Source organism: Vidua chalybeata, chromosome 10 (assembly GCF_026979565.1).
Source record: "Vidua chalybeata isolate OUT-0048 chromosome 10, bVidCha1 merged haplotype, whole genome shotgun sequence".
NCBI lineage: Eukaryota > Metazoa > Chordata > Aves > Passeriformes > Viduidae > Vidua > Vidua chalybeata.
In genome coordinates, this window is record NC_071539.1 from 24078952 (window position 1) to 24189164 (window position 110213).

General features: G+C 42.9%; 1 protein-coding gene and 1 long non-coding RNA gene across 4 annotated transcripts; one reads left to right on the forward strand and one right to left on the reverse strand.

The window, feature by feature from the left end:
* Positions 1-3616: 3616 nt before the first annotated feature.
* LOC128793221 (uncharacterized) lies at positions 3617-5080 on the reverse strand. Its single transcript, XR_008432694.1, has 2 exons — positions 4728-5080; positions 3617-3950 (listed from the first exon to the last, which is right to left on the reverse strand). It is a non-coding gene; the product is annotated as an uncharacterized LOC128793221 (long non-coding RNA).
* Positions 5081-14853: 9773 nt separating this feature from the next.
* PIK3CB (phosphatidylinositol-4,5-bisphosphate 3-kinase catalytic subunit beta) lies at positions 14854-100775 on the forward strand. 3 transcript variants are annotated; one of them, XM_053951880.1, is made up of 25 exons: positions 14854-15401; positions 31449-31617; positions 51086-51202; positions 63820-64005; positions 65072-65297; positions 67919-68142; positions 70911-71093; positions 71346-71516; positions 71988-72065; positions 74583-74834; positions 75151-75247; positions 76036-76166; positions 79052-79105; positions 79806-79994; positions 84668-84789; positions 85661-85804; positions 86772-86871; positions 89083-89261; positions 89901-90010; positions 90313-90391; positions 95818-95985; positions 96416-96539; positions 97586-97731; positions 98541-98673; positions 99145-100775. In XM_053951880.1, the coding sequence occupies exons 4-25, from the start codon at positions 63853-63855 to the stop codon at positions 99280-99282; spliced, it is 3201 nt and encodes a 1066-aa protein (XP_053807855.1). In that variant the 5' UTR covers positions 14854-15401; positions 31449-31617; positions 51086-51202; positions 63820-63852; the 3' UTR covers positions 99283-100775. The 3 variants fall into 3 exon arrangements, with proteins under 3 accessions (XP_053807855.1, XP_053807856.1, XP_053807854.1); XM_053951881.1 differs by lacking the exons at positions 14854-15401; positions 31449-31617 and adding an exon at positions 32827-32855; XM_053951879.1 differs by lacking the exons at positions 14854-15401; positions 31449-31617 and adding an exon at positions 33278-33421.
* Positions 100776-110213: the final 9438 nt, after the last annotated feature.

Genomic DNA, 110213 nt, shown 5'->3' on the forward strand with positions numbered 1-110213 from the left:
CGCAGAGGCAAACTGGGACAATGCTGCAGAGGGGCTGTAGCCAGTCTGGCCTCCCAGGTGAGCGTTAGCTTCACGGCAGCTGGAAGAAAAGAGCCCCACATCCCCAGTGTGGTGTGACCGAGCCTGGCGCAGGGGCCCGAGCTGTCCCATCCCAGTGTGCCCGAGCTGTCCCCATCCCGGTGTGCCCGAGCTGTCCCCACTGTGGTGTGCCCGAGCTGTCCCATCCCGGTGTGCCTGAGCTGTCCCCACTCCGGTGTGCCCGAGCTGTCCCATCCCAGTGTGCCCGAGCTGTCCCCATCCCGGTGTGCCCGAGCTGTCCCACTCCGGTGTGCCCGAGCTGTCCCCACTGTGGTGTGCCCGAGCTGTCCCATCCCGGTGTGCCCGAGCTGTCCCACTCCGGTGTGCCCGAGCTGTCCCAACTGTGGTGTGCCCGAGCTGTCCCATCCCGGTGTGCCCGAGCTGTCCCACTCCGGTGTGCCCGAGCTGTCCCCACTGTGGTGTGCCCGAGCTGTCCCATCCCGGTGTGCCCGAGCTGTCCCATCCCGATGTGCCCGAGCTGTCCCAACTGTGGCGTGCCCGAGCTGTCCCATCCCGATGTGCCCGAGCTGTCCCCATCCCAGTGTGCCCGAGCTGTCCCATCCCGGTGTGCCCGAGCTGTCCCATCCCGATGTGCCCGAGCTGTCCCACTCCGGTGTGCCCGAGCTGTCCCCACTGTGGTGTGCCCGAGCTGTCCCCGTCCCAGTGTGCCCGAGCTGTCCCATCCCGGTGTGCCCGAGCTGTCCCATCCCGATGTGCCCGAGCTGTCCCACTCCGGTGTGCCCGAGCTGTCCCCACTGTGGTGTGCCCGAGCTGTCCCATCCCAGTGTGCCCGAGCTGTCCCCATCCCAGTGTGCCCGAGCTGTCCCATCCCGATGTGCCCGAGCTGTCCCATCCCGATGTGCCCGAGCCGTCAGTCCCGGCCGCCGCCGCCAGGCGTCGCCGCGGGGCGCGGGGTTCCCCTGCGGGCGGTGCCGGCGCTGGGCCGGGCGGGCCGAGGGGCCCGAAGAGCCCGAGCGGCCGGGGGGAGCCCGGGGGAGCCCGGGGCAGCCTCGACGGGCCCGGAGCAGCCCGAGGGGCTCGGCGGAGCCCAGGGAAGCTCCGAGGAGCCCGGTCCCGGCGCACGGGCCGCACCGTCTGCCGGCCCGATGCCTCCGTGCCCGTCCCTCCCCGCCGCAGCCGGGTGGAGCGGTGGCTGTGCCGGCACGGAAATCACAAACGGCGTGGTCAGGATTTCGGCCCCAGCATATCTGCGTCTGTAAAGTGTCGGCTCTGCAGGGGCCCTGACTCTGCTGGAGCGGCTGAGCGACAAAAACACCGCGAATCCGAACCCTCGGTGAGCTCGGCAGCTCTGAGGAAGCCTCAGCAATGCACAGGTGTGCGGTCAGTGGTCACTGCAGGTGTGCGGTCACTGTGCATTACCTGTGCACACCCACTGTCACCTGTGCACACCCACTGTCACTGTGTCACCTGTGCACACCCACTGTCACTGTGTCACCTGTGCACACCCACTGCCAAGGCTGCGGGTCAAGTCCCGAGGGCGCTGTTGCCAGCTGCAGTGGAGCTGTACTTTCAGCTCCATCTCTTGCTGAGGAGAAATCAAGTGTTAAAGTGCAGCCCTGGAGAATTCCTGCCCCTGGGTGTATCATTCCCACGGCTGACGTCCTTAGGGCTGCTGGCACATTCTCCACGGAGACTTAAAAAGGATCATTTACAAATACCCAATTGAATGTTTACTACCCTTGCCCTAGGTGGAATCGGGCCAGCTAATAAATACACATACAATCGTTTTTTGGAGGAGTCTCAGCTCAATTGAAATCTTGTGGGAATGAGTTCCATAGGTTAATTATGTGCTGTGTAGAAAAGAATGTTATAATTTTAAATGTTGCCTTTCAAATTCCATTGAAGTCATGTTGTTCTTGTATTATTAAAAGGGGGTAACCAGTCAGCCCAGAGCTGACGGCAGGACTTCTACAATAGGTGTTAGTGCCCAAATGTGTGAAGCGTAAACAAGACTTGGCTTACTGTCTGCTCTTGTTAATGTCCAGGCTTTCTCTAGACTCATTTTAAATTTCACTGTGAAAAGGTATTTCTTTTCTTCGGATTTGTGCTTTCAACCCTTTCCATTTCCTTCTGTAGCCCTGTGTTCAAACATCAGGACAGGAAAGAGCCAAGCTGCTATCTCCTGTATTGAATGCTTCTATCAAGTCTTCTTTGACTCACTTGTTCTCTCTCCTGGGAAATCCTGGTCTTTCAGCCATCATTTGAAATTCCCCAGGCCCTGTGTCATCAGCATGTTGAGAAGGTGAAGAAGCTGACAGCTTCAGGGCTGGTGTTTCACTCTGAAGCAGGCAGGGCTGGAATCTCCCTCCCTTCCACTTAACACTGCTCACGATATTTTTCCACAAGCTAAGGAGTAGTTGTTATAATAACAACATAATTACAGCTGTACAGTGCTCACATACCTGATGTTCCTACAAAGATATTTTTTGTTTTTTCTGTCCTGTACCTCAAGCATCCAGGCACCCTGCAGCCTTCAGTAGCCACAGTCATTCCCATGACGGCTCTCCAAAGCTGTTTGCAGTCATACCCAGGTAGATTTTGTACCAGCACCATTAGCTGTGAGCAGCAATGTCTGACAACAGCTGTGCCTTAGTGCTTTACTGAAATACAATTATCTCTTAAAATGCCCAGACTGGGCTGGCCTTTATTTTATCCCTGTAATTGAAATTTGGCTTCAAGTGTTTGTAACTACAGCCAGCAAATAGAGGCAAACCCCAATCCCTCAGCAGCAGTTCATTCACCCATTGTCCAGCAGTGTCTCCAGTGATTTATTTGATGAGTGTTGCTTGGCTGTGGAGGAGATGGAGTGAGCAGTGGGGTGACAGGAGCACTGATGAAAGGGCAGGTTCAACTAAGAAGCAGCTAAAAAATTTGGAGAGTGCATGGGAGATGAGTGTGTGTTGGAGATTGGAACATACATTTCTCAAAGGACTAGGAGGGGAGAGCAAAATGTGTATTTTTAAATAAGCTAGCATCCAGATTTAGTTACCCTTATTTAGGGTTATCCCAACAGGCCAACTCTCAGACTTTATTGAAGTTTGCCCTTGTAATGCCTAGATTTTCTTCCTCTTTGGATTTTGTCCAGGAAAAGTAGGGAGCAGCTATCAGTGAGTTTCCAGTAGTGCTCTGAGTAGAGGGAATGGTCAGGACATACGAAAATAAGATAGCATTACTCATTTTAAGAAGTGGCAAAATCTGGCCTGTAGATATCACTGCTATTTTCTCACTTATCCAGAGTATTGGCCATATGCCAACATAAAAAGCTGCCAACTAAAACGTTTCAAGAAAGGAAACACTGTTTGAAGCCTGGCAGTAAATGTTTTCCTTCCCCTGAAATATGTGTTGAACATATATAAAGAAGGAAGACTCAGGGGTGTCTAGTGAGGTTTAACGTTTTGTAATCATATGGATGAATTTGTTAACTTTTTCACACTTTCTTTTTTAACAGATGAACATTGTTACTAAAGGGTTTTAGTTAGAAACAGTACTTAAACACTGAAAACGAGAGACAGTGCAATGCAGTTGGATAAATCCATTAAAAAGGCAGTAGTATAGCATTAAAATGCCAACACCATGAATTCTTTGTCCATTTAAAATTCCTTTGCTGTTCTGCCATTCTCTTTGTTTCTCTATGCTCCTGTTTTTCCTTGTAACTGAAAACATCAGATGACCACGAGGGCTGACTGTGCAGCGGTGCTGCCTCCCAGGATGCGTGGCTGCAGTCTCTAAGCCCAGTGTTACAGCCAGGATCCACGTGGCTGATTGTTTTGCAGACATAGTGGTGGCGTATTTCTGTATTTCTGAACTTGTTTTTCAGGCTCGGTGGCCGCCTGCGCATCGTGGAGCTCCTGCTGAACAACAGAAATAAAGCACTTGTCAGGCAGCGGCAGGGTGTCAGGGCAAAATGGAATTCGCAAGACTAAAGTTTACACGAGGCAACAACGAAATCTACTGTGCCATTCTGTGAGGCAACAAAGGTAATTTGTTATGCAACATAATGAGGACTTGTGTGTGATAGGCAGCAGTGGCTCTTGGCTACAGGGCATTGACATCAACAAGCACATGCAGAGCTCACATATAAGAGAATTGCTATACATAGCACAGAATCCACAAGCTTCGTTGTTATTACAGGGATTTTTTCCATCTAAAAACTTGCAGGATAAACAAACACATTGAGACTGGTCCTGTAGTCTTTCTGTTATGGGTAGGACCTTCCTCATTTCCTTTTGGGTTGGTCTGTGTCTCAGACTTGACTGTCAGCCTGGGGACCACGAGGTCAGGGTCACAAGTGTCACACATTTCATGTGGCCCTGACACATTTGGCAAGCCTGCCAGCCCACACAATGACAGGGGAAGGGCGAGGGCAGGAGGAGAAGTTAGACACAGTCACAATGCTGTTTGCTGCTGCCCAGAAGTCTGTGATGTGTGATCCCATATGCTCCACTGCTGCTGTTAGCACATGCACTCCACAAGGCAGTTATCCCTCCTGGTGGGAGGCAGGGGTGCTGCACCTGCCTTGCAGACAAACTGCAGTGTGCAGGCTGTGCACAGAGCTGGGAATGGAGCCCCGGCCTGGAGAGCAGCAGGGCTCATCTACTTTGCCATTTCACCTTTCAAAGCACATCTACCTGCTGCTGTGATGGGGCCACTTGTTCACGATGACTTAGGCTGCTCTCTGCCTCCAGAGCCAGAGCTAGACCCAAGGATCCACTTTGCTGACATTGCAGTACTGTCTCACAACTGCTTGTGTAACTCACTGTTGGATATGTGTTCTCCTGGCCCATGCTGAATGATTCCCTTGTCATCCAGCTGAAAGAGAGAGTCTGCAAGCAATCTCTTCCTGAGAGCTGCAAGGGAGAGAGTGGGCTCGAGCTTCACTGATGAATTAATGCAGGAGAAATAAGGAATCAAGACTGTGCCACACGGCCTGCAGAGGACTGAGCTGAAGTTGTATTGGTAACATTTGTCCTGGCAATCTCTGGGGTTGGTTCTTTTTCTTCACTGTACGTGTAACGCTGCACCTTGCTCATGATAGTTTGCAATAGTCATAGTTAAGCAAACAGTGTAGTTCCACAAGTGCTGTGTTAATCTGAAGAAAATGCTTGCTTTTTTCTTCAAAACCTGGCTGGCCAGACCATGCCAGGGCAAGCCGCTCCTGCAGGAAAGTCAAAGACCCCCTTTGTCTGGCATGCTGTGCCTTAAGCATCGTTGCTAGTGGCAGGATGCTGGAGTTCTCCTGCCTGTGCCAGTGACTCAACAAGGGCCTGATCTGTTTACTCCTGCTCAAACAGGAGCCTAACTTCTTAGCACAGTTACAGCAGCAGTACAAATACGGGTAAGCCACTGAGTTAACACTACCTTGGTCAAGTTACTTTACCTCTCAGTGACTTGGGGCATACAGGACGATCATCACTGTGAACTTGCTCTCTGGTGCTCCAGGGTTTACACACCAAAACAGCTGAAGAAAAGCGGTGAAACAAGCACTGCTTTAGTGCTTTATGGTGTAATGTTTGACATGACACTCAGGTATTCAAACTAGGATGAGACTGAGAAAAATGTTGCTTTTGGTGCTGGAGAGGGACCTGTAGTGTGCCAGGTGCCTGCCATTCAGCAGTGGCTCCTCACATTAAGAGGCAGATAGGCTTGTCTGGCCCCATTCTCTAATGCATTTTTTTTCACAGCCTCTTGAACAATAGGGATGTAGTCCTGACTGAAATATTTTAGGAGCCACTGTGACAGAAATACTTCATGATGCTACTGGTTATTTTAATTTAAGACATAGTAATTTAATTACCAACCAAAGTAATTAAATTAAGTCTAACAAAATTAATATTGCATCACAAGAAGCACTAAGATTCCATACTGTGAGGATAAGAAGCAAACCAACCAACCCTTTCATGCAGAAGATGCTATCTGGCATTTGCATAGATATTGTGTATGTAATTAAAGCCATCTTTAATGTGTAATGCTCTTATTGCAGCCCTTGCTATTTTGTAGCAGTTGGTAGATCTTATAATGAACGAGTATAAAAATATCCCAGGGACTCTAGAAAGCATTACAGTGACTTTGCAGACAATGATCCTTTTAAACTCCACAAGCATCCTTGCTTTTTCCCAGGGAAACTCCTTTTTAGCATTCATCAGGATGAACGCCACGGCGCCTCAGGGAAGCGCTGATCCCGGCAGAGTGAGGGCTGGCAGGTGAGCCCCGGCTGGCGCTGTGTGCAGCGAGGACAGAGTATGCAGAGTGCTCTCCGCAGAGCCGGGGCTGCGTGCCTGGGCCGCGGGCCGTGGGCAGGGGAGCGGCCGCTCCGGACAACCCCGGGCCGAGGGGAGGGGAGCCAGCCCCGGTGCCAGCCGAGGGGAGGGGAGCCAGCCCCGGTTCCGGGCCGAGGGGAGGGGAGCCAGCCCCGGTTCCGGGCCGAGGGGAGGGGAGCCAGCCCCGGTTCCGGGCCGAGGGGAGGGGAGCCAGCCCCGGTGCCAGCCGAGGGGAGGGGAGCCAGCCCCGGTTCCGGGCCGAGGGGAGGGGAGCCAGCCCCGGTGCCAGCCGAGGGGAGGGGAGCCAGCCCCGGTTCCGGGCCGAGGGGAGGGGAGCCAGCCCCGGTTCCGGGCCGAGGGGAGGGGAGCCAGCCCCGGTGCCAGCCGAGGGGAGGGGAGCCAGCCCCGGTGCCAGCCGACGGGAGGGGAGCCGGCCGCGGTGAGCGGCTCCCGGAGGGTTCGCGCTCGGCTGCGCGGCGGAATTGAGCAGCGGCAGCGCTCCCGTGGCAGACGTGCCCCGGGCTTGTCTTTCCGCCTGAGTGCGGCTGCTTGCAAATGCCCTCTGCTCCCTCCGCTGCAGCCCTGCTTTCGGGAGCATTTCAAGGTCAAGGCTGTTCGCAGCGCTGTGAGCGCGGCGCTGCCTCGCTCGGCCCGTGGTACAGGCCGGTTATTTCCGACACACCTGTGCAGTACCTGGTGCACTGGAATGTTTTCCCCAGAGCTTGCTCCTCCTGCCTAGCAGCGGCACTGTTCATGTCACTTTGGTTGAGCCCTGCTGCCTGTCCCCCAGCATCGGGCACAGCAAGATGAGGAACAGCTCAGTATTGTTCAGCTGAATGAAGAATCACACACGGAGCTTGCACTGTTGCCATCAGCAGATTACCAAAATGAGAATGAGTGCAACTGTTCGAAAAGCGAGTTAAGAGGAATTCTCACCTGTGAGCATTTGGACTGGGATCTGGTGTGACAGCAAATGGATGTGTGAGTTGTGTATTTTAGGCCTCTACTTGTGTTTTCAAGGTGCTGTGTCAGGGTCAAGTTCATCTGGGTTGGGATGGTGGAATTTGCTCCTTGGAATGAAGCCTCTTCATTTCTCCTTGTGTAGATAGGGTTTTTTTTTGCATATGGTGTGTCTGTATTGCTTTAAAGTCAGTGTTGTGCCAAACTGCACCTATAGAAAAGCCTTTCCAAAAGTCAGGAATTTTGACCATCACAGGATTTGGTTCTAACCATTAAGAGAAGCAAAAACTAATAGATATTCCTCTGTTAAAAACCAATAGCTATTCCATCTGCTTGCAGCAGATGCTGCAACAGGTGACTGTAAGAGACAGGATGGGTGTGGCTGTCAGAGACAGACAGGTGACCAACCAACTTAAGTTGACCAAATGGGTAATTTTTATATTGGAATCTAAAGCCAGGTTCAAAGCAGGTGTGTTTGAGGTATTTGCCAAGTGTTAGGGCTTGATAAGTGCTGTGAGTAAGATGAAACTGAATTAACCACTTTGAAAGTCATAACAGGTCAAGTATCTAATGAAAAATGAAAGAAGAGAGTTAGTGGGAACAGGAAGGTTCCCACCAGGGCAATGAGAGATCTCTGAGAGCAGTGGGCAGCCCCTGCAGAGGCACCTTGTCTGCTCTCTTCTCACAGCTGCTTGTGTCTTCTCCTCTCCTCCCGAGACTGTGGCTTGGCTTTGCTTTCACTCTGTTTGTTGTCAGTACAGGCTGATTTGAATATTCCGAGTGAAAACAGTTACAGTCTCAGGATCTGCCCCCAGGAGAGTTTCATCTGTGTTTTCAGAAGTGGTCATGCAAACAGCTCTCTCCTGGTAGTCGGTTACCTACTAGCCCAGTCTTTCTTATTTCTTAGCTACAGAGCACGAAATACTCAGAAATCTGCTGCATTCCCACCACGCAGAGCTCACTCACTGGAAGGGAAACATTTCAGAGTGCTGTACAAGTTACCCAGGACTTGTGATTGGCACAAGGTATGTGATTCTCCTGGGGGCTCCCAGGCAGCCCTGGCAGCGCTGCTCCTCCGGCTGAGCCCTCTGTCCCTGGCCTGGCTCAGCCCCTGGGTTCCCCTTCATGCTTCCTGCAGGGCTGCTCACCACCCGAGCGCTGCTGCTGCCTGAGGATGGGCACTTTGGGGCTGCTTCTCCTCTTCCCACAGTGAAAACAAAATGCTGAGCACCCCCATTCCAACAGGTACCCTGTGCCAAGGCAGTGAGAGCTCTTGGTGCTACTGTAAGGCATCAGTCTTGCACTTCATGTGTATTTGTGAGGGGGTCTTGGCTGCTCTGCGGTTTTCTTGTGAGACTCCAGATCTTTAAAGTTGTGTTAAAAAAGGAAAATGTCAACTGTAAAAACTCAATACTCCCCTGGTTTTGGTCCATAAAAAAAAAAATTAAATAATATATAATTAAATATAATTTTTGCCCTATGGTTGCACAAAAAAATTAGAAATTAGATGTAGTTGTAATGTAATACTGTAGGCAGAAATTAACTGATAATTAATAAGGAAAAAAATCAGACTTTAAAAGTTATTTTCATTATTTAAATGCTAAGTGTTGCCAATATCATCTCTTGAATGACTAAATTCAAGACAGTGATACTGCTTTCTCCTCCAAATGATGTTATAACAATATGTAAAATATCTTTAATACTGTTAGTTCATTAGAATTGGGCAAGCATAGACAAGTAGAAAATGCAGAACAGCATGAAACCAATTCCTTGTGGACTTCACAGGACCATCAGGACATTCTCACTGCTTATCAGAAAATATGTAAATAGCTCCTGGCTCCCTTGCTTGCTCAGATAGGTAGGCAAGATCTTTTCCATAAGCTTTCTTCCAGGAAACTCACCCTTCTCAAGGTGTGTGGTGAGAAATGATAGTAAAAAGAAAAAGCAAGAAGGATAAAAGGCAACACTAGATAAGGACAAGAATACAAAGGGATCCTGGGAAGCAGAGAGGGAGTGGCATGGGTTGTCAGGATCTGAAGAATGCTGAATACACTGATAAGGTGAGATGAAACCTTGGCCAGGAGTCTGTAAATTAGGCCAGGCAGACAAGCTGTCTGCAGGCTGAAAACTCCAACTGTGGCAATGGACATACAAACAGGATTCCTTCATGGCAAGGGCAAGAAACTGAGCAAGTGGGCTTTGTCTCTGCAGTAGCTCGGTACCTATTTTTACCCTTTCAGGTGATGCTGAGGTGCCACAGCTGTGTTCAGTGCATGGGGAACAGCCCTGCTTGGACAGCACCATCTGTACAGGGACGGCTGGTGGAGGGTGGAAAAAGTGAAGTGTTAGCCATGCTCTGTGGGAGGAAGTTGGAAATTTGAATTAAGGAACTATCTCAGGATTACTCAGTGAAGAATTAGGGCCAGCAGTGCCTTGCTGCTCGTTGTTCTCTGAAATTTGCCACATTGGCTCCCTTGACATGGATGGTCATACCAGAATGTCCAAAGGAAGTAGAGTCCTTTCAAAGCAGGGTTTAACCTACACATGCCATAAAAGCTACTGATAAAGTGCTGGCAAAAGTCAGTCATGGAGAACTACGCCTCCAAATCTGTAGATTCTGGTGCAGATATAAACTCAAAAGCACCCACAGTCGCTGAGAGTTACTGGTGCAAAACACTTCCTAATGTCCTGACTGTTTTAGTTGCTCCTTCTCAGCTGCTTAGGCTTTATCACATCTGCCATCGATCCATACGGGTGCTAGCGTAGGTGCCTGGAGGATGCCCCCATTTGGATTATTGAACCGCTACTAGATACAGAACTAAGTACTGTACTTTCTGTTTTGAAAAAAATCTACTGACATATCCTTTTTCCTTGGGGAAGCAGTTGTTAAGTCACAAGTACATTGGGAAAAGAAACCAACCGCCGTATTTTAGCCTGGGTAAGTTCACTCATCCCACGTGTCCAGTGGGAAAGGAGCTGGCAGTGGTGGGAAGGCAGGGGCGATGCAGAGAGCACCACGAGAGGGCAAGGGAAGGGGGTGTCTTCCTGTGGTGTGGGTTTATGCCAGGTAAAATTGGGACTGAACTCTGACTTCCCAGTTTCTGTGACTCCAGGTGGAAACTGCGTGCACAGAGTGCCCCAAGCTCTCCTCCACAGGTGAGGGTGAGGTTGCAACTGGTGCTGGTGTAACTGGTGGGCACAGATGCTTATCCAAGGGGAGGGAACCAGCACCCTGCAAGAAACAGAAAGGAACCTGGGCTTTGTTCTGTGGCGCTGAGGAGGGACAGCTCTGCTCCTTCCAGAGGATAGGGGAAGGGAGGAGATCTGGCACTGAGGATCCCCAAAGCACACCCGTGTGCAAAGAGAGGAGCCTGGAAAAGGAAATTCCAGGTGGAGGGCGCTTCAGGTTCCTTTGTTCTGTGACATTGTTTTTTCTGCTCTGCTCAGAACCTTATTTGTGGCTAGCACAGCTGTAGGAAAGGGTCTAGAGTTGCTACTGTTCATTGCAAGTTATTGCCCACACCATGCGTTAAAAGAATGTCAGGCTTCAAAAATATAATATTGCCATGCTTTTAGCATATATTCCAACTTTGCAGCTTTGAAGATTCTCATTAAACCTTTTTTGCAAATACTGAAATTGACAAGAGATCATTAACTCAAGTTCCTCTGCTGCTGAACACCACTCTTGCTGCTTATGGCAGACAATAAAATAGGAATACAAGGTTCAGCTTGCCTTGGGGGATGTTCCAGGACTCCTACTAGGGTATATTTTGGATTCAGGCTTTTCCTAGAGACCACGGTTGCCTTTGGTCCAGCAGTTGAGGCCACTCTTCCTGTGAGGTTTGCTCGCTGTCCTCCTTTTAGCTTTCTAGTTGCCCCATGTCTGCTGGCAGATGCCCTGGCCTTTCCCCCATCCAAGCTGCAGCCCGCAGGAGCAGAGCTTTGTGCTTTACCCCCTGACACGTGTCCAGCTGTGATGACTGGATTTGCACGTCTGTCACCACTGCACCTGAAGTTCCAGGTTTTGATTTGTCAGAACACCATCTCCCAGGCAGTGGCCTGAACCTGGGGAAGGCTGGCACAAGGTGCTGTTGGAGTGCAGAGGAGAGTGAAGGCCTTTTTTTGGCTGGAGGTCAGCCAGACATCTGTGTGGGCAGCGGGCAGCTGGTTTCTGCTGTGCATTAGGGCTGGGCTGGCTCGGGCAGGGCAGAGCATCCTCTGGTGTTGCAGGGTGTGCCTGTGGGACGCTCGTGTCGGCCTGCGGCCTGGCAGGGCTTTCCACAGTAGTTTCTGTGGCAGGTGTGGTGTGTGTGAGGAAGGCAGGCTCCGTGAGTGGCTGGCTGGCTGAAGGCCATGCTGGGAGCTGACTGAGGAGGAGGAGAGGGATGGGAGGAAGCAGTGCCCTCGGCTGGCTGTGGCAGACCCGGGCCCTGCATCCCCCGTGTTACCTGCTGCCTTCCAGGCAGCTCCTCTGAGGGAACGGAGGCTGCCGTGAAACAAACCAGCAGATTTTATTGCAGTAATCACCTTTCCTCAGAGAAGGAGATAAAGGAACAGCTGGGTAACATTTGGCATGACTCAGTATTTCACTACCAAGTGCAAAGTCATGGTTGAGGGGGCTGGCTGTTCCTCTGCGGGGGCAAAAGGTACAGTGTGGCTCTGGGGCACTGCCAGGCTGTGCACGGCAGTGGTAGTGGCAGTGGTGGTGATGGTGGCAGGTGGTGGTGGCCGTGGCAGTAGCAGTAGCAGGTGGTGGTGGTGGCAGTAGCAGGTGGCAGTGGTGGCAGTGGCAGTGTGGCGGTGGCAGTAGCAGGTGGCAGTGGTGGCAGTGGCGGTGTGGCAGTGGCGGTGGCGGTGGCAGTAGCAGGTGGCAGTGGCAGCGGTAGTGGCAAGCGGCAGTGGCGGTGGCAATGGCCGGTGGCCAGCGGTGTCCCGGGATATGGCAGTGCCCGGGGAGAAGAGGAGCTGTGGGGCGGCAGCGGAGCGGGCCGTGGGGCCGCCCTGCCCGGGCGGGCCGGGCCGAGCCCCGCAGGGGGCCGGGGCCGGGGCCGGGGCCTGGCACGGGGCAGGAAGAGGCGGCGGCCCCGGGGCGGGCCGGGCCAGCCGTGCGGGGCCGCCCTGTCGGTGCGAGGCTGCGGGAGGCACGGCCGGGTAGGAGCGCGACTCGCGTTGTCGCGTTGCTGCTTTTCTGACCTCCCCCGACCCCTCTCCAGGAGCGGGAGCCCCGGCGGAGCGCCCCCGGCCCTGCCCCGGGCCCGGCACCGCCTGGAGCTCCTGCCGCTCCCGCTCGCGGAGCGCTCCCCGCCGGCTCCTGGTGCCGGACTCGGGCGCGTCCCCTCCCTGTCGCTGCTGGCGCTTTTCGTGCTGTGAAAACCTCCCCAGTCGCACTGCAGTGGCAGCTTCCCAGTCCTAGGTGAATCCCCGCTCCCCACGGTGCTTCTGGGGTCTCTTTCCCTTTTCGGGGTGAGGAGATGAGGGGTTAGGATTGAATAAGATCAGATGCTACTGCATCAAAAAGAAACCAGGAAAAAAAAATAAGTAGAAGAAAGAACAAAAAAATGAAATCAAACCCACCAAGGAGATGTGACTGCAGTGGCTAATTTACCAGAAAGCAAAGGGAACAGGGCCTCCCGTTGGGAAACTTTCAAACCCCAGCGAGCTCCGGCAGCCGCTGGGAGTGGGGAAGTGTGGCTGGCAGCGTGTCTGAGGCTGACACCTGCCCCGCCAGCATGTGGCAGACCGTTTAGAGTGTTAATGGCAAGAATTCACCAATTAAACAACATTTCATCTTTTTTTCCTGAAATACTTTCCACGTGTGCTGTCCTAAAGAGTAACCTCAAATTTTTTTAATGATGTAAAGCATTGATGTTGTCTGTCTTCCTCAGCAAGGTGCTTTCCTTAGCTGTGATTCATCACCCTGTTTTTCTTTTCCAATTAAGCTGCTCACTTAGAGCACCGAGACAATCAGTGTCTCATCCTATGAGCTGGGCTCAGCATTATCAGTGACTTTGTCCTTCGGAGTGGGTTCTTGGTAAACCAGAGGTGTTTTCAGTTTCAGGCTATTGTATTTTACTGGCAATTGTGACACGAGGGAGGTCAGTGATCTCGTAAAGCTCGAGCAGACTGGGAGGGGTCTGATAAGAGTGGAGCCTTGATTGCAAATGCTTGTGTGCTCTTGGGTTGCTTTTTGGAGCCTTCACATCCCCTCAGAGAGCTCAGGCAGCTGCTGTTAGGGCTCTCCACTGCCCTCAGACCAGAGTCGATATTGAAGGCTTACATGCAGTGCTCCTGTAAGAGTTTTGTACATTAAACACGAAGGTCAGTGAGCTAATCTTTGACGTTGTCAGAGCATTCCCAGGGAGCTCAGTCCCTCTGGGCAATGAGTGGCCAGATACTGGAGCTGAGATGCTTGAGAGGGGAAGAATCCCCTTGCAATTCCCAAGCATGGAAGGAGTCTGGCAGTGGTGGGTATGGCTGCTGTTGCTGGAGCCTCCAGTGTCCTGCTCACTCCGCGTTTATGAGTGGCACTTCAGGAGTGCCCACAAATGGTGAGGAGCAGACATGATCACCAAATATATTATTTTGTAGAAAAATTTAAAGAGAAGCACATTATTTTTGTCAACATATGCAGTAGACTTTCTAAAATGGTGAATACTTCTGATTGACAGCTTTGACTCAGCTGCAGCCTGGCTTCTCTGGCCAGGCTGCGTCTCCCCAGTGGTGTCATCACCTCCTCTCTGAGTGATCTCACACCTCGTGGGAGGTGTGCTCTGGCAACTGAACCACAGCTCCGGTGAGGCACCACTTCAAAAACAAGGTTTTGTTGAAAACAAAAACATAGTAGGTCTTGATGTTTTCAGAAATTAAATACTAGACAGAGTGAGGGCCTTTAATGGGAAGCTTTTTTTTTTTTTTTTCCCCAAGGAGAAAGACACAATTTTCCATATAAAAACATAATGGAGGGAATTTTTTGACTATCCCTGGGCAGCAGTTCCTAAGATCCAGTATTAATGGAGGGCTGAGGAATGAATGCAGTCAATCTTGTCCACTTCTTGCCTTGGCAGCATCCATGAGTGAAGCACTGACTGCCACGTTGTCCTGATGGGGCACTCTCTTCCCTAGGAGTGGGTGGATGTGTAAATCTTTCTGCTTTGCCCCAAAAGTCTGCATGGTGGATACTGCAGTCCTTTCAAGCCTCAGTGGATTTGGTGCTGTTTGCACACCAGTTGCCCAGTTCCTAGGCTAGCAGAGCAGTGAGCAGCCAGGTTCATTTCTCACACTTCTAGGCCTGTATGGGAGTTTTTTGGCTGTGAAAGTTCTGCAGGGATGCTGTGTGCTGCGCCAAGTGCTGTTTCCAAGGAAAAGTGCCATGAGTGGGTCCTAAACTTGATAACCATGGGTGTCCTGTTCTACATAGTGGATTTTATTTCTTCCTTGTGTGGTGGTTGTCTAAATTGGCAATGAATTTTAGCCAAATACTTCTGGTTTGTCCTTCAGGAGTCACATTAAAGCCTGTCAAACAGTGTGGCTGGGAGCCTTCCTGTGCAGCATCTGGGTATGAGCAGTACTGGAAACAGCATCCTGGCAGAAACTAACCTTGTCTCTGAACCATTGTGGTTTCTCTAATGAGATCAGTCTGCCACCTGCATCTCTCAGGGGTGTGACTATTTTAGAGATTTTGTAAGCGTATAAACAACCTTCCTCCCTTCCATCTTTTGCTTTATTCTTCATTTCCTTCTGTTCATCTCCATCCTCTCTCACGGTGCTGTGTCCTTGCAGACGTTCCTTATTGCTGGTTTGAGGTGAGCATTGTTTCACAGCTATGAAAGAGATTGCGTGTGAGACAGAGCCCTCAGGATTTCACAGCACCCCCTGAGCAGCACCATCAGCCAGGCTTTGGCAGCAGCCTGGTTCTCATCTCTGACTCCTGAGCATTGGTGGTGGCTCAGCAGAGCTTGGCTCTGGAACCCTGAGTGCAGCATCAGATCTGCTTCTCGAGGTCATGAGCACAGTGGACTTCAATGAAGAGCTGTGACCAGTGAGGCTGAAATTCGCCATTGAGTCTGTGATCCAGGAACTCACAGGGTAATGTTGTTATTTCTTATTACTTTTCATGGAAGTTGCTCAGATATAAGGAATTTATGTTGAAGGCCTAAATATTTGGGATTATACTTTGTATTTATTGTCAACAGTCAAAACAACATTGGCACTGAAACTTCTGTGGGAAGGTTGTGAACTATTAATTATTTTCAGTCTACTTGGCATAACATGAAGGATTATTAACATAACCAGTCTTACAGGTGATGATAAATTCAACAAGCATTACTTCTACTTTTTTAAGAGGTTGGTTTTTATTCTTATTAATCTTTCACATTGATGCCTTATTCCAGCTGTCAAAATTCCTTTTAGAGGAGACATAAACCTTGTAATTTGCCAGGAAGTTAAGATATTTATTTAAGATCATTTTCCTCTTAATATAGCAACCAGGGTTTTCCTTTTATCTTGTAAAAAGCAAAACTTTGCAACATTACCTCAGTTCTGCAGACCTAGCATTAAATTCTGTTTTACCAATCCATCTTAAGGGGAAGAACATGTCTGTTAAATCTTTGTCTTCTCCTTCAATGAGGCACTTCACTAGTAGGCCAGGAGGAAAATAGTTTTCAGTTGTTCCTATGTATCTACTTTCAATATTGAGTGTAGCACCCTGAATCACAGAGGTCAGCCTGGGAATGGCTGTGAGGCTGGTGAAGGACACGTGGAGATTTTGGACCTGCTGCTCTACCTGCAGCCTCCTGTGCAGGTTACTCACAGCTCTGACCTGGTGCTGGCAGTGCACGTGGGAGCACTGAGTTGTGAACAGCTGAGGTTCTGTGGCTCTGGCTGACATCTGCTCTGGAGAATGTGTGTGACTTCCTTGCTGGAGCATGGCATCCAAGCTGAAATGAAACCCCAGCTGAGAGACCTTGCTCGTTTTACTGCCTCCACTGCATGTGTTCAGGGTGTTTCCAAGCATGGCCTGCTTTGCTGTGCAGTACAAAACAATATTGACTCCAACAGTATCCTGTGGGCTCAATGGCCTTTTGAAATGGAGCAATGAAATATAAATTCATGAGAAATTAACATGACAAGGCAAATACCTTTTATATTGACTGAAATGTATATGTGAGAAAAGTTAGGCTTCTAATAGTCTAAATAGAGAGAATTTGTGTGTGTGTGTAGGAAAGAAAAAAATGTCATGCTTCCCCAGTGTTATTTTTATTACTATTAAGTATATTTATCTTTTCCCCTGGTGAGCAAGTGTCGAGGGTGTACTTGTAGTTAAAGGAAATTAATCTGGTTTTGCTGGTTACCCACTTGGTCTGGCACCTCAGAGAGTGAGGGTCACTTCCTACTCAGGCTGTTTTATACTGGGAGCGCTGCTCTTCTGGTGAAAACACACCTTTCAGTACCCCACCCTGATAGCTCTTTTATCACTGCCTTGCTGGACTTCCCCTAGTCTAAACAAAGCTTTGGTGCTACTATTTGTGTTAGTTGTTTTTGTTTGAAACACAATGTTTTTTTAGTTTCTCTGAAATCTGCCCTGTGCCTTTCTTCTGATACAGATGGTTTTGTGGTGCTTGATATCATCCCATCACAACATCACAGGATGGTCTGGGATGGAAGGGACCTTACAGAGCCTTAGAGATCATCCAGTTCCAGCTGGATCCAGAGATCATCATTGTTCCAGCCATGGGCAGGGACAACTTCCACTAGACCAGATTGTTCAAAAAATGAAATGAAATGAAATGAAATGAAATGAAATGAAATTAAATTAAATTAAATGAAACAAATAAGCTGTCATGAAAAATACTGTTTATCCTAAGCTGAACTTAAGCACAGCCCTAGTGCTCAGAGCAGAGTGCAGGGCATCCCCTACAAGCACCTGTGTTATCTCCACCTGTCTCTAAGTCTTTTGGCTTCAATTAGACAGAAATGTGTAGCAATGTAAGCAATTGCTTATATCCCTCTTTTCAACATGCCTCCACAATTATAATGCTCCACACAAGTAAATATCAAAAAGAAACGCCTGTTTCTTGTCTTGACTTTTAACTCAAGTAACATTTCAATGGCAAAGAAATATCTATCCTGGCATTCATCTTTTATGATGTGGTCCAGTGAGTAACAGTGTAAACTGTATTTAAACATAGCAATTACAGAGAACAAAGGGGTGGCTGAGGGAAGCTGGACATGTCTATGCACATTACAGGGCTCTTTCAGAAGGCAGCAGAGTGTCCTCTCAACTTTGGTTCCTAAAATACAGATTGGGATGAGTTTCCTTTGCCCTAATGCTCAGCTCGCAGCAACGGCTGCTTCCTCAGAAGGGCTTAAACCATCCTCGACACTGTAGGGAATTTTCTTAGGAATGACCTAGTGACTTCCTAAATTCCCCTCTCAGTTTTTTTACTTGCATTCTTCTTTTCAGATTTTCAGCTGCCTGTTTTACTTACTCTGTTTTTGGTGGGTAGGACAGGAACACGGAAATCCCATTTTTCATTCCCCAGCTGCACAGCCAGTGTGTTACAGTTCCACCTGTGCTGGCGGCGATTTCCTGTTTTAGAAGATTAATTGGAGTTGAGAAATTCTGAGTTCCTCTAAAAGAAACTATTTTCCTTTCCTGTGTGGAAGGGAGATTGCAGTCTTCTGAGGCTGTAAACTTGTTTAGACCCACTGATGTAGCAATTGGTACCAGTTAGAGATACTGGCTGGTTTCAATTCTGTTCTGTGACATCAATGTAAATCTAAGCAGCTGCTGTTGCTCTCTTTACCTCTTTTAGAGGGGGTTGTTCTTGCAGGAAGAGTTTTTTGTCCAGCCAGAAGTTTTGTCTCTTGCTCTCTCTTCTCTCTGAGTCAAAAGGCACTGTCTGTATTGTACTATATCTCCAGAAATGATTGCCCTGGTTGACTTCAAAGCCTTAATCCTGTAAACAGAAGTGGTTTCTAACATACCTTCCCAATTTGGATGGCCCTAAGGATTCACGTGCAAACAGCTTTCACTTGTTTTCTGCCTTTTTTTTTCCCCTCTTTTTTCCCCCTTTTTCTTTCCCCCCTGTTGAGGTGGTCAAATGGCCAGCACTTCTGCCTCAGTCACTTAGCTTATCCTGGTCTAGTTCCAAAGCCAGAGGGTGAGGAAATGGCCTTTTTCCTTGGGAATTTTGCTTTGCCAGTTTTTTTGTCACATGCCACATTAAATTGCTTGTTTCTTACCTTGCTGTGAAGTGTATTTGAACATCACTTGCTAAGGAGGGCTGGAGTCTGGCTTCATGCTCACTTTGCTTCTTTGGGGGAGGCAAGATGGGACATTCACAGCTGGCAATTCCCAGATTTCCAGAGTGGCAGGTCTTGAGCTGTTCATCTCTGAATCCAACACACGGGGAGTGCAGAGAGGGGTGACAAGGGACAAGGAGGGACAAGAGGAGGAAGAGAAATAAAGGGGACAGTGTGTCATCTAAAATGAATAGGAGAACATGGGGAAACAGGAAGGAGTTCATGAGGGACGTTGAGGTTTCTGATCTTGTTTCTAATTTAGGCATGAGCTATAAAAACATATGTATTCATATATTTCTCATATGACTTGCTTTGAAGGCTACTAAGATTCTCCATGAATAAAACTCTTTGTTCCTCTCTCTGACCTGTCACATTTAATCTTTTCAAGCAGTTACCATTTAACAGCAACTGTAAGAAGATATTTGAACTGGTCTCCTGATTCCACCCTGGCCCCCAGAACCAGCACAGCAGTCAGAGGTTAATGAGAGCTGGGAGAAATAAACAATTTGGGCTGCGTGTGCCACAGATGCAGAACCTACTGGAGATGGCAGGGCAGCAGAATGAGGGGTTGTCCCAACAGATTTTCAACAGACCCCATCAAGCCCAGATGTGGCATTGTTGCCTTGAGACTACTGTGCATTTGAGACTAAGAAAGAAAGCAATTCTTAATAAACTTGGGAACTACTATTCAAGAGATTTAATTTTTCTCCCCCTTCTGTTTCACGTCAAGGTGGAATTTTGGCCAAAAACCAGACTTTTGTGGGTTTTTTCCACTGTGTACTTAATCTCATGCAGTTTTAAGGAATTAGACTAAAATATATCAGCTTAGCTAGAGAACATTTTTTTTTCATTTGATGTAACAAAAATAATTTGATAATGATTTCAAAATTCTTGCTGACAAAAATTGGAAAAATAATTTGACAAATGACAGGCCTCTGCTAAATACCTTTGCAAAGGTCACACTCAGCCAGTTTGGAGAAAAAACATGGAAAAAAATTGAGCTAAGGTAGTTCTTTAATAAATTTCCCTTTAATATCATTAACTGGACATCAGATAGGAAAAAAAAAAGACAGCAAAAAGATTAATTGGAAACCTTGGAAAATCATATTTAACTAGATGGAAAGACCATAAACAGATGGAATGAAGTGGAAAAGGGCAAAAGGTACCGAAGCTGGCATATGCTGGGGGCAGACTGGCTTGGGAAGATTGTTTGACTCAGCAGGATTTCTGTGTGTGTAAGGTTACAGGTGGGGGTATGTGGGAGCAGCCCTGCAGACCCGGGGTGCCCAACACAGTGTGATCTTCTGGGCATTAAAAAGGCAAATTGCTAATTAGGACACTCAGTGTCTGTCAGAAAACCTGCATGAGGCAAGCACAGTCACTGGGAGCTGGCAATGAACCTGCCATGCAGTGATGCCATGCAGTGATGCCACGCAGTGACGCCACATAATGATGCCATGCAATGATGCCATCCAATGATGCCATGCAGTGATGCCACGCAGTGATGCCACATAATGATGCCATGCAATGATGCCATCCAATGATGCCATGCAGTGATGCCATCCAATGGTGCCATGCAGTGATGCCACGCAGTGACGCCACATAATGATGCCATGCAATGATGCCATCCAATGGTGCCATGCAGTGATGCCACGCAGTGACGCCACATAATGATGCCATGCAATGATGCCATCCAATGGTGCCATGCAGTGATGCCACGCAGTGACGCCACATAATGATGCCATGCAATGATGCCATCCAATGATGCCATGCAGTGATGCCATCCAATGATGCCATGCAGTGATGCCACGCAGTGATGCCACGCGGTGTCTATTGTAGCCTTGGCCTGCAGCAGCCTCCAGTGTGACCCTGGCGTGTTTGGGTGCCAGCAGTGTGAATGACAAAGCCCGTCCCTGATGTGCAGAGCAGCTGTTTGCCATGGAGTGACACTCCAGTGTCCCCTGGAGCAGCACATCCCATTGGCCTGGAAGGCAGGGACAGTGCCCATTTTTGGGTAAGGCCAGGGAGCAGCAGTGGTGCTCAGCTGGGGTTCCTGCAGGCAGTGCCACAGATGCGTGGGCAAGTGTGTTTGAGAGGTAAGAGTGAGTCAGTCAGCCCAGAAGGATTTATTTAAAAACTTTTTGCCCCAGACAAGATGTGCAGCATGGGACACGGGCTGTTTCTCTTAAGCCACGCGGTAGAAGCCCTGCCAGGTACATCAGAGCAGGGTGTGGAAAACCCAGTGTTCAGAGTCCCGCATGCTGCAAGGGACGGACCCTGCTGCAGGGAGAAACACAAAGATGCTTTTGTTGAGTCTCCCTGCATTATCATTCTAATTCAGCGTTTACACAGTGCAACAGCCCCACTTCTGTCAGATGCTAACTAACTAGGGTCTGTTCACATTTTTTCATCTTTTGAGGGAGGTTATCACCTGATCTTTAACAACTTGAAATAATCAGTTTTTTAATAGAGTTCATATGGCCAAGACCACTATGGAACTGCATGACTGTTCCCCCAGCTGCTGTTGTGGGGGAAGGAGAGAAAACAGCAAAAGAAAACCATGCTGTTTTTCAAGGCATATTTTATGGATAATTTAGCTGAGCATCATCAGTTCTTAGGTTTGAAAATTATTAAGCCACAAAGTGTAATGTCATGTTCTTTGATAGAAAACCTGACGTGCTGTAACAGGACCTTGTTTTTCATATCTGAGTGTATTTCTTCTTAACATATATCTGTGATGATGGCAATTTAAGATGTGACTAAGATTAGAAGAGGTGAAGTATGGATCTCTCTAATACTTTATTCAGACTTTCTGTGAGGAATATTTAGCATAAGAGCCAAGATTTAAAGGTTAAATAAACATCTTTAAGTTAAATTATCAAGGGAAAAGACTGTTGTTTAAAAATAGTGTTTTAAGAGGTTATTTTGGATCTGTTACATGAAGGAATTAGCATAGGATGCTCTGGAAGTTTTACAGTGCTATTTCATGAATTGAGATTTTTTTCACTGGGATGTAGAGATTTCTTTTCCTGAATTGTGACTGCTCCAGGTATTTGCTCTGTTGTTAATGGTGCTTCAGAACAAAGGTGCTTGAGAGCTGATACTCTATCTTTTTTATTTGCTGTTTTGAAACACCTGTGTAGTCCTCACGGTAACTGAGTCACTGTAACTGAAAATTGTACTTGACAAAAGGAATTCTAAATGTAGCTTAATGGCACGGTAAGGATGTCCTTGAAGTTCCAGTTTCAATGATTGAGTGTCGGTGTCCATTGAGTGGGGGCACTAGAAAGGCTAGGAAGGATTTCTGTGGGATGCTCTCCTGTGATGGCCTCACTTCACAGCTCAGCTCTAGCAGCTGAGGTCTGGGTGAATCTGCAGGGTGAGGTCTGGGTGGATCCCTGCAGCTGACACAGGTATGCCAAAGTGCTCTGCTCCAAGATCTGTGGCTGAGCACACAGCAATAAGGATGCAGACCCGTGTGCAGTCAGCTATGTAAACATTTCCATATGCCAAATGTGTACAGCCTGTCATCACCATCCAGTCTTGGCCTTCCTGCTGGATGGGCATGCTCCCAGCTCCTGGTGGGATGTGGGATATCTGCAGAGAGGGCTGGGAGGCTGCTGCTGCCAGACACAGCTTCATGGAGTGTGACACAAGCTCATGGTGTGTGACAGGCTGAGGTCGGGCATTTCTTGCTGTATTGAGAGCCAAAGTGCTGTGAAGTTGCAGGAGGTGTGGATTATACACATCTGTATGCGTGTGCAATGTGCACACCAAGGAGCCCCCTCAGGAAAGCCCCTCCTGGCTCTGAGTGTCCTGCTTTATCCCACCTGCTGCTGCTGTGGAGGCTGTGGCTGGTGCCTGCCTGTTCCCCTGTCCCTCTTTCCCCGTCCCTGTCCAGGCAGGAGCTGGGCAGCACAATTCTGCTTTGGGTGGGTGGAGGGGAAAAAGGACACTACAAAAGCATTTTCTTTGCTGTCATCACATTCCTCTCTGCACCAGGAATTTATACCTGAGCTTCAGTGCCCTCAGTGCTCAGGATGAAAAATAAACAGCTTTTCAGGTGAACTTTTCAGGTCTTGAGAAGTCTAGACACCACTGGTCTTTCTGAGTGTCCACTTAGCCCTAACATTTTTAGAAGTCTGGAAATAAATAATTTTATTAGTCTTTCATGAAAAAAAAAAAAAAAAAAAAGAAAAAGGTTATTTCACAGCATAAAGAAGAATTAAGGTTGCAGTGAGTTACCCTTTCCTAGGAAAGCAGTAGTGGCTGGCCAAAGCTTTCTCCAAAGGTGTTTCTGGAGGGTTTGGTCTTTCCAGTAGTTCTTCTGTGAGGGAACTAAAAGCAGCAGGGAGTAGCATTTGGAAACCCTTCTTCAAATTGCTCCTTACTGATTACTGGCATTCCTGTGATAGCTGTAATGCAGTCATTACCCATCTCCTGAACAATCTTCTGAGCAGGACAGGCTCCTTCTGGCATGGCTTTTGCTTTCTGCCTGTCCTGATTAGCCCAGACAAAAAAAAAAAAATCAGCCTGTATCAGTTCCTGAGAAGTGCCCAATAGTTGTCGTGTAGTTGTGACCTGATTTTGGCATAGTGGGTGTAATTCCAGTTCCCATGCTCTCTGCGGTCTTTGAGCAGTCACTGCTGCTGATGTTGCAGTTGTCAGACAGAGCTGGGAGGCCTTTGCTGGGAGCTGGGATGTTGCCATTACTTCTCTTCCAGATGTGGGAGATCAGGTACAAAAGGCTGCTGCTGTGAGCAGGGGGCAGAGAAGGCTTGGAGAAGGTTGTTCACTGGCATTCTGCTTTCCATTTATTGCCTAAACAGGAGCATATTTCTTACTAATTTCAGTGACTTGGATCTAAGTAGTGTTCAGTGCTGCTGGTGTCAGATCCTCAGCTGGGCTGCAAGTTCAATTGCTGGGAAAACAATTATGGAAAGGAACCAATCCAACTCAATCCACAGCTCTCAGCCCCGTGCAGTTAACAGACATCAAATGAAATCATTTATACCTGGAAAAAGTTATAGAAAATGCATGAGGTTATGTGGTAGTAGCTCTCTGGCCACAGAGAGCAACACACAACTTTCCCAGGCATTGTCCTGGTGAAGGCTGTGAGAAGATTAGAGAAATGAATTATAAATAATTCTTATCTTTACTTGTTACACTTGTTGTAAACATGTAGAATGTGTTCTAGAGATTTGTTTAGCAAAGGGTAATTTCTTAATTAACTAATAGTGATAGTGTTTGGATTCAAGGACCAGTTGGGTCCACTTGTATTGTGACTGTCTGTAGGTTTCTTGATAAGCATAGTATAATGAAGTGATTGATCAGCCTTCTGAGAATCATGGAGTCAATGCTAATTATTACCCCTTCGGGAATGCCATGTTACAACAAGGTTACCTTCTTGCTTAACAGCTCTGCTCAAACTTATTGCCCAGGCATTTTTCAGAGTGGAATTTGGTGTTGTTCCCTGGGATTTCCTTGGATACTTAACCCTAGGTCAGTCTCTCCTGCAGAAAACCCTTCAAATACCAGTGGAAAATCCCAGAAATTTCCTTGGGCAGTTCTCCCTTGGGACTAATGATTCTCAGTCTCATGGAGGTGATTCAAGAGCCCATCTTCATCCCAGTGGTGTGATTAACCATGTCCCCTTTTGTCAGTTGGCTCAGAACTGCCTTTACCCCTGTTGTGGAGTGTCCCAGACAGTAAAGCAGATTGAAAATATAACAGATTGAAAAGAGCTGTAGCTCCCCTTGGGAAAAGATGTGAAAACGCATATTCTCAAAATTGGGGTGGGGAACACTGTTGTGCAATGCACGATGGGAAGACAAGGCTCGTATAAAACATCCTTGGTGGGAGAGAAAACCCCCAGCTTGCTTCCATTGAAATTTGTCATCTGTTCCTGAGACTATTACCAGAAGTGCAATCCTCCTGAGGCACCAGCCACCAGTGGAGGGTGAGGCCAGTCAGAGGCTGTCAGAGAAGGCCATCTCTGAGAGAGCTGAGTTTTCAAGAGGTTTAAAATCTACCCTGGAGATGGGGCACGAGGAAGATTACCAGCCAACGTTTGGTGGGAAGTGCCTCATTAATAATAAGCTTTCGGTGCAGAAGAACTGAGGAAGATGTTTTTCCATTATCACATGGGGGAAGCAATACCAGTTAAGGCAAGGCTTGCAGCAGAAACATTTACTGGAAGTGTTTACATGTTACTTAATACCTTGACATGCATTATTCAACTTGTGTAATATCAGCTGGGGTGGAGCAGGGAGGAATGACTTTGGCAGCAGAATTTGTTTGCTCCCCATGGAATATTTTCCTGGTTGTAGCTACCTTCTTTGGCCATGAGATACATTCCAGGAACAGAAAAAGTGTTCTTGAGCCACATTTTTATGAGCTGCTGGAACGTGCTCTCTTGTGAAGGTGACCTAACCTTGTCCAGATGGCTGCTCCTGCTCTGAGCACTGCCACCCTGTCAGTCTTTCTCCAGAGTGGAACAGAACTGCAACAAAAGCCCCCTGTGAGCCCTCTCCAAGCAGGGGAGAGGGCACTGAAATGGGTGCACTTCTCCTTCTGGAAATAATCCCCACGTTCCCTTGCAGAGGGAGGCAGCAAGTGCACTCTCCTGAGCAAGGCACTTCGGCTGCAGCTCTCCTGGTGTGCCTGGAGGACTTTCTGAACTGCAGCCAAGTGAGCTGTGCCTTTCTGCTGGGGAAAAGGCAGGGAGAGTTCTGCTCACATAAGCAGGGCTGCAGTCACACCGTGAAGGAGAGGAGAAGGAGAAATAGATTGGGAGCGTGAAGTTCAGCAGGCATCTCTGCTTCCCTCATCCACAGACAGCAATGTCATGATTCACCTGCTGGATGATTTTGTTTTGCTGACAAAGCTGTGATAAATAAAGACTTGCCATCATTTGCATATTTGTTTAATCTAAAGGCATGTGAGTCATATTAATGAAACTTTCAACTTGTTGTGATAGACTGCCAGGCAGAGTGGGTGAAACACACAGTTTTTTATTTGGTTAATCAGTACTTGGAAACTTCGTAAAAAGTGATTCAGCACAAAGCCTGGAGGTTCCAAAACAGCAAGGCAGGCTTCATTTCTAGTTTTGAAAGGAGTAATAATATACTTGTACTCCCTACGCTGCAACATTTTTTTTTCCAATGGCATCTTGCCAGACTTAGTAATTTTAATTCTTGTAGACAAAAAATTAGGATGATGCATCTGTAGCTTGAAGAAACTGTCTAAAATATAATTCCTAGAAATAACATGAGTCTTCCTGATTCAGGATGACTGGATTGTGTAGCAACGAAAGGCTAGAAAAATGAATTTTAAAAAATGTACTGGCATTTTAGGAGTATTCCAGGAATCTCTCCTGCACTAGTTGTGCAGTGCCTGTTAATAACTATGCTCTGAAATGTTCTTTTTTCCAAGGATGGGACTCATGGCTCTGGATTATCGAAGTTTAGTAGAACTTTGAGATGAAATTATTTCTATCTGCTGCAGCAGGGAACTGAACATTCTTGCTTCTCAGCAATTTCAGCGTGTGCTTGTGACTCTGTTTGCACTGATTTATTGTAAGACAGTTTTACAGAAAAATAAACATTGAAATTAGTTATACATGAATTAGCATTAGACTTGAAACATTGTTAATAAGACATCTGTAAACACCTTTCGAAAGCCTATCTGCTATACATATATGTATTTTTAGTAGTCCTTTTAAAAATAGAAACTCATCAGTAGTATTAAAATTACAACACAGTCACCAGAGGGAAGTTAGAATCTGAGATTTTAGATAGAGATTCACAATAATAGTCCATTTGTAGTTAGAGTTGTTATTTTTGAGGAATGATGATGCATGTAGTATTTGTCGTTTTTCTAGTGCTTACAGATTTTTTAAATTTCACAACAACTTCTTCAGTTTGCCCTGCTGTGTAGGTATAGTGGTGATAAGCAATGAAATTGTTGTTTTGATCACATTTTCCATGGGCTAGTGAAATGTTAATGCAGTACCTGTGTCTTATGGTAGCAGCACATTTGCTTTTATCTTTCTTTGGTTTGCACATCACGTGTAACTTGTGCGAGGTGAAGAAAGATTTAGGTTGGAGCAAGTCTTTCCTGGTTTGCCAAGTTGCATGGCCAAATTCTGAGGTGATGCCCTCTGTGCCCTTCAGGTCAGTAAATGTGTTTGACCCAAAGGATAACTACATCAGTGTATTAGAGGGACAAAGACTGTTTTCTCTCTTGTGGCAGTTCTGACAAAACAAAGTCTTGCTAACCATGACTTACACCATTGTGGCTGGACAACGATGTCCTCTGAGAAAACTTGACAAAACGTCAGTTGAAAGTCTCCTCAAGGTGAAATTCTGAAATAATACAGTGTTTCATATCCACAGTCATTAAAATGTGTGACAGCCTCAATAGTGTTCCTGATCATTGCTGGTTTTCACAGTTGTCACATCTGCTCTAAGAATTGCCTTAACAAAAAGGCCAGCTAGAAAATAAATATGCAAAGAGGCTGAGAGAGAGATGGATTTCCTGTAATGAATCTTTTTCTAGTCTTTGCCTCTGGCTGAGAATAGTAATATGCCATTAATCTAAGAGATGTAAAACATGCTGTGCTGTGCTTGGAAGGGTGTCAGAAACTCCTCCTGTGAGGATGAGAAGATATTTTATTGCTATTCCAATTGTTGGTTAGCCTAATCATAGAAAGCATTTCAGAAAAAGGGAACTCCTTGTGAAGGCTGATGTTTGATTTTGGTAATTAGCAGATTGCAAAGAGGAGCTGGTAACACAGATGTGTTGAGGCCGGAGGAGCAGCTGTTACACTTGAAGTGCTGTCTCACACATTACAACCTGCTGGACATTGAAGCCTATTTTTAGTAAAAGAATAAATAAGCTGGCTGTGCCCTACTTTTTGTCAAAATGTGTCATGGGATCTTTGTATTTGATTAGAAAAGTTGGTAGAAATAACACAAGGGAACTCGGTGCATCGTCTAAAAACTGCCATTTCTACCAATCCAGTTATGTTAATAAAATTGGTTATGAGTTCAGGCCCACAAAGTAGGCAGAGGAAATGATAGCTGGTGGGAGACTTGTCTGTGTGGGCTGTGAGGTTACATGTGGACAGAAGTCCTGTTCTAGTCAGCACTGGCCTTTTGGATGAAAGAATTTGTTTTGTGTTGATGGAACTATTTTTACAAAGCCTGCGTTAGGAAACTGGAAAAATGAAAGACTTTGTAGAGTTATTTGTATATAAAGGGAGAATGTAGCAGGAAAGTCAGTTGGCCACTTCAGGATGCTGTTGATTGTTGTAAAGGCCTTACTCTTCCTAATTCTGAGTATTTTTTTTTTTAATCTGCACTTGCTGGTACAGATGGAGGTCCACATACTTAATGAAAAAGCTGTCTTATAAAGTGTGACCATACGTAGAAACCAGAACAGATGCAGAAAAAGATACATTGGCTATGGTATGGAATTAGTGACAATAAGTATTTTCAGTCAGTTTGTCTATAGATTAGTGCTATTAAAATTTTGCTGCTTTATTACAATAGAATTTGCATAAAGTGATCAAAATGCCGCCATTTAAAAGTGCCTGCCTAGGAGCTCCTGCCCATGGGGCTTCTGTGCTTTGGAAGCAATAGGACCATGTGCCTTCTGGCTGTGGGTTTCCATGGTGGGTGGGGGTTCAGTTCCCAGCCCTTCCTGGCACAGCTGCAGCCTCAGGGCAGAGGGACTCTGCAGTTCCCCAGCCAGGGCCCAGGTCTGGGGAGCACCAGGGGAGCTCTGTGGGATCACCAGCACAGCCAGTGCTCCAGGAGAGCCTTGGTGGGGTCAGACCTCCCTCCAGCTCAGACCTGCTGCTGCTCACCAGCTCACACAGCTTGTCTGAACGGGGAAAAGCAGAGAGAGGTGAGCCCAGGAGTTCACAGCATGGCTGTGTCTGCCCTGGTGGGTGCAGCAGCTGACTGCTGGTGATTCTGGTGCAGCACAGCAGCCTGGGAGGTCAGGGAGAATTAGGAAGAGGCCCTGTATTTCAAGTGGCTCCATGTCGTTTAAGTTAGGCTTAAAATTTTAAAACGAATGGCTTCAGACATGGAATTCAGCGGGGGGAACAGAACAGTGAAGTGTTAGGGCAGTGCCAGGATGCTGCAGCTGGATTTGAGGGGCTGCTGCAGCTGGTAGAGGGCTTTGCCTCTCTGGTTCCTGTACGCTCTCAGAGTTCTCAGAGAACTTTTCTACTGGATTTTGCTCGTGTTAAATAACTTGGTTTAGCAAAGCACTGTTAAAAGCTGCATGTTCTGGCTGCAGGCTGTTGCTCCATTAGCCAAAGCCAGCATCCCTTTTGTGTGCCACCTGCTTTGCAGTCTGGTACTGATCGGGCTGGCGGCTGCTGCTGCTGCTGCTGCTGCCCCTGCACGGGGCCAGCTGAGACACCAAGGGCAGCTCTTAGAGACACCCAGGGCACGGGGACCACAGCACTGCCCGAGCACCTCTGGGGAGTGTCCTGCCCACAGCATCCAGGTGGCGTGTCACCCCGCGTCCCTCACCATGCCATTAGCACTTCTCCATGCACCCCGAGAGGCCCTGGTGGCAGTGGTCAACTTGGATTTCACAGGCTGGGCTGTTGAATGACTGCAGAGATGGGGGAGGTCCAGGAGGCCAACTTTCATTTATCAGCTGAGCTGGTACAGGACCATGCTACCCATATATCTTATCCTCTGTCATACCATTTCTATGTGTTGCAGTACTTTAACCTAGGGCATGAAATCATGTATTGGGAATCTCTTAGCGTTTTCCCTACAGGAAATTAAATATAGGCTTCGACAGTTAAACCTGGGATTTATTGTACTAAACAAATGGTTTGAAATAGTCACAACCAGTATTATTCACTTGTTTATTAACACTACTTAAATTTCAGTGACTAATGACTCTACCTTCCAAACGGTAACAACCTGCTACTTTAGGGAATAGGGGACATATTTTTTCTAGTCTAGATGAAGGAGGGCTTTCAAAGGGGAGATGAAGGTTTTGTTAACAGACAAGCTATTTTTTAAATGTTGCAAAGCAAACTGGCTTTCCTGTAGTGACTGTTGAGGAGAGTGACATGTTATTTGTCATACACAAAATGTTTGAAAGCCCTTATTTGGACAGCAGTAGGCAGCAAGCTGGCAAAGGGATGACCATACAGTGTGGTGACCATTATTCTCTCTACTATTGCTCACACAATTTTGAATATAACTTTCTTTCTTTTTTTTTTTTTTTTTAAGAAAAGAATTAGTGACGAGAGATTCTTGTGTCATTCTGTACTCACCAGAAAACATTCCTGTGCTTTAACTGCCCAAAGCTCATTTGGTTTGTAGATGTTGCCATTGTATCACAGTATCGGACAGCAGCAAGTTGCTACGAGTGTTTAAATTTTCTAATAAATATTTTTTAAGCCCAGTATCTCCTGCCTAGTATTTTGCTGTGTTCTGGATCATTGTCCTTTAGATTTTTTTTTTTAATTTTTTTTTTCTGCTTCAGGCCAAACATCCTTAACATGGCATTTCCACTTGCCTTTTTTAATGTCTGGGTCTGCTGTCACAGTTCTGTGATGTTTGCAAATACAGAAACGACTTAGTTCCTTTCTTCTGATCACTGCAGTGACACAGGATTCAAAGAGTGTAAACCCAAAAAACTGAAAACGACACATTTTCAAGCAACCAAGAATGTGCCCTAGGTGTACAGCTGTTTCACATGCAAAGACATGACTCAGATCCAGCCTTTTCAGACAAAGCCCTTTCATTATACTGTGAACGCATGTAACAATGGCCTGGGGGGCAGAATAATAGAACATTTGTTGTTTTGTGAAGGGGGGTGGGAAGGCAATCTAAAGGTAAGGAAATTGAAAATTAAAATTATATTTGAAGTCTGGTGGGGTTTTTTTGCATGCCACATAGGATATAAAAATGTTTCCTTAAGATATTTCAAGGCAAGTTCCTTATCCGTGTCACACACTGTCTGTAACAACTTCATGTGTGACAAGAACATGAATATCATGCAAGCTGATCAACTGTAATCTGAAATACCTTAATAACTACTGACTGAGATCTCTTTATTCCCCCTGCTAAATCCTGATCTTGTATTTGAAGGCATAAAACAGAAAATGGAAAGGAAATTTGAAATCAGGGATTACAACCCTGGAGAAAAACTTGGCATGGTCAGGTTTCACTGAAGTCTTTTCACAGAAATTGTCTATACAAGACAGTTTTAAAGTGCCTGGGGCTTTATGTGTGATAGACACTTCAAGGCATCATTACTCAATTGAAAAAGGTGGCAGTACAGCAAACAGATTTTTAAGGCTCTGGATTGCAGCCGTCTGCTCAGTCATTCACATCATACTTGGCTTATGCTTTGCAAAGACTGCACTGGATCCTGTAGAACAGCCACCTAATGTCGCAAGATCCAGAGTAAATAGCTCCTTTTAAAGAAACGTTATCAAGCCTTTCCAGTCACAAACCCATTTGTCATCAGTGAGGCCAACTACTGAGCCAAAGTTTCAGCGTCTAAGCCAAGACTATCTGGAATATTTAATGTCAAAACCACAAGTATCAGAATGATTTGAAAAACTGCAGATTTGGGGCTTTTTACACTACTGGATTTCATTAATGCCTTATTTCTTCAGAAATATATTTCAATTGCAATGTAAACTTTAAACAGAAGAAACAAGTGGCTCAACATGCTGAACTAAACTTTGCCATGTAGAACACGATCCATTTGTATGAGTGGCACATTTGCCTGATAAACCAGTTTCATTTGAACTCTGCTTTTTTTTTTTTTTTTCAGGAAGAAGGGAGATCAAGGCAAGTTACTACACTCTGTGGTGTGAAGTAGCAGCATGATGTTCAGGAGCAATGCCTGTGGTACTGAGCAGACTTAAGGAACTGGTTAAAAGCAGGAAGGGGAGCTGTTAATTGACACAGGACAGACAGGCTGTGAAGGCAACTGACACACGGTAGGCAAGATTTCTCATTAACTTCTGCCCTTCCACTGAGATTTGCCTAGAGGTAGCATTTGCATGATCACCATGCAAAAATCCCATTTGCTGAAGTAATAGGGGAGATCACTGTCCTTCCCAGACATTTCCAGTTAATTGATGTTGTGGTTGGTTGGGTGGTTTGTAAAAAACAACAAAACATTTCCTAGATATTTTCTGATCCAAATTTAATGGATTTTTAGTGCTTTGAGAATCGGCAAGTGAAGTTGAGGAAGTAAATCCATCCACCCATTTTCAAAACTGGAATAACTTGAAAAATGAACAGACTAAAATAGACAAGCTTAATGATACAGCATGATTTATTAGCATAGGGATGTTAAAATATGCATAATATGATCATACTCTTTGTGGACAAGGATGTGCTACGCCTTGCCCTGTGTTCATTGAAGGCGGCAGGAATGCTGCTGCTGATTTCAGTGGGTGGGGACGTGCCCGCTGCATGCAAAAGTTATTTCATTACCGGTTACATTCTACCTTGCCTTCCTTTGCTTGCTTCTTTTAAGCATTAGAAAGCCCCCTTTTCTATGTACTAGTTCCCATGGAATTATTCCTGGCCGCTCAGCACCAAGACTCTTGAAATGAGGACGTATCGGTGAATTCATTGGCAAGGCAATAGACTGCTATAATGAGCTCTTCCCTGCTGATTTCCAGAAGGCGCTTCGGGAAAGGTGCTCTGGGATGAGCCTCTCCAGCGTGCCCAGGGCGGCTGCCCCTGCTCGCAGTCCGACCTGGGGGTGCGGTAGCGGCTTCCGGAGCGCTGCGAGTGCGAGCCGCGCCCGCGGAGCGCCGGAGCGGGGAAAGAAGCGGAGCTGCGCGTCCGTCCGCGGGCCGGCGGAGCGCTCCGGAGCGCCAGGGCCGGCTCGCCAGAGGCTGCGCGGCCCGGCCCGCGGCAGGGCGGGGGAAAGGCGACCCCGGCCCTCCCAGCAGCGCCGGCCGGAGGCGCGGCCAGCTCCGGCCCTCCGGGGAAGGGGAGCGGCCGCAGGGGCGGGACGCGCCGCGCCATTGGCCGCCCGGCGCGGTGCCATAGCGAAAGCCCGGCCCGGGTTGGCGGCGGCGGCCCGAGGGCGAAGCCATCGCCTTGGTAACCCCGGCGGAGCGCAGCGCCGGTGCCGGCCGAGGGAGCGCTCCCCGCTGGCTCCAGCGCCGCCGCGCTGGCTGGGGCGGCGCGGACACGGCGGCGGCCGCTGCCCGGGCAGGTGGGCGTGCGGGGCGAGCAGGGGCGCGTGCGGGGCATGCGAGCTGTGCGGGGCGTGCGGGGCCGGCCGTGCCCGGCTGGCCGTGCTCCGAGCGCGACGGGACGGGGCGGACCGGCGGCACCGCTTGCTGTCGGTGTGGCTGCGGCGGGGCTCCTCTCGCCGCCGGCCCGCTGCCGGCGGTGCCTCCCCGCCCCGGGCGCCGAGCTGCGCGGAAGAGGGCTCCGCTCCGCTCCGCTTGCGACACCGCGGTTGCTCAACTGCGCGGGCGGCTCCGCGGGGAAGGTTCCGGCGGGCCGCGGCCGTTTGGCGGCGGGAAGGGGCCCGGGGCGGCCGGCAGGGCCGGGCCGGGCTCGGCAGGGCTCGGGCGCCTTTGTGCCCCGCCGCGCCGGCAGCGGCCCCGCAACAAGTGGCCGGCGCGCCGGGCCAGCCCGACCCGCGGCCCCGCTCCAGCCTGGCTCGCCCCTCCCGCTGCCCGGGGCCCGGCGGCGCTCCGGAGAGGTTGGACGGTCCCTGGGTGCCTGCTCCCCCCGAGCGTTCGCCGGACAAGCTTTGCGCTCTGCCTGGAGGTTTTTTTCCTATTTTTTTTTTTCCTTAGCCGAGAACTGTTGGTGATTGCTCTGTGAATTTTAAGTGGCGTTTCTATTACTCGATACTCCCGGTTGTTTTCAGCTGGGTTTCTGAGCGTTGTTTTCCTTGGGAACCGCAGGAATTTGTATGGCGAAGCAGTATTTGGGAAATGTGTTTGCAGTCAGCTGCTCGCGCTGTGCAGGGTGGTGCACAGAGCGGTGGCTTTGGCACCGCTGTCATCGTGTGCTCTCCAAGCAGACAGCCACAGACGAGGAGTTGCTTCTCTGTAAGGGGGGGAATAAATCTTCATTAGTCCCAAAAAGTTCCTGAAAGAGAAACGGAAACCTCTCATGCCAGACTCGCTGGTTTGTCTAGCTGCAACACATGTGTGCTTAGACTCATGCTGGACACTTTCCAAACTCCGGAAAGTTGAGTTTTTCTTGGGGTGTACAGAGTTTTTTGTTTGTTTTGGTTTAGTTTTGGTGTATGTTTTTTTTCCCGAACTTTATGCACTTACAGTCTTGGCTTTTCTTGTCACCGCCTACACTGAAGTTTTGTTCATTTGGAATTGACAAGTGTAGCCGTAACTGTAAATATTAGGTACTAAGTCTTTGCTGCCGTTGTTTTGTTGATGTTGAACTTCATTCAGGCTTAGGAAGTTCCTGAAGCTGGAAACCTCAGCAATGTATAATTTATGTTTTCAGGACCATAGTTCAGGGTTTGAAGTGAGATGAATGTATGAAGGATGTCAGAGAAATTTGATTGGCCTGTGTTTTGCAGTATTAGCTAGAGACTCCCACAGCTGTATGCCTTCAAATATTAATTAAAAGGTGGAATAAAACTTTAGAGCATGCTTGATGTTAGGAAAATTGCATATAAAGGAATATTGAACATCCATGTGCTTTGCAGAGGGTTGTGAAGTCTAAGGAATGTGTTAAGGCTGGGGATCAATCTCCTCAGCTGGAAACTTTGATCTGGAAGCTTCCCTTCAGAGTGATGGTGGTTTCCAGGTTTTGGGAGTTTCATGCCAGCAAGCAGTGCTTTTCAGGAGTGGGGGTTCAGGAAAGGATTACTGAACAAAAATTCTTTGGTAACTGGTTTACTGACCTTTTAAAAAAGAATATCAGGGATATTGGTCACATCAAGAATGGTTTAATGTGTATTGCCTTGGAAACATACTTTAGTGGGGGTTTTAGCATTGATTAAATGCTTTGGGGGCATTTTTTGGTTTTGTGTGTTTTTTTTGTTTAAATAAAAGAGATCTCCTCTATATGTGGTCTTAAAATAGTTTTGTTGTTTGTCTATTTAAGTATTTATTTTTCTTGAGTAAAAATCACTTCCGTTCAGCCAGGTTTCACTTCCTTGGAATATCTGATGTCATGAATTCACTGGTTCTCCAATTGTTATGGACTTTTGGCAGAACTCCAAATTCTAGTGTAGGAAAGCCTTCTTAAAAAAAAAAATCATTCTTTGACTCTTGTGATGTAGTGAAGAGAGAACATGTCCTGTTCCACTACTCTTTTCTCTTTAAAGTTTGCATATCTCTCTTATATACTCTATTTTGCAAATAATTTAAACCCAAAATCCAGTAAAACCCCAAGCTGTTAGAACGCTGTATATAGGAGGAGGGTGCAGAGGAAGGAAAGTTGTTATTTAGAAGTTGTGTGGATGCAGGCTGATGCTTGGGCTGTTTACTTACAAAGCTGCTGTTGTGTTTCAGTGACCAGGGCACACAGCTCAAGCAGTTTAAGTGCTTTTTCACAGATCGAAAGATACACGTGGAAGTGTTACCCTTGGTTCTCTAAAGGTTGCCATCAGTTAACTTACCTGAAAACAAATGCAGGACTTGTTGGGCTGCAGAATGTGATGCTGGATTTATCCAAAGGCTGCTTTGCTTTAGCTGGACTTTCTGAATTGCCACTCTTGGGAGCAGTTCCCAACTGGCAGTTTCTGTGGAAGCAGTCCAGGACAGAAACATCTGAAATAAGCATAATTCACACAACTGCATAGAAAAGCTGGCTTGTTTGTTTTGGTGGGGTTTTTTTGTTTGGTTTTTTTTAGTGAATGTGTGTTTTCCTTCAAAGCAGTACTCTTGGGCTGACACACACGGTGTTACACACTGCCTCTCAAATCGTTTGCCTCAAAGTATGAGGACTTTGATTCGTGGAGGCCAGAATTTCATACTAATTAATTCAAATACTAATGCCTGAGTGCATGAAACTGTTTTGTGGCAGTGTTGTTAGTCTAGTCACTGACGTGTGAAAGTTTCAACGCGTTTTCGTGTTTTGTTTTGATAATTAAATCAGATCTGGGGGCAAGATCATCTTGTGTTAGAAATTTAACTGGTTTTTTTTTTTTTTTTTTTTTGTAATTTATTTTAGTAGTAGCTAGTAAGAAAGCAGTTTTGCTTTGGGTTAAGGTGCGTACTTACAATCCAGGATAAACAGCAGGTAACCTTTGAAATAATCACAATTCAGGGAACCTCCAAGGTGAAGGGTACATGGATCTCCATAATGCCTGACTGATCAGGTACTCTGTCGGCAACATCGACCAATCTGTGTTAGTCTATCACGTTTACATGGGTAAATCTTTTTATCCCAGCCTTTGGTGGAAGGAAATTCAGGAATGCGGTTTCATTTACATACATTAGGAGCTGCAGAGGAGGCCCTCCTGTGCAAATGCCCGTGGATATGGAGGTACCAACATAATTGAATTTACATACTGGCTTCAGAAGATTAAAGAAACAAAGAGTGACACCGAGGTGTCAAAACCAGCTTCCTTTGAGAAGTGGGATTGGGCAGTTCTGCTTCCCCACTGATCATTTGTGTGTGTGCATTGTTACTGGTTTGATTTTGGCTGCTTTTATGCAGCCGAAGGTTAATCCCAGCCTGCTGCAGGGCACAGTCTTCCAGGAGCTGCTTGTAGACAAACTGAGGATCCGGGCAGTCCTCACTTCCCTGCTTTGGCTTTTGGCCAAACCCTTTTCCGTTCATTCAAAAAGGAGAAGGGCAGTTCTATCAGTTTCTTACCTTAGGTGCTCCTGACTTAAAACGGTGAATTAGCTGAACTTGGGAGTAATTTTGTGTCTTTGGAGCTACATCTAGGTATATAGAAGTATGTTTAGTATTTACTTTTAAAAGAGCATAAGAATTAGGAGTACTGTAACTTCCTTCTGACACAAAATACGTAAATTTGCTACTCACAGCTTACTCTTGTTTTTTCCAAGCTTGTTAAACATGTGCATTCTTCATACGTAGCATTACATTAAATTGTTGCTATGAAATTGAATTGTAAAGGGTGCTTTTCTGTTTCTGTTTGCAAAAGTAATTACTGATTTCTTTTAGAATAGCTTTGTGAATTCATCGAATATCTTAAAGGAACTTGATCAGAGATATTGAGGTCTAGTTTTATGCTTGTGTAGCTCAGCTTTATATGCTGCTGTAAAAGCTGAACAGCTTTACTTCCCATATTAGGTTGATAAATAATCTTTAATACTTCACTACTGGCTACATAAATACAATTTGTGTTCCTGTTTTCCAGAAACTGTTTTGATTTGGAGTAAAGGCTGTGTTGGGGGTTTCATTTTTGTGCTGATATGTGATGTTATGTTTTGTCTTTGCATGAATTTAGTTGTAAGGGGAGGAACAGTGACAGCACTTGTTATTGCTAATTTCTTTCGATGAGACACAAGTAATCACTGTGTTCTCATTGCCAGCTTTTTGGGTTCACTTTTAGGGGCTACTAAAAGTTTAGGTTGATTTTAAATTTCTTTTCACAATGCTCTTCTGGGGCTTTCCCCCACCATATTCGTTGTATGCAAAGCAGAAAGCAGAGGCATTAATTTGGAACTAATGGACAGTTTTAAGTGATGTGCACTCCATTAGAGCTTGCACTGCTTGCTCTCCCTTTAGGTCGTTCTGTCCTCTCCTTGCCCCCAGGCACCATATATCCACTGGATTTAAAAATAAAAAACAAACCTCAGTGAGAGAATTCAGAGGTGAATTGGAGGATGTAAGTTTGGAGTTGGCCTCAGCTGGCAGAATGTGGGCAGGAGCTCGTGTGGCTGGCAGAGGTAGATAGAGTTCTGTGGAAGTCATGTGGGGCTCTGTGGGGAAAGTTATCTGTTAATAAGAATTTGTAAAAATATTGCTGTGCCGTTACTTTTATGGTACAGTGTTGCTATGAGGTGTTTGCTAACTCTTGGTGTTTCTGGAAGTCCTTTGTGAGCACAGAAGGTATCAGGGCAATGAAATAATTTAAAAATAAGCATAAGAATAGCCAGTTGTTTATGGAAGCTGTCATGTGGACTGTTCAATCATTTACATGACACTGCCAGAAGCTCAGAGTTCTGCCGTCAAGTGGTTTTGTGACAGATTTAATGGGGACGTCCTGCTAGTGTGCAGCTACAGAGTATCAGAAGCAGTTTAAAAATCAGAGTAGGTGGGTGATTTGGGAAGCATTGTACAAAATCTCTAGAAAATAGAACGACTGGTAACATTTTTTAGTGCTTGAGGTTCTTATGGGAGCTAACTGTTGAGCAGTACCTTTTTTATCTTTGGCAAATATGGTGCTTGAGAGATGAATTTTGATATTGTTGCATCATTTTATTTTCTAACAAGCAAAGGTAACATTTTGAAATGTGCTATTATTTTCACTTAACAATTTGATGTTGATGAGTATAGAATGTTCACAACAGAAGAATATGAAGCCTGTGTGATTTACAAAACTGATTACATTTGTGTCACTACAAGTAGCAGCCAAAATATCCTGCTTTTGAGTCCTGCAGAAGGATGGCTTTCAGTCAGTGGTGTGAGCATTGCTGTTTAGTCCTCCAGAAGACTGCAGGTTGGTCTGTAGTTTGTGTGTACAAACCATTGGTACAGACACAGCTACAGGGGAGAGCCAGGTCAACAAAGGCCAGTGTTGCCAGCAGAAACTCAAAAAGCCAAGTACAAAGTTGACCAGGTAGAAAGAAGCACATGTTACTTGAAAATTGCGCTGGGCACTGAATGCCCTTCCTGCTTGGCTTCATGTCTCAGATTCCTTTTCTGGTTTTGAAGAGTACTTTGGTCTTTTTGCCTGTACTCTTTTCTACTTCATCTAGCTTTCAGTATTCCCAGCTTTTTTACTTTTTTGTTTTTCTTTGTACAGTTTGGCACTAAGTTTACTACTTTTGGTTAGTCCTTCTGCCCAGATCCTCCATTCTTTCCCTCCCAACCTCCAAATAATTTCAGTGTGTTAACCATATGTGACAATGTTACTTACTCTCTGCTGGTGTTGGGATATTTTTTGCATTTAGGGTTTTTTGTGGTTTGGTTTTGGTTTGTTTTTTTTTTTCCAGTTCCCTTTTTGACTTAAATAGGTGTTGCTGAGGAAGCTGAGGCCTTTGAGATTTTCACACCACCACGCACATTGTGTCCTGGAGTTTGAAAATCATGTAGGCTTGGCGTTGTTGTATTTCTGACCTTCAGTGCTGAGCATCTTAGTTTGTTTCTGATACAGGGAAAGAATTCCTGAATTTACTATTTGGTTATCTGTATGCCCTCCTAAGGATGCAGTTCAAGAGAGATGATGTTTAAGGAGGATTGTCCAAGTCCTAACCAGGGATCCTCTAAGCAAGGAAGAGTTAGTGCTTGGTGTGAAGACAGCAGTGACAGAGACAGTGCAGGTGTGTGCTGTCCATATGGGCACAGCAGTGACAGCCTCAGAATGGGAGCAGGCACAGCAGGGTGTTAGTCCTGGTACTAATTAATGGAGATGGACAAGACTGAATCCACAAAAACAAGTCCAAACCTAGCGGGAAATAAAATTTGAAATGTAGAATCCTAGAATGATTTGGGTGAGAAGGTTAAAGATCACGCAGTTGCACTCCACTGCCTTGGGCAGGGACACCTTGCACTATCCTATCCCAGGGTGCTCCAAGCCCCGTCCAGCCTGGCCTGGGACACTTCCAGGGATGGGGCAGGCACAAGTTGCTTTACAATTTTACACTAGTGTACCTTTACAACAGCCTGAAAGGAGGTTACAGCCAGGTGAAGGTCAGCCTTTTCCCAAGCACCCAGTGACAGCATGAGAGGAAACTGCCTCAGCTACACCAGGGGAGGTTTAGGTTGGATATTAGGAAACATTTCTTCACCAAAAGTGTTATGTAGCATTGAAACTGCCAGGGAAGTGGTGCGCTCACCTTCCCTGGATGTGTTTAGAAGATGTGCAGATGTGGCACTCAGGGTATGGTTTAGTTCTGGGCTTGGCAGCACTGGGTTAAAGGTTAAACTTACTGTTAAGGGTCTTTTCCAACCTCAACGATTCTATGATTTTATTCTGTCTCATGCCAGGTTTCAGTGTAACTGGGGAATGGTGGCTTGAGCCACAATAGCAGGAAGTGAAGAACACTTGTGTACTTCTGCTGAAGTTTATTTGCTTGTAGGAATGACTGAGGGGGGTGTGTGTGTGCAGAAGAGCTGTCTTGTTTCTCTTTTCATGGGAGGAATCTGTGGTGAATGCTGACTGGAAAGTGAGTAGTAGTTTCTGAAGCCTCTGGAGTGAAGAAAAACACCATTAGTCTGGCAGATTGTCAGCAGCAAATGGTACATTAATTTTTGGCACAAAACTTGCTAGCAAAAAAAGAGACTTTCCTTTATGTTGTTAATAATAAAAATGATGAGGGACTGATTATCTGTGTTTGGGTAGCTAATATTGTTCTGTGTTTTAGTATCCATGTAAGACAGATGCATTGCTTTTGACAAAAGTCCTTTTATATTTTATTAAAAATAAAAAAACACTTTATAATATACTGATAATCTGCATCCGATTGCATATCTAACTTTAAATAATTTTATTATGCTATAAGCTTTTACAAGCTGTGTGCAAACAACTGCAAAATTTCCCATGTGTTTAAAGATAGAGAATCACTCTTCAGATGTGTAGAATACTGACAGTCTTCATGCTAGGCCAGTTTTACTTCCCCAGCACTTTGGAAGTTCTTTTTTACATGTGCTACTAGTGGTAGTAATGTAGGGAGATAATATTTTTTTAATAGAAATGTTTATTTACACTTGAATTAGGTGACCTCTAGCTATGTTGAAAATTTTAGTAAGGTCAGAATAATGACATAACTCTATTTTTATTTGAGTAATAATAACAGCAGCAACATTTTGTTTACTGAATTGTTGCTTTAACTGTTAGGATACCATTTTTTTTTACTCAGTGTCATTCTGCACAAATGAGAGTCCAGCTAACATAAATACATAACAGTGGTTTATTTGCATTCTGCAGTCTGTTTTGATATCTGGGAGCTCCTGTTTCCTCTGGGTGGGCGCTGTAAATAAATCTGGTGCGTGAAGAGTTGCAGTGAGAGGGAAGAGCAGAAAAGTTCTGCATAAAAAGGAAAAACTGTTTAGTAGAGTTCTTCAATAAAAGCAAGTTTGGCAAGAATGTGAGGATGTAACTTAGAAAGTTGGAAGGAATGTTAAGAGCACAGTCGAATCTTCTGCTCACAATTTCTTGTAATGAGTAGTCAGTGGAGATCTGCAGCAGCTGAATGCATATATTGGGTGCTGTCCTAATTTCTGTCATTGCAAATATGCTGTATTACAACTCACTTTAGAGTAAACCTGCTGGGCACCACAAAATGACAAAAGTCCTTATCTGTTTCTACACTTTGAATAAAGAAGTTCTCTCTGTATTATTTCCCATACTCCATTTGGTTTAACTGAAAAGCTTCAGCATTAATTTACTTGGATGAGAAATACTGTGAGTAAAGCACTGGCTGGGGATTTGTAATAATTAGGTTCTATTTCCAAGTGTGTCACAGGCTCTGTGTGAGTTCAGAGACACTGGGTTATCCTGGTGTGTTTTTATCCATGTATTGTGGGTGAGGCAGTTTCCTTTCTTTGGTATCTTTGCATAGTAAACTTGAATTCATGTCCTTGAACAAATATAATGGATGTGATGCTTGGGGATGGGCCTGGCAGTGCTGGGAGAACAGTTGGACTCCATCACCTTAGAGGCCTTTTCCAACCTCAATGATTCTACATTTCTCTGCTGCTTTTAGGATAAATGCAAACACTTAATTGAAAAATACTTTGTAGCAGCTCTGGTAGTTGAAATCGATGACAAATAAGTTTTATGTGCTTTATATTAGGATGGGGAAAAGGTAAATGTATTTTTAAGTGGCCCCATTAAAAAAAGATCCATTTAAGTGAGCACATATAATTGTTCCAGCTGATGCACAGGCTTGCTTTGGTGACTGTAGGTGAAAATGGTTTTGTCGAAAAAAACCCTCCTTTATTGTGTTTAAAAAAACAAAGGAGAAATTATCCTTAAAAAGTAGGTAGAGGCAGATTGTAGTGCAGCAGCTGAAGTATTTTTAAAGCATCATAAGATTAAAAAGTTAGAGTCTTTAGTGTATTCTTGTCATGGGAATAGAAATTTGAATGATTAACCCCTTTCTATTTATAGCTGTTTTCTCTGAGTTATTTCAGTTCTAGTTAACTTCTAGGTAAATTTAATGAGAAGGCAGAGCAATTCTTGCCTTAGTTTATCTCTGCAGCTCATCATTTTATTGTCCTCAAGTTACTTTTTTTTTAATGTGAATGTCACAAACCACAGCTGAATTTTCAGATTTATTTGTAACTTGTCAGCTTTTATTATGTTCAACTATAGGATTTATAGAGGCCTTCAGCATTTGGTGGCTCCTTTTTTCTTCCCATCACTATTTGCCAGTTTTTAAATCCTGGTATATATCACTGCTTGGGGTAAATTCCTGGGGTTATTGCCTCAGAAGAATGAGAGGTGCAGGCTCTGTGTGCTGTGCTGATAAAGCTTGAAAGAACCAGACAATATATACCAATTTCTGTGAAAGTTTTCCACTCTTTTGGTGCCCTAAGTTGTTTCTTCATTGTTGATTTAACTGGGACTTGTTGGCCAGAAAGTAGCACGCTACTCTTCAGGTGGTTTTTAGCTCTATTTGTGCAATAATCAATGGTTTCTGCCTATGTAATGACAATTTTCTTGAAGAAGAGGCAGTGGCTAGACCCCTTCTACAAGAAGGGTTCTTCAGAAATGGCAGCATTCCTGAAACCTTTAGCTCAAGCATGTACATTTTGGTGATTAACAGATCCAGTTAAGCTGAAGAAAGATTTGTTGGGGTGTGGTGGCAAATGAAATGCTTTGTTGTTAAACTGTCTGTTGTTCTGTTATGTACTTTTTTTCTTGCAATGTACCGGTGAGAAGTAAAATAGGATTTTAGAGGGACTTTGTTTTCTTTCTCACTCATCTTGGGAGAAATTTTGAAAGGAGTTTAGGGAAATACTTTTTGAGCTTTTCTGCTGTCAAGTATGGGTGTTGAGAAATTTCTATCTTGGGCAAGCCATTGTTTGTGTGAAAACTGAAAAGCCTTTGCTTTCAGTTGCAAGAATCACTTTTTTGGTGTCTGATTTTGTCGGTTTGTTAATAATTGCTTTCTTAAATACAGATGCTGCTGCTGTGACAGCTCTTTTGTGTGCCCAGGTTTACATCCCCTGTGTCCTACTGCTCCTGCAGTTTGGAGATGAAGCAGCAGGCTGGGGTGCAGAATGCAGTACTGGTTCAGATGGAAGTCTGCAGTGATCAGCTCTGGGAGAAGGAGCTCATGCTCATTTATCAGGGAGAGGGTGGGTTTTAGATGCCTGTTTCCAGACAGTGGTGTAAATACTGGTGTCACGATTGAGCGACAGCAGGAGGATAAATCCATGGACCATAATGTATCTGCTGCCTGTGCTCCATCCTTCCACACCTTGCATCTGGAAGTGCCAGAGGCAGTGTCATTTCTTGGGGCAGGTCACAACTCCAGCCCTGCTCAGGCTCTGCTCCCACTCAGAATCTGGAAGGGAATTCCTCTCTGGAGCGCTCCTGGCACCACAAAATGCTTCTGCTTCTCTCAGAACAACCTGTGGAACAAGGTAGCTGGTGAATGGACTGAAACCTTTCATTAATGAGGAATGCCAGAAAATGCCATGTAGTCTAAATTACCGAGCTGAGCACTGCAGCTGAGGAAAATGGAAGGGTTTGCATTGGTCGGTTTGTTCTCACATCAAGTATTCTGTAATTTTAGGTGTTACGTCCAAAGGAAGTGTAAAAAATACGAATACTATTCAAATCTGACTCTTAGATCCAAATTCAGATTTAAACTGTTGGTTTGAGGACAGGAGGATTGTCTTTTGTGTTTGGTTTTTTTTTTTGGTGATGTGTTTTTGGTTTTGCTGGGCTTAGGGTGTTGTTTGGTTCGTTGGTTTTTGTTTTTGAAACCAAGCACTCCCTTGCTTCTAGCCTGGGATTAGTTCAGATTTAGAGTTTTTACATTACGCAGTATTATAAATTGTCATGCTGAAATTATGCTTCATATTTTAAATATTTTTTCTAAGAGGCCTCACTACCTGAAAGAGGAGGGAGTGGGGAGCAAGAGCAGATTAAAATGTACACTTCTATTATCTGAAAGTGCTTAATAGATTTGCTTTTGAGTGCTGGATATAGCTGGAGCTAAACTGCATTTATTAGATGCTTATATTTTTTCTTCTTCAGCACAGGGACTATTCTTAGTGATTACTTCTGGTTTCAGGTAATATTTACGGTATGCATGTTGTTAATGATGGAATGCTGTTATTATTATGTGGTAATTTTTGGAATCAAAGAGCAAGTTGGACTGCAGCAGCATGTCTGTAAAATACACTTAGGTATTTCTGTATTTGTTCATAGTCCCTTGCAATCTGCACTTGGGGGTTTATTTTAATCATAAAGGACAAAGCCTTTCAAGTGATACATGAAGCAGGGTGGGCAGCACCTTCACAAAATGGCTCATAATAATTAATAGCTGACAAGTTGTTCAGTCGTGCTTTTGAATTCTGTGCTCTCATTTATATAAATTCAAATATGAGCACAACAAAAATTTGGGAACTAAACAGAAGTGAATTTGTGTAGTTTCACCATATTAGGCATTTCACAGAATGTAACTGGGAAGTGAAACATGGAGACATGAAAGTAGTGAAGAAAATAGGCTACACAGATCACAAGAAACAGAAAACACAAGTAGTGCTACTAATTACATTTCAAGTAACTCAGTAATTGTGGTGGGATCTTTACAGAAACAGGATGAGGACTCACTGCTTTATTTCTCTGTTTAAAGTGCAGGTAAATGTTTATTCATGTAGTGACCTTTGGGTGGAACCAGTTGGTGTTTTTCAGTGTTTTCATGTTTATGACACAGTAAGTAGAAAATGCATCAGCAATAAGGGCCATATTCAGGTGTTACTGAATTTAGAGGAAATGCTTCATCAGTCCTTATGTACCTTGGCCTTTGAGAGTTTAAGACATTCAGAGAGAAATCATGAAAAAGGTCATCATAAACTTTAGAATGGCTGAAAATACCTCATTAAATGAATATAAGATTTCTTTATTGAAAATGATGGTGCAGGGGTAATTTTGTTCTAGAGCAAGTCCTTGTGTTCTGCCCAGTAATAAACTCTAGATTCAGGAGCAGCTTAAAAACCAAAAGTCTGGGATGTGATTGTGTTGTGTTAGAAGAACAAAGAAATAGGAACAGGAATTGCTGTGCTGCTGGCAGTTAATGCCCCTACCCTTGCCCCTGAGTCTTCTGTTCTTAAATACTGCTTTAGATGTAATGAAAATCCATGCTGAATCAAATATTTTATTATTGCTTGCAGCCTGTTTTAGGATGTGGAAAGCTGAATTTGGGTGGCAGGGCTGCTGAGGGTTTGCAGGGACAGCAGACAGGCTGGTGTGGGGGACTCACTGATTCCTGCAAACATCTCTGTAGGTGTCACAAGGGCTTGTGCAGGATGCTGGGTTTGTCTGCACCTGCCTAAACTGCTGCTCAGTGGTTAGGCTGGCTCAGCCCAAGCCTTTGGGCCTCACACTTCAGGTGTAGGTGAGGATTTCTTGCACATGCATGTGTAGGTGAGGATTTCTGGGAAGAGGAGCGCTGCTCTGTGACCACGGCTTCCAGTTCTTCACTGCTGTCAGCCACATGGAGTGAACCAGAGCTAGAGAAGCTGTGGCACTGGCAGGGATGGGCCCTGGGAGGAGTTACATCTTCACATGGATGAGTCTGTTCGGTCTGAGCCGTTCAGGTCTTTGTCCCAGCTCTGGAGCTGCTGAGCCAGCTGGGTCATCACTGTGCCCTGTGCTGCATCGGAACTGGAAATGAGCTGGAAAGTGTTGCTCACTTGACTTCGTGTTTGTGAAGCAGTATAAAGCAGATCTAAGCACTTGTTTGTGAGTCATCTGAAATAACAAAAACACTGCTGTTTTCACAAAACCGTCACACGCAGCCTTGAACTTTGTGCTTTTTGAACCGTAGAGTACCAGACAGAGTACGCCCTCCAGCCCAGAGCCTCTGCTAGGAGGAGTTTTTCTTATTCTGCACTTGTCAGTAGAAGTGATCAGCAGCCAGCCCTCGGTGCTGAGGGCATCGCAGGGTCTCCCTCAGCAGAGACTTTGCCTGTCTCCATCTCAGCACACTGCCCTCAGGTCAGGGAACGTCTGGCTGCCTGGCAGAGTGTGAGAGGAAAATTTGCAGTCTAGGAGCCTCTTTTTGTTAAGCTTCCCTTGCAGTGATGTGTTCCCCTTCTGCTTTGCCCAGAGGTATTTCTTTTGAAGGTGACAGAGCAGGAAAAAAAACAATTGAAATGTTCTGGGAAAATAAAAACTAATTATTTTTGTTTAGTTTTCTGTTTGTTGATCCTAAGTAGTGCAGGTGATTCCTTCCCATCTGGAACTATCTGCTCCTTGCTGCTTTAATGGAAAGTCCTTTATTTTCCAGTGACAGTAAGTACCGACAGTCTTTTGCTCTTAAGCTTGACTTTATTGTAAGGAAAAAAAGATTATTTGCCTCCCAACTCCAATCGAATTGAGTTCTGAGACACAATTAGTAGGAGGGTTACTGGGTTATTGAACCTTGAGCACCATCAAGCAGGATACATCACTGTGAAGGAGCGACACAACCTCCTGCCCTCCCAGATAAATTCAAATGTCTGTAACTGACACCCTGTTAAAGAATCACTATGTTCAAAATGAAGACTCAGTGAAAGCTTGCAAGATCATTTTGTGTTGTCTTGCAGTTCTAACCGAAAGGGAACTCAGCAGCCTGTGCAACCAAGTAAAAACATGATTCATTGTGAAGTGTATTAGTCTGTGCTTGTGTGAGTATAAATTAGTTTTAACCAAGCCTGTTGGGCACTGGAGGGGATTTCACAGAGGTGAGCCAGGGCCCAGTGAGGCAGAGCTCTGGGAAGAGAGAACAAGGCTTCCTCAGACTGTGAGTCACTGTGGTGGGAGGCAGGGCTTCTGCCCTCAGTCACCCACTGCATAAATGTAGTTATGGTATCGAGTTCTTGATGAAGACATAACTGAATCTAGCTTCAAATCATGTTTTTATCTGTAATCTATTTAACTTAAAGAATAATACTGGAAAATGCTAAGTGGTCTCTGCTTTGCCCATCTTCAGGAATAAGAAAGGACATAAACTGACTTACAGTTCAGACTTAGATGTCTCTTTTGAACTCATTTGGTGTTCTGCAATTTCTGTCTCTGCCTTTTTTTCTTTTTCTGTGGCTGTTCTTGTGCAATGGGAACTTGTTGCCTGTTCAGTTTTGGTTAAAAGATTTTGTACAAGATAGGTGGGTTTCACATTTCAGAGAAGTCTGAGGCTTTTAAAAGGATATTACTGGTTTCTGACCAAGCACAAGTGCCTGGGAAAGTAGAACACAGAGAAGAATGCTGCTGTCCTGTGTGTAACAGTGTGCTGTCTATTTGCAGTATGGTATTTTGTCTCTTGATGTTACTGCAGAAATAAGTGCCACCTTTTAAAGGTCAGAAGTGGTCTTTGCTGCTGGAGAGACTATGGCACTGCATTGTTGGGACAGTGCTTGTGTAGAGCTCTGCTGTCTGGGTCAGCTGGCACGCAGCACTACGTAACAGATATGAAATACTCCTTTCAGACCTAGGATTTAACCTGCGTTTTCAGCCTGGGCACTCAGCTGTGCAGCGTGTAGAAGCTGGAAGTTGCTGTCATTTAGGCAGATGTGCACTGCTGGGAGCTTCTCTTTTGCTCGCTGTTTTAGTTCCTGGGCTTGAGTTGTGATGGCTTAATTAATGGCAGTGACAGCTCTTGAAGAATTTTATGTCTGTTATTGTTGGAACTTAACTGAGTTGCTTTATATGTTTCAGTAGTTTTTTAAGTTGAAGGTAGTTGGTGTATTTACTGATCCTTCATACTGTTTTGTCTCCATCTTGGTGAAATGGTGAGTTTCTTCATTGTTACAGCAGCTAATTCAGTTTGGTATTCACTTGTCCAGTCTTCAGCACTATTGACAGCATTAAATGCTCAAGGCAGCTTTGAGGTGACCAAAGCTGTGAACCAAAAACTCTAAAATGCCCCAGTTGTGTATCACTGTCCTAAACATCTGCTAGTGCTCTCCTGATGCCTGCCTCTGCTTTCTTCCAGAGTAAGAGGTTTAATCACAGAGAAGATACCCAAGAAACTGCTGTGTTATGTCATTCAACCCACTCAGAGTTCCTTATCCTGAAGTAAACCTGGAGTATCCTCTCCAACAAATGGATTTTTTTATGTATTCTGGAAGAATTGATGGAGCAGCAGCCTGTCTGATGGGCCTAGAAATTGTTATAGAGCAGAAGACAAGTGGGCCGCAATTAGCCCAGTAAATTTCTTACATTGCTTATGAATGATTTTTTTTTTCCTCTTCTATTTTTTCTTTTCTCTGTCTTTGTGAGTGGCCTATTCCCTTGGCTCGTAATTGTTTATCTTGAGCATTATGCCACAGAGGAGTTTTAGGCAAAAGTTTCTTATAGCTCTTCCCCCTTTCTTTCCTTGTGATAGAATTTTTTTTTTTGGTAATACATTCATAAGTGTTTCTTTGGACATAGGGAGTGTAGGTGGAGAACTCTAAAAAGTTTTACTGTATTGTCACAGGCAGTCTGATTACCACAACACAGTTTTATGTTTTCTGAATTGCCTCATAAGATTATTAATGTTTTAGAGAAAACAAGTTACGATTTACATAAAATCAGTATCTGTGTAATGGGGGTGTGATTAAAGGATTCATAAAAAGTATTATTTTGCCAAATGCAATTTTTCATGCAGAAGTTGCAAGCTGGAAGGGAAAAGGATTTCTGTTGGGTGCCATCAAAAGAAGTCATATGGGTGTGGGCCCAAGGTGGATTGGTGGTGTGTTTTTGGCTGAGTTCACACCCAACAGACCCAGAGGAGAGGCTCTCTGTAATGTGCAGCTGCCAGTTCTGTTTTTCCCATGTTCCCCAGAAAGGTGCAGTGGGGAAAAGAGATATCCTCAGAGAGTTCAGTTTGTGAGGCAGTTCCTCCAAGTCCTTCTGTCTTTATGCAGTTCCCAAAGATGGTGCTGGCATGTTTCTTCTGTAGCTGGAGTCCTCAGCAGCTGTTGACGGTCGGTAAAAGGCCAGCAGGATTTGTACCCTGTTGGGTATAACCAGCCTTTGGAAAATTCTCCATTCGTGGTGTGAAGGTGGAAAGTGTTCTAGCTGCCCATGGTGTGATCTGCAGCCCGTCCATACCACCTCTCTTAACCTCTGCTCTGCTGCTCTGAAAAACAGGAAAGGTTGGCTGGTGAGAAGAACAAGGCTGCACACCCTCATCCACTAATGAAGGGTTTGTTTCTCATGCTTGGATGTAGCAATGGCTGCTTCGTTTGTGTACTTTAGAAATGGTTTAAGGTCTCGAGGGCTGGCTGATCCCCCACAGCTGGTTGTAGTGGACCAGCCTGTTGTCAGCGTGATGTCTGAGCTGCAGAGATCCAAAGTGACGTGAGGAAAGAGGGGAAACAGGACAGGGAGCTGTGGGGAAGCGAGACTGGGGTGAACACAGGAGCTGTGACAGGAGCTATTCACAATGCAGTGGTTTGTTTAAGCTGTACCATTTATAGACCCTGGGTAATTTTCTGGGCACCCACCGTCAGATTGCTCATCATGTGTCTAGTTAGCCGTTGACCTCTACAAGTTTGGAATATCCAACTTGTAGTCAAAGAGTGTCCTGCTCCTGCCATGGGGTATGGCTCAGTCACACACTGTGCCCCTTGTTTGAGGGGCCAGAGGTCATGCAGGATTTCTTCCTTGGGTGGAAGTTCTGTTGTCATGCCTGTTAGCTGTAGCAGGATGCATTTCATACCCCCTCCTAAGATCCTGCCTGCTGGCCAGTAGCCTTTGATTAGGATTTTTCTGGTTCCACAAGAACAAATATTGACATGGCTGTAAAACATGAATTCCAGGCTGGTAGTTTAGCCTTGGTTCTGTGATATTCACACTGATGCTTTGTCCTTGCAATTTCCAAATCACATGATACTGTCTTCATTTTTCTCTAGTCTTTTTTTCTTTTTCTTGTGTTGTTCCCTGCTGCAGGCTCCTAGACGTATTAATTATGAGAAGTTTTTGGACTAGCTCATGCCTCTGTAAATAAATCAAATAACTCGATGTGTGTGGATTGGCTTCTTGCACACCAGGTGAAGACCCATTTTGTGACAACACCTTTATGCACCAAAAGGTTGTGCATGGAGCAGTAAACTTTACTCTTTTTAGATTTAAGTACGTGGGACAGTAAGAATTTATCCCTCAAAACCACTGAAGAGTCTGAGTTGCTTCAGAGGGCTCCACATGCCAATTCCCAGAGGAATTCTGCTCTGTGAGGCCGTGACAACCCTCCCTCCCTCCTGGTCACTGTGCTGTGTTGAGCTCTCACAAGCACAGTGGGACCTGCCTGGTGTGGTTTAGAAAAATAATTGTTTATGGGAAGTGCAGTGTAGTTATATGTCTTGTGCTTTGTGGCTTGGCCTACAAACCTGGAGATAGCATCAGTGCAAATTGACAGCACTGCTGGTGCTCAGGGGGGATTGAAGTCGTTTTTGTTCACTTCACTTTACTGAGAGCTTGATTTGCAGGGTAGAGCTAAGGAGGATGATGCCTTGCCTCTGGAGATGTTTTGCCCTGTACATCTGCAGAGTGTTGGTTGGTCAGAGACCTTCTGAACTTTCACACATTGAACTGTGAATAAGAATATGGGATCACTTGTGTCATCAACCTACTTCTCCATAGTAGGACTACAGATGATATTACACTCTTAAAGAAGACAAAAACACCAAAATCCCCCCAAACAAACAAAAAACCTCCACCAAAATCAGCTTACAGCCCAGAGGAAAAAGAGAAAATGTGCTTAAGATAATGAAGGCAACTCTGTCTCCCTTTTTTTGACTTTAACTGCAATGGACATCTGCTGGTCTGACTCAAATTGAGTGTACAAAAATTTGAAAATATTTTTAGCAGCTAAGAATGCTTTTGACTAATTCATGATCATAAGACTTATTCTAATAAATGGCAAATTCAAATTATTATTTCCTTTTTTCCTTTCTGGTAGCAGGGTGTTTGTGGATTTGACATTCATATAATTGTTAGATTAATCACATTGTGCAATGGGAATGCGGTGCTGTAGTATTTGAAGGCAGTAAAAAATAGTGTGATTATTTAGGTATTTCTGCACAGAAAGTTGGTGCAGCTTTTAAACCAAATGCACATCACTGATTTTCTCATTTGGTCAATTACATTATATTGTGTTTTGCTTTTTTTAGATCACATTGAGGTCATCTCGTGGAATCTTCTGAAAAAAACAAGAGTAATAGGAAGAAAATGTTTAATAAAAGTATCTTTGCTACACAGTCAAACTGAAATAGGAAAGATTCATTGGAGTAAGTATTACGGGGCTGGGGTTTTCTGGGGTTGTTTGCTGTTGTCTTTTGCTTGTAAAGACAGCACGGTTATTAGGCTTTTATTGTATTTAACTTTGGTATAGTTATGTTAAAAATATAAATGGGTGACTCTGGACTCATTTCAATTGATCAGCTGATAATGGTCTCATGGATTCTCACTGAACCATCTTCCCTCTCGAAAATCATTGTATCTTGTGAAATTGAGATGTGTTTCAGGTTTTTCTCTTGGCTGCTGTGTATGCTGGCTATGGCTTTGAGCAGGGGGTTGTCTGGTATAGATGTGATTACATATAAGCCCCTATTTGCTGGAAAAACTTAAAGCACTGCTTGCATTTTCCAGGGAATTTGAAAATACACTTGTTTTTTTGGTCTGTAACTCTCCAGTCATGGCTCTTATTGACTGACTTTATTTTTGTTGTCACTGTTATTTGTCCTGTATTGTAGTTCCATCATGCATCAAATTTGCCTGGGCTTTCAGTTTATGAATATCAGAGACTTCTTTCCTTCACTGTTTGTAGTTCCCTTCCAGCTTCTGTGAATTCTGGGCTGACACATGTGTGTCTCATTTCTGATAAAAGGAGCTTCTCTACCTAATGCAGGGACTGTAGATTGCACTTTTTGCTACTTGATAAATAAACATTTATATCTTGATATAGTGTAATTCTTAATTTCTGTATACTTCATGTGCTGGAGATGAGAAATGTAATAATTTTTCTGCCACTTTGCATCAGACTGTCAGATGTTTAAACATATTCTCCTTAGAAACTGGGGAAAAGCTGCCTATGTCTGATGCATTTTGCACGTGCTGTGAGGTTGTGTGAATGTAATTCTGCAGGAGTCACTGGACATAGTCCTGAATGCCTGCTTGGAAATGGAAAAGATCTGGCCATTAGACCTGAGAAGGGTGAGAAGTCTTTACAAGAAGTATATTTCAGCATATTGCTTTATTACCAAGAGGAAATGACTCCTCTTAGTTTCTTTAAACACGGATGTGTAGAGGGTGTCATAATTTGTGTAGAAAAAATGTCTGTGGAACCTAATCAGACAAGAAAAGCATTTCATACTTGGTGTTTTTAACAAAGTGTTTTTAACTAGCAGGATAACGTGTTTGGATTGACTGATTTCCTGCCTTAAAGAAAAAAATTCTATAAAATTTTCAGTTCAGTGTGGATTTAAAGAAGTTGATGTGCATTAGTTCCCTTTCTCTAAGTACTTGAAAGAAATGCTACAATTTTTAGTCAGCACATTTAAATTTTCATCAGTTCCTGATCTAGGCCAAATGTCAAGTGACTGGTAAATACTCATATGCAACATTCTTGTGGCACCTGATTCTGAATTCTGACCCCTGAAGTTTTCAGGAGCTGTGTTATGTGGAGTTATTTGTCTTTTACTGCCTTATTAAATAACACAGTGGAAATACAGGCACCTGTTCACAAGGTCCCAGTACAAACAAACAAACCAACCTATTTGCTGCCTGCACACTTAGTCTGACAAGTTAATTCTTGACTCTGGTAATCAAGTTACTAAAACACATAAACAAGAAAGTTGCAGCTGAGCTCCCCAAACAAATAAAATGAAGAATGTCGATTGGAGACAGCTTTTGTAATTTTAAATCACTGTTTTTAGGCTTATGCCAGACAAAAAACTTGCTCAGGTGTTCAGTAGTCAGTAAACTTGTGTTTCTTCCCCTCCCTCCCCCTGCTTTTTTTTTTAAGAGACTCAGAGAATTCCATTGTTACAACTTAAAATTAATTCAGGTTATTCCTTTTTGGAGAAATGTTTTGCAACCCGTTTGTTTGTTTTTAGTTGGAGGTTGTGTGCTTGTGTGTGTTTGGTTCATCACAAGGTATTTTGCAATTGGAATTTTTAAATTTCATTAGCATTAAAAATGAAGTCTGGGCAGCATCTCTATTCACAGTTAAAAAGCCTGGTGGTGTTCTTTTGAAGTCTTAGAAGCAGATGCTGACTCTCACAGCTGGGGAAAAGTGACCCCAGGAGCAGTCAGGCCCTGCTGAAGGGATGCTGAAGGCATTTCTGGGACACTCTAGAGCCTCCATCCATGGAGACTTGCAAAATTATGTGTTGCAGAAGCAATTTGCTTTAACTTCAGTGTTGGAGCTGAGCTTGGAACCAGCTGACTCCCAGAGGTACCTTTCAGGCTAAATAGTCTGTGATTCCTACGTAATCTTAAATATTTTTTGGTCCTCGTGATGAATGGCCAGGGCTACTTTTGGCTTTATTACCTTTATCTTCATGATGAAAGGGGTTTTTAGGATTGTGTTTTTCTATCAAATGGCATTGTATTTCAACTTGTCTTCATAAATAAGTTTCTTGAAAAATATATATAAAATAAATATTTGCATTAGAGTTGAATTGTTGGATTTCCTTCAGTGTTTGTTCAGTCCTTGACCAGTCCTGTCCATGTAACAAATGGCTGTGAGCAGCTACCTCTGAATCTCTGATGGGGGTGTTGAAACTGATGTTGGAAGAAAAATAACTGCAGAAATCCAGATTATGTAAGAAACAGACCCCATCAGGAAGAATGCCTGGCCAGATGAAGCGTGTAAAATGTATATTTTTTTCCCATTAAAGGGCATCTTTCTACTTTGTAGGATCCCTGGCATCTCTGTATGAGACTTAAGCACAAGTTGCTTGTGTGTTTTGGTCTGTGTGCCCTGCTTGTAGGTGAAAATTTCACTCCTCCTTGATATTTGGCTGGTTTTAATTATTTCACTGGTTCACCTTCCTCTGTAGATACATGCCATCTGTCTGCTGGAGAATAATCCCCTTTCCTAGAGGTTTTGATCAAAATACCAGAAATAATTAAAAGGTGAATCTTTTAGTCCTTGTGTGAAGAGGTATCCACTTATTGGAAAAGCTCAGTTTCTGTTTTTAACTTTTCTTTTATAGTAGAATGTTATCTAGATATAACATCCTAATAGTCAGCTGCTGGTGAGATTTGATGGTCTAGGTCCATTTGTACAATTCCAAAGGAGAGGAAATATTAACTATTTATATATTTAAATGTCTTATAATATTTCCTCTGTGTTTACAGTGGAATAAAAAATTATTTTGAGTGGTAAAACAGGCAAGGAAATCCCAGAGAGCAGAACTAATCCTGGTTGATTATTTCCTAGTTTTGTCAGACTGTTAAGAAGTCAGGTACAATTCTTGTTGAGCAATGGGAGGAGAGGGCCCCTACAGTTTACTTAACAATAAAGTTTTATTTACGGTTTACTTAGTACAGTAAAGTAAGAAAAGCAGATTATTAATGCATCTTTTCAGATTCATGACAGACACTACATAGTAGTTCTAATAACAGCTTGGGCTGTTAGAAAGCCAGGCCCTTAGGCTGTAGTTTTGCCTACATTTCTTGAAATGATCTAAAGAGCTGTCAAGTGGCCAGGCAGCCCTGAGGCTGCGAGGAGCTGTCATTGTGCCACTCCTCTTGCACTCTCACTGAGCTGGCACAAGCACTGGCACAGCTTTATAGAAACACCTGGCTCACCTGGGCTCAAATGACATCTTTATTCCGGTTCAGCTCCTGCTCCTCCTTTCCCATTCAGTCTGACTGTCCAGTCCTCCTCCTTCCCTTGTGCCCCCTCCATTCACCTGTTTTGTTAAGCTTAGCTTTGTGTGTTTGTTTAAAATATCCAAGTGAGTGTGGCATCATATCAATGTTTCGTCTATTCTTAGGACTCAACATACCCTAACAATTTCATGCCGCCCTCCTGATCTGATGCCATTTGGGTTTTTCCTTTTTTTTTTCCCTTTTTTTCCCCTTTTTTTCCCTTTTTTCCCCCCCTTTTTTTCCTTTTTTTCCCCCCTTTTTTTTTTTCCTTTTCTCTCCTTTTTTTCCCCCATGTTTTTTTTTTTTTTATGTGATCTTTACATGGCTTTTTCTGAAGGCCTTCAAATAAAGATCTGCTCTTATGTTACCTCCTTACTAAAATGATCTCGAGTTTCATTTCCAGATTGGGAAAAAGGCAATACTCCCTCTGGTTCAAGAAGCACCTACAGTGCTGTGCAGGGTCAAAAGGGCTGAGAATTCACCAGGTCTGATCTGTTCCCAAATCTTCAGTCTCACCTTTCTGCACTGGAACAGGATACATAAATGCATTGCCCCTCGTGTCAGGGCCCGCTCTGCCTGCTGCTATTGAAAATTTTTCAAAATATCTAAGAGAGTCGTTTAGAAATGCTTCTAAAGGTGATTCTACCAGATGTTTTCTCACAGCCCAATTGATACAGAATACTGAATAACTGGCCTGGCTTTTTTCCTTTGAGCTTTTCTCCTTTTTTTCTCTCTGACTCTGTTGGTGAAGGTGTCAAATGAACTGTTACTCATATGACAGTGTGACAGTGCTTTTCTGATCTGCTGTTTTCTTCCGTTCCTTTGTACTCCTTCCTTCTCAACCATGCAGAACTGCATTCCAGCCAGCTGAAAGGGAATGTTTTCCCATAGTGTTCCCAGCTTCAGTGTGATCCAATGATTGGATGCTTCTAAAGACAATGTCCACACAGCAATATTGAAATGTGAAAGGAGTTTTTCTTCTCCCTGCAACTCACTCTACTTACACAGTTCAAAAGGATAGCCTGAAACGATTTCTGTTTTAATGTGTCTATGCAGTGATTTCAAGGTAGAGCAGGGGATGGTTGTGAGAAGCTGCTGTTACTGGTCAGTGTTCCAGAATTACGTGCTGCCTGTGCATTGTCAGAAGTCTGTCAGAAGCCTGGGACTGAAGTTTTATTCACTTGTTCAGTTCATTATGGATATTCTCCAGAGGGAGCAGCAGATGTGTGTGTTTGCCTGAGTGTAAAGTAACAGGAAGTAAAGTTTTCCTTCTATCACTGCTCAAGCCAAGTCTAGAAGTTGTTCTGAGTCTGAAATACCATTTTAGTAGTGTTGTTCTCTACATGTAGACTTGTTTTCCAGGAAGAAAAATTCTGAAGGTAGTCGCATTCACAGCTACTTTCTAAACTATACTTTCATTGAACTGTAGAATAACTTTTGTAAAAAGGGATGACTAGAGGTAATCTAACCTAACCATCTGTTCAAATGAAGTCAGTTAAAATGAAATTAAATTTTAATTTGTAACCAGTTAACATGTCTGTATTTTTTTCATATCTCTGAGTCCTGTGTAAATTGATTGCAAATTTAGGTGCTCGGCATTTCTTGAAAACTGGGCCACTTTTATTTAGAGGCATTAATATTTGAGTAGAAACTGCATTCATTGTGGGTTTAAAATCCTGACTTCAGTTTTTAAAACTTGGTGCTTAGTGCTGTGGGTACACCAGAGGAATAAAGCTACAGGACATGAACAGGAAAAATAATCAGGGATCTGGGATAAAAAAAACCCAGTGAAATTATCTTTGTTTGTGGAAAATTAGCTGTGTTTCATGAGGAGAATGAGAGAATCTAGATTTGATGGCTGAGAGACCACTCTTGGTACCAGTGTGAACGCTGTGAGGGAAGGAGGCCTTTGAAAAAGGCCTTTCATGTTTTCTGTACTTAGATATTTTTAGAAAACTAAATGATGATATTTTTATTCTGATTTCTGGAAAAACCCTGACTAAATGGACATTTAATTTTCCATTCCATAGGGCCAGCTTATGTGGCAATTGAACTAAATTGCTGGGAAATATTTAAAGTACCACATGATCTTTAAAAATAACTTTCTAGTCTACTTTGTAGATGTCTTGGATTCTTAAAATCTTTACTATTGTAGGTGGATACCCATGACATTTGTGGAGTGGAAAGATCTCTGCTGTGCTGATTTAGGCATTTGTATTTATCATCAAGTTGATTGTATTTTATTTTTAGATTTGGACGCAGTTTGGATGGAAATTCAGCTGTGCAGCTGTAGAAGGCCAGAACCTTAAGTGGGTTCACTCTTCAGGGCTAAACGAGAACTCCCATGGCAGGCACACAGACCACCCTGGAGTTACCAGTGTTCTGGTTTTAAAAGGGTCATCATTGGTCCTGTGTGACCAGGGAGGGGTGAGCAGAAAACACAGCTCTTAGCTCACTCACTGTTGGAATAGGTGGTGCTTGCTCCTGTCACGTTAAACCTTTGAGCAATCCTTGCTGCAGTTGGCTCTCTGCAGCTCCCTGAAAGGAGGCTGTACTCAGCGGGGCTTGCTCTCTTTCTGCAGCTGACAGAAGGAGAGGACCCAGCCTTAAGCTGCGCCAAGGGAAATTTAGGTTGGCTGTTAGGGAAAAGTTTTTTACTGAGAGAGTGATAAAGTTCTGGAATGGCCTGCTTGGGGAGGTGGTGCAGTCACCATCCCTGGGTGTGTTTAACAAAGCCTGGATGTGGCACTGGGTGCCAGGGTTTAGTTGAGGTGTTGGGGCTGGGTTGGATTTGATGATCTTGAGGGTCTCTTCCAGCCTTGTGGTTGTGTGATTGCCGTCACCCCGCTGTCACCCTGTGCCTGCTCTGTGGGCTGAGGGCCGTGTTCTCACCGTGCCCTGCTCCTCAGAGGGCGAGGCCGCTCCAGGCCCCTGGCAAACGGGAGATGTTCGTATGTTCGCTCCCGGTGCTTGCCATTGTGGGCCTGCCGCGGGGTGGGAGGGGACGGCAGGAAGGGGAGAAGCTGAACAGAGCTGCTCTGGCTGTGGGCTGCCCTCACAGAGAGCTGCCCTCGGCGTGGGGGGAATGAAACGGCAGCGGAGAGGGGAGGGAACAGGAGCAGTGAGGGGATGGGACAGGGCTGGTGAGGGGAGGGATGGAACAGGGGTGACGAGGGGAGGGATGGAACAGGGATGATGAGGGGAGGGAATGGGAGTGATGAGGGGAGGGATTGAACAGGGGTGACGAGGGGAGGGATGGAACAGGGATGATGAGGGGAGGGAATGGGAGTGATGAGGGGAGGGATTGAACAGGGGTGACGAGGGGAGGGATGGAACAGGGATGATGAGGGGAGGGAATGGGAGTGATGAGGGGAATGGAACAGGAGCAGTGACATGAAACAGGAGCGATAAGGGCAGGGAATAGGAGCAATGAGATGGAAGGGACTGATGAAGGGAGAGAACAGGACTGATGAGGGGAGAGGGTCGAGCTGGTGCCCAAAGTGCCCCTGTCACAGCCTGTGGCAGTCCTGGGCGACTCGGACACTGCCCTGGGCTACAGAACAGCTCCTGGGAATTTGGTACAGATTGAGGAACAGAAGGAGATACAGTTCTAAAGAGCTGTGAACTGGCCCTGATCTAATGCATATATTTGTCTTTAGCGTCTTCAGAAGAAATCAGACTTTTTCAATCTTTTTTAAAAACTTTTTTCTAAATGCTGTCTAAGTTTCATAGGACATAAATCTTCCTGAATAGTCAGGCTCCTTTTCCATCATTTTACTAGGTTCTTTTCCCTTGTTTCTTCTCAAATATTTCATTTATAGCTTGCTCATCCTTTTATAGTACTAGATGTTTTACATGGTTAGAAAAATGATTATAGTGATTATGTTGTGTAAGTGCTTAGTGTTTTTCCTGCTTAGCCTATGTGATGTGCTGCTGCTGTTTCCTAGAAAATGACTGGTCAGATTGTCATCTCGTCTGTTCTGGACAGTGAGATAACTTCAAACACTGTTCTTGTGTGTCTGGATGTGGCGGCCCTTTTCACTACTGCAAGACTTCTGGTTTTTTTAGCCCCTTGACTGCCACATGACAGAGCAAGCAGTAGATAAAGAGCTGTATTGATGACAGTGATGATTGTCTTGGATGTGGTGCCCAACAGTTGTAACAACTTATTACATAAAGCAAAAATCTGAATAAGCAGAGTGCCCTTAGTTTTTGCATATTCAAAACTTTGTTTTTGCATATTCAAATTTTGCTTCTGATACTCGTCCTTTATGTAAATACCCATAGGTTTAGTGAAAAAGAAGAGTAAATCCAGCTTTATATTTAACTTGAAGAGCTGTAGATATTTATGTGCCCTTAAAATGCCACCTGTGTTTTGAAGAGGTGATGTAAAAGAAACTTCTTATGGGAAGTTACTTTTCAATATATAAATGATCTTCCCTTCCAACTTTTTGCCATCTGTTTGGGATGATAGCATACTGATTTCATCCTGAGAGAACTGACCACATTTCAGGGGTGGGTGACATCATTTCAGATGCAAGATAGCTCTTCTAAAGACTTTTTCAAAGACTTGTTGCTCAGGAGAATAAATGCTAGGAGAGATAACAAGTCATCAACATTTCCCTCTGACACTGCATTATATGTGCGTTTATAATTACCACCTTCTTTGCAGCTACTTCTGCTTGTGTTTGATTAGTGTTCTTCTGGATTATAGTTTGAGATACAACATTGAGCATTGCATTGGATTTTATGTTGGTGTTCTTTTAACAACAGAAGAACAGATCTCAGAGGATGAGTGATAGGGGATTTGTGGTGAGTTCAGAAGTAAAGGATTTAATGACACAATGTGAGTTTTCATAATTGCTGCATTCTTCAAAAGGTTGGTTTTAGAGGAACTTATCTGACACAGATAAATGTTGAGTGTTGATGACAATTAAAGTGGATTTGGTACTTTTTAATGTCTAAGTCTTTTGCTGATATGATAAATTATTTTCAAAGGACAGTTCATTGCATTGGTCCTCCAAGTCTCATTTTTTGCTCTAGACAGGCTCTCTGTGAGCATGTTCTTGGGCAGCTCTTAGTTTCAGGATAACCTTACAATCCCCCCACCATGCTTGCCCTTTATATTTCCTTGGCCAGCACAGTTTGACGTCAGATATTTGCACCTCCTGGATTTAATTCCTGTACACATGCAAGTTAACTGCCCAGCATGGGTAGAATTGATTTCACCAGCTCTGGCTGCAGTGGTGGGAGGCCTTTGCAGCTGCATGGTCCTGGGCTCTCAGCAATGTCCTGAAGGAGTCAGGATGGATTTGAGCTTGGCTCAAGGTAGTCTTGCCTGCCCTCAGGAAAATGGGTGAGTGGCTTAGAAAGAGAGCACAGCCCCAGCGTGTAACCACAGCCACTGAAATCCTACTGATCCTTTACTTCAGTCTGAATGTTCTGAATTGCCTGGGTTTTGTTAACTGGTACAGTGCAATGTTCCAGTGGTTCTGCTGGTCGCCAACACTTGCTGGAAGTGTTGCCTACATTTGTTTTTCCAAACTGGATTTGTACCTGCTCTGTATAACCTGATTTTAGTTCTGTTTCGGTTAGGGGGAAAACATGAGGGGGCTGCAATTCACATAAAAATATGTGCAGCTTACTTTTGACTGTGTCTGTCCTTAAACTATTTTAGAAATCAATGAAGAAGCAGCCTACTTCTGGTAGCTCTTTTTTATTGGTTTGTTTTTTCTTTTTTTCTTTTCCAAGTGGTCTTGTTAGTTAAATGATGAGACATACTTCTGTTGGGAGGTGAGGGGAATGCTGTAAGGTCTCCTGGCTTCTGGAATGAGGCTGTTAGCACCAGAGCAAAATCTTTTGTCTGCCTAGAGATGGGAAGTCCTTTAAAAACCACAACAGCAACACCCAACTGAGAAATCCTGTTTTAGGGCTTCTTTGTGTACATTAAATAAATAAATACCAAGATGAGTGAGAAATTTCCTTCTTCTGCAGATGCTCTACTCATCTGTGTTCCACTTCTTTCCATTAATATAAGCAGCTCTGGCAGAACTGCTGGTATATTAAAATACAATTTGGTTAGGGGGGGAGAGTGTGTGGGCACACACACATATATAGGAATCTGAAATTTGCACGTTAAAGCTTAGAGAAAATGTACACTTTACATGGGAAGGTTTGAACGCTGTCAGTACTACCTGTGCCTTAGAAAAGCATTTTGTATTGGGCTTTGTCCCTGTGAAATTCCAAGTCATTGATTAGACACTTGAGGAGCCAAGGTTAAGTTCTGGTTTAATTACTTCCTTCTTTTGTAAGTGAGGTTGTTGTTACTGTGACAGTGGGCAGGAATAGCTATGAGGTTAACAGCCTGAAATAGCTTTTTATTATTATTTGAATTGTTGGTTTTTTCCTTTAGCTGGAAGTTGTTTAAAATATCTCTGGTGCTGTTACTCCCAATCCAGATGGCTTTTTGCCTTTGTTTCAGTTCCTAGATGTGATATTGTGAGTCAGTCAGTCACCAGTGCCACCACACATGTCCCAGCTGGGGCCGTGACTCATCCCCTGAGCTGCTGTGGGTTGGCAATCTTGTGTTTTTCAGGATAGAACCTGGTTCTCTCTTGGCCCCTGTGGTGTCAGCTCTTGGGGCAGACACAGGGTGCTGGCTGCAAAACACACTGACCTGCTTCCTTGAGGAAGGAAATATTAAGTAAGTGCCTGAAGGCAAGAATAGCTCCTCAGCATGCTCAGATTGGTGAGATGGCTTCTCTTCCCTTTTTAACTGAAAATGCAAATGGAATTTTAAGACTCTGGTGTCTGTGCTGGAAATCTGTAATTATAAACAAGTATCTTACAAGAACTTTATAACTCTGTGTTGTGGTGTTTGGGCTCCAAGATATGGAGCATCATTTTAAAGTCTTGTTTCTTTGAACATTTTAAACTCTTGTTGATGAACTAAAGTGGTTTCAACAACTGCAACTGTGAAAAACATCTGAAAGAGGATGAAAATAGAAAAGATACACTGAATTAAAGCAGGAATTAACTATATACAAAATAACTACATAAAACAGATGTCCTTGCTGCTGTACCCATACAAGACATGCTTTGTAATGGAAAACCTGTTTATTTTACCCTCATGACCACAGAAAATAACTGCAAATTTGTACATCCAAATATGAAAAATGTACTGTATGAGTATTTTTCTGACTGACTGCTAATTTCAATTACAACAGAATTGCAGTCAGCATTTTATAGGTACAAATAACTGGATGGAGGAAAACAAATAGTATCCCATTAAAATAGCAGCTTGTGGAAAATATACTGCTTGGTAATGAGGACCATAACTATTTTGTCTGGGTGTATTTTTTGGGTAGATACTGTGTTATTCCAGTAACATAGTCTGTACATAGGGTGTAACGATGGGATAGCATTTTATTTCTTTCCTTTTGACAGCTTAGAGTTCACACACCATGCTAAACTTCGCACATCCAATGATGAATGGGTGGATTTGTAAACTGTGGTAATTCATATGAAATACCTTCATATCTGATTTGTTATTTTTACCAAATCACCACCTCCAATTACTTCTGCTTTAATTCAGTCTGCTCAATGCAGTGATTTTTTTTGGATGAAAATGTGGATTTAATGGTCGTAAAACTATTATTTGATAGTGATGACGGTAGAAGCTCCCTAATTATTGCTTCTATTGAGAAAAAAATGTTTCTTCTTATGTACTTATGCTTTCCAAAATTTAAAGGTGTTTTATTTGGCATGAATGATAACTCTGCTATATTTTTATCTAGTACAAATAAAATATGAAATGATCCATGCATTAGTGTGGTTACAAGATGTACTGGCAGCTTGTGCTGGTCCTAAGCTTTGCTAAGGCCAGGTGGAAAGCTCTTGGAATCATTTGGGTCTTGTTATTCAGTGTATTTACGTGGCAGTTAGAGGTGGGATGGAGTTTGTTGTCAAATACCTGAGGCAGCTTTGACCTGGCAAGTTGATTTTTGTGCTGCTGGCATAATCAGTTATCCATTGTGGGGAAGGACTAATTGAAATATTGGAAAGCTGCTAGTGGAGTTGAACATTATGACATTTTCTGTTACAAAGGGTGATTTCCCACATCTTGTGCTGTCCAACAAGAATTCAAAAGATGCAGGGGTAATTTGACTATTAAAGTGCTTTGTTACAGTGTTTTCCAATGCTCCCCATCCGTTTGGCAGCTGAGGAGCATTGTCTGGATGAGGAGGAGGTAAATGATTCAGTGAGCCATGGCTGAAGGGAAAACTCAGCTTCAGAGAGTGGTAATCAAAAAAGACTTGGAAAAACTGGTGGTAACATTTGGAGTGAATAAAAATGTGCTGAAATACAGAGGACAGGCAGCAGGAAGGCAGAGGAGGAGCCAGAGGAGATCATGGGCAGGGTTTCCTCCTACCCTGCAGTGGGTGCAGTTCCCACCGTGGATGGAGTTCAGTGATCGTTCTCTGAGGGTGGAAACAAATTGAGATAAGTGTCTTCAGAGGAAAATGGCACTTTCTAGTAGAGTCAAAGAAATTTTTCCTGCTATTAATACAGACTTTCAAGTTGAAATGCCACATTCATGAACAACTAAGAGGAAATTTACAGAAAATAAAATAATGAAACTGATTATGAGTTTTCATATTGCCACTCCTCATCCATGAAGTTTATTTTGGTTGTGTTTAACACAGATAAAGTTTTAGATAGGACTTGAAATTAATTTCTAACTTTGTTTTAGCCAACCTCTAATTAGTTTTTTCTCTTATTACTTAGTTTTAATGATATAAACTTCTCAACAATAGTGCTTTGCCAGGCAAATACTTATATTATATTAAATAACATTAATGAGTAAAACTATGCTTATGTGTTTGCAGTACTGGCATTTGAGACCTCAGAGTTGTAAGCTGAGCTGTACAAAGCAGGCTTATATAAACCTTCCAAAGACTTTTAAATGTGTGTCTAATTATAGAAGGTTAAGTATACTGAATTTTAGGGTTTTTTTTCCCCTAAGGCCATGTGGTTATGATATTATTGAGATTCCATAATGCCTCCTGCCGTGACAGACAGCCTTGACATCTGGGCAGTGGATTCACAGATTGGTGCTGATGGCTCAATATCTGTGGACTTCCTGTTGCCCACTGGAATCTACATCAACCTGGATGTCCCTCGAGATGCCACCATATCTCAGATTAAACAGGTAACACCAAACGGGCAGTTAACTGAGGTTTGGAATGAGGGCTGCTTCTGATTTTGACATGCCCTCTGGCAGATCAAGTAGTGAATTTTAGCAGGTATAGGAATGAGGCACGTGCCCAGCAGATTGACTGATAAAGAAGTGTGTCTGGGGGGAGTTAGCACTGGGTTTGGGCAGATGGCAAGGTTTGGAAAGTGGCTTCTTGCTGATAGTTACAGTTCAGCAGAGGTTATTCTAATAGCTCTATATTAATATTGTACTTCTACTCTGAACCTTTTTCTGACACATTGGTAATCCATTGTTTGCTGATCTGTCATTTCCCTGATTAGATGTTTAGTGCAAAAGTCACAGATTGGGCTTCTGCTGACTGGCACCAAAGATAATTGCTTTAAAAACTGTCTGCCTCTGAAAGATTTTGTGCAAATTGGAGCACCACTTAAAGCGTGAGGGAATATGCAAACAGAGGGAAGGGCAGAATGTAAGGAAGTGACCACAGACACTAAAAAACAATCTAATGACCTTTGATCAGATAATGGCCGTGTGAGGACATTGGGAAAAGTTACTGAGGAATTAGGCAGTGAATGAATTACAACACAGACTAACCTACTCCTAATATATCAAGTGATTTCAAGGCATAAAGATTTTGAAAACAAATGTGTAAGTAACAGCAATAAGGGATTTGAACTAAACTGTCTGGTTTCCTTGCTGCTTGTGGCACATGGAAACTTGACATGCCATCAATATGTACTATTGATATTTAGCTGTTTTCCAAAGAAAAGGAACGCTGTTGCTAACTACAGAGGTCTGTCCTGGAAATCACTCAGGATAGAGACTAGAAGTGAGACAAAGTAAACACGTAATGATTTATAGTGATAAAAATTTTTAAAGTTAGCAAACACGTTTCTTTTCTATTTTTTTGGGAACATAAATGGAAATGAATGTTAAGATATGTCCTTATTTTCTGGTTTTGTTTGTTTTTTGTTTTTTGGTTTTTTTTTTTGTTGTTTTTTTTTTTTTTTTTTTTTTTTTTTTTTTGTTTTTTTAATTTATTTCTTTGTTTTCATTGCAGCTGTTATGGAAGCAGGCACATTCCTACCCACTCTTTCATCTCCTCATGGAGATTGACTCTTACATGTTCTCATGTGTGAATCAGACTGCTGTACATGAAGAATTAGAGGATGAAACACGGAGACTTTGTGATGTTAGACCCTTTCTTCCTGTCCTTAAACTAGTGACAAGGAACTGTGATCCAGGAGAAAAGTTGGATTCCAAAATAGGTGTCCTTATAGGCAAAGGTAATTCCATTTAATTTTTTTGAAAAATTAGGTTAAACTTTGTTGCATATGAGGGTCTTAATTGGGCAGGTAGGAGTGAATTAAAAAAAACCCAAACCTGTTAAAACTTCAGTATTTCCCTTTGTCAAACAAATACTGATATAGTTGGAAAGAATTTAAATGCTCAGCATGAAATACATGCAAGTTATTTAAAGCTACTTTCTGTATGACACTTCAGCATTGTATTACTACATCAATCAGGAACAAATTTTATTTTGTAGATGAGGAGAAAATATATATAATATTTTTTAAAATTTTTATTACTAAGTGAAGAACAGCATAATCCTTGAGAATTGTTATCATAAATAACCTACCAGCAAACTGGATACTCAGAAGAAACTAGAAATTATTATGATTTTATTATACGTGGTGTCCAACTTGGTTAACAGTGACACTGATTTTCATCAAACAATGAAAAGCTATTTTTAAAGGTTTCACAGTAACTTATTCTTGATGTTATTTCAGAATTTTCAGCTTTTAAATGTACTCTGCTTGGTTATGCAATCAAGATTGACAGGGTCACATGAGGTCATACCTCTTGTTTTAAAACAATGAGCCATTGTTAGGTCCCTTATAAAGACTGCAGGTTTTGTTTAGATTTCAGTAGTACACTGTCTGCCTGTTTGTTAGAGCTGACAATGGGAACCGTTTAACCATTCAGACAGATTCGGAGAGATTCACATTCTGTGATTGAATATTTCGTGTATTAGAGCTGTGTGACACCCTGCCTTGAGCAGCCCCTATTCTGTACCTTAGCAGGGAAAAAAAACGTGTTCCTGTCTGAGCTTCTAAATTTAGTGCTTTGTTCTCAGAAGGTGCTGGGTGCTTTGTGTGATTTGGGCAATGTCCTTCAAAGTTCACGAGTAAAGATAAAGACACTTGCAGTCCTACACATCCTGAAGTACCAAAAAGTCACAGCTTTCCATTATATCATAGGAACATGGGATGGTTTGGGTTGAAAGGCATCTTTTCAAGGTCATCTCATTCCACCACCCTGCTTGGGCAGGGACACGTTCAACTGGACCAGGTTGCTCAGAGCCTGTCCAATCTTAACCGTGTCCAGGATGGGGCATCCACCACCTCTCTGGGCAGCTGGTGCCAGTGCCTCACCTCCCTCCTTGTAAAAAATTTCTTCTTTACATATGATCCAAACCTACCCTCTTTCAATTTAAAAACTCTCCAGAGCTTGCTTTTCTCCAGGCTCCCTCAGCCTCTCTCCATAGCAGAGGTGCTGCAGCCCTCTGAGCCTCTTTGTGGCCCCCTCTGGGGTCTCTCCAGAAGGTCCCTGTCCCCCTTATGCTGGGGGCCCAGAGCTGGGAGCAGTGCTGCAGGTGAGGTCTCACCAGAGCAGAAGAGAGGGACAGAATCCCCTCCCCTGCCCACCTGCCCTCAGTGCTTGTGATGCAGCCCAGGACACGTTTGGCTTTCTGGCCTCTGAGTGCTCATGGCCAGGTCTGTCCAGCTCATCCACCAGTACCCCCAGGTCCTTCTGGGCAGGGCTGCTCCCCATCTGCTCATCCCCAGCCTGTGTTGATACTGGGGGTTCCTGTGACCCAGGTGCAGGACCTTGCGTTTGGTCTGGTTGTATCTCAGTGGGATTCCCATGTGCCCACTTCTTGAGCTTGTCCAGGTTCCTGTGGCTGGCATCCCCTCCTTTGTGTGTGTCACCACGCCACTCAGCTTGGTGTCATCTGCAGCTCTGCTGAGGGTGCCCTCAGTCCCTCTGTCCATGGCTTTAATGAAGCTAGTTACTAACACTGGTGCCAGTACACCCCGAGGGACACTGCTTGTCACTCACTGGGACCCTGAGATGTTGACTGTGACCCTCTGGAGGTGCCCATCCGACCAATTTCACACCCTCTGATCAGTCCCCCATCAAATACGTCTCTTTCCAATTTAGAGACGAGGACATTATGGGGCCCATGTCTGAGGCCTTATGGAAGTCCACATAGGTGACATCCACAGCCATCCCTTGTCCACTGATGTCACTCAACCACAGAAGGTCATCAAGTTGGTCAGGCAGGACTTGCCCTGTGTATTCTTTCTTTACATGTTTTGGAAAAGGAGCTGTACTGGTCTTGGACTGGTAGAAATTTCAGTCATGTCATTTTGACTTGAGTAGAGGATTTTATTTTTTGACTTTTAAACAAAATTAAAAAGGATGATGTCATCTTTCTGGGCGATTAAAAAACCCTATAGCTTGAAAGCACTTCTGCTCTGTGGTCTTTATGATACATTTACTGTGCTTTTTAAAAATTGTTCTTGTGAGGAGAGACTTAAAATTTTCCAAACTACCTTGAATTCAGGGTAAGATTGGATTTTCCACTTCAGAGTACCTAGGAGGTGGTTCTTGTTTAAAATAAACACTCATGCCAGGTTGCATGGGAGTTGTGCAAGTAACTTTGGAAGAACACTGATGTGCAGGACAATGTAGACCCCAGCTCAGCTTTAAGCATCCATTTTGGATGGGATGTCTGAGGGAAACCACCTGTATCACCTTAACTTAAAGATAGTAACAATTTAAATGGGATGGGCAGTATTTGTACAGCTGTGTATCCTTCTGCTTCCTTGAATTCTTTCAGGTCTCCATGAGTTTGATGCCTTACAAGATCCTGAAGTGAATGACTTCCGAGCTAAAATGAGGAGGATCAGTGAGGAAAAGATTCAGTCACTTGTGGGTCTCTCCTGGATGGACTGGTTGAAGCACACTTACCCACCAGAGCAGGAGCCTGTTATCCCAGAGAGCTTCCAAGATAAGCTCTACAGCGGAAACCTTGTAGTGGCTGTTCATTTTGATAACTGCCAGGTAGGAATGGTTGTTCATGTTTCATGAGCTGTTCTTGATCCAGGTCTGAATTGGCATGGATTGCTCAAGGATATAAATGAAATAGAATACTTACATTATGGTGTTTGCTTTAGAATGCAAATCTTTCACCAGGATCCTTGAATATTGAAAGAAAGTGAGGATGTAAGCCCATGGTAGAGAATTGAACTTCTAAAGTCTAGTTACAGTTCAACTTCTAAAGGCAAAATGTACAACTTGTATCTTCTATATTACTTCATGTTTGTTTAAATGTAAAACATGGTTCAAAGTTGTCAGGACTTGTTTTGCCAACTGTTCCTGTGTTGCTTCACTTACATTCAGTTTTAAGCTCAGTTCATCAGAGTTTGCTGGTAATTGATTTGCACCGTATTCAATACATTTATCTCTGTGTATGACTCACTGAATATCTTTGGGGTTGATCTGCTAATTAGATGAAGAAAGTAATTTAAAAAAAAAAAAAAGAAGACTCAGTATTCCCTTTACTAGAAATGCACATGGAAAACCAAAACACTGATACTTAGAGTTGGCTTTTTGTTAAGGCTAGAAAAACTGTAGTTTATTTTTAAAATAAAACCCCCTTCAGTTTCTACCAGGAAAACCTGAAATGTTTTAGCATGAGTTTTTATGATGTTGAAGCTGCTCTGACTGTGCTTGAGTTACTGGCAGCTTCTATGGCATTCTAAGGTAATTCCCATTACCCTTTTTGTACTCTGTTCTTTTGGATAACCATGAATGATCAGCATTGGAAACCTTAAAAATCTTACAAGTGTGTAAGACATCAGGCTAGATTTGGTGTCCATTTTGACCCAGGTGCAAGAGGCTGATTTTCTAATCATTCAGATGAGTTTAGTTACAAAGCTGAATTATTTCTAGCACTGTCTTTTTAAACTTTAAAGGTTTAAAATGGTACACACATCTGCCTCTGGAGACACAAATGCAGAGGCAAAAGCTAAATTTGGTCATCAGTAACCCCAGCTGATGTTGGATGCATAGGTGTTTTATGACAAAACCTTTTCCAGTCCTCTTCAGCTTAGCAGAGAATTTGTGTTGTGCAGGAGTGAGATTATCTCCAGCCCTTGATTAAATACTGCATCTATATGCCTATGCTGACAGGACAAAAACAGTGCAAAAGTTCTTGCTGGTGCAGAATGTATTTGCCTGCCACTATAATAGATTAGGCTGCTGACATTTCAAATGTTTCAAATGCTTCTGCTGCCAGCTCTGACCTTCAGAGCTATTAACAGTTCAAATCTGAGCTGCTTTTTAGAGCAGTAAGCTCTGTTCCAGACTTTACTACTTGCACTGAGCACTGGAGTCATCCCAGGAGAGTTAGAGAGGAAGGTGTGGGGACTGTTCTGTCAATTCTTGCAGCTGCAAGATTGAGAGAAGGAAATATTGAAGTAGTTTGTGTCTGGAAGGTGTGGGTGAGCTGTAAGGGCTCTGTGGTTGTCTCTGGAGCAGGAGAGACTGCTCCCCATCTCTGTGACATGTCTGTTAAGATCATCTGGGGAGCAAGGCAGCTGTCAGAGACCACCAGCTTCCTGTGAAGAAAAAGTGTTATTCCACAACATAGTGGTATGTTATTCATACCACTAGCAGTTATGGCAGGAGGAGAAAGCCTTTGCACTGTGGCAGCTTTCTGAAAGAGGGAAGCTGTTGTGAACCAGGCAGAAACTGAGAAAACACAGAACTAATTTCGTGTGACTCTGCAAAGTTTGCTTGTTCCATTGGGGCAGCTTGGCTTCTTACCAGTTATTACATAAATGAAGTATTTATTTATATAATAAATATACAGAATTTATATAAATAAAGCACAAGTCAAAAGAATCTAAGCAGACAACACTGCACATTTGTCAGTAACTGGGTTTAGGTTGCTCACATCTTCAGAACTGGGCGTATAAATAAAAAATAAGAAAACTTGAAAAAAATAAAACAACAAAACCCCAGTGCCTCCTGAACCAACCTTTGCAAATTTACCTGTAAAAAGCATAATGTAGTAGATGAAGGGAGATGAAAGATTTCACAGACAATCTTGTACTTTAGGAACTTGAAATAAATTTAAGCTTCCTTTTTAATTTAAAAAAGAGAGCACCTTCTTACCTTTATCTTTTTAGAACACATTAAAATTAGAGATACTTTGGAAATAGGTTGATAGCCTCTAAGGGTTTTAATTAAAAGCTTTGTTTAAAAAATGCAGTCTTTCCATGTTATGTTCAGAATGCTACAAGTATTGGCCACTGCTCCTCTTTTCTGCTCTCCTCCCAATGTGGTGGTGGTTTTCTACATAAATTGCATTCACAATTTCTTCTACTTTCTTACTTGAAGCTTTTTTTTCTGAGTTCAGTGATACTTAGAAAGAGGATAACTTGCTAGTGGCCAGAAAGATGAAAAAATAACACATCTAGTACTGCTAAATACTTTGAAATGCATCATGATTTATTGTCATTACAAAATACAACCTTCTAGATCAATATGTTGCTCTAGAAGTCTTTAAATCACTGCTAAATCAAATAAAGGTCTATGTTTTTAAAAGTACTTCTGATAATATAAAAGTTTGGGAAATAACATCTTACAGCTTTTAGGGTGTCTATTATTTTGATTGCCCTAAAAATACAGACTTTAACTGTTAACATAGTCTGGATTTAACAGTTATTATTTCTACCTATTTTCTTATGTGTGTTACAATTTTAGTCTTGTGTGTCTGCCTAAGACAAGTTTGACCTTCATTATTCCTGCTTGTATTTTGTTAGGATGTATTTAGTTTCCAGGTGTCCCCTAACATGAATCCCGTCAAGCTGAATGAGCTGGCAATCCGAAAACGTTTGACTATCCATGGAAAAGAAGATGAGGAAGTTGATCCTGCTGATTATGTGCTGCAAGTTAGTGGAAGGCTGGAATATGTCTTTGGTGATCACCCATTAATTCAGTTCCAGGTACACAGAGTTTTTTGGAACTTGATGTAACAATTCCCTGCTGCCTTGGCCAAAGGTGCTTCCTCCCATCCCTCCTATCCCATTACTGAACAGCAGTACCTCCCTCCTCGTGTCTGCAGCCCCTTGCAGGTGTAAAACACTTGAGCACCATTCCCTTTGTATCTCTGTAATGAATTCTTTGTCTCTGTGGTTTGGAAGTTGCTGTAGGAATAGTCTGCTGACTGCTAACAACTGTTTTCCCTGGGCTTCCAGTACATCCGCAACTGTGTGATGAGCAGGACCCTTCCCCAGCTCACCCTGGTGGAGTGCTGCACCATAAAGAAGATGTGTGAGCAGGAGATGATTGCCATAGAAGCTGCCATAAACCGAAAATCCTCCAACCTTCCTCTTCCTCTGCCACCAAAAAAAACAAGAGCAACAACTGTGAGTTCGTGGGGAGAATGTCTGATAGCCGAAGGGAGCGGTGACTCGTGGGATATAAATCACAGTGCCTGGGGTTTGTTGCTGTGACTGCTGTGTTCCAGTGCAGGTCACCTGGGTCAACTCAGAGCCTCCTGTTGCTTGGGAGATTTACTTCAGAAACGTAAATGTGGGCAGATCTTTGCTCTATTACACATTCAGGAGTTATTCAGAATGAACAGTAAATTTTGAATTGTCAGGATCTAGTACATGATGTATGTTCTCACCCCCAGCTCTCTTCCAGCTGAGTTTTAACTTTGTCTCCTCTTGTAGCTATGATAACCAATTTATCTTTGAAGATTTCAAATTTATATTTTTAACTGCATTTTTTTTTGGTTTGTATTTGATTTTTTTGCTTAAAATGCTTGGCTTACAAAATAGGTCTCAATGTTACAGGGGTGAAGAATGAACTTGTATCTTTGTTTCTCTTCTCAGAGTGTGTGGGATATTTCCAACCCTTTCAAGATTATTCTGTTAAAGGGTAATAAACTAAACACAGAAGAAAATGCCAAAGTAAGTAACTGTTGTCTGGTATCAAAAGACATTCTGTTCATTGTTTTAATGATTTTCAATGCTAAGTGAACTCAAAATCACAGATTTCAGCGTTGGTAGCACTGGTCAAAATCTGGCTTTTTGGCTGAAATATTCCTTTATTACTTGAAGTTGGATATGTGCATTGGAACATTGCAATCATTGTGGCAGTATGACATAAGTGTTCATTGGTATTTGATTTTTTAAAAACATGGTTTCACTAAAGTGCTGATAGTGGTGTGAAATGAGCTCATTTTAAATAGATTGTCATAAACACCTTACACAAGTAAATTAAATATTAAATGTTTTAAAGTGCAACATGGTATTTTTGTAGTCCTGAATATATTCTGTATGTCTAAACTTGGACTGTGTGCTTTTATACAATCTGTCTTTTATTTTCTACACATGAGGAACACAAAGAAAGCTGGAGTATCATTTCCTGTAAAAATATACATGACTAGGCTACTGAGTGCTGTACAGACCACAAGTTGTTAACACATGGGAATTTATTGCACAGCTACTTTAATGCCTTACAAAACACTTGCCTGTGAGGTAGAACAACATTAGACTCCTTTATTTTGTTCAGAAATCAGTAAATTGTGTAGCCAAGCCTGTAGATCAGTTAACCATTGATATTTGCTGTTCTCATGCTTTATTCAGGATACTTGGTGCATTTTTTTCATTCAAAATTTGTTACAACCTCCTTGTAAATTAGCAATCCTACATTTTGGTCAACACCAAAAAGAAGTTTTACATTACAGATAAATGAGCCAAAGTTACATTTTAATACCCGAGACATTGTGATTGTGACTGCAAAACCAGATGTTTCCCTCTTCCTTGTCTAAACAATTATTTAGCTAGTTCCAATATCTTCTTAACTCTGTTCTGTAGTCTCTTTAGTTTTTAAAAGGAAAGATAAAAGAGCTGGTGGATTCTGGAAGCAACATAGCTATCAGGAGTTTCTAGGATGGATTTTTTTCATGCTTAGAAAGGTGACTTTTGGTTAATTTCAGTATGCTTTTAAAGGAAAACAATCAAAGTATTTTCTAAGCTTGAGAAGAAACAGGAAAAACGGGCAGATCTTTCATATTGGCACCTGTGGGCACCATCTAAATGTTATTTAGTATTTTGAATGCTTTTTAGTCTTGAAAAATTACAAGTCCTGTGGGTAACCTAGGACAAGCATGAATGCAGTGACCCTGCAAACCTGTGCCTGTTTCCCTGCCTTGTCTGTCTACAGTGTTACAAAATTGTCACTGTTGAGAATGTATTTGTTTTCCAGTCCTGATTCTAAGGCTGTTTAATTCGCTGCCATTGTTCCTTTAGCCCCACTCTGCTGTGGATAAGCCAATATTCATCCATTTCTGCTGAACCCACCACCAAGGTTCACAAATGCAATGTTTGTAGTGGAGAACAAAACATTTGTCAGCTGGGTTGCAGTGCCCTAGTGTGAGCTGGGTTGGGGACATTCACCTAGGGCACAAGTGACCTCACCCAGCAGTCCAACACCCCATTTTCCAAATACGTGGCATTGAAAATGGCTTTTCTTTTGTCTTGGTCTTTGGACACCCCATCAGTGCACACCATTTCATTCATAAAAAGGGCATGTCAGAATGAAAAGAAAAAAAATTGGGATCCAATCCTGTATATTAACAGGATCAGAAGTCATGGAATTAGCGAGGTGAATTTTTTTTTTAACCCAAAGCCACTATCAAATTTAATATTTGGACTCTTTCCCTTGCAGTGCTCAGCAATAATATGATAGCTTAAAGGGTATGTGGGGAAGGTTAATTCAGGAGCAGAGGGAACCTGAAACATCAGATCACTTTTACACATTTAACATTGAGGACTTCTTTTTGGTGTTGACCAAAAGATTACATTTATGAGTTTTTCTCTCTCTGTTTCTCTCTCTCACTGATATTTTGGAAGGCCACCTGAAAGAAGTTGGCACATTTCACTTTGCAGTTTTCTGTGTATATATGTTATTGAACAGAAAGGTAGAAATTAAACAGAAAAATGAAGAAAGAACAGAAAAACATCTTAGCATTGACCTGTAATGAGTTTAATTTCAGTGCCAGTAACTCCAGCTTCTTCATCTAGTTCTCCTTCTCCTTTTCTGATCCTTATTTACATTGTTCAAGCTACCTGGTTTTGTTGGTTTCTGGGTACTAAGAACAAAACAATCCCTGGAAATCATGAATGTTATTATTACAGGTGACTCCTGTTAGGGTCAGCGGTGTTCCCTCTATATGTTTTTAGAAGCAGTTTAAATAAAAAGTGACTTTTTTCTTAAGCTGATTAAAAAAATCCAAGCATTTCTCATTTAGAAGCACACATTGGTTCTACCTGGAGATTTTAATTTGTATTCAAAAAATTAGTCTTCTTCATTCTGCTTAGTTGTTTGATGAAATTCATATGTATGTATGTTCTATATATTATTCTATGCAGAATTCTGTAGGTTCTGTGACAAGCTTAAAATCTTTTATTTCTTTATGGCAGGTTCATGTTAGGGCTGGTCTTTTCCATGGCACAGAGCTCCTTTGTAAAACAATTGTAAGCACAGAAATATCTGGGAGAAGTGACCATGTTTGGAATGAAGTGCTGGAGTTTGAAATCAATGTCTGTGATCTGCCAAGGATGGCAAGGCTCTGCTTTGCTGTTTATGCGGTCATGGATAAGATGAAAACTAAGAAGTCCACCAAGGCAATGAATCCTTCCAAATACCAAACCATTAGGAAGGCAGGAAAAGTGGTAATTATTTCATTTGTTTTCCTTGAGTGACCTCCTAATTATATCAAAATGAGCATCCAGAAATCTTTCCTTGTCCTCACTTTATTGCTAAAGAATCCAAAATGAAAAGAAAATATATTAAAAGCAGTGTATGCATTAAGAATTGCACATCTTTGCATGAAAACTTTTGATACTTCTCAGTGATTAATTGCTTTCTGAAAGGTATCACCATTTGAAAAGAACCCCAAGCCACCCTCTCAATTTTATGTATTTTGCAGTGTTTTCTGTGTAGTAACATTTGCTGGCATCTCCATGTAACAATTCTTTCCTTTGGCAGCATTATCCTGTAGCCTGGGTAAATACCATGGTGTTTGATTATAAAGGACACTTGAGGAATGGAGAGCTGGTACTGCACAGCTGGTCATCATTTCCTGGTAAACCTCAGCTTTTCAGATGTGGACTTAGGGTGTCGGAGAGAGTGGGATTCAATAGCAGAATATTTACTATATGTATGCTCAGTTCTCTTGAAATAATCTCTTTATACTTGTAATTTTTATGTGGATAAATACACATTTTAATCTCTTTCCTGAAAGTATTGTTTAGCAGGAAAGAGGAAGAGCAAGAAGTAGTGTTCTAAAAGTTTCATCTGTTATGGAAGGAAAACCACATGAAATAGATGCATGATTATATCTGGTCTTACTTGCTTTTAAGGTACAGTTAAATTTTATTTGGTACCTGTGCCATGCACCCCAAATTGAATAGATCAGTTATAACGCAAGTGATAATATTTGCACCAGCAAAAATTGTGAATTAGAATTTTGTCTTGTTCCCTGATATTGAGATCAGTTAGTGGGAGTGTCTGAAGCCTTGTGTCACTCTGATCCCATCTTGAGGAACCCTATCCCAGCCTGACTGGCCTGAAGCTCTGCTCTCCATTTGATCCAGAGGATGTGTCCTGCTTTGCAGAAGCTGCAAATCTCACTGGGATTTGTTTCATTGTAGGGATAGCTCAGCTTCCCTGGACTATTATGTTTCCTTAAGGAAATCAGTTTCTCATGGGGTGATAATCCAACATTTGGGAATGCAGGAGGCAGTTTATGCTGGAAATACAGAGCATTGCACTAAAAGTGCTGTGCAGCAAAACATGCTCTGTCCATTTTAAAAGGAATGATTTCTTACTGCATGCTGGCCTGTAATATTAACTGTTCTATCTGTGTTTCAGACGAACTTGAAGAAATGTTGAATCCCATGGGAACCGTCCAGACCAACCCTTACACTGAAAATGCAACAGCTTTGCACATTAGATTTCAGGAATATTCAAAACAGCCTATTAATTACCCTCCCTTTGATAAGGTAAGGGATGTCCTTAAGAGCAGTCATGAATGCTTATGTGCAGATAGTTGTGTTTTCTTTCCTTTCAACTCTGCCTTTTCCAGTGAATTCCCCTTTTCCTGCCTTTTAGTCACCGTACTGCAGTTTGTTAAACTTGTGCTGCATGAGTGGCAGTGCTTGACTTCAGGGTCTATTTTGAAGATGTACACTTTTAAAAGTGGTCTGTACATGGTCTTTTGAAGGTCAAAAGCAAATCAGTTTCCCCTATGAATGGTCTTACAAAAAGCTAAATTTATCTGCTATTCTGGAAACCTTCAAACTGTTCTTGCCTGTGATCTATAAAGATCTGTTCTCTCTTGGTACAAATGTGTGTTAGCCACTCTTTGGGACACTGCCCTGTGAGCTCAAGTCCTTTAAAGGATAAATTGACTCTTAACACTGTGTGCAAAGGGATTTCTGAAAGTCTGCTCTTGGACTAAATCCACTGAAGTGGCCCTGGCAAAAGATGAAGATAAGAATCTGTCTAGAAAGGGAGTGTATATTTGGAATACATATGGTTATTTCTGTAGTGTGAAGGATAGATGGAAAGTTGTTCAGAAACTAGCAAAAAAAGTTAAGACCTGAAAACAAGTGATGAAATAAATCTTAAAACAGACTGCTAATGATACATTATAAAAGTCAGGCTTAACTCACATACACATTCGTCAGAATTTTGGTTTGGGGGAAGTAATAACAACCTAGAAAAATTGCTTCTTTCTTTTGGAGGATTTTGCACCTTTGAGGGGCATGAACAAAAAGACAATTGCCAAGTTTTATCATCTCATTCAAAGGCAGATTTGGGATTTAAGGTTCATAAAAATGAGATCAAGTAACAAGATAGGGTTTATTTTGTTTCAGTTTAGGTTAATAGTGTTTCCCCCTCCTTGTCAGCACAGTACTTTTTCTTTTACTCAAACAACAGCGTTGGAAATGCAGTAAGAGCTAAACCACTACTGACCAACTGCTGCTTGACCAGTTAATGCTTCATAGTGGACATATTTTATCCAGTTTTGGTATTGCTTTATTTGTAATGCTTTAAGGTTTTTGCTCATTACACTTATAGGTATTTAATTTTGAAAGAAAAAATTGATGTACATATTAGACAGGCTAAGTAAAAGTGTGTCTCTTTAGTAATCACATATTTGTTCTGGCTCTGGTATTTTCTTTGTCCCTGCAATACCAAAAGTTCTCAGGAAGTTAAAACCCTGGGCTGAATGCAGCCAGTGACAGAGAGTGTAGTGACATTAAGGTAGGGTCTAATGGTCTTCATCCCTTGTGACTTTCAGCTTCATTCAACTCAATCTCCTGAAGATTCTCTTGGTGAAGGTTCTGTTGAATGAGGAGTGATGTTGCAGCAGCTGGAATTATATCAGCTGAGGATCTGTCTCTCAATGCTCCAGCTGAGACTTGCTTGCTCTATGGCTGCTTCTCATTTTCCCAGTGTTGTTGCTGTTTTGTGCCAAGAAAACAAAGAATCATATGCTAGATTTTTGTTTTGAGAAACACAATGTGCAAAAATAGATTAATATTTTCAATCATATCATTAACCTACTTGCACAGTGAGGAGCTGTTTGGGGCTGAGAGAACAAAAGTGCCTGGACCAGGGATAAGAAACTTGTCTGAGAGAAGAGCCATGTGTGGGGCTGGTCCATGGCCAGTGCTGCAGGCACATCATGGGGCTCAGGGTTCACTTGAACAAAGCTGGACTTGCAAAGACTTTGAAAATTTATTTGCAAACAGAGTAACTCTGCAAAGCACAGGGAGGCAAGAATCAAGCGTAGAATTAGGACAATGTGGTTTTGTTTATGCATGTTTTCACACACAGTATGTAAATAAGCTTTGAAGCCAAGTAGCAGATGTAATACATTATATTAATGAGAGTTTCATACAGAGAAAAGAAATAAAACAAGTTAGGATGCCTTTCTAAGGATTTTAGCTGCTGGGTATTTATGCTCTGATTATTGCAGACTTTTGTTGTTTCTCTTGTTGTCTGAGTAAAGACAACACAAGTCTTGATGGATCTGTGACTCCCAGACCAGCTGGGGTGCTGTCGTATTCCTGGGTGATGAGAGAGGCAGAGCTCTTAGGGAAATGAGATGCTGGATTTCCTTAGACTTTTTCTTTTTTGAGATTTTATTTCATGATTTGTTCCTCGAAGCAGCAGCATCTGACAGCTGTAGACAGACATACCTGGCCAGTTCAGCATTGTAACACCTGGCTTGGTTGCAGTAATGTGCAGAATGCACTTTGAAGAACTGCATTTACTTCTATACTTAATTCTCCATTATGGATTATTGTGTGAACCTCAGAAACCAAGTAAAATGTTCAAAAGGAAAAAAAAAAATGGAGAGGCGATCCAAGATCTAGAGAAGTATCTGGACACACTGATTGAGATAATATGGGCAGTCTGAGAGCATGGTGAAAGGACTGGGGTGGTGGATTCTTTCTGGGATTGAGGGCTAGAAGCATGGATCCATGGGCATGGAAACAGTGCCCCTGGAAACTGCACAAGTAGAGGTGAGAATGCAAAGGATAACTTAAGAGTTGAGGAATTGGTTTGCTGCAGTGAAAAATAAGAAGGAAATGCAGAAACAGAAAGCAAGATGTCATTGGGAAGGCTGTTTAATTTAGGAGTGATGAAAAAGGAAATAATGGAGGTCGTCATAAGCACTGCTGCTCCTGATCTCCCTAGACCTGCAGGTGAGAAAAGGGACACTGCACACAAGTCCATGTTATACCACTAGATATACAAAACTGCCTAAAAGATACCAACATTTCCTTATCTGCTTCGTTTCTGTAATGCTTATTCTAGCAATGTAGTCATATTTGGGGTTAAATCTAATGTATTTAAAACCAACTTCTTGCAGATACTTGAAAAGGCAGCTGAGATTGCAAGAAACAGTGACAATGTTGCAATGGCGGTGAGCATCACCTAAAGATTATTTTTAAATCAATTTTCTGGGTTTTTTTTGGTTCCTATCTTCTGCATCAGTCTAGAAATAAATAAGTCAGCTTCTCAAATAGCAATTCTACTGGATCTGTTTTCTTATTCACTTTGATGAACTGCTTTAAAATTCATATATATATCTGCTTTTTCCAATATATTTTGGACTTGTCTATATTTTGTCAAAAAGCTTTACATACTCTGGATTTGGAAGACAGCTAAGATTTACATTAGAGCTGAAAAAAAATTTAGGACTAGAAGACCAAAATAAGTGTCTGCCTACTTGGCAAATGTGTTTTCTTTTGATTGTTGCAAAAGTACTTTTTTATTGCTAATGAGAAGAAATGTTTATATATGTATCTAAATTTGCTCATTTGAAAAATAGAAGAAGAAAGTATATGCATCCTAAACGAGAATGCTCCGTGTTGGAGTTAAAACAGAAATATTGCCATCTAGCGTCCTTAACTCTAAAGCTGAGTTATTTTTTTCAGAAAGTTCTGCACACTGGATTTGGAATCTGTTACTTACTGTGCCTACAGTAAGGAATCTGAAAGAAAGGCACAGTGGTCATTTCCTTGTGTTTCATGAGTTTTTATCTGCTATAGACTTGCTGGTATTTGAGCTACCATACCAGAATCTTACTGAATTTATCAAAGTATACATTTCTCATTTCTTAGGGTCGAGGTGGTAAGAAGTTTTATGTTGTGCTAAAAGATATAATGGAAAGAGATCCTTTATCTCAGCTTTGTGAAAATGAAATGGATCTCATTTGGACTTTGCGGTATGACTGTCGTGAAAATTTCCCACAATCGTTGCCAAAACTGCTGCTCTCTTTAAAGTGGAACAAACTTGAAGATGTTGCTCAGGTAAGGGAAAAGACAATGACGGTGGGGAAAAAAAGCTTCAGTTAAATCATCAGTAAACAGGATTTCTTTCCCAAGTGTAGCCAGTTTGAAATGGTGCTGTTGTGCAGGCTGGAGTTCAGTGTCTAACTTCTGCAGCCTGGACACGTAAAGAAGAACTTACTATCTCAAAAAAAACCCCCATAAGCTAAAACCAAAATGCATTTCAGGGGTCCTCTGAATGATGAGAAAAACACAGTGGATATTTATACAGGCTAATGTTAAAACCTTGTGCTCAAATTTGGTCTTAAAAGCAAAAATTTCCCAGACTCATCCAGTGCAGCCCCATGCTCCAGCACGGTCAGCCTGAGCTAGGCTGTGTCCAGCTGAGTTGGGAGTATCTCTACCAGTGGAGAGTCCACAGACTCTGGGCAACAAACTCCAGTGCTTGGCCACCCTCACAGCAAGAATGTTTTTTATAAGGCTATTCAAAAAAAAAAAAAAAAAACAAAACCTTTGTAAATCAAAATCTGAAATAAAACTTCTTGTTAAAATGGTTAAGCTGCTCAAATACTATAAAATCCACATCTCAGAGTGGGTAATTAAAACTCACCGAGGCAGACAGATGATTTTTCAAAGATATGTGAGACCCACCAGTGCTACAAAACACGTAATTCTTATCCTGTCTCTTTTACCAAATAGTCTCTTTAAAATAACTTCTAAGGATGTGAGGCTAGTGCTGTGATACAAGGTGCATTTTCAGTAAAATTGTTTAATTTGTTTGCTGCACAGATGTGCAAGGTTATTTCACTACACTGTAACAAAGTTGGTGTTGCTGCCTTTTGCTGTATTTGCCCAAAGAGAATCCAATTCCTGGGGCACTTTTTTGGGAATAGATTGAACTTTAATACAGGAGAAATTATATGAGCTGATAGTAAGACCATCCCTGCTTGATAGACCGGTTTTAAAAGTAATAAAACAACAGGTTTCTGGATTGGTATTGAAATGTTTTAGTCAGATTGTGTACAGTGAAGTTTGGGCCAAACTAAAAAGTCTGGCCCAAGTTACCAAGCACAGGTGTTGTTCTGGTCTTCCTGAAAGAATTCAGATATAAATGATGCTCACCTTCTCACAGACCACTACACTGAGATAATGTTTGTGTCTTTCCCTGAGCCTCATTTAAAAAATTTTCAACTACCTTTTTTGACTTTTATAAACTTAAAGCTAAAAAGCATTTGCTGTGAAGGGTTATGACTGATGGTATAAAACTCTATTGCCCCTTAATATTCTGACCTTCACCTGTTACAAGCTACGTGTTCTGGGAAGAAAAGGCAGTCACTCCATGAAAATTCATCTTCTGTCTATCCATGATATGATTATTGTGATTATCCAGTCAGTCAGACTCTTAGTTTGCTCTAGCAGGGGTTCATTTTCTGCTACATCCTTCCTCCTAGCTAGGTGTATATGTTCTGTGAACTTCTGAAAATAAGTGGCATTTCATCCCGGCTCCTTGTCAGTGCCATGAACACTACACTAACAAAATCGAACACTCACACATTGCTTGCTCACTTGTGTTCTTTCGTGTGCAAGAATCCTTTTTCTTAGTAGTTCCATTACTTCTGAATTTATTGTTCATTATTAAAAGTTATCTGCAAATCAGAACTGTAGAAATACAAGCAGGCACTTGTTTGCTCCTTAAAATATGTGAAGGAAAAGGCATTCTGAGTGCTGGGGCTTGTAAAATATGGCCCTTGGTGGCAGTTTTGAAAAGTTACTTGGAATATGGATATTAGCTGACAGCTCAAAGTCCTTCACACTTGGAACCATTAAATATTATACATGCATAAACCTTTTTATTTAAATAGATGGCTGTTGTCTTGTTACTGTGTACTTTCTGGAAAGAATATATATATGTTTGCTTATCTATAGACAGTAGTGCAATTTATATCATAATATTGGTTTTGGCAGTGTGGAGAGTGCCTCTCAAAAATGAGATCTTACCTTAAACGTGCTGAATATTTCTGTAGTACACAGATATGTCAGTACTCCTAATGATTTACCTTTTCAGGTAAGGCAAGACACCCTCATTAATTTTAGGAATTCCAAAATTATCAGGATTTATAATTTACTTCCCATTAAAATTAAATACTCGCTGTACCAGCTGTAGTTGTCTGCTACAAGGTGCACGCTGTTGTACCAAATGTTGTTTTAATGCCCATTTTTAGATGTATTGTAGTAAGTCTTGACACTTCAAGAAAGAAGTTCAAAAAACCCCAAACACCATACAATAAAACAACACAACCCAAAGAAGCAACCAAATATCAGCTGTTTATAAGAAAAAGCAATCATACACCAGCTGTTTGTAAGCAAATGGACTTAATAACTATATTCCTGTTTTTATTAATACCGCTTAAAAATAGCGAGGCTCTTTTAGAAATGTACTCTCTCATATTTGAATGTAGACTATCTTTCATCTGTTAGTTCAGTGGTCCATGAAGTTATGTCCAGTGGATTCAAGCAGCTTTCCTGAATTATTTACCATTGTTTACCAAGCCCTGGTTGGATTTGCAGGATTTTAGCAGAATGGTTGCACTGAAGGAATTGCCCTTCCTGCTGCCATAACCTCCCTGCTCAGCAGAATAGTGTGGTGGCAGAACTTGTTATGAGAATTCTCAGGCAATATTTATTCTCAAAGCAGAATTAAAACAAAAAAAAATAAAAGAATTTTTTTTTAAATCCACTTGCTTTCAGTGAAGTGACATCATCATTAATGAGAAGTAGAGAAAGGACAATAATTTGAAATAATTTGAATAAAAATACTGGCCTGTGCTTAATTTTATTGTGTCATATAGTCTTCTTAGGGAAGAAATTGTGGTTATTTCTTTATAGGAGAAAATATTGATACACCAAGGCCAAATTCAAGTTTTCTCTGAAACATGCATTGTTCATTCTCATTGTAGCCACCTGTACAATGATTTCAGCAAAGGGAGGAGCTCTGTATTTTCAAATCTTCTTCCCAGTAAATGTACATTTACTGGAAAAAAGTCATGTGGACCATGACTTTCACTGCCTGATGTATGAGGCATGTGGGGCCACGTGAGCTCATTTTCCAGACTATTTCAGGTTCTCCATTTCAATCATTCAGTATTAACTAAAATGTCTCTATATTCTTGCTGTTTCTGCACCTGATTTACAGTAGATTGTGTAGAAATTCTGATCGTTTTGGCAGAGCTGCTGTTTGCATGTTCAGTGTCTGCCTTGTGTATTAAATATTCACTCAGGGTTAGTATTGCCTGCAGAGTTTCAGTGCCGGTGTTCCTGCTATGGAAATGTTGCTGGCTGCAGTCCTTGACAGAGGACTGGCATCATTGATCCTTGCTGGGTCAGTAGATTTTGGAGTGTACATCTGAGTGTATTTTTCTGTGGGAATGTCACATCTATGTTTGAAACACCTTTAGTTTTACTTTACATCATTATGGATTGTACCTGTGTCCATACCTGTATTTGCCCATGGAAAGAGTTTAGCTGATCCTTCCCCTCCACTTGTGGAGTTGCAGCACAGCCCTGTCTTTGTGCTGTGATTCATGCCCATTTCTTGCTTTCTGGATTTCACAAAAATGATCACTCAGTTCAGAATCTGCTCCCAAGGTGTATAAATGGTGTTATAAACATGCCTGTTAAATGTGGGCTGAGAATGTGAGTTCATGTTAGTCCTACTGGAACTGGAAGTAGGAGCTGATGGGTGACAGAGTAGAAATAAAGGCTTTTCACTGCTGTAAAGTAATTATGAAATCAGGAGAAAAACAAGATCTTAATTATTCAGATTTTATAAGTTGCTATTGAAATATAAAATAACCTGTGTTACCTAATTTGTAGGGAAGGGTATTATTATCATGACTTGTTCCTACAGAAAGAAACATCTTGTGCTGTTGATACACTGAATTTATACTAATATGCATTTATATTAATGTGCATTAAAGTGTTTATTTGTATCTATAGTGCACTGTTTCAGTGATACAACTCTATACATATTGCTCTCAGCAGGTAGCTGTGAGCTTCATAACAGTGCAATAAACTCAATTTATTTTGTGAGGCCTCTAAATGTTCTTCTTTTTGGTAGTTCAAAGTTATGCATCACTGTATTCTGTCATTTTTTCCCAGCACATTATTGCATCAGTCTAGGGATTCTTCATTTATTTTAATATCTAACCTGACTCTTTTTTTTTTTTTTTCCCAATTTAAGCTCATTGCTATTCACAGTGAAAGTTCAAAAAGGCTCCATCAGTTGAGGTGGACAAATATTTTTGGTAAAGAAAGCTCTCTCTCAACAAAAAACTTTTTTTTTATCCTGTAGAAAACTTTCACTGTTACCAAAATGGTAATATATCTATGAGAGCACTTACAAAACATCTTATTTTTATTGAATGTCTGTTTTTAAAGCATACATATCTGGTGTTACCTGATTTCTGTTTACTGTGCATTGTGTCTGCATGTGAAGGTTTTTCAGATTAAAAATAATTTGCGTCATTTTAAAGAATAACAAACTTAGAGGTGGGCCCAGCTACCCCAAATTATTTCTCTCCTCTTTACAGCCCCCCAGCCCATTTCAGCTGGTCACCATCTTCTGTTCATTTGAGTGCCTTTATGAGCAGTGAGACCCACCTGTGTCCTTATCTGTCACCTTTTTTTTGGAACAGCTTCAGGCCCTCCTGCAGATCTGGCCCAAGCTGCTGCCCAGGGAGGCTTTGGAGCTGCTGGATTTCAACTACCCTGACCAGTATGTCAGGGAATATGCAGTGGGGTGTTTGAGGCAGATGAGGTAGGTGAGGGTTTCTGGGATGCCAAACTTCATTCTTTCTGCTCACAGGATAAAAGAACACCAAGAGGAAAGAGCTGAACACACTGCCTGCCATGAATAGGTGGCCAAATAAAGCAGTCTGATTTCTGGAGAGGCTCACTGGCAGCTAAATAAAACCACCTTATTCTGACACCTTGTAGGAAATGATGATTATTTTCCATGTTGCAAGGAGAACACCAGTTCACCTTTGTCCCAGAGAGGACTGGGTGTCCATCCCTTTCTTGGGCAAAGGAGAGAGAGAAACTCTGAGAGAAACGTTTTAGTAACAAAGGGAGAAATACCCCTGGAGTCAAGTACTGTAATGCCTGGCACCCAGCCACCTCCACTCTGCTGTACCATTTAATAGGAATGTGAGCTGCAGCATGTAATAAATAATGAGAGAATTACCAAGAGATTTGGTTTTGATTCACAGATTTCTTCATTCTCTGCAGTTCTTCCCTTATTGCATTTCATTTGCTGCCCTCTGTAACCTAGGGCAGGACTTGTGTAACATTATCATTACTGCACTTTTCCTGTCCTTGAATTCTGAATTCTCTGTGGTGAATACTTCAGTGATTAATTTTTAATGGTCAAGGATAGACTTTTGGGGTAAAAAAAAAAAAAATATTTTGACTTCTTTCCAATCCAAACAAGGAATTTGGGTGCTTAGAATTCCATCATAAGAATGCATCTGGAATTATTTCCATCTGGAAATTGCACTAAGTTGTGTGTTGTCCTTCTCTGTGTGATAGGGAGACACTCTTGGTATTGAACCAAATTCTGTCACTGTTGGGTTTGTCATATACACTTGAATTTCCAAAGTAGCACTAATCATTTATGTACCTCATTCTAGTGATGAAGAGCTCTCTCAGTATCTTCTCCAACTTGTACAAGTCCTGAAGTATGAGCCTTTTCTGGATTGTGCACTCTCCAGGTTTCTCCTGGAAAGAGCGCTCGGCAATCGGAGAATAGGACAGATGTTGTTCTGGCACCTGAGGTAGGAGATTTTCCTTTCATCTTTCTGGAACTATTGAGCCTGATTGGGCTTTCAAATAAGATTTCTTGAGTTTTTTTCTAAATGAGCCATTATCATAGTGCCCCACAACTCCTCTTCATTTATTTGTCTTTGGCATCTATAGATCAGACCTCTCATTAAAAATAAATTAGAGTGGTCTGTAAGCTACCCTTGGATGAAAGTATTCTAAACTGCATTCAGCTCTGACTGCCTGATGAGTTAGGTTTGTAAATACCCATAGTGTTTATTTTGGCTGTGGGTACAGTAAAAGCACAATATTTATACCTCACAGTTAGGAAAAAATTATTGTTGCAAGTCTAACAGAAAATAAAAGCTGTTCTGTGTATTCTTGCTGCTTTTGATAAGCAATTTCGTGAATGGCAGAAGCCTTGCAGAATGGACTGGAATAGGTTGGATAGGTTGATTCTGTCTTTAGAACACAATTAATTTTAATATTTCTAGCTAAAAAGAGCAAGTGTTACGTGAAAATGTTTTGGAGGATAATTGGCTCTGATACAAAATTCAGTGGTTTGTTTCAAAGTGTTCTCCTTCAGGCAAATTGGGCTTTTCCCTTACAAAGAATGGAGAATGTGTGGCTTAAAGTCAGCCCTTCAGTGACTTCTCAGTGCTGCTCTGAATAAAAGGGGGTCCTGAAGCAGGTGTTCAGTCACCAGCTCTTGGCATGAGCCCTGCTGCCCCTCGAGCAGCAAGGATCCTGCATCCAAATTGGCCTGTCCTCTTCATCTCCAGCACAGAGGGGTTCTAGCATCTCCTAGGAAATCTGGCTTGTTTCAGCTACGTGACCGTGAGGTGTTCTAATGTTCGGCGTGACCGTGAGGTGATCTAATATTTGTTTGGGGGTTTTTGTGTTTGTTTTGGGTTTCTGAGTGACTGGAACGATGCAGTTGTGTGAATGCTGTGGTCTGATGAGCAGCTTTTCCCCTGGCAGGTCGGAGGTTCACATCCCCGCCGTGTCGGTGCAGTTCGGTTTGATACTGGAGGCTTATTGCAGGGGGAGCGTGGCTCACATGAAGGTGCTGGCTAAACAGGTAGGGACTTCCCTTCCCTTTCCTGTTACCCTGACCTCTCCAAGCCTGGAAGCCCCATCCTTACTCCGTTGCTCCTGGGCTGCCTTGACAAAGCTGGGCAGTGCAGAAGAGAAGGAGGCATGAGTGACACAGGGCATTAAAAGGGCTGAGTGATGGAGCAGCGTCCGTGGCACAGAAGGCAGCCAGGGCTGTGGGGCCTCAGGGAGCTGGTTTTACAGTGCTCTAAGACCTGTGAGACACCTTCAGCACTGTCTGTGTATTCTGGACACAACAGAGGCTCTCTGGATTAACTGAAGAAGGGCTTCTGTGCATTTCAAGTTTTTCTCCTTGTAAGGGTAGCTTGTCCTAAATTTTACTTAGATTACTCCAGGACTACTTCCTGCAGCTTTGACTTTTGTTAAAAGGTGTTGCAAATTACCCAAATACTCATTTTAGTGTTAATATAGGCCTGTCATTTACACACACACAAAAAGAGAGAACAAAGGAGGGATATGTTTGCTTTTAAATACCCTGGTAAGCACAAGAGGTTTGCTTTTGAAAGCACTAATAATTGTACCACCAGATCATTAAGAGACACTCACAAATCATGTTTCAAGTCTCTAATGTGGTTTTAGTGAGTTAGTTTAGATTGTGATCTTAAAAATATTTGAAAACTGGTCTCTCTTTGGAGTTAAAGTATTTACTGTATCAGGCCACAGAGATTCACTCAGTGAATGAGTAACTGATCATGGTGTTTGTCTGCATTGAAACTGCTTTGGGAGCGTGTGGAACAGGGATGTTCTGTTGTGCTCTTTATTGCTGCAGCTCACAGGACGTGGAAAAGACCATCTCTTCCATGTGTGCTCCCTAGCATTGTCAAAATCATGAAAAGAGTAGGTGGTGAAATGCTGTAAGCAATAGATGTAAGGTCAGTAAAGTTTTTGTGCACTTTACAGGAAGCAAATGTCAGTACAATCAAAGAAGGGGCAAAAAAATTCCCAACTGTGCAAACACGGAAGAAATTCAAAGTAGAAATACTTCAAAAAGTTCCTGTTTGTACAACACAGGTTCCATTTTGTTCCCTTGTCACTGATGTTTGTACAGCTCCTAGAATAGTGGAAAAGCAGAGCCCTTTTGGTTTTGACAGATGGCTGACCTGGCAGCTCTCCACTGCCCAGTTTTATAATCAAACTCCATACAATTTCCACAGCATCCTGCCTGGCAGGGTTCAGGCTGTGGGAGGGGTGACTTTTGACTCAGCACCTTGTAAGTCAGGCTGAAGCTTCCTTGTATAGAAAAGAGCTTTCATAATTGTTGCATTTCTGCTGTTTGCTAGAGAATCTGTGTATCGCTCAGCACCTTACTGGTGCAAGCACAGCTGATTGTTAGAAGAACTGTTTGGTCCAAAAGTTGCTTAGATGTAGTTGTATTTGCTGTATGTGCTGGCTAGTTTTGTCAAAGGGCTTTGCTCTGTCAGTGTTGCACATTTACATCACCAGTTTCCTTAGAGATGTTGGAACAGTAAAAAGCTTTGCAAAGCAGAAGGGGGAAAAGGAGTTAAACCCATCTGTATTATTGCAAATAATTGCCTTGACTTTTTACACACTTCTAAGGTAAAAATTTTGCTTAATTGCGATGCTATGATTTTAAACACTGTAGCCAATTAAAGCTTTTGTGTTCTGCCTGACTTCAGCAGGATTTTAATGACACACATTTAAGACTTTGTTCTGTGAAAATTGTCTGCAAATGGTCACGTGGTCATTCCTCCTTGGATGCAACTTAATGTGAACAATGAAGTGTCTGCATCCACAGCTCATCTCCAGTAATGTCTCAGTTTGTTAGAGTATGAAATAATCAGTGTTCCTGTTACTTCAGGATGCCTAGGGGGCACCTAGTTATGTGCTTTGTTGAAATAGGGAACTAAAAATTGTACTTTGAAGAAGGAATTTGTGTTAATGTGTCATACATTAAAATGCCTCGTTCATTTTTTTGGAAATGTTAGGTCATGCTTTTAAAAGTGACTCAAGGCTTAGGAGCTTTCATCTCATCAGTGTCTCTGTTAATTATGAAAATGGTATTTCTGAAACATGAGTGACTTAATTTCCATCCATTATTTCAATTTTTAAGAAGTTGTAGAATTATGTAATAAGTGGTTTTGTTGTGAAATGGAATTTCACATTGTTACATCTCAAATCAGAGCAATAACTCTTAATGATAAAATATCTCTTTCAGGTGGAAGCCCTCAATAAAATGAAGACTTTAAATAGTCTAATTAAGCTGAATGCCATGAAGCAAAGCAAAGCAAAAGGCAAAGATGCAATGCATACGTGTTTGAAACAAAATGCTTACAGAGAAGCACTTTCTGACCTCCAGTCTCCTCTGAACCCTTCTGTTATACTCTCAGAGCTGCAGTAAGTGAAGAGTGAGCGCAATTTCACCATAGCTTTGCATGGCAGCAGTAGAGCAGGAACACATTTGTGTCTGAACTTCCTCTGGCTGCATTGTTCAGCACGTGCTGCCACAGGGAATTTCTCCTGTAGTGACAGAAGCTCTGCTGGGCATCTTCTGAGGTATCATTTAAATTAGAAGATTTTAGTGATCCACCATGAAACTTGATACTGTCTTAGTCAATGCATTACCATGGCTAAACATATTTAAATGTAAGCCTGAAAGTGTATTTGACTGCATTCCTGACTTTTGTTTTTAACAATAAGCACAAAGGCCACGAAAACTTTCCACAACACTTAAATATGGAGTCTAAAAATTGATGGGAAAGGATATAAAGAAAACAATTTTCTGTGAAAATGAGGGTGCTTGATTTAAGCAGTAGAGATATATTCACCAGTCAGTAGCAAATACATTCCACATGTAACAAATGTGTTCTTAGCTTGGTGACTGCTCGTGACATAGCAGCAGAATGAAAGCAGACAGAGCATTTAAGTATTTCCAGACTGGAAGTCTACCTGTTCTCTTATGTTCTGAACCATGTTTAGATCTTGTCAGGTGAATTATTCCTATTTGACTAAGACTTGTGTCACGTTTTCTTCTAGCGTTGAGAAGTGTAGATATATGGATTCTAAAATGAAGCCTCTCTGGATAGTGTACAACAACAAAATGTTTGGAGGAGATCTTGTAGGGATCATCTTTAAAAATGGTGACGGTAAGAAATGCTAGAAACTTTCAGTTTTTCCTTTTCCTTCTTCACTGGCATGTTTGCACTTGAGCTGTGTTCTTCCCTATTGCCATAATGTAAACATGGATTACTCTGACATCAGTAAACCAGTTAAGCATCTTCTGACTGAGTTTCAAAGCATGGACACTGCCAGTCAGGGTGATATATTTATTATTAATACCACTTTAACCCTTAGGCTGAGTGAGTATTTTTAGATACCTTTTTCTGAAGGCCTTGGGAGCTTGAGGAAGTTTGAGGAGTTGAAGCAGCGGTGTCACCTCTCATTGCAGATCTCCGTCAGGACATGCTGACGCTGCAGATTCTGCGCTTGATGGACATTCTGTGGAAAGAGGCTGGCCTGGATCTCCGGTAAGGAGCTCCCAAGGGCTGTTTTCCTTGGATGGAGGGTCTGGTTGAGAAATAAAGCTTTCCTGCTTTTAGCACCTTCCCCACCATCCTTTTTCTATACATCTGGGGTGCCCAGAGGTTCCAGCTGTCATGGCCAAGGTGAGCAGGCTGTGGGAAGCATTACCTCTGCTCCTTCCTGATGTGAGCAGAGCTCTCATTGCTGCTCACACCAGCACTTAGAGCCACTGGGAACATCTGCAACCCTGAAGTCACTTTCTCTTGTTGGCAAAACACAGTTTGGATGCCAGAATGCATTTTTCCCATCAGAAATATCTTTGTATCTTCCGAAGTCCCTTGCATAGCAGCTTTCTTACTTTTGTATCCTTGATCAGGTAAACATGACTTCTTTGAGGAATACTGGAGTATTCCTAAGAGCAACAGTATGAGTCATTGCTCAGTGTTATCACACAACCCACTAGTACATGGGAAACCTTTCCACCCAAATTTATGAACCAGTTTTAGGTAATATAATTCACAAATTCTAATTGGACTTTAGGAAAATAGTCCTAAAGAAGGTACTGGGTGTCACACAATTAGAAACCATTTTTAGCCATAAATTAAATTTTGTATGCCTGTTCAAGAGCTGTAATCCTCTGTGTGTAAGTTTTGTATACAAGTCTAGAAGTTCTTATATTAAAATATTGCCTGAAATACTTAATATAGATTCTTGGAGGTCTTTTCAAATTTTTTATGGTTCAAGTATAGTAGTGGGAAGTACATAGGGCACATCAGCACAGGTTAGTAAAATTATCAATTTATTACTGAGGATGCTTAAGGAAAGGTGGGAATGTGAATTACAAATTGTTTCTGGACAGGTACAGTTGTGATGAGATGGTTGAGTGTGTGTGAAGTTGAACACTGACTTGAGGAAGCCCTAGGTCATTTATGTCATTATAAATGGATTGTGAGGAGGCTGATCCAGCATTTGAGGGCAAGGACAGCCTCTGGCAGCTATGGAATCCCAGATGAGGCATTCCTCAGTGGCTGCCTTCTCAGAAACTGTTGTGGTTCCAGCCTGGGCCACACACCATGCCTAGCAAACAGGAATAGTGATTAGAGTCATCAAATATGCTTTTCCTGACTAAGTTTTTTTTGTTTTTTTTTTAATGCAACAAAGGAAAGCCAAAAAGAAGCTCTGATATCCAAGATTTTTCTTAAAGCTCTGCAAAGAAAAAAAAATAGAAGGGGAAGTTCCTAGTGAGAATTGAAGTTCTATATTTGGCCTCTTCAATTTGTTTGTTTAACTGGGAGCATCTTCCTTCCATTCATCCTGTCATAGTTACCATTATGAAATAAAATCCTGGGTTACAGGATTTTAGGAGACAGGGTTACAGTTCAGTGTCTGTCAAAGAGATTAATCGGGCAGTTGCCAAGAGAAGGCTCTGAAATGACCTTTCTTGAGAACAGAGTTGGCCAAAACAGCACTCAGAACACCCAGAGCATGAGGGCACAGCCAGTAGGGTGAGGCTTTGGCATCTCTGTGTTTATAGCCTACATCTCTCTCAAAAAGAGACAACTCCAGAATCTATGAGCCAGCAGTGGTGGAGTGAGTTCTTTGCCATGTTCATGAGTCAGGACTCAGTGGTTACTTTTTTTGGATAAGAAGCATGGTCTCAGCTGAAAAAGTAGTATCAGAGCTGCTTTCCTGCAAAATACAGTGCCACATGCCCATACCAAAGAGTGCAGTCCTTGCTTGTTGCTCTGTATCATCCTTAGTTTCCCTGAAGTTATTTCGATTTGTGGATGCACAATGGATTTTGCACTTTTCAACTTTTTTCCCCTGCAGAGAGTCTGGTAACTCCATCCAGGTAAAAGCAGGGCTTCTCACTTGTGCCAGCAGTGTCAGAGCAGCTCTGGCTGCTGCTGCTCCCATCAGCTGTGTTTTGCCACAAGCAGATTGTCCAGCTTCCGTGAGGCATGGATCAAATGGCAGCCAGTGCACCACTGAGCTGGGGACAGGATCAGTTCCCTTCTAATTGCACTGAAGTCCACACTCAGTTCTCTAGCAGTGATTGAAAATGAAACCTAAGCTCAGTCTGTGTCTAAAGCAAGCATGATATTCCCGGTGGGATTTCTCAGCTCTAGAGAGGAACGCCAAATATATATCGATTTTGAGAGCTGAAGGAGGAGAAATGTTTGCTTGTTTGTTTAACGGACAACTAATTTGTCTTATGGGTGACAAACAGGGCAGGGGGTGTATCAGAGGGGACACTTGTGTGCAGGAAGATGGTACCATGTGCTCCTGTAAGTCCTTCATCCTGGGCTCCCTGCATGGGCACAGCTGAGGAAAGCCTGGGGCATAGGCTGGATCTGCTTCCCAGAACAGGACCAGCACCAAGACAAACACTGACACTTGGAGGACTCTGCCTTTGGTCAGTCTACCTCAAACATCATCCAAGTAGCAGAGAGAAATGAACGAAGCAAAAAGTATATTTTTTTAGTTAATCTCCACACCTTAATTTCTAAGACAAACTTGTACCTGAACACTGAGCAGGAAGTAGATGGCCTAGTACAAATACATGTCACAGCAGAGGAGCACAACATCTGTCTTCCCAAGGATGCTGTGGGGTCTGTGGTGCTGCACCTCTCAGGAAATTCCTTGTCTCAGAAAGTGTTTGGGCTGCTTTAGCTCTGTTATAGCATCAAAGTTAGTGGAGAAATGAGTAAAGTAGCAGCAACAAAAATTTGAAGAGTTTGATCTATGCCAAGTCACCTTTGCTGTGGTAAATTGTCATAAAAGTGTTTGATACTTGGTTACTTTTTGACCAGATGCAGGACATTCTCCGAAACACTTTTTTTATTTCAGTGCCTGTCTATAGTGGCTTTCATTTTTGTCTCCCTTACATGTGTGAGATCTGAGGTAACATGGCTGTGTATGAGTGAAATCAGAGTTTACACACATACTGAAAAATGTATTTGTTACAACTCTTTAACATGTCATCATTTTTAAACTGTTGGACCTGAAGTTACAGAGAATGTGTTGATAAATTACCAGTATTTTGTATGTGTTTGGAAGGGCACTGGTTTGGTGAATCAAACACTTGAAATAAAGAACAGTTTTAAATGAGTGAAGAGAATTTTCTGTCCTACCCAGGATTTCAGTATTGATGTGTCCATGGCTTTTGCTGGCTTTAAAAAGCAGGGAGCATATCCTGCTGACAGATGCTGAAGTCAGAAAGACCAGGATGAGATTGAAAGGGCCCAGAGGATTTGTCCCTAACTTGACTCCTGTCAAACTGTCTCTCTGACAAGGATGTTTTTTCCTGCAGTTGTAAGCACACAGCTCTCCAGGGGCTGGAGGCTTTCATCATTGCCTGCTTTTGAAGGGGAAGTTGTTGGCCGTGTGCCCGGCTCAGCCGTGAGCGGGGTGGGTTGCGGTGCCATGGAAGGAGGCCAGTGTGCACTTTAACCTGGCCAGCTTTGGCTCTCATTTGGGCTGTGGTGATAAGGATGGGCAGAGCTTCCCCATGCCCAGTGGCAATCCCAGCCACCCTCCTGCTCCACTGCTCTGGGGACAGGGCTGAGACTGGGCAGGGCTCAGAACAGAAACGGGAAGAATGTTCCAAGCCTGCATTTCTGCTGTTGTTTTGAAGTTGAGTGCTCTTGAAATAGCCTGTTGAATCTGGTTTTCAGTGCACTTTGTTGCCAGTAGGGAAGAATCCCAGTCCATATTGTTACTGCTTCTGATGCCTTAGGATTTTAGCTTTCATGTTTTTCAGATCCTGTACTGCATTAGTGTATAACTCCAAACTCCATACAGAGTGTTAGTTAACTGTCTTTCACATTTTGGTCAGACAAAACAATCCCTCTGGGCCTGAGATCCAAGGACACTTTACTGTCTCAGGCCCAAAAGTATAAAAAAAGTGATTTAGGGGGGAGCAAACTGGGGGTAAGTGACTTCATTAGCTGAAGCTGTAATTGGAGGATTAACCCCTGATATGTGAATGGACCAAACTCACAATTGTCTGAAAAACTGGTGCCCATTGTCCCCCTTGGGTGCAGCCTCTGGGAGGCTTCTGACTGCCCAGGGTGTAGCTATTGAAGGCCTTCAATAAATACTCACTTTATTCTCTGAATCTTGTCCAGCCTCTGTTCTAGGTAGCCACTCCAAGGCACCGCTACTTGCATCACTTCAGTTGTGTTATCCCCTTGGCGGAGGAACTGCTCAATTCCCTGATAGCTGTAAGGCAAAAAAATTGTGTTTAATTTTGTAGGGAATTTTATTTATTTTTCTTCCATGGCTTGGGATAATAGGCTGTGTTAGTTTAGAGATGTGGTTCTGCTTTGTAGCTATTAAACTTAGTATCTTATATTAAACTTTATATATATACACTAATGACAGCTTCACCAGCAGTGAAGCTTTATATATATTTATATATGTATGTATGTCTGAAGGTAGTACACACATCGGTTTTAATGTCCTGCAATTGTTTTATACAGCTCTGTAAGTCAGTGAGTGCTAGTCTATATCTTGTTGCTGCAGTGTAGATTTTTGTTGGTATTCATTCTCTTACCCATGGACCATGACCATAATTGAGATCCTATTCTTGGCCTGAGCTACCTGGCACAAGAGCAGGCACCTCAATTTGTGGTGCATTGCCTTTGATAAGTTTGCTGTAAGTTTCCCTTGCAAATGCTGAGCTCCCATCTCATGGGGTGTTGCCATTCTGTTTAGCTTTTTAAGCATCTGGAGGGAGGAAATGTATTGGAAAGAGATACACTTACCTATTTGTGCACATCTCTCCTTGATTTTCATCTTTAACTGTGTCTCACTGTAATGCAATGATATGGTAAGAGCTATTTTCACTGATCACAGTGTGTGAATGCACAGGTGTGTTCTGAGATACCAAGCCAGTTAAGAGATGTATTCCTGTTTTCCATTGGGTTTCTATGCTTCAGTTTAGTAAGAGCTGGAAAACATTCTTTATGTTAATATTTAGAAGGATTTCTAGCATTTACTCTTGAAGTAGGAAGACGGTGGAAAAGGATAGGATCCTCTTTTGCATTTCCAGCAATAATATATGGGGAATGAACTGGAGCAGGTCAGGGTCTGTCCGGGCAGGAATTCACAAATGCAGGCACAGGGCTCCCTCTGTGGCTTGTCTTGGGAAGTTACAAGAAACTGGGTTCCAGCAAAAAGGAAAAATTAGGCTTTTTAAAATGTCTCTCTTCTTTGCATCTATATACATAATAGGAAAATGAAAGTTTTAAATGTATTGCTGGTCTTTAACCTTTACAAGCAATTTCTGTATATTACCCCTTGAGAGTTTACTGTCCACATGAGTATTCAGCCAAAAATCGTGAGTATTCATCTCCAAACATGGAATACACTATAAAGAAGCATTTTGCAGTTTTAGGTTCTGATGTGATTCTGTGTTTCCTTGCAGGATATTGCCCTATGGCTGTTTAGCAACTGGAGATCACTCTGGCCTCATTGAGGCTGTTTCTAGCTCAGAAACCATTGCTGACATTCAGTTAAACAGCAGCAACGTTGCTGCAGCTGCTGCCTTCAACAAGGATGCACTCTTGAACTGGCTGAAGGAATACAATTTAGGGTAATTTCTACACTTACTCTCTCAGCTATAGTATAAGCTACAAAATTCCTCTGAAGTTTCTCTTTTGGTCTGGAGGAAGGTGTGGTTTCTTGCTAATTGCTTTTCTAGCATATCAAATTCTGCCTGAGATCCATGGTACCCTTGGGTCTGGCATTTGCAGCATTTTGGCTGTGTGCTGTTGAGTAAGTTACATGAAATTTGGCAGCACAAGCGCAAACCTAAGAAAACTACATGGGTCTCAAGCCTTGGTGTTGCCTTCCATACTGCTTGTTCCCCAAACCTACCTTTACAGTATTTTTTTCTCAAGTAATTCTGGTTTTACAGCATCCTAATGGACTTCTTATTTAAACAAGCAAAAATCCTTTTTGAGGCCAAGGCATAACATGAATTCCAACAGTGTGCACTAATACAATTTTCTGTGTGGTTACAGAGAGGACTTGGATCGAGCCATTGAAGAATTTACCCTGTCTTGTGCTGGCTACTGTGTAGCTACATATGTGCTGGGAATTGGTGACAGACACAGTGACAATATCATGGTCAGGAAAAATGGGCAGGTAAAAATCCTTTCTGTAGGCAGAATGCCTTTTGTGTCCTTGGTGTGCAAGAGTTCTCTTGAGAACTTGGAATTTCTTTGGTGCCTTGGTGAAAGGAAAGGCACACATGGTTAGAACTGTGTGTGGTTCACTGAGGGTTGGAGAGAGCTTCAAGGAAAGGAAATGTAATGCTGGGGGAAGGACAGAGAACAGCCTGATCCATCAGCAGTTCTGTGTGGAGAGAGGCTGTTCTGCAGAGCTTTTACAGAACATCCAAGGGGCCTTATAATGGTTCGGATTCATTGAATGAAAGTGGTCTTAGGGTATCTTGCAAAGGACTGCCCTTAAAAATCCATGAACTGCGTTTTGGAGCAGTGTGGTTTCCCTGAAGTGAGTCTGTGCAGCTCAGCCCTGCAGAAATGCTCAGTGTGGAACCCAGCACCAGCACAATGCTGTGCACTCAGAACCTAGACATGTGCTTTCTTAATTGCTACCCTGTAATATAACTTGCCTGATTTAATTGAAATTATTCTTCATAGAAAATCAGCAAGGGTTATAAAATTGAGAGTTTTACAGACATTTGCAGTATTCTTTTTAAGTTTGTACTTCCTCAAAGAAAGCTGAAATTCCCTTAACCTCAATTCTAACATGGGGAACTGCCACAGGGTCCTTCAGATTAACTCAGCTCTGCTACCTTTGTCTCTGTCCTTGTGTGGGAAGGCCTTGGATGTGATGATGTTGAGCCTCATGGGCTCATCCTTGGGCTCATTTTTGTCTGATACTGCCACCAAGACGTCTCTCTGTGGCAACAGTAGCTTAAACCTGAGAGAAACTTTTGCTGCAGTGGTCACTTAGAAGTGTATGGATGTTATTACTGACTTTAAATCTTGAAGTGGTTTAGAACCAAATACTCCCAAAGGGTTGAAACCACAGGTTTTGGAGAGTCACATTAGGAGTTAGCTGTTCTTGATACCTGCATCCTGTAGAGATATTTAAAAAGTGACACATTTCACTGGAGAGATTATTTTTCACTTGTTTTTTGTTTTGTTTTTTGGTTTTTTTTTTAGCTCTTTCACATAGATTTTGGGCATATTCTTGGAAACTTTAAGTCCAAGTTTGGAATTAAAAGGGAACGGGTACCTTTCATACTCACCTATGATTTCATTCATGTTATTCAACAAGGAAAAACAGGGAACACAGAAAAATTTGGTCGGTGAGTATACTTTGATCTATTTGTAATCGAGATGATAATTTCCAGCATACCAGAACCCACCTGGGGTTAGTTTGCTCATTTGCACTTGTGTGGAAGTGTGCCAACACGCATTTACAGGACTATCTACTGCTCTCCCTGAGCTGGAATGTCCAAAGGTGACTTCAGAACCAGAAGCTGCAGCTCTGCAGTTGATCTCCCACAGCAGGAGGTGGCATGTTCTGCTGGGCTCAGCTCTGCCTGCAGCAGCTCTGGGCTCCAGGCAGGGCTGCCAGACTGTTGTCCAAGCACTGCCCTTAGGAAGAGGCTCCCTCTTGCCCGTCCTGTCCATCAGGGCATGTTCATTGTGCTGCCCCATGCTGGCCTTGCTTGGATGCTTGGCCACAAGGAGCCACGTGCTTGTGATCCACCAGCCCTGGAAACTGGCTCCGTTTTGACCATGGAAGGAATTAGAAATGACAGAGATCAGAGGGACTGTAATAGAGCTTTGGCTTTTCCACTGTAGCCCACCCCATAGGATCATCAGGGCATTTCACCTAACAGATTCTCAGGGAGGTGGGAGCATGACCTCTGGCACTTCTGTTCTTTCGTGGTGTATCGTACTGAGGGCTCAGCGGGGAGACGTGGGATGTGTCTGTGGGAATGCACAAACACAGGTTCTGCAGGCATCTCTGTCCTCTCCGTGCTGCATTCCACAGTCTGTGTTTGTCAGGTAACAGATTGCAGATAACAGTTAAGCAGATACACAGATAACAGTTGCAGACATTTGCAGTGTGTGACTGTCCCTGTGTGCTCCCTGCCCGCTGGCACAGGTTCCGGCAGTACTGTGAGGAAGCCTACCTGATCCTGCGCAAGCACGGCAACCTATTTATTACCCTCTTTGCACTGATGCTGACTGCAGGGCTGCCAGAGCTCACCTCTGTCAAGGACATCCAGTATCTCAAGGTAAAGTAAGAGCTACAGCTCAGCAGGACTCAGCATTTTTCCAGGATGTGATTTTTTTGATTCCAAGATTAATACATTTTAATTGTTTTCCATTTCTGTGAAGATTTCCACACAGTCCTTGGAAGTTTTCTTTTTCAGCTCTATAGAACAAGGTCTATAGTCAGGCTGAGTGCTCAGAGGGTAAGGATCTGTGCATCTTAAATGGAGTCATCTCAGGGATATTTTACATCTTGGCTCATGCACAAGCATAGACCTGGAAAGGTGAAAATTATTTGCTTCATTCTCTTTCAGTTTTATCTTTAAACCCAGGAAGATATATTGTTTAAACCAACTGATGTATTGCTCAATGAATAATAAGCAAAAAAGTGTCAAAGGAGAACAAAACACACTGTAGCTTGTGTTTAAAGCTGAAGGAGGCTTTAACTGTGCTTTTTAAAATTCCTAACTGTCCTTGTTTCCCTGTTGCCTTAGGACTCCCTGGCCTTAGGGAAGAGTGAGGAAGAAGCACTAAAACAGTTCAAGCAAAAGTTTGATGAAGCTCTGCGGGAAAGTTGGACTACTAAAGTGAACTGGATGGCTCACACTGTCAGAAAAGATTACAGGTCCTAGGAGATTCTGGCATTTGCACTAAGTTGAAGGTTACCTTGATAAGTGTTTGTAAAGGGTTTCTGTGATATGGACCAACAAAACTTCAGGAAGCGCTGGGACAACGCTCTCAGGCACAGGGTGGTTCGTGGGGAGCCCCACTCAGGGCCAGCAGTTGGACTCTGATCCTGATGTGTCCCTTCCAGCTCAGCACGTTCTGTGATTCTATGACCTGATCCAAAACAAGAAAGGAAATGACAGCGAAAACAAATGGACTGAAATAATTCCTGAGTCTTTTGCACTCTGCTTCTGAATGCTTGATTCCAAGACTGTCTCTACAGTTAGTGAACATCCTAGATAATCAGTTCCTGCTGATTTTGCACGCTGAGAGCTACTAGGCATTTTTAAAAATTCTTTGGTACTTTATGGAGGTGTAAATATTTGTTTTTATACGTTAGAGTAATGTGCTCTAACATATCCTCAGGAGGTTTGAAGACCTCTGACAGAACTTTTCTTAGTTTAAAGTTAGGACTTGAAGAGTACATTTTTTTTTAATATCCTAATCTGGCTAAAAATGAGTGTATTGTGTATATTTTTCATATGACCTCTGCCCTACTGCACAGATGCATTAATTCTACTGTAAATAGCAATGGTATCACTGTACTGCAGGGAGCTGCTTCATGTCTGTGCTGCTGCCGAAGGAAGGGTGGGTGTGTGGAGGGTGGGGGACGCCTGACACATGTGATGCAGCATCCAGATGTTCAGGGCTGTACAGCTTTCTTCCTCTGACTTGAGACACAAAAGAAGCCCTTCAGAATGAGGAAGGTTAGGCCAATTCCATGCCTGAGAATTCCTCGTTGGTTAGTCTCTCACTCAGCCTCTGGGGCTTTGCCTTCAGCTCCCAAAGGGGCACAATTTGGCTTGGCTCCAGCAAGAAGCTCCTTCCAGCCTTACACTGAAATTCCTGTCTCAGATCAGTCCTTCCCTGTGAAATGTACTGACCTATGTAAGGGATGTTTTCATTAAATATACTACACAAAGTGATTTTTAAAGCATACATACCAAAAACCCCAACTGGTCGGTGAAGCAAGAGTTTATGGGGAAAGATCATTCCACAGAACACCAATGCAGTCACTGATTTTCTGACTATTTATTAAAAGCTCGCAGGATTGTTGCTTTACTGAGATATATATGTTGAAGATGGTTGCTGAAGAAACTGGATTTGTTTTAATTTATTTCGTGAGGTACCAGGCTTTTAGGTGCTTAAATGGAGAGCGAATTTGTTACGTGCAATAGGGAACTGCTGGTTAAAAGATGTAACAAATTGTTCCTGAACATCAGCAAGAGAGGTTTAACTACTGCCTGTTCTCCAAGGAACACTGGTAGCTCTTGATTCTTGTGGACATTTGAAAGAGAATTAAACATATATATATTTACTTTTTGACTAAACAGTTGTTCTGCATAGAGATGTTGGATGATGTATGAATTTAATTAAAGTAGGTTTTACTTTGTTGAGAGTGCTTTGTTTTTGTTGTTTAGGGGTTTCTGTGTTTATTTTAGAGGTTAAGAACTTACCTGGAGTCAGTTCTGTGTAGGGCATTGATTCTCTTCTCCTCACCCTATGGGCTTATCTGTCTCAAAAGACTTCTACTTCTAGAATATTCTAAAAGTAACAAGTGGTATGTGGCTTGGTTTTGTTGGGTTTAGGGCTGATTTTTTAATATACAATATAGTAGCATTTAAACTGTGCCATGTCCTTTTTAAAATTATTATTTCTATAGCAGATGGCAGGAAAGTTAAAAAGAAACTACGTGGCAGGTGACAGCTCTGAAAAAAGTAATGACATCCTCAGGTAATTCACAGCATGTGAATTTGCATAAGGAACCCTTCCTGGACACATTCTGCTTTCCTGTGAGACAGAGCACTTGGACATGCCTGGTCTTGCTGAGGGAGACATCAGCTTTTCCAGGACTTTGAGATGAAGTTGGCGAGTGCCCCTTGGCTGCCTGGGGCTGGTGTGCATGGGCTCTGGCAGGAGAAGCAACGTGGCGTCTCCATTTCCTTCATTTCCATAGCTCCGAGGGCAGCTGGGTTCCCTGTCCCACCCCAAGCATCCCGTGGGACTCGGGCAGGTGGCTCAAGGCTGTTCCTCAGGCTCCCCTCTGCACCACTGCAGGTGACAGCTGTGACCTGCAGGTGCAGGAACACCTTCCCTACCTCCAGCACCACCGGGGTACTGCACTGAGTAGAGAGGTTTTGTGGTGGTTGAGGGGATTTTGGATGCGAGTTTAATGCAGGTTATAAAAGTACTTGAGATGGTGAGAAAATCCCATTGCCTCTGTTCCTTGAGGAATATTTAAAGGTGATTAAGAAATACTGCTTTTGCTCAGTGTTTGTGTTGGTTAATAGCCCTTCAATGGCTGTGTTGTGTTCGGTTGTCTTTACCTTCTCTATGTTTACTCTTGGCAATTAATTAACAAGAATGGGAAAAGAAAGTTAGAGCCGAGTTAAATGGTCTATTTTTGTGTTTGGCAGCAAAGACAATGACGTGTTTTCCTCCTGTGAATTGATCTTCAAATAGCTGAGAAGAGATCCCATCTCACAGCAATGCTTCCCAGGCTGACCTCTCAGAGCTGAACCTGGCAGGAAGCAGCATTTACCAGGTCACCAAAGCTGATTCTGTGATACCTTCATGTTAAGTTTTGAGTCCTGGTTTGCTGAATTATATTAGTGAAAAGATCACCACTTTTCCCTGGTTTTCATCATACTTGCTACAGCCTGTGGCATACAGACTTTCATTCAGAAAAGAAACAAATTAACTGCTTTGTGAAAAGTCAAAGGAGACTTTGACACTGTTTGTCATCCAAAAGAAGACTGGATTTTGGCACATCAGTCCATTGATTATTTCTGTACTTTCCTCACAATATCCAGCTCTAATACTAAATTGGTACATTAATTTGGGCTAATTTGGAACATATTATTTTAGACCAGTTTCTGAATTCAGAAGTCATCAAATGGTTAGATTATAATAAGAGAATTTAAAGATTTTGTGTTGGACTTCAGTTCATATGGTCTCATGTTAATTACCTTTCTTTGTATATGTCCACTGGTAAAATGACTTTTCCTTCTCAAGGCCTTCATTGCATCTGGCAGAGGGGAAAGCTGCTTGGGCTGCTTTAAAAACCACAGCTGAAATTGAAATGCAGTGTGTAAATGATCTTTATTTGTTCTCATTTATTACTGATTGCATGGTTACTTGATGGGTTTACTTTCTACCTTGAATAATTTATTTTGTAACAAACGGTGACAGCTGCTGCTTTTACACTCCTGCTTGTCCTGTGTTGGATTTCCAGGGAAAGAGCTCCCATGGCTTTGCCCCTCAGCTGTGGAGCTGCCTCCTTTCCCTCTCGTGCTTGTATTGCTTGTTTTGGCAGTGGGGTGTTGGTTCTTGTCAAGTCACTCACATTCCAGCAAATGCCTTGGACAGAGCCCATTCCTGTATTTAATATAAAAGAGTCCAATATTCCTTTTTAATCTCCCAGAGCTATTGAAATCAGATAATTAAATAGTAGAGGCTCTTAATAATTGATATGTCAGGCTATATTGTAGCTTTATTCTGTAGGATGGTTTCAAGCCTAAATCTTTTAAATGTGTAATCAGTATTTCTGTTATTATTCTTTCACAATATAGTGTATTAGTGTAATTATGTGTCTGAGCCAGCTTTAAAATCTAAGCCTGAAATCCTCTGCTAAGATATAATAATTTGAAAAACTACTTGTCTGGCATGACACTCCAAGAGCTGAGGGAGCAGAGCTGTTCTGATGCACACGTGTCAGTAGGTGCTGCCAGTGTCCTGCTGCTGTTGGGCCTCACTGTTTGCAGGGGGCTTTGGGCATTTTGGAGACTAAAGGGGTTCACTGTGCTGTGGCTGACGAGATTAAAGCCAAGCTAAGGTCAAGGTGTGGTTCTATTGCCTGACCTCAATGGACACGCATTAACCTGGGTGTGGTAGGAACAAACACAGCACCAAGCAGATCTCTGCAGCAGATTTTGGTAGCCAGTGCAGGCAAGGTGCAGTAATTCACCAGCTGCTGAGAAATCGAGTACAAAACTGTTGGTGCTGCCTCAGTGCATAACAAAAATGTTGTAATTACTCTCCCCAAACATGATTCCATGCCCAATGGAGGAGACGGGAGGTGCTCCTGCCAGGAGCATTGGTTCACCCTGGTTGGCTTTTTAAAATGAACTGAAGTGACAATCAAGCACCACGGAAATGTGGTTTTGGAGGGATTAAGGCCCTTGTAGCACAAGGGTGTTCGTAAAATCTCACTTCTTGGCTTTAGAAGTCTGCATTTGGGCAGGAGGTCTGGGCACTTGCTGGCAATGTGCAGAACCAGTGAAGTCTGGGCAGAAGGGAGGAACCTGGCAGCAGTTCATTTCAGTTTTTGAATCCTGCCTAAGGCTTTCTCCTACATGAAATTCCTAATTCCTGAAATGGTCTCTGTACCTCCTGCATGAGGAGCATTGAGTGTCTGACATTCCACAAAGGGAGCTGGGCACTGTTGTTCAAGATACTCTGGAGCACAGAATATTGTATATGTGGCTCTGAACTCCTCCTGCTGAAACTTTTCCTGGGGGGCTGGAAACAAAACACGAGAATAGATGTCATAGCTCAGTCTAAGTATTCCCTAGGGATAGGAAAAACTGGATTCCAGTCACCTTACCAGACATTCATTCGAACAAAAATGGAACAGCTCCAAAAGAGGAGTGGGAACAACAGAGTCCTTTTCCCTATTGACTTGTTACTTTCAAATTTAGGAAAAGGAGAGATGAAATGAAGGTCCAAACATCCCAGCCTGTGTTCTTCTGCTTGGCTAAATAAAAGAACCCACAGTCATTAATATTTATAAAATAAACATTAATAGCTGTGGGAAACAAAGTCTGCTTAGCCTGTTCTCTACCAAAGAGCAAGGAATTAATCCTGCACATAGATGTGTGCCCCTTGGCATGTGAGGAAAAGGTGCATGCTGCTAGACTTGGGACCATCTGTTCCCGAGGCTACTTCCACCCTTCACCTCTCCTTGGGAATTCTACAGTGGTAAAGTCTTTTGTACACCTGGACCTTAATGCCACCTGCCCTGCTCCAGAGCCTTGGCCTGGTGTCTGGAGTTGTACTACACTGTTTGAAAAACTACTTAAAAATACTGGTTAGGCTTTTAAGAGTTCAAAGAAGGCTTAAATACTTCATGAGTTGTGATTGTCGTTGCTCCTTTGAAGGCGAGGTGCAGGATCACAAGTGAGATGTTGAAAGCCTGTGAACGTTTGGAAATTCTAGGAGGGAATTTGGATGTGAGCTGCAATCCTTGTGGCCAGGACAATTTCTAGAAGCCCCTTTCCCCCATAAAGTTGCATCTCAGAGGTAGTTTATTTAAAAATAAAACGTTTAATATTCTAGACCACGAACAACACTAACAACAAGCAAAGAAAGGCATTGCAAATGGCTGTGCGTGTAATCGTCACACCCGCGTTTGCAGCTCAATGGGATAATCTTTGTTTCCTTGAGAGGAAAAGGAAAGCTCCAGATAATATTTCTGAAACAATTCCCTGTCCTTAACAGCTGAGAGATGTTTAGGTTACAGCTTTGTTTACCGGGTTGTGCTGGTTAAATGAGTGGTGCGTACAGACTGAACTGCGGGGCGGCTGCGGCGGCGCGGAGCTGCTGCCTGGCCGGGATCCGTCATCGCGATGGATCCAGTTTTGGGCTTGGGATGCACTCAGAGCCCCCAGAGCTTCCACCCCCGGCAGAGCGGTCAGCAGGGCAGGGCTGCCGTGTCGTAGTGGTCGAGCAGGCTGTGGGCGATGAAGCCGCGCTGCGAGTGCAGGGTGCCGCAGGGCCGGCAGAGCAGGATCTCGCAGCTCGGACACATCGTCCCGGAGCGCCGCGGGGCTCCGGGCTGCGCCAGCGAGCACGGCTCCTCCTGCGGCCGCCGGGAGCCTCTCCTGTGCCAGCACCTCCGCTTGTCCTCGGCCAGCGGGCTCCTTCCCTGGGGGCTGCAACCGGCACAGACAGAGATGACAAGCTCAGCCCGTGCACTCCTGGATGGATTCAGGCAGCAGAAGAATTAGTGAGTTCCTAAATCGTTAGATTTATGAACCCTTCCAGAGGCTGGACCTGTGACACCCTTTCCAGGTGTGTGGCCACCTGGAAAAAACAGGGATGGACAGAAAAAATGGAGAGTCTGGCTCTGGTGCTGTGGTGGCAGTGACAAGCCATTAGTTTTAGAGCACAGAATTATTAAAGGATTTTCATCATTTAAACAAAACCATAAAAGAGCGGCATCAGCTAACTGAGTAGGAGCTTCAATGCGCAGCTCTTCTGTGCATGGCTGTGGCATGAGCCTTGTGTGTTTGCAGGAGGACAACCTCCACAGAGCTCTGGGTCTGACCCCATGCTCCCCTACATCATCACAAAGGTTCTTGTCCCACTTGTGTGCACCAGCAATGCACAACAATGCTGGCCAGGATTGCACTGAGGTGGAAGAGCTGAAAGGAAGGTTCTCCTGATCGAATTATATACCCTTCTGTTCTACCTACACAATCCCTTACAGAGCTCATGAATCAGTGCTGACTGTAGGGATGATCTGGTTTGGCTGTACTGCTGTGAAAGGTCTGTAAGCTCTGATGGCTCGAATGCATTTAAAAACCACTGCCATGCACTGTGTCTCTAGGAGTAGGTCCAGTAAAGTCTGAAGGCTGACTCTCTCTCCATTAAAATGGGAGTACCATGGGAGGTTACTAGATCACTGCTCAATTTTAATTTTTTTTTTTATCTCTAACTGGGGAAAATTAATATTTATCACTTACAAAAAAGGATCAATGCTCAGAAAACATGATTTTATTGTTTCAATTGTATTTGTCTGCCTCCTGAATGCACTCTTCAGTGAAATTATGAACAACACAGAACATTTCACAGCAGTAATTCACTTCTTGGATGTTTGACTATGTTTCTAGTCCAGTTCCTCAGCAGTGCAGCAAAAAAAATCCCAAAACCAAGCCCTTGGTATTAATTGTGCTGCAATTAGATCAGTCTGGGGGAAAAATCTGGCTCTCAGGTTCATTTCTTGCTAGTGTATTTTAATCTTCTGTGGAGCCTGCAACCAGCTGCTGTGGCTATCAAGCCTAATGCAGTTAGCTGAGTAATTGTGGAGACTTGCGTGCACTTCCTGCTAAGACGGTAATTTCATGATAATTACCAAAGACAGACTCCTTTTAGGAGATCTGTAGGGAAAACAGCTCTTGGATGAGAAAAGACACTTTTTGGAAACCCCTCCTTGATCTTAGCATATACTCAGTTTACTTCATGTTAAGGAAGAATAATACCAGGGAGAAAGACACAAGAAGAGAATTTCAAATCCCGTAAGAATGATTATGATAACTCAAAACGAACACATTCACAGAGCAGTAAGTTCAAAATAATTTTTGCCTCTGCTTACTTAGGTTAAAAAGCCAAATAGTTATTATTTGTTTGTCTTTTTGTTTCATTTCCTTCTTTCTCCTTCTAACTGAAAACAGTAAGTATAAAGGCACTATTGTAGGAACACAAGCATTAATTATGAATTTTCAGAAATTTCAAGTATCATTAACTTTGTTGAACAGTGATTTTTGCTGCTGCCCATGCATTGACATTTTCCATTGCACCCTGGAGTTACAGCTCTGGTGCAACAAAAACTGGAGCAAAGTGGGGTTGTCCCAGTGGCAGTGCTGGTGTGTACCTGGAGAAACAGAGATGCTGTCCCTGCTAGTCTCTTGCTCAAGGCATAGGGAAATGGATGTAAGATAAACACACAGACGCACAAGACCTGGAGAAGTTAATTTCATCTCTAGTGCTGCCAGTGACTTAATAGTTTTAGCTCATGTTGTTTAATTAGCCTCTGTTTCCTCGTTTGTGAAACATTAATCCAACAGAGGTAACAAGGTGTCTGTGGCTCTTCCAAAGCTGCTCTGGAAATGCTCACAATTTTTTTGTTTGAAAATGTATGCAAAATATAATCTTGGATGTACTTACAATTTCTTTTTGGGAGACCCAGAGAAGAGGCTCAGTCGAGAAAATCTCTTCTTGAGGAGCCGCTCTCGCTTTTTTCGGCCGTGCTTCCCCTCTCCTGTGCTTTCTTCTGTCAGTTCTTTCTTTCCTTTGTGCCAGCTCATTTTATCTGTCATACCAGCAGCACCTGCTTAGCTGGAAGCAGAAGTCTGAGTCTGAAGACCTCTGCTTTGCTGGGTTGTACCTGGTGAAGTCTGGATCTGCTGCTTTACAGACCTGAGAGGGTCCCAGGCACGCAGGAGTTCAGTGGAGATCACTGAGCAGCCACTTTCCATCAGATGAAGCAAATACTTGCTCTGAAAAATCCTGCAGGCACAAAGTGACTCTGGATAGTCTTGTTCTATTCCAGATAATTATGGAAAGTAGGCTTGGACATTAAATAGAATGAATATTTCCCTCTGCACGCTCTCTTTCATGATTGAGGAGTTCCTTAAACCAAGAGCAGAGGCAGCTTGTTTGACACCAGCAAAGAGCCAGGAGCCAGGGAAACAGCTTTGTGCAGGGACCAGAAGCAGTGAAATAAATGTGAGATGGAACAAACACTGCTAGGCAAAAACAGACCCCTGAAAAGATGAAGAAACAGCTGGGGATTTTAGTTAAGGCTTGGAAATGGTTTCCTTCTTCTTTTGATAAAGCAGTTGATTAGCCTGCATTTCCGCATTGCAGTGCTTTGTCTCCAAGAATTATCCCTTTGGCCCCTCTGATCGAATTAGCCCCTCTGCTCCACATTTCATATTTGGTAATTGCGTTAACTTTTGGTCGCTTGACTTGGAGGGTCACGCTCCCCCCCTCCTCTGTCTGTTGTCTTGTTCCTGCCTGCTACAAATATTTCCCACAAATCTTCTAAATCAAACCACACAAAGGCTTAAAAACAAAATTGGCAACCATTTTTAACTTTTCCTCTTTTACTCTTCTTCTCCCTCCTCAGCCCCTCACAGACTTGTAAGCAGAGTTCCCTGTACCCAGTTTTTACCATAGGGACACACACAGGCAGGAGGGAGTGGGCCCCACTGTGCAAATGCTTGGCAGGATCACACCTGCAAAGTTTTCAAAATTATCAATTAATACACATTAACAAGGAATTGTCAATCCCTTGAAGGAACACAGAGCATCACACCTTGCTACTCAGGCTTGGTAATGAGCTACTCAGGGTTTTAACAGAACCCAGGTAAGCTGGACCTGGATCCCTCAGAGAAATGGCAGAAAAGACAATTTTTGAGAGGAATTACAAATGCTTCACTGACCTGTAAAGGAAATTATCACTAAAGCACTAATATGCTGTGAAGGAATGAATAGAAATTGTGAGTGAAAGAAAATTACACACCCCACAAATACAGACTTGAGGTTTTAATTTGTGACAAAATAATCTGCAAATGCAAGACCCATTTTAGGCAAGCAGTGGCTGAAGTGAAGCTCTGCAGAACAGATCACCTGTGGCTAATAGAGGCAGCAACTGGGCAGGCAGGCATCTGCCTTGCTTCTGAGAAGTGAGCTGCAAAGGCTGGGTCATTCAGTACCAATTCCACTTTTCTAAAAAGTCAAGAGAAGAAAACAAGCCATTTAAAATAAACATGTAGAACTTGGTGACAAAGGATTGAAGATACTTGGAACAGATCTTTTCTTTATCCTTTCAGACAACAGTTTCTGGGAAAAAAAAATGTACTTTGCACATGTATAGTGTTTAATTTCTCTTTTAAAGATTACTTTGTCTGGCTATACTGAGTTTCCAGTGGCATAAATTCTGAAGATTTAGGGGGAATTCCTCCTATACCTTGTTTAAATGCATTGCCAGGTCAGAAGATTTGAAAATGTGGCATTTGAATAATTGATTTATTTCTCTTGCTTTTCTTTTCTCCTTAAATCTTGTGAAACTTAATTACCATTGCTTTCTATAAACCAATTAATTGCTCTCCCCTTTCTTATTTGGCACTAATGGTGTTTTGTTTTGTGAGCCGAAATAACCAGTACCAGTGTTACTGCGGCTGGCCCTGAGATTTACTCTATTGTATGGGTACTCCATAAAGCTATGGACTACATGAGGACTCTTCTGAGTGGGGATCCTACTTGCAGATCCACGAGAAAATACATTTCTCTCGGATGAAGATCATGTAACAACAGTTCATAACATTTTCAGGAGCCTCAGTGTTCTATCTCCAGGTTGCCCCTAGATAATTATAAACAAGCTCTAGCACCTGCAGGACTCCAGATGCAAGAATTGATTTCCACTGATGATGGTGCTTGGTTGGCTTTCATTCTGGAACATCCTCAGCAGTGTATTGGTGGCTCTGAAACTGCCCTCATAAACAAAATTTTGCTTCAGGGCAAAATACAAATTATGGATGGGGTAAAACCCCAAGAGTTCACAAAGCAGACTGATTGTTTTCCATACCCAAGAGGGGCAGGATGAAGATGTAGGAAGTTATTTTCCAAAAGTGGAGCATTTCCATAGCCATCCCTCCAACTGCACCAGCCCTGATCCTGCTGTTGTTGCTACACCAAACAGAATAAGAGGGAAAATCTCTGTGGCAGTGCAAACAGAGCAAAAGATGCCAGACAGGAAAGGAGTTCCAGAGAAAGTTCCTGAATAGCAACCGGGGGACAATTTCTCTGTGTCACCAGGATGCAGATTTTCTGATTCAGTTTTGTGACTTAAATGAAATTTAAGCTGTTTGAACTCATTCTGGTCGTATTAGTTTTGCCACCACAGGGTGTCTCTGCATCTCTTCTAACACCAAAGGCTTTGGTGGCCTTTAATGGCAGTCTGCAAGATCCAGGGAATGTAGGGCTAAAGGAAATGTCCCCCAGATCAGTTGTGGATTTTCCTCAGGATTGTGAGCCTTCTTGGATTGGAATG

What these genes read in the sequence shown, in the direction of transcription:
- PIK3CB (XM_053951880.1), top strand. Translation starts at nt 63,853, where the DNA reads ATGCCTCCTGCCGTGACAGACAGCCTTGACATCTGGGCAGTGGATTCA. An exon ending in ATGTTGTTCTGGCACCTGAG is followed by an intron (nt 85,805 to 86,771) that starts GTAGGAGATTTT and finishes TTCCCCTGGCAG; the next exon opens with GTCGGAGGTTCACATCCCCG. An exon ending in CTGAAGGAATACAATTTAGG is followed by an intron (nt 95,986 to 96,415) that starts GTAATTTCTACA and finishes GTGTGGTTACAG; the next exon opens with AGAGGACTTGGATCGAGCCA.